General features: G+C 42.6%; 2 protein-coding genes across 2 annotated transcripts in view; both read left to right on the top strand.

Moving 5' to 3' along the window:
* The window catches only part of plcb1l (phospholipase C beta 1-like), a gene marked incomplete at its 5' end in the record, with an annotated part of 116,911 nt that extends 62,995 nt beyond the window's left edge, over positions 1 to 53,916 (top strand). The window contains 27 exons of the mRNA XM_071527935.1: positions 2,130 to 2,205; positions 7,992 to 8,092; positions 8,940 to 9,106; positions 16,476 to 16,622; positions 18,167 to 18,324; positions 20,047 to 20,129; positions 20,443 to 20,527; positions 23,585 to 23,759; positions 24,692 to 24,778; positions 25,114 to 25,184; positions 25,632 to 25,728; positions 26,008 to 26,092; positions 26,742 to 26,866; positions 27,232 to 27,386; positions 27,515 to 27,679; positions 28,410 to 28,509; positions 28,922 to 29,026; positions 29,148 to 29,263; positions 31,637 to 31,775; positions 32,154 to 32,207; positions 33,004 to 33,223; positions 34,722 to 34,890; positions 36,880 to 36,962; positions 37,092 to 37,181; positions 37,333 to 37,390; positions 37,660 to 37,746; positions 51,643 to 53,916. Of these exons, the coding sequence (XP_071384036.1) occupies positions 2,130 to 2,205; positions 7,992 to 8,092; positions 8,940 to 9,106; positions 16,476 to 16,622; positions 18,167 to 18,324; positions 20,047 to 20,129; positions 20,443 to 20,527; positions 23,585 to 23,759; positions 24,692 to 24,778; positions 25,114 to 25,184; positions 25,632 to 25,728; positions 26,008 to 26,092; positions 26,742 to 26,866; positions 27,232 to 27,386; positions 27,515 to 27,679; positions 28,410 to 28,509; positions 28,922 to 29,026; positions 29,148 to 29,263; positions 31,637 to 31,775; positions 32,154 to 32,207; positions 33,004 to 33,223; positions 34,722 to 34,890; positions 36,880 to 36,962; positions 37,092 to 37,181; positions 37,333 to 37,390; positions 37,660 to 37,746; positions 51,643 to 51,867 (3,223 nt within the window). The remainder of the gene's footprint in view (positions 1 to 2,129; positions 2,206 to 7,991; positions 8,093 to 8,939; positions 9,107 to 16,475; positions 16,623 to 18,166; positions 18,325 to 20,046; positions 20,130 to 20,442; positions 20,528 to 23,584; positions 23,760 to 24,691; positions 24,779 to 25,113; positions 25,185 to 25,631; positions 25,729 to 26,007; positions 26,093 to 26,741; positions 26,867 to 27,231; positions 27,387 to 27,514; positions 27,680 to 28,409; positions 28,510 to 28,921; positions 29,027 to 29,147; positions 29,264 to 31,636; positions 31,776 to 32,153; positions 32,208 to 33,003; positions 33,224 to 34,721; positions 34,891 to 36,879; positions 36,963 to 37,091; positions 37,182 to 37,332; positions 37,391 to 37,659; positions 37,747 to 51,642) is intronic.
* Positions 53,917 to 61,382: 7,466 nt separating this feature from the next.
* LOC139651083 (1-phosphatidylinositol 4,5-bisphosphate phosphodiesterase beta-4-like) lies at positions 61,383 to 139,923 on the top strand. The gene is made up of 38 exons (XM_071527928.1): positions 61,383 to 61,512; positions 65,729 to 65,774; positions 78,302 to 78,368; positions 99,391 to 99,488; positions 105,608 to 105,688; positions 106,929 to 106,988; positions 109,297 to 109,440; positions 113,359 to 113,438; positions 113,886 to 113,939; positions 114,088 to 114,169; positions 114,458 to 114,558; positions 115,066 to 115,123; positions 116,219 to 116,327; positions 117,525 to 117,735; positions 118,126 to 118,219; positions 118,488 to 118,567; positions 118,802 to 118,886; positions 119,008 to 119,098; positions 119,211 to 119,323; positions 121,657 to 121,671; positions 121,851 to 121,995; positions 122,487 to 122,571; positions 123,249 to 123,373; positions 124,399 to 124,450; positions 125,294 to 125,396; positions 126,119 to 126,283; positions 128,334 to 128,538; positions 129,916 to 130,004; positions 130,211 to 130,374; positions 130,597 to 130,639; positions 131,234 to 131,299; positions 132,052 to 132,167; positions 133,140 to 133,215; positions 133,409 to 133,584; positions 133,847 to 133,948; positions 134,103 to 134,160; positions 134,710 to 134,796; positions 136,337 to 139,923. Exons 4-38 carry the CDS (start codon positions 99,405 to 99,407, stop codon positions 136,403 to 136,405), a joined length of 3,468 nt encoding a protein of 1,155 aa, XP_071384029.1. The 5' UTR covers positions 61,383 to 61,512; positions 65,729 to 65,774; positions 78,302 to 78,368; positions 99,391 to 99,404; the 3' UTR covers positions 136,406 to 139,923.
* The last annotated feature ends 4,256 nt before the right edge of the window (positions 139,924 to 144,179 follow it).

The raw sequence follows: 144,179 nt of genomic DNA, 5'->3' as shown, positions 1-144,179 counted from the left end.
CGAGGGAGACACTGCTGTTTATCTGAAGGCCCTCAAGCTTCAAGCTTTCAGCTTCAGCTCCAAATGTGCCAGTTTGTGTGTATGTGTGTGTGTGTGTGTGTGTGTGTTCTAGTGTGCATGTGTGCGTGAGAGAGAGAAAGAGAGGCATAGAAAGTGTTCATCCATCCTAGCGTGCGTATGAGTGATTCCTTTGGTGTGAGTTCTGTGCGGTTTCAGTCCTTGTCTGCGAGTTTGTCATCGACTCACTTAGAAGCCAACTCTCTCCGTCTCCATTAGTCAAGTTGAGCTTTCAGGCAGGCAACGCTGAACTTCTGCGATAACCTCTCTGAGAGCCGCGGAGGAAAACAGTGGGTGTCAACACTCAGAGAGACACTCCTTGCCGTTTAGGGAATTAACCTCCTAGCTGGGAGGACATGTCAGCTTGACTAATGTCAGCTTGACTCTGCTCTCCCACTGAGCATACAGTATGTGCTCATGGATCAGCGCAGGCATACCTCTGCATGTAATTAAAACAGGCTTTGGCCAAAGGAAAGGAGACCTAAACAGCTAGCGGTAGCTGTAACGATGCTGGAATGCATTGCAGTAAATCTCATTCATTGTCCAGACTCTAAAATACAAATTAAAAGAAACAGTAGCCCCACCACAAAAGGACAAAACACTCTCTTTTTCCACACTCAAAATGATGGATAAGGCAAGGGCAAACAGCATATTAGCTAGCTAGGATCGTTTTTAAATGTTAAGATGCATTTTTGCAAAAGTTGGAAACGTTTTGTTTGCATCTTAAACACAAGAGCAAGGAGACCTGTAGACTAATTGGGCGAATGATGAAATTGGAAAGTTGCGGTCAGTTTATTTTGTATTGGCAAATAGTTTCAAGTGCTCTTCGAGAATCTAAGTGTGCATTTCCATTATTTATCAATGCTATTTCAGGTCTGTGGCGACTGGAAGCATCATTCTCCAGATTACATGCAAGTTCTTCAGTCCCCACTGACATGCACTAGCATTACTAACAAATGCTAATTGGAAGCTTCCAGTATCTATCTTAAAAAGGGAAGAGATTGGCTTGTGATCAATAATGAATATTCCCTCTAAAATACTAAATCTATACTTCAGCTTGTACAGTATCTGATCTGCACTTATTATGTACATGCTCTGTATATGAGTCCATACATGCTGTATGTCTGGACACATATCTGTATGTATATAACTTCCATCTACAAATTGTTGTCTTTTCAGTAACTAAGAAAAACAGCCTTGTTTTTAGATTGACCACCATGTATTTTTCAGTTTATCCAATGGGTTTTGAAAGGGGAAGAGGCTGTAGAGTTTTCTCAACCCATAGAGGAGCATGCAATCCTTCAGTTGAAGTAAAAACATGAAAATCACCAAAATTCATCAAAAACATACGGTTTGTACATATGGTTTTGCCATCTGGTGTTTTTGATGGGGTGAACAGCTATTAATGCACATATTCAAACATGCACCTTCTGTATAGTACATGTTATCTACATCTGTAAATTGAATATATTTGTTAAAGTAAATAGTCTTTTACAATGCATATGTACATATATATGACCTTGGTAAACCTGATAATGTGAATGTGATACATTTTGCACATCATGTATATAAGTTGCAAATTCACATACGGTATTTGTTTTCTTCATTTTCCCATAGTCTTTCTCATTCCTAAATTATTTTTTGTTCTCACTTATTTTGTACTGCATATATTTCTTTTTTTGGGCACATTTTCACATCATGCATATTTTCTTTGTCTCATAATGCTGTCATTCATATTTTTTTCATATATTCATTCATACATTTCTATATAATATGTTCTTGACACATTGGAATTGGTGGTTACATTGTTTCATCCCCAGCCTATGCCACATTCTTTTTTTAGATTCTGTTTTGCCTTGCATCCTATTACTGTTTTCCTGCTGCAACGACCCAGTCTCCCACTGGGATCATTAAATTTTTATCTTATCTTATCCTAAATACGAATCAATTGAAAGCTGTAATGAATTTGTCAATTTGACACAGGATACGAGTGAAATCTCTGTCTCTATCTGTCTCTATCTGTGTGACATGCTGTGCGATCACTAAGCGGGGGTGTGTTTGTGTCCCTGCAGTATCTTCAGGATGTTCTCAGCAGACAGGAAACGAGTGGAGACAGTCCTGGAAAACTGTAACCTCCCTTCTGGCAGGGTGAGACACCAAACTACCGTAGCTACCTCTTTTTTCAATGTCACTGTCTCCTTGTGTTTCCTCTCTACGTCTCTTCCCCTGAACCTCTTTCTGTCTGTCTCTCTCTTTCCCTTTCTCTCTCTGCCTGTCTTTCTTGCATCGCTTTCTATCCAACCATCTATCCATCAGTCTGGCGAAAACAAATTCTTTAACCTTCCAAAACAGCAGTTAATTGCTTCTGCGCTCATTTGTTTGGAGTCTTGTTTTCTGGATGTCTGCATGACTTCCCACTCATAACTGACTTTGTCATGGTTCCACTGAAACGAACAGACCCAGTGGGAGTAATGGAGATGACAGAAGCTGTTTTATCTTTACCACTCCCAGATATCACTGGAGAGAAGCTGTCCCCTCATCCACAGAGCTCTAATGTGTCCCCCGCCACCGCAAACAACCACTGTCTTCCAGTAGTAGCAAGCAATTAGCATGCTCTGACGAGGGGGAATGCTGTTTGATGCAGAGAGACGCACGGACAGAATCGTATCCCAGACAAACACGCACACAAATCATACATAAATGGCTTGTGAATACAAACAGAACGTACGCACATATTCACCGTATAAACTCTTTGTCTTTCTCTTTCACACACGAGTAAAAATACAAACAGACACACACACACAAAACAAGCTATACATAATTAGCACGGGGAGAAAGAGCGTGAGGTAAAAATGTGTTGCTGTATGAAGGTCTGGTGGGATTTGCTGTTGTTCCAACACGCAATTAATTACAGCTAAACGATGGTGCTGTTAATCCCCGAAACACACACACACAAACTCACACACACACACACACATTTACGCACACACATACACAAAGACACATGCACAAAGTAGCTCACACCAAGGTCTTTAGAATGACTCATTGAGTCTCGGCGGGGCTTGACCTGCATCCCCCCCCCCCCCCCCCATGTGTCCTTCCTCATCCTCTCTCGCTCCTTCCTAACAGTGTTTGGTTCTGCTCTGTTTCTCCCTGGCAGAAGGCGACTGGCTGCCGCTGAGCATACTGTGTCTTCATCAGACCAGTTTGGCTCAGATGGCTCTATACGGAGCCCTTGTGACCACAGCCTCTTGTTTAAGTCTGGGTGCATATGAACAAGCTCGAATCTAGGACATAGGAGATAGCAGTCGGTCAGTAAGTGTTTTGAATCTTTGTTTCTGGGTTAGATTTGGACTTAGGCTGTTGTCAGGCTTTGTTGTGGCTGAGCACTTCCTGGTTTCACTCTCTGTTTCGATAGGTGGGTCAGCTGACGCGGGTCACGCCCTCTATCTGTTGCTTTGTTGTTGAAATCTGAAAGGGGCGGGTTCAGCCCTGGTAACGACCTGTGACTGGGCACAGCTGTGGCATTTCCTGGTATTTAAACACGTAAACTGCGCTGTAGCGTCAGCCGAAGCATCAGCCCTTGTATGTCAGTCCTTGTGTAAAGACCTAATTGGGTAAAGACCTTCGAGTCTACCTGTGTGAGTCCACTGAGCAAGGACACAGATAAGCTACTCTTATTTACTCTCTTGGCCTGCCTTCTCACTCACCATGTGCTACCAATATATCCCTGTCATCCAGGGCAACCGAAAAAAAACGCATCAGTCATAAAAGACAATCCTGAGAACCACTACTCTCTCAGAAAGCCTCAGCTACTTCCTCCGCTTTTTCCTTTGGCTTATGGAATTGTCAGTCTGCTGTAAATAAGTTTCTCCAAGCACTTGCAAACCTATCTGACATTCAGGTACTAGCCCTGACCAAAACCTGGATCCGGAAAACAGAGCCACACCAGCTGTGCTTTCAGCTGACTGTACTTTCTCCCACACACCTCGTTCCGTTGGGCGTGGAGGTGGCACAGGTGCCCTCATTTCCAAAATACTGGAAATTCACTAAGCTATCTCCCACCAGGGCTACTGGGGTACTTTGTAGTTGAACTGGACATGCTACTCTCAGCCATTCCTGAAGATGGCACCCCACTGATTGTCATGGGGGACATGAATCTCCATCTTGACAAACCCCAAGCAACTGACTTCCTTTCACTTCTGTCCTCATTTGACCTCAAACAGGTCTCCATACACAAAGCGGGCAATACACTCGATCTGATTGTGACTTGAAACTGCTCCATGGCAAATCTGTCACCCCCTTACATCTGTCAGACCACTTCTTTATTCAATTCACGGTTTCCTTACCGGAACATCCTCACGTTCCGCCGCAAATGGTCTCCTTCCGATGAAACCTCCGGTCCCTCACACCGGCTCAGCTCTCCAATGAGGTTTCGGCTACCATGCCCCCTCATAATGAGTTCTCCTCACTCCATGTCAGCGAGGCTACAGACACACTCTGCTCCTCGCTAGCCACCTCTCTGAACAATCTCTGCCCACTCTCATCCAAACCTGCTCGTAAAACCCCCAATAGTCCATGGCTTACCGGTGTCATCAGAGAGCAATGGACAGGGCTCAGAGCAGTTGAGACAAAATGGCGCAAATCCAGAGATCCCACTGACCTCAGTGACTATCAGACTCTCCGATCTGCATTCTCCTCCCATCTAAAAAGTGCCAAGACCACTTATTATCAGGAGAAAATCAGCAGCGCCAAAGATGCTCTGAAATTATTTTCAGCTTTTAACTTACTCCTCAACCCTCCACCACCTCCACCCTCAACTTTGCTCACTGCTGACCTCTTCACATCCTTCTTTACTGATAAGGTTTCTACCATCAGTAATCAGTTCTCTGAGCCTGACCAACTCAGTATGCTGCCGCCAGCTAACAGGGCCTCACTACTCTAATTTTCCCATCTCACCGAGGAGCAAGTCTCCAAACTTCTGCTTGACTCTTGTCCCACTACCTTTCTGTTGGACCCCATACCCTCCAACCTCCTGCAGGCCATTTTGCACACACTTGTCCCTACAGTCACGCACATCATCAAATCCTCACTTACAACGGGTGTGTTCCACACTGCTTTTAAGCTAACCCGGGTTAACCCGCTGCTAAAGAAACCTACACTCAACCCATCTCAGGTTGAAAATTATAGGCCGGTTTCACTCCTCACCTTCCTTTCCAAGACACTAGAGTGTGCAGTCTTTAATCAAGTCTGAATTCCTTTCTGAGAACAACCTGTATGATCCTAACCAGTCTGGCTTCAAACGTGGACGGACTGCGCTCTTGTCTGTTGTGGAAATACTGTGATCAGCTCGAGCTGCCGGTCAGTCCTCTGTTCTAATGTTGCTTGACCTATCGACTGCCTTTGACACGGTTAACCACCAAATCCTCTTCTCCACACTTGCTGAGCTTGGCTTCTTAGGATCTGCTCTCCGCTGGTTTGAGTCCTACCTCTCAGGGAGATCCTTTAGAGTGTCTTGGAGAGGGGAAGTGTCTAAATCCCACTGCTTGTCCACAGGGGTACCTCAAGGCTCAGTGCTTGGACCCCTTCTCTTTTCAATATGCACCACCTCACTTGGTGCAGTCATCCGCTCACATGGCTTCTCATACCATTCATATGCTGACGTTCCCGCCAGACGACCCCACAGTCTCGGCACGGATATCGGCATGCCTCGCCGATATCTTGACATGGATGAAGGAATGTCACCTTCAGCTTAACCTGTCAAAGATTGAGCTCTTTGTCATCCCAGCCAGTCCCTCTTTACAACAACAGATCAGTATCCAGCTTGAATCAGCTCAGCTCATTCCCTCAAAGTCTGAAGTCAGAAACTTGGGTGTCATGATTGATGACCAACTAACCTTTAAGGAACATGTGGCTTCTGTTGCTGGGTCATGCCGATTTGCCCTGTACAACATCAGGAAGATCAGACCCTACCTGTCTGAGCATGCAGCACAACTCCTAGTACAGGCGCTTATAATATCACGCCTTGACTACTGCAACTCCTTACTGGCAGGGCTCCCGGCATGTACACTCAAACCTCTGCAGATGATCCAGAACGCGGCGGTGCGTCTGGTCTTCAACCAGCCCAAAAGAGCACATGTCACTCCGCTGTTCATATCCCTCCACTGGCTCCCAGTTGCTGCCCGCATCAAGTTCAAGCCCTTGATGCTCACCTACAAAGCAGCAACCAAAGCGGCTCCGACCTACTTAAACTCCCTCATTCAGGTCTACGCTCTCTCCCGCCCTCTACGCTCTGCCAAGGAGCGGCACCTGGTGCTGCCACCACAACAAGGCCCTAAGTCTCTAGCCAGACTCTTGTCTTCTGTGGTTTCTTGATGGTGGAACGAGTTACCAAACTCCATTCGATCCACAGAGTCCCTCTCAATCTTTAAGAAAAGGCTAAAGACCCAGCTCTTTAGTGAACACCTTCTCACCTGATGGACTGTGTAACAAAAAAAAAAAAAAACTCTTTATCTGCCTCTATGCACTCTATGCATTGCCTCGTAGCACTGCCTCGTAGCACTACATCGTAGCACCTATGTCCTGTTGGACCAGAACTTAGCTTTATGGCACTTACTCTCGTTGTTCTCTCCTGACTAGAACCTTGCTTGTGTTGTATTAAAATCTCATGTGTATGTCGCTTTGGATAAAAGCGTCTGCCAAATGGGAAATTGTAATTGTAATTGTAATTGTAATTGCATATTGCAGGCAGTCATCTTTGTGGATTGTTTACATTTTAAATTTAGGTGTGTGTGTGTGTGTGTGTGTGTGTGTGTGTGCGCAAGCCCTCCACAGGGAGGTCAGAGGTCAGAGTCGGCTACAGAACAGCCCATGGAGCTGGTAGAGATTCAGTGTTTTACTCAAGGACACATCAGTGGGGTGAATGCTTGTCCTCTGGTTAAATGCCAGTCTCTCTAACTAGAGGTGCACTGATGCCAATTTTCCGGAACTGATAAGAGTGCAGAATACTTTAAGTAGATCGGCCCATACTAGTACACTCTGAGTCCTACTCAATTAATTCATGCCACCTAGTATTGGCCTATTATAAAACAATTTGTTTCAAATTTCAATCAAATTTTATTTGATCAAAATATGTACTGAAAATTAGAAAATGAGCTGAATGTTCTTTCACACAAAGATCAGCTTTTAAATTTTGGTTTGCTTACCAGTGTCAAGCCTGGCAGAACAATAACACCCACTCAGTCAAAATTTCATATTAAGACCCATATTGATGAAAATGTGTTGCATTTTTTTTGAGTAATTCAAAGTAGAAAAGTGAAGATATTTATGGGGGACACTAATTGTTGGTTTTTCAAAAAAAACCTCTGTTCATACCATATATGTATACCAACATTAATAACTTTTCAAAAGTGGTGAAAAGTGAAACCTTTCCAAGAGTGACAGTGACAAATTGGAATTGGAATGCAGAATCGCTGCACTTCAAGTATTATTCTGACATGTCTGGCTGTCTTCGAGGAGCTGCTTGGCCTCTCTTCCACTCTCAACATTGCCAGACACGCTAGCTTGGCACAGCTGGCACTTTGCTTCACTCAGATCAAAGAACGGCCACACTGCAGACATTTTTCCTACCACTGGAAAAGTATTTCATTGCCAAAGCGCAACTCATTAAAGTATCCGTATCGGGACAGCTTCATTTGCTGATCTGAGTACTTGGGAGCTGGACTGTGCCAGGTCTCCCTTGTAAAAGAGAAATTGGTTCCTCCTGGTGAAATAAAGGTTAAATAAAAAAATTTATTGGCATTGAGACAATACCTCATACACTCTTGGTGCATCTCTATCTCTAACCACTCGGCCACCCTGCTGCCCTACAATTCATGTGTGTGTATTTCTGTTTCTGTGTGTGTACCTGACCCTGCTGCTGTCGTCTCCTGCAGAACGACTCCATCCCCCAGGAGGACTTCACCCCAGAGGTCTACAACATGTTCCTCAGCCACATCTGCCCTCGGACCGAGCTGGACCACATCTTCTGCGACGTGTAAGAACCGCATTTCCCTCAGCGCTCTTTAAACAGTCACCACCGAAGAACACAGCGGTATCTAGCTGAGAAAGAAAGGTGTTTTGAAAAAGACAGCTTAAACAAAGCGAGAGCGATTCATTTCAGATGGGGTTATTTACAACCATCTGTTGCTCTTTTCAAACTGACAGCTAGATAAATGGCTGCCATCCTTGATAGGACAGCACGGCTTTGCAGGCTTTAGACGACAGCTCCAACACCTGGTTTTACCTATTACAGTCTTCTTGAGGAGTTAATTAGTGTAGCAAAGTGTGCTGTAACCGCCCGGGCTGTGGCTCCCGAGAGCCTGGGTGTGTGGCCCCGCTGCTGCAGAGGCACAACTGCCCCTCGGCCCAGAGGGATTCAGGTCCATCGGCTGAGGCGGCGTGCCAGCGCGACCGGGGCCGTTGCAAGTCATAAATCTAGATTTTAATCACAGTTAAGTGAGATGGCATGAGAGCCAGGAGGATGTGGAGATGATAATTTAGCAGAACAGGCTTAGATGTGAAAGGCGTTTTAATCAAATCTCACAATTTACTCAACACAACATTTAATCCTCCGCTCCTTTGCACTTCTGTTGCCCTCCCTCTCTACATCTCTCCCCCGCTTTAATTACCGCTCCTCCCCTCCATCATCTTCTCCTCCTTTCATCTTCTCGTATCTCAATTTTTGGATTCTGTTCTCCGTCCCTGTCCTTATCTTGCTTATTCCTCTTCCTCCCCATCTTTTCCTCTGCTTTCTCTTCTTGCACTCCCGCTACTCACCTCCTCTTCTCTCCTCTCCTCTCCTCTCCTCTCCTCTCCTCTCCTCTCCTCTCCTCTTCTCTCAGGGGGGCTAAGACTCGTCCATACCTCAGTGTGGAGCAGATGACAGAGTTCATCAACAGTAAACAGCGAGACCCTCGTCTGAACGAGATCCTCTACCCTCCTCTCAAACCAGAGCAGGTCCAGCTGCTGATCGACAAATATGAACCCAACTCCTCGCTGGCACAGAAAGGTCAGTGGCTCAAATGTGTCTGTCAACACATTAATATACACACACACACACACACACACAGGGACACACACATACACACACACCCATAGAGTTTCTTTCATGATTAAAACTCTTGATACGTATGTATTACCAGGGTCAAGCCAATCCAGGTGCAATCCTGTAGAGTGTGCCAGTGTGTTTTGGAGTAAAAAAGTATTTTGAAAGCACACACACACACACACACACACACGTACACTCACACACACACACACACACACACACACACACACACACACACATACTTCAAATGCACACACACAGGAGGGAGTGTTTTCAGTGCCCACACCCCCCCAGAACCCCCACCCCCCCCAGTGAATTTGGCAGGGGTGTTACCATAGCAACAGCTGTGCTACATGGTGTCCAGAAGCTCAGAAACTGAGGGGACATAGCGGGGTGCCAGGGAACGGAATGTTAGAAGTCTGAAAACACCACACACACACACACACACACACACACACACACACACACACACACACACACACACACACATCACCAAAATGTTTCACACACTCCAAACAATGCCAAACTGTTTCACTCAATCCCTTTCCTGCCATTTTATTGTTTTGCTTTCATGATTAGGATCCTTGACTGGAGCAAGAGAGAGAGAGAGAGAGAGAGAGAGAGAGAGAGAGAGAGAGAGAGAAGAGAGAAGAGATAGAGGGAGAGGGAGAAAGTGTCTGGTTTGTGTTTTGTACTCCAGGAGAGCTTTAGCAAATAGCAAATGGCAACTGGAGTGCAGTGATACTCTAAAAGAGAGAAGTCACTGTCTCACTCTGTTTTACATAACATATACGTGCGCGCGCACACACACACACACACACTTTTCTCTTCCACTTTCTCTCCCTTTCATTTGTCACGACACTCTACTGAGTCTCTTCTTAATTCACCATTGATGCCATTAATCTCCCCCCTGTGTGTTCAGTTTCACTTAATGATTGCATTAGTCATGTCAGCTCCTATGTATTTAGCTACTTAAGCTATACTACATCTGAGCTGAGCAGTATCACCGTACAGGAGAGTGCTTGGACTCACTAAAATGTTCCCATCCTGGTCGTCAGCAGCAGTGAGAGAGCTATGGGACGAACTCTTAATTCTTGGATATTAATTAAACTTTTTAGATTAGGTTTTAGATTTTGCCTTTTTTTCCCAATAAAAATCTATTTTAAAAAACGTGTCTCTGTGTAGCAAAGTCGTCTAATCTCTCTCCGCCGGTAGAAATAAAACCCTTCGTCTCATTCAAGCTCATGCTTTCATATTATGATACTAATGGGATACTATATTGATCCACGTAGGGATTTTTTTCTTCTCCAGGGAGGTCCGAGCACAAGGTCATCTACAGAACTGCAGCCTTGGAGCTGGTAGGGTTTTAGTGTTACTTATTTTATATTAAGTTATATTATGGGACACTTCTGCAAGGCGGATGCGTTTCCCAACACTGGAGCTTGAGTCACATGACTTGGACTCGAGTCAGACTCAAGTCACAATTTTTATTGCTTGAGACTTGAGACTTTGACTTTGACTTACTTTGATGACTTGTACTTGTACTTACAGTTGAGGCCAAAATTATTAGCCCCCCAGGAATTATGGAATATATTCCTAAAATTCTGCCCAATGTTTGCATCATTGATAAAACCTGATATAATCAAACATTCACCAGTGCTATTTAGTAGCTTTTGGTACATTTTGGAATGTAAAATAATTTTTTTAGGCTGGCTTTATATCAAATATAGTGAAAAAAGGGGTGGTCAAAAATATTAGCCCCCATGTGAATTTTTGCTTTCAAAACACACCTAATCACCCAATCAGCTTTCAAACCACACCTGTGCAATCAATTGGCTTCCTAACAACCCCTGAGCATTCAATAAGCATTGAAAAAAACAGCTTTACTTAAGGGACTCCAAGGAACAGGGTACTTGAACACATTATTGAGAGGGACTACTCTTACTCACCATGCCAAAGACAAAGGAAATAAGTCTTGAGCTCAGAAAGAAGATAGTGGAGGCTCATAATAAGGGGGAAGGCTATAATGCCATTTCCAAGCGTTTTACAGTGTCTAGAACAGCTGTACATTGCATCATTGCTAAGTACAAGGAAACAAATTCTGTAAGAAACAAACCTGGGTGTGGTCGAAAGCGCAAGATTTCAAGAACTCTGGAAAGGAAAATAGTCAGAGATGTCAGCAAGAAGCCCCGGACATCTGCCAAGATGATTGTTGCTGACCTGGCCTCTTCTGGAGTTGATGTTTCAAGGAACACAGTTGTGAGGGCTCTTCATTGTGGTGGGCTTCAGGGCCATCGCCCCAGAAGAACCCCTTTACTCAAAGAGCGCCACATCAGAGCCAGACTGAGGTTTGCCCGTGAACATTTGAAAGGTAAAGATGAGTTTTGGAAGTCTGTCCTTTGGTCTGATGAGACTAAACTGGAACTGTTTGGGCACATGGATGTTGCTTATGTTTGGCGAATAAAGGGAGAGGCCTTCAGCCCTAAGAACACAGTTCCCACAGTTAAACATGGTGGTGGGAGCATCATGCTGTGGGGCTGTTTTGCAGCCTCAGGCACAGGGAGCCTTGTTCGGGTGCATGGCATCATGAAAAAAGAAAATTATGTTGACATTTTGAGGGATAATTTGAAGAAATCTGCTCTTAGTCTAGGCTTAGGTCGTCGCTGGGTCTTCCAACAAGTCAATGACCCAAAGCATACGTCAAAATTGGTCCAACAGTTCTTAAAGGACACCAAAACCAAGGTCCTGGAGTGGCCCGCACAGAGCCCAGATCTCAATCCTATTGAGAATCTGTGGCGGGTGCTCAAAGTGAATGTCCATGCTCGGAAACCACGCAATTTGGACCAGCTGGAACAATTTGCAATGGAAGAATGGGCCAAAATCCCTCAAGAGACATGTGCCAACCTTGTAAAGAACTACTCTAAGAGGTTGTTGTCAGTTGTGGCTCAGAAAGGGTATACTATTGACTATTAATGGCCAGGGGGCTAATAATTTTGTCATTTTTGCCTTTTCTTGTTTCAACTAAGTCCATCAATAAAATATCCTAATCTAACTTGGTGGACATTTTGTCTTTGTTATTTTGGAAACAAATGAACTATAAACACTTGTTGTTAATGGTCATTTCCATGGAGAAATCAAGGGTTTTGTCTGATTTCACAAGGGGGGCTAATAATTTTGGCCTCAACTGTAGATAACTTGAAAATTTTGTGAATGTGAAGTCATATGTATGTGTAAATGGAATGATTGAAACTAGAAATCAAACTTATGATGCACATGTTTTATACAATTAAAACAATATTGCATTGAAAGACTTTTCAATAGGTATTTTGTTTTCTTTAAGATATTAAATTGATACTGGACTTGATTTGTTCACAGCCAAACATCTGGACGCAGGCACAGGATGTCTAGGGTTGAGCTTTATCGGGCTTCATCTTAAAAGGAAACCCCCTGTTAGCATGAATGGCAAACAAGTCATAGTGCATGAAGTCATACTCTGGTTATTCTAACACTTGCCTTAATCCCTGCTCTGCAATCTGACTTTAGAGGCAACACTGTCTGAGATGTGTTATTTCTGGGGAAACAGACTCAGCATCAGCTTTATCAGGTGGTGTTTGCATCACCCTGTTGTTATCTGTAGACCTGAGGGTTTAATACATGGTTGAATACATTTAAGAATACATGAAAAGAAAACAAACAAACAAACAAACAAGACACTTGAATTATCTAGGGAGTGATACAGATTTTCTTCAAAATTAAAAAACTGGAAATTCACTCTGTCAGTATTAAGTGAATTGCACTTTCACTTTTGATTTCAAATTGAGTGCATTGAAAATAAATTGACCCCAACTGACTTGAAGCAGAACATGAGCACCATTTGAATAATCTCTCCTGAGTAAAGTGCCTGATTTTGTGGCTGCTCAAGCGTGTGACAAAAATGAATCACGCACGCCTCGAGTAGTTCAAATATTTTTTTTTAAAACCGTATTCAGATCTACGTTTGGACCGCCCGGTGTTTTTACTCTGAGCACGTACCGAGCGATGCGCGCGTACCGAGGGTTCCTGTGTGATGGGTGCTGTCCCAGCCTCTCTGGAAGCGTGCCCTTCTCTGTCCCGGTGACAGATTTCCCCATGTGAAGTATTTATCTAGCCGGAGGAAGTGCTGCCATCTGCTCTGCGGAGAGGTCCAGAGCTCCACATGCTCCCTTCACACACTCTCTTACACACACACACACACACACACACACACACACACACACACACACACGAACACTCAAGGGCACTCACATATATATACACATAAACACATATATAAATGTGCATGCATTTAAGAGTGGGGTGGTGCATACTAAGCAAAGTAGTGCCTTTACAGTGCATTGAAGGAGCATATGCTGTATATGGATGCATACACATTCATTGGAGATAGTGGATTGGGAAGCCTTAGGTCTGCCCCAGAAGAGAATGTATTATTCAGGAAGAGGAGTGGGAAACAGGTTACTTGTCTCTTTTTTTCTTTTTTACTCGTTCTATTTGTCTCTTTTTCTCTCTCTCTCACTATCACTCTCTTTCTCTTCTGTCTGTCTTGAATTTTATGAATGCAATACCTTTCATTCATCCCTTCAGTGCAGCCAAGCTCTATCACTGTCTTTGACTCCTTTAGTCTGTGCTCGATCAAACGCGCCGACATTGTTTGAAGGCAGATGAATAAAATGCTAAATGAAACGAGACACTTGGAGTCTCTTACAGCCAGAGTGGCTGGTGGCATTTCATGGCATATTCATCTTCAGTGATCATAGCTAGGAAGCACCCTGTCAGATTTTGTCAGGTTTTGTCCACTCTTGTCTTACAGGTTATCATTAAAATCAGATCTCTGCAAATCTGAATATCTAACCTGAAAGTTCTGCCCCAGTTTCGTCTCAGCAGAGCAGAATACTGATTGTGGCCAAAAGCAAAAAGCTTTTAATTAGACTAGTAATTAGACTATTTGCAACGGTGGAAGTAACTAATTACATTTGCTCACGTTACTGTAACTGAGTAGCTTTATTATGTACTTGTACTATTGTGAGAATGTTTAAAGTCAGTAATTTTACTTTTACTTAAGTACGCTTTCACTGAAGTATTGTACTTAGCAAAATTTTAAATCACATCCATTACAAAGTCGATAAGCAACTGAAACTGGACCATCGTAAACTGACAAATTGTGGAGTCCTTTGCAGTGAACATTAAGTCAATAAAGAAGAGAAGAGTAATCTGGCTTTACTGTGCACTTTATTTGTAATTTCCAAATTTTCCAATTAAAATAACCTAGTTTGAACTCTGTCCTCTCATCCTTTTAGAATTGCAAGATCACATCTAAAAATGTTTTCTATTCTAAAACGTAACCAGTGCTTTTACTTCTACTTAACTTGCTAAAATATCAGCAAGTAACAATACTTATACTTGAGTAGGACATTTCACTAGCCTACTCTTTCCACTACTGACTATTATTCTCTTCCTTTTAGATCAAACATCACATTTCACCTTTCAAGTCACACCTGTACAGTAACACCTGTAGGTTCTCACTCACTTTACACTTACTTAACTGTAGTTGAACCCCTAGTCCCAGCCATGTTAACACCATTCTTCTCTGCTTGACCTATAGGTGAGTGTCTTGAGATCTGTGGGTGTGTGTGTGTGTGTGGGTGTGCGTGTGCGTGTGTGTGTGGTACAGAGCTAAGGTCTCAGCCTGGCAAAGGGAGGTCCTGGCAGTCAGCGGGGAGTGAAGCGCTGAGTGCTACTGAGCTCAGATGTCACAGACAGCAGCCAGCGTTAATTAGTCCAGCAACTCTGCAGAGGGCGGCACCGCATTAATTAGCATAAACTGGCCGGAGGGACCCGCTGCACCCGGCGAGCTCGCATCACTTAGCATATTTAGCATAACGTCAAGAGTATGTGTGTGTGTGTGTGTGTGTGTGTGTGTGTGGGTGGGTGGCTGAGGTGCTGTGGGACGGGCGATGGTAGGGGTTGGGGAGTCGGAGGTTGCAAGTGTTTTGCTCTTCCTTTGAGCACTTATGTTGTACAAAATTCAATTTATTCAATTGCTGCATGAGAAGTGTCTGTGTGTGTGTCTGTGTGTCTGTGTGTGTGTGAGTGTGAATGTGGGTGTGTGCAGATGTGTGGCTGGCTGGTTGGTGGTCTGTGTTTGAAAGAGAGATTCAGAGATGTGGGCTTTTCATCTGCTGCTGTTTTATTCAGCTCCATTCACCTTCCTGTGCCCGTTCTTTGAAGAGGTATAAGCTCAGTGACGACAGAGAAAAGGCCGGCTTAACATGCTGGGCCTTGAAGAACAATCGATCAAGCAAATGGAGAACTAAAGGGGTAGTTCAAGGTTTTTCAGTAGACAATGGGGCTACAAACTATTTCTTTGGAAAAACCATGTGTAAGCCCTTCTATATTGTAATTATTTTGTGAAAACAAGAAACTTTTTGGAACGTTCTGCATGTGATTTTTCATTAAAAAAAAACACTTTTATCCATCGTCACTTTATCCATCTTGACACCTTGAGTATCCCTCCAATACGTCAGAAACTGAAACAATGAGACAAGGGCTTTGTGGATGAGCCAAAAAGGCTTTCAGCTCACAATGAATTAGATTTGGTCTTCCAAAGACTCTCCCAACCCCTTTATTTGAATGCACACACACACACACTCTAATGTACACAGATACACTCATACACACACTAACACCCACACACGTGCACACTTTCACGCTGGACTTCCCAAGGCTATTACCCATGAAATATCTCACCATGTTATTATGAATTGCATTACGCCTCATGATTCTGTTCTTAACATCTATCAACTCACTGTTCTGTTAAATGGGTTTGAGTGGACGAGGCTTATGGGAATATAGGCTCAGTTTGTTGCTAATGACAACAGAAAAATGCATGAATCTTTCCATCCATTTTGTGCTGCACCACTTGTCATTGCGTGTTTGATATGCAAGACGGCTTTCTCCTACATTGGACAGGTAGGAGGAAGCAAGACGTTTCACTAATACTGACTTCAAAAAGTTGATTCTTGATTTATGTGATTTAACTGCTAAAGTGATGAGAAACTGATGAAGGTACTTTTGGTGATTTGGAATTTCCCCAGTAGGCAATTTTGGCAAGAAAATGAGATCTAGTGGGCATGATGGGTGAGCAGAGTGCAGCAAAGGACTCAGAGGAATAGAGTAGTTGGGAGGGTAAAGAGGGACAGGATTTTTGTATTTGAGTTCCTGTCAGAAACCTGTGATCTGGACTAACGTGTCTGTGCGCTCTGTGGTGTGTGTGTGTGTGTGTGTGTGTGTACAGGTCATATCTCGGTGGAGGGCTTTGCCAAGTATCTGAGCGGGGAGGAGAACTGCATCATCCCCCCTGAGAAGCTGGACCAGAGCGAGGACATGACCCTGCCCCTCTCCCACTATTTCATCAACTCCTCACACAACACATACCTCACAGGTACACACACACACACACACACACACACAAACATATACGTATACGTCAGAAATATGGTGTGACTCTCTTTCTCTCTCTGTTTCTGTGTCTGTTTGTCTGTTTGTCGCTCTCGCACTCACTTACGCACACTCAAGTCGATTTTACTCCTGACTGGTTGCACACGCACATCCTTAAGCTTACACACATGGATAGTTCACTTGTTCATTTAGAAATACAATTATAGTTGCACAAGTGAATACACCCGACTTTATACCTCACAGGTCAGTCAATCAAACGCGCCGGTGCATATCAGGCCCCGTTTCCTCCGTTACCTCTCGAGAGGTTATCCAATCAAGTCGTGCCATGAGACTCAGTTCATTGATATTCATGAGTTAAATATTTCTTTAGACTGGTAGTCACAGTGCGCGAGGATAGAAGGCACAATGCGGGGGCCATTTTCCCTTCAATGGATATTAGAATTCATCTATTCAAATCTATTCTGGGGGGAACTGAAGAGCATCAAATCTTTCAAGTGTATCAAATTTCTCCGGCGATGGTAAAAATGGAATTTCTGTAATAGGCCAGCCGCGTAGCCCGAGAAAAGAAGAAATGAGAAAAACAAACAACGGGTCCTTGATTCTCTCCTCACGAACGCTGTATTTCCTCATGTATTTTCATATTGACACATTGTGATATTATAATAAGCCACAGAGAGGCTGTGTGGCATGCAGAATGAATTTCTGTCCTTGCAAAAGCTTTTTTTTACAACTTTATAGGAAAGTTCCACTCTTTTTTAAACAGGAAGATAATGATTATACTGAGTGCAACTCATTCATTACAGTTGATGTGTTTCTATCCTGTTGATCCATGGTAAACCAAAGTGACGTTTCATGCAGTGCGCAACACAGGAAATCATTTCGAAACAAAAGTTCCCCTAATGGGTTTGGATAAGGTTTATCTGACAGTTTAACCCAGGGGAAATTTTGCAAGAACAGAGAGAAAAAGAGAGGGAGAGAGAAAGAGACAGAGAGAGAGAGAGAGAGTCAGAGGAAATAAAGAGATGGAATGACAAGGGGGGAGGAAATGGATGATGCCACCTGAAGTGAGAACACAGATCTGCCTCTCAGTTTGACACAGTTCCCACCATGTTGCAGGAAGAATGCTGCTAATGTGAAGAGATAATTGCTTTGCTAATGGTGACAGGGTGATGAGGACGATTGTATCGTTTTCACTGCATGAGGAACTAATGCGGTTAATGAGGTTTTGAAAAGTGGGAGGAATTGCTTTTGTCGACGTTATGGTTCTCTTGGTAAATGTAGATCAATATGACACTTACCTGATGTGGTGTTTGTGTGTGTGTGTGTGTGTGTGTGTGTGTGTGTGTGTGTGTGTGTTATATATCTGTGGGTCTGCGTCTGTGTCTATGTGTGTGTATCCATGTATACATATATGTGTTGATATGTGTGTGCATGCTTGTGGGGGTGTGTGCTTGTGTGTGCATGCGTGTCTATGCTTGTGTCTGTGTGTGTTTGTATGTGCGTGCGTGTGTGTGTTTGTGGGTGCAGCTGGCCAGCTTGCCGGGAACTCTTCGGTGGAGATGTACAAGCAGGTTCTCCTGTCAGGATGTCGCTGCATCGAACTGGACTGCTGGAAGGGACGCACCACCGAAGAAGAGCCCATCATCACCCACGGCTTCACCATGACAACTGAAATCTCCTTCAAGGTAACACAAGGAGAGGGGAGCGTGATAGCAATAAAGGGAGGGGGAGTAGGGGGTGGCAGAGAGAAAACAGGAGAGAGGGAGTAGGAAGGGAAGGGAAGAGAAAGAGAGAGGACCAGTAGCTTTTTAGATACTGGAAATGGTGAATTCTATTTTTTGTTCTGGGCTAGAGCAACATTTAGATAGATAGAGAGAGAAAAAGACAGTCAGAAAGAGAAAATTGAGAAAAAATTATAATGGGAGGACCGTGGGGAGAAGAAGAGAGAAAAACAATAAAAGAGGGAAATGCACGCAGCAGATGGCAAAGTGTAAGAGAGAGGGACGAATGGCACTAAAGAGAAGCACTGTGCAGAACGATGTTAAACATCACAAGAGTTATTTGTGGTGCAATATGAGGTTGTGCTTCACTGAGGACACAGGAGAAGATGAGAAGACAAAAAAGAAAAGAATATATATTTATAGAGGACGAGGGTGTGAAAAACCAAGGGCAGAGGTAGAATGGAGAGGTAGGTGGATTGATTGATAGAGGAAATTTAGATCTAATGAGAGTAACAGGAGAAGAGGAATGAGCCTAATGGAATTAGATTGAGAGTGAAATATACACAAATAAGAGTTGTGAAAGAGAGAGAGGGAGAGGTGAAGAGAAATAGAGACGGAGAGGGTTGAGTTGCAGAGAAAGATTTTTATTGGAGGAGATGGCGCGAATGGAAACGTAGGCATTAAGCGAACTGACACCATTGTTAATGGTGGTGTAATTGACTTAGAGAATCAGCGACTTAGAAAAAAACCCTATCAGATGTTGAACTGTCGTCAGCTGGTGACACACCACTTAATGGCTCAGCTCCCGCTCCCCATTAACAACATGCCCAACTCAACTCTTTCAATGTCCACTACTATGAAACTGTGCTTGATGACAGTTTGGGAAGCTGAGGTTTTGTGGGACATGATGTGAATTAAAGGAAAAATCCACCCTAAAAACACTTAAACACTTAAAAACAGCTATTGGTGATGTACTTTGCATTTCTGGGCCCATTTTGTTGTTTGTTGTTGTATTTGTCTTATTATTAACTGGCCAAACGTAGACAACGTCACATATTCCCAGCCCACAATGGAGTTTGATAGCAGAATTTTTTTTCAGCTATCTAAAACATCAGAAATCAAACAGCAAGGGCGACACAGGGAGAAATCCTTTGCAGAAGAGGGAGAGATACCAGTTTCTCCACCGACAGCAGCCTCAATAGACCAGAATGCAATGCAGCCAAAAGATGTGTTGCGTTATAAGAAAGCTGTGTGAGTCAGAGTTTCTTGACTGGGAAAAACTCGCTCTCTGGCTGCTCCTATCAGTATCACTAGCGCTAGCGCTCTCTCCACCGGCATGTACTGAGTGCAACAGGTTCAGGCACGTTCTCTGGGGGTTGTGGAAAGGCATTCTGGGAAATGTAGGAAAATACTAAGGCAGGTTGAGGGAAAGTGACCATCACAAATTGATAATATACTTTATAACAGTGCAACAGTATCTACAGGTGCTGTTTTCCTGTATTAATGACTGTCGATGGAGTCCCATTGAACCAACACAATGACAGAATTCATTTCTATTCTAAGATGTTACATTAGTATAAATAGGCACCAACCTGCCTCAGGCGTGGGCACTAAAATCTGTCTGTGATTGTATGATTGAATGTTTTCCCTCTGTCTGTGTGTGTGTGTGTGTGTGTGTGTGTGTAGGAGGTGATCGAGGCTATTTCAGAGTGTGCCTTCAAGACCTCCCCCTTCCCTGTCATCCTGTCTTTCGAGAACCATGTGGACTCGTAAGTCAACAGACCGTTTTCTCTTTTCTCTCTGGGCAAGTCAGAGAAGGCTATGATTGTTTACCTTATTGATTAGTGTATCATTGAAAGGTCTGACATCGCCTCATTTTAATGGTCCAATCAGCCATTTTGTTTGTATCTGCTATGCAAACATTAGCTTTAGGGGTTTAGGGGGAAGGTTGTGTTTTGGCTATTAATGGTTCCAAGGGGGTGTTTTTAGCAGCGATGTGTATATATCAATATTCAGTATTCAACACAATCTGTGTGTGTGTGTGTGTGTGTGTGTGTTGTGTGTGTCTGTGATGATTTCCAGACCAAAGCAGCAGGCTAAGATGGCAGAATACTGCCGGTCAATATTTGGAGACGCATTACTGACGGACCCTCTGGAGAAATATCCTGTGAGTACACAAGATACTCACACACATGTACACACACGTACACACACGTACACACACACACACACACACACACACACACACACATAAACAGACATTCACACATGCATGCACTCACTCTCTCTCTCTCTCTCTCTCTCTCTTTCTCTCTCTCTGTCTCTCTCTCACACTCACACACACACACACTCTCTCTCTCACACACACACACACACACACAACATGGCCAGCAGCGAGGGAATCAGCAGATATTATCACACAGATGAGTGCACCGAAGAAGTGTCCTTGAACACTGCTACCCAACATGCTGCCCATACAGATGTACATTTGGATAACAATTAATGTACACTCATATATCCATTCAGTTGTTAACATCCAGTACTATTTCTGTCTGTTTATGTCTCTTTTTCTCTCTCTCTCCCTCTCTCTCACATACAGCAACATATCGACATGCCCTCTAGGACCTGGCAAAATGTGTTGTCAATGTTTTTCCTCTTGCTGTCACTCTAGGCAGGCTTCTGAATGGCCTCATATGGACTTTATCTCTGTTTCTCCTCTCTCTCTCCAGTTCTCACTCTCATTCCCCCTCACAGACAGATACCTGTGGCTGTTTACGTGTCATGGAAACTAACTTTTCATGATTTGTCCTACAATCCCTTTTATTCTTCTCTACCAACCTCTCAGCTATCAGGGGAAAGGCTGCGAAGGGCAGCCGTGTAAGATTAAATGGAAGCGTTTACGCTGTAATCTAAACGTGGCTTTTCTTGGCAACCCTTTATCTGTCTCTCCTCTGTTGCCATGGCTACCGGTCAAAAGCTTGCCTTGTCCCTTTGTGACCGAACTCTTTTTTTTTTTTCCAAAGACGTCTTTGTGTGTGTAATGACACAGGCAGTCTCTTACGTGAGGCAAACGTAGACGTTTGTCTCACAAACGCACGCACACACTGACACACGCAACACTGTAACTGCAACTTCTCTTTCTCTGTCTCTCTCTGTTACACACGCACACACACACACACACACACATGTGCGTACACATAACAGTTACCCATGTCCCCTCCTTTTCCATTATTCAACATGGATGTGTTTATGGTTGTCCCTGGTGGTATGAAGCTACGGAGAGGCTAAACTTCCCAGCAGTCAAACGCAGCATTATCACACACACAGGGAGCTCCTCCAGCACCGCTGTCTGCCTAAGACGCGGCCCGCTGAGAGTTACAGCCTTTTGAATGGATTTGACATTGAACTATTATCAGGGAGAAGCTTTTAGAATGGAGTGGCAGAGGGAGGGAGAGAGATGGGAGGAGACAGACAGACAGCAAGGAGGAAGACAGAGAGAGAAAGTGTTGTGGAGGAATCAGATTTCAGCCTTTGAGCAAGTAATAACTGGGATAGGTGAGCACAATGACAGCCACTCCCCTCTGGCACCCCACAGAGATAGCCATGTATGCAGCATAGCGAATGGGGTATCAGCTCCACAACTCCATAAGGGCAGAGACAGATAGGGTAGTATGGACAGATTGGTTCCAGTTGAGCCTAGGGTGAGATTAAGGAGGATTAGAGATTTCATAGAAAGTCAAGCTCCTGTATCTTCACTCAACAGAACTGTCAATGCTGGTGAATAGGAGAGACGACTAAACCTGGTGGCCATGGTTTATATTTCCCAGTTCTTTTGACGAAGCTGGGAAAATAGTCAGCGACTTAACTGAGCTGAAATGATTTAAAAAATTGGATTCGCTATGAACATGTTTTGTTGTTTGTTATAGGGCTCTCATCAGCGCGTTCATTATGCTGATGAAAGCTGTAACACCAAAACACATTAATTGTGAAAAATATGTTGAGGGTTATGGCTATTTTGCTAGCAATTTGTTCAGCCTTGAGTCTTACTTTGGATTTTGAATTGAGCGTTTTCAGCCTCCACTCGTTCTTTTGATGATAATCTGGACCTATTTTCACTGCCTTTATACAAAAAAAAAATGATTTGGGTCAGGGAAGAACTTCATACATTGAAACTGAATCGAGCAGTTTTAGTGCTGTATAGTTAGATGTAGAGGAGTGGAGTCTATGCTACATCCGGTGATGAAATAGGTTAGAAATAAATTTTTCTCCCACAACCATTGCAGTTGAATTGGCTGAATGAAGCCAAGGAAAATGGGGCATCAGTCTAATCTTTTTTTTATCACTTCCCAACGACGACAGAGGAAAGGTGTAGACTGGTGTGTGTGTGGCAGTTGGGAAAGTAGGTTATTGGATGGAAATGCTTGACTTAAGTTTGGTTCATGGATCATTGTTTTTTAGATTTAAAAAGAAGTCACGAAAAAGTGTGAAATGTTCAAAGCGTGGTAATATTTATCGCTGATAAATTGTAAACATTTGTGGGTGTGTGTGCATGTGTGTTTATTCATCACTGCTGAGTTTCTTGATAATGCATTATTAATATCCATAAACACTGTGATCCAAAAGCAGTGTACCCCATAAATAAATCAGAGATCTGCCTACTTCGAGCCAGCTCCCCTGAGAGGGCGTGTGTTTGTGTTTAACGCTCAGTTTCCCTCAAGGAAGCCGATTTTAGTGTTGAAAGTGTAAACTTTCTAGCTCTTCCACCAACAGAGTTTGTAAGGCTTGCTGCTCTTCCTCACGGTCACTAACAAGCTCTACTCACTCAGCAAAATCTCCTACAATGCATGTGGAACAGAATTTATTGGGCCTTAAGCTGCCAGGAATAAGCATGGTAAAGGACCAACTCCACCAAACAGAATCATACAGCATTCTGAAACATTCTGATAAAAGTATTTTCTACCCCTAACTGGATAATTTGTCACATAACAGTTGTAAACATGGCAGTAATGGAATAACCTCCAACTGTACAACACTCTGCAACATCTTGTAATTTCTCCACCATCTATCATTAATGTCATTTTTTTCCTTGTTGAATTAAATTTCAGAGTTGCCGTAAGTAAAAGCATCCCACAGTGATCCTCAACCCACTTCTGTATCCCATTACTCTGCAGAAACCTCTCATGAACTCTCTCTCTGTATCTGTGTCTTTCTACCCCCCATCCAGCTGGAGTCTAGTGTGCCATTACCCAGCCCTATGGAGTTGATGGGGAAGATCCTGGTGAAGAACAAGAAGAAACACCACAAAATCGACGGAAGCACCAAGAAGAAGCTGTCTGAGCAGGTTTCTAACACCTACAGCGACTCCTCCAGCGTGTGTGAGCCCTCCTCCCCCAGTGCAGGTACAGGACTCCCGCCCACACTCACATCCTGGAAACAGACCCATAAAGTCACACTTGGACCATTGAAATATGACGTTTCAGATTTAAAATGTAGCCTAACAGTCCAGGTCCATCTGGACTGTGGACAAACACCTCTGTGCTGTCCAGAAACTGAGTCGCTGGAGCGAACAGAACTATTGTTTATCATTCATCATTTTCATGGCCCTCTCCATCAGCAGAAGGTGTTATTGGCTATTGCATACACTCCCCGTCAGGCGCGTACACTGTTAGTCACTGGGGCGTCTTAAACACTGGCCAGTAGTGGCCTGCAGTGTGTGTGTGTATGTGTGTGTGTGTCTGCGTGTGCACTTTCTATCTGTCAAGTGAACTTTTATGTACCTCAATTTACGCACTTTCACACTTTCCCAGCCGCCCTCGGCCATTTGCTTTCCCCTATGCAAAACTGTCTCGCAGCAGGAAGATGGTTTTTTTAATGCGTTTTTGTACTTTATGTTTCTCTGTCTCTTTTAGCATATATATCATTCAACTGTTAATTATAATGGACTATACGATCAATACGACCAATACTCCAGCGTTTGCCTTCCCTCCAAATCACATTGTTCGTCGGGCCATTCGGTTGTCGAGCTGCAAGCTTCATTCTGACACTAGCACACACTGCCCCCTGGTGTAAAAGACTAAACAACACAAGTGTTTGACTGTCCATCAGAATCAGAATCACCTTTATTTGCCAAATACAAAGAGTGCGCAAGGAATTTGACCTGGACAATAGCTGCTGACACATTATAAGATAATTTCTGAATACAGAGAATGATTTATACCTCACATCCAAGACCTTCCTCTTCCTCCTCATGTCCTAAAGGTTCTTATAGTGTGATGTTGTATTGTTGTAGGAAGCTGGCCTGTTGATGGTGAGTTTGTTTTTCCCCCTGCAGGTTCGACCAAAGAGGAGATGGCCGACTCCTCGCAGCCTCCAGAGGGTGCTGAGCTCAGCCTGAGGCCGCAGGGCAGGAAGTCCATCGGTGAGTCATACACACTGACCTCAGATTCAGAGGGAAACCTTTAGTGGCTCCCTCACCGAGTAGATACTGAAGAAAAAAGCAAAAAAGCATTTCATCAGCATTTCCTCAGCTTTGAATGTGATGGAGGCGGTTGATGCTAAAGACTGTTTGAAAGCTATTAGGCAAGTCAGTGTGTCGTACTTATTGGTAGATTTCTTTGTGTATTTGTTTGTATCCCCAGAAATTTCAACGAAACTTCTAATTAAACTGCAATTGAATTTACTTTATTCCCAAGGGACAATTGTTTCGTCCATCCTCACTCACAGGAATCGTTTTCTCTGTGACTCATGTCTTAGGTGAGGTGGAGGCAGAGAGCGAGGATGAGGATGACGATGATGACGACTGTAAAAAGGGCTCAATGGATGAGGTGTGTATTGATCTCTCAAGTCTCACACGTCAGTCACTGCAAATAGCAACGACAAAGACGTGCTGCAGGCAAGGTCACTTTTCATCTTTATACCAGACCTTGGGCTTTTCAGTATTAAACCTGGAGAAGCTACTGTTCAGTATTTCATTTGCTGAGGCTGCCCCCTAGTGTACATCTTTGACCAAGCATTCTGTACTATAGATGTGTCTCCAAAGCCCTGTATCAAATTTCCTGAATACATTGTCTCCCTTTCTTTTCAGTTCAAGCTCACAGATCTGCTCAAACAGATTAGTTGATCTGAACGGGCAAAAGAAGCTGTTGAAACATGCTGCTTAGTGTTCTCAAAGATTATAACCTGCCTTTGTTAAGACATACTGTAACTGTTCACATGGCAACTGTGTGTTTGTGTGTGTGTGTGTGTGTGTGTGTGTGTGTTTACATGTGCAGGGTACAGCAGGAAGTGAGGCATTTGCCACAGAGGAGATGTCCAACCTGGTCAGCTACATCCAGCCAGTCAAATTTAACAGCTTCGAGGCTTCCAAAAGTACATATTTCACTCTATAGAGCTTTGATTAATAGCATGAATGTAAAGCACATGTTAGTTTATTAAAGATATGAGTCATCTAAAGACCTTTGCTTACAAAATACTTATGTTTTTGAGAATGGAATAATCTAGAAATATTGACTGATAAATTCTTCAGAGCCAATTTTTTCCAAAATGAATAGATTGTGCTTTGGAGTGAAGTCTTTCAAATATTATGATTAACCACATACATAAGCTCCGATCAACATCTGATCAACATCTCACCTTCTCTGCCCACAGAGATCAATCGCAGCTACCAGATGTCGTCCTTTGTAGAGACCAAAGCTTTGGAACAACTGACCAAATCTCCTGTAGAGTTTGTGGAGTATCCTTCTCAGTTTTACTTGAGCAGCGGTTTGTACTACTTAGTTCACAATGTTTGATACAAATTTCTCCAGAATAATTTGGGGATGCATTTGGGTTCCAACCCTAACCCCCAAAACCACTGATCTAGAGTTATACACTGTAATGCCTAGAGGGGCTTTCCATATGAAAAGATACTATAGAAATGTAACCACTGCTAGAGAAAATGTGAAATAATGAAGGTAAAAAGACTTTATACTTTAGGCCAGTTTCCTATATAACATAAACCAGTATAATTACAATTTCTTTTCAGTCAGTTCAGGAGAACTCATACACTATGGGACAAAAGCCATTTGGAAACACGTTTTTACAATTTCAGTACACACCTGTAGGTCCAATAACAACTTACACCACTGCTGCAAAAATGTATTTTTACTCAAATAGATTTTTACACCAGTAATTTTACTTCTACTTAAGTAAGATTTCAGCAAAATAACAGCATTCTACCTTAATAGGATATTTTAATACTCTTTCCACCCCTGAGTAGTCGTTGAAGTAGTAGTAGTAGATGTTGTTGTTGTACTGTAGTAGTAGTAAATAGTAGTAGTAGTAGTAGTAATGAAGGTAATGCTTGACAATGCACAGCTGTGTCCTTAACCCAGCTGTGTCAGATACAACAAGCTGCAGCTGAGCAGGATCTACCCTAAAGGCACCAGAGTGGATTCATCCAACTATAACCCCCAGCTCTTCTGGAACGCCGGCTGTCAGCTGGTGGCTCTCAACTTCCAGACCATTGGTGAGGGGCATTTTCATTTTTTAACATTGTATAATGTTTTTTTTTTCCCTTACGCTGTCGGGGAAAACGTTTTGAAGAGTGGCTTGTTAGCATTACTAGCATTCCTCGTTGAACATAACAGGTCCCGGCTGCAAACTACTTAATCATCTTGTGACTTCAATAAAGAATGCTGAAAATGCCAGCAAACTGTTTCAAGGGCACCAGAAAGATGAAAGAATAAACTTTTTCCCTGCATTATGACCAGTGCCTCATTAAGAAAAATAACAGATTACACTTCAAACTGTTAAGGAAAGCTTTATTATGCTTATTAGTGTTATTGGACCATGCAAATAACCACTTTTTCTTGTTCTGGCCCCATCCTACAGATTTGTCCATGCAGCTGAACCTGGGCATGTATGAATACAATGGGAAATGTGGCTATAGACTGAAACCAGAGTTCATGAGACGGCCGGACAAACACTTTGACCCTTTCACTGAGAGCACTGTGGATGGGATAGTAGCCAACACACTGTCTGTGAAGGTGTGTTTGTGTGTGTGTCAGTGTCAGTATACTGTATGTCTCTCTGTTTTTGTCTGATTATTAGTTTTTGTATTTTTTATATTCTTTGCCTCTGTATCTGACTCTCTTCCCTCACTCCCTCCTTCCAGATCATCTCAGGTCAGTTCCTGTCAGATAAGAAGGTAGGAACCTATGTGGAGATCGACATGTTTGGCCTCCCAGTGGACACCAGGAGGAAAGCTTTCAAGACCAAGACGTCCCAGGGCAACGCCATCAACCCCGTCTGGGAAGAGGAGGCCATTGTCTTCAAGAAGGTCAGACTGTAGATTTGAGCACATGGTGGTTGCATTTTTCATTTTGAACATTCAAATGAACATCCTACGAAGGTCAGTAGGTCAAGCATAGCACTATAACACTGCCTGTGTTAGAGCATTTAGAGGTTCCTTTGCCTCTGAACCACCCATACTGAAAAATGGAGGCACTCACAATGCTTGTAAGGCATTTTGGTGTCCACCAAATGGGACATTAGCATTAGATACATACAGTCATTGTGTGTGTGTGGTGAATGGGTATTAATAGCAGAAAATGTAGTGATGTACACATATTGCATATTGTTACTGATATTGTATGTGCATGCACGTTTATTACTTTGCATTGGTTTTGGACTGAATTTTCAGGTTTCAGCATTCTGAAGATTCTGTCTTCCTAAGTGAAATTAAATGTCAAAAAAGAGGTTTGGCTAAACAAAATTTTACTAAAATAGCACTGGATCCAGAGAAAATAATCACTTTTTACATTGTGCATGCATGGGGATTTTTACTTCCCGCATGTTTTGAGATTGTTTGTGTGTGTCTGTATACCCATGAAGATTTATTTGCAACTATTCAAGCTAAAGCTACACTTTTACCTAGAAGAGTTCAGCCATCAGCAGGAAGACACTGACAGGGGAAATGGAGAGATACTAGCATACGTTTTTTAACAAGATATATATTTTTTTCCAAGATCCATGAAATGATGTGTGTATTTTTTTCATTTTTTCCTCAGGTTGTTCTGCCCACCCTGGCCTCATTGAGGATAGCTGTGTTTGAAGAAGGAGGGAAGTTCATCGGCCATCGCATCATTCCTGTGTCCGCCATCCGTCCAGGTGACTGATTCTTGTTTTTATACTATACCTCATTGCACCTGCCACCATTCAATTTCAGTCCTTTTCAGGTATTTTTTCATTCTGGTCATTCATTTCACAGTTCACTGTGTAAAGGGGAAACAGAAAAAAGAAGGAAACGTGAGGGTAGATTGACATATAAATCTGTAAAATACATAATCATGTAAGAAGAAAATAGACCACAGTATAGAAGGCAGAAAAGCCATAGAAACAAAACAATTATCTGTAAGATTTTCATAAACTATTGACCTGAGGATGAAAGCTTTGATTGTGCCCTGAAGTTTGTTACATTTTTTAGGTGTATTAATAATTCTCTTCAGGATCATATAGGTTTTTGGTCTGTATTCTCTTCTCTTGGATTGATAAACCCTAAATCTGACCCAAACTCCTGCAGGTTATCACTACATCGGCCTAAGGAATGAGAAGAACCAGTCTCTGACCTTGCCTGCTCTGTTTGTGTATGTGGAAGTAAAAGACTATGTCCCAGACACATTCGCAGGTGAGATGGAAACAAAAATTGTAATATTCAGTCCAGAAAACACTGCATGTTCCATTTTGTGCAAGACAAAAAAAACAAAGACAAAACTGTGTCCTTGGCCTGTTTTCTTCCTGTTCCTCAGATGTCATTGAGGCCTTGTCCAATCCCATCCGCTATGTCAACCTGATGGAGCAGAGAGCCAATCAGCTCGCAGCTCTCACCCTGGAAGAGGGAGGAGAGGAGGAGGTTGACAAAGAGGTGTGTGTGTGTATGTGTGTGTGTGTGTGTGTGTGTGTGTCTGTGTACCATTCTCGCCGTCACACATGCGTCCCACATCTGTGTGCGCTCAGAGTCAAGTGTTTGTGTTTGTGTGTGTTAAGCCCGGTGCCCTCTGCCATCGATCAGTAGCTGATTGAGATGAGCGCTCCTCCAGGCAGCTGGCTGCTCTCCTCTTTGTGAGGAACTAATTGGTTTAGCAGTGTAAAACATATGGTGGGGAGGATGAGAGGATGGTTTGGGTGCAGACAGAAGTGGAGTTCCCTTTCTTCAACAAAATCTTATTAAGATAGAATTAAAAAGAAGCACTCTTGAAATTTACCTGAGTAGACGTTAAGCCTAGTGGGTTTAAAACCGCTCAAGTGCTAGTTATATTGAGATATTTTTGATAATCAGGGGAAGGGTGGCTTATTAGCCACTTCTTGTTTGAAAGCGTAAGCCATGCAAGCACAGATCCCCACAGACATTATCAAGCGGCTTTGGTAGGAGCAGGCAACGCAATAAATAAACTTCTAGATTCAAAACTGTACAATAAATTTGTGTAGGTTGTTTCTGAAACTTTTTGAAAAGTGTAGCATCTTAGTTAAAGGGCATTAAGTAATCTATGACTTTAATTGATCTCACCCATCCAGGAATTGCAACATCAACAGGTCTCTGGCACAGCTTACACTGGCCCGTATTTGACCTGAATGATAAAAAATGTACAATGGAAATGAATAAGATAGCTAATTAGAGCAGAGATGCAACAGAAACATCTACTGAACAGGTAATATGTCATGAAGCTATAATAATACTGTCTTGAGAACAAGGCTTTTTAGACACAAGTCTTACCTTCCGATAGTTACTACTAAAACTGTATGACTAAAATATTATGTATTATAACTTTATTAGTATCAGTATTTTCCCAACCTGATGACTGGCCTAACCCTGTACTCTTGGTACAAGTGATACACTGGCTTTATATGCTGTGTGTTTTACTGTATAGAGCAACTAGGCCAAGTATATGACCTTAGACTACAGCTTGCTATGACATTTAAGTTCGGCACTGGCTACAGACTGAACGTGATGTAAGTGCCAAGTAGCCCAGAGTAATTTTTAATGTCACAGCTAAGTCACGGCTGCAGCAGAGAATGTGACCTTCAGGTTTGTTGACAAGGGAAGGTTGCACACAGACATAAACATCTCACACTAATGGACCAGCGACGTTACAACCATAACAGGACAATTAAATGAAGCATTGACTGTGTAAACTTGTAAGTGGCACACTGAGGGTAAAGTAACAGCAATCCTAGCAAACTGTGGTTGAGTCACTTAAATTGTGCTGGAGGGAGAGCACAAGTAACTAGGCTTACTTGGGGATGCGATACAACGGGACAGATGAAGGGATGAAAGTTGAAGCGAGTGTGTAGAGCGATAAATTGTGATAGATTTCAGTTTCGGACAGATTTAGGGGAGAAAGTATCTGGGGTTATTAGGAGAGGAGACTGGAGAGAAGGGTTGGTCCGGAGGGGCTTCCTTTATCTGATTTGCCAGCTGATATGATTACCCTCGGGGATGGCCGATGGCGAGCCGCTTCATGCTGTGACCATGGCAACAGTCACCTAGTCGAGCAGAGGGCCTGCTTTAGAGTGGTGGAGCATGGAAAGGCAGAGTGCAGAGAGGAGAGATGAAGGTGGAGAGAGGGGGGAGAAAAGAGAAGTTCTGGCCGAAGTGAGATTATTTAAAATTGGATTAACTTTTCGGAGATCGCAGTTTATATTCAGTGGTTCACCTGTTGAGCCTGGACACATGAAGCCATGCTGAGAGTGGGTTACCAGAGCTATGTCTACAAAGTCTCCTGCAGGACACAGGTAACACATGACAGTTATGAAGCCAGACACTGCTGCTGGAAGAAAGCCTCGTTCTTCCAAAAAGTTAACTATTTAAGACATCCATGTATTTTTGAAATCGTATAATGGGCTTTTCTCAGGTTTCTATTTCTCAGGTTTCTATTCAAGTTTTATAAAAAGAAGATAGAAAAATATGAAAGAGAAATGTATTGTGTGTGTAGTGTGTATGGCAAGGAGATGCTGCATCTGTAATGTATTTTGTGTGTGTGTGTGTGTGTGTGTGTGTGTGTGTGTGTGTGTGTGTGTGTGTGTGTGTGTGTGTGTGTGTGTGTGTGATCTTTTGTCTGGCTGTATGTACTCTATATTGCTATTGGCAAACGCTGACAAAGCAAAGTGTGATAAAGAGTTATTGTACTTTACGTTCAAGGTTATGTATGGTATCGTTTCATCAGTTCATTTGTGTTCAGTTTGATTTTTGTAATTCTTAACAATTTTACCAATTTTGAATCTGTCATGTGACGGGCAGGTGGAGGCGGGAGGCGACGCCCCCACAGAGCCTAAGGTGGACCAGAGGGTAGCATTACCTGCAGAGAACGGGCTGAGCCACACCCCCATCATCGTCCCTAAACCCCCTTCGCTGGGCGGCCACCAGCCTCAGCCTACAGGTACTGAACTGCCAGATCCCCCCACCTTATCACAGGGACATTAGCTAACATTTTACAATGTCAGTGAAGTGCATTGTAGGTGCATTGGAAGTTGGATGTCCATTATTCTTGCATTGCCTAGCAACACTTTTTAACTACTATTAAGACTGTATTGAAAATTTCAGAATGTGTGTTTGCATGTGTCATACGCCGATTAGGTTCTGATATCCAGTAGATAGACTCTATTTCCCGCTTAGGCCCCAAACCTTGCTATCCAACCATATATCCAAAAATGCGACATCCTTAGTAACCTTTGAAATAAACAGATTTGAACCCTCTCATTCAAGTTTCAAGATGCACTGTCACAACTGGCAACTCTCTCTTGTTTTTGTGCACCAGGCTCGGTGAAACCATCTGTGAAGACTGAAGACATCATTCAGAGTGTCCTCACTGGTAAGACTTCTATCTTCTGTAACCTCAACCTTGAGCAATTTCTCTTTTATCTTCAGTTATTTTAATTTCTTCTAACAGTCTGAATTGTTCTATGTTGACAGAGACATGTTAAAGTTCAATGAATTCTACTCTTTACTTTAAATTAAGCCACTCCAACATTTACCTTACTTTCAGAAAGCCAGACTTAATGATTCTTGTTTATGTGTGAAGGAACTGATGACAGAATTTACATATTATTTCTGTTTTGGGGTTGCAAGGGAAAAGCACTAAATGTTATTACTGACAGCTGCCGTAACCTTAGAAATCTTTTTAGTACTATTTAGTGAGTTGGTAATGCACTGAGGATTAGTAATTTTGAGCATTTTTTGAAGTTGTGAGAAGTTATATTTGTTTTCTTTACCAAGAATATTGAGGTTATTTTAAGGAAATTCCAGCATAAACACTCATAGATTGTATCCTATATGAAAAACACATAATGTCCTCTTGATATAACTAGTCTCCTAAAAGAGTAATGGAAGCTATTTGTTGTTAATATTTGGCCCTTCAAAACAACTTTTAAGACTGCTGATAATCTTCACAACTAAGCAGCTGAAATCAGCTTCTCCAAGCTCAGTGCTTATATCTAAAATATTGAAATAACGCATAATATAAACTGACGTACGGTGACAATTTAGCTGGGTAAATGTAATGGAATGTGTAGCAGGCAGTTAATGGAACATATCCAATCTGTCACACATTCTTTCCCTCACTTTCCTCATCTTCTCTCTCTCTCTCCTCCACCCCCCCTCGTCTCTAGAACTGGAGGCTCAGACAGTGGAGGAGTTGAAGCAGCAGAAGGGCTTCGTTCGAGAGCAGAGGAAGCAGTACAAGGAGATGAAGGAGCTGGTGCGGAAACACCACCGCAAGACCAGCGAGCTGATCAAGGAGCACACAGCTCGCGTCTCTGAGCTGCAGAGCCAGCATCAGCGCCGGCGCTCCGCCCTGCAGAAGAGCCACAAACGAGACGGTAAGAAAAGGTAGGTAGCACTCCTCTTCTCTCCTCTTCCAACTCCCGCTCCTCCTTTTGGTTGTCTTCTCCACCGCTTTCCTCTGAACTCTTTCCTCTCTGCTCTGTCTCTCTATGAAGGAAAAATCCACCCTGAACACCCTGTAACACAGTTAAACCACAGTTACATGACATGACGTCATGTCGAGGTATTTACATTGGAGTTTGACAGCAGAAAATTTTCATTATCTAAAACATTAACGGCAAACGTCAGATTTGGCATCAGTCAATCAGAATCAAAGAGTAAAGGCTTCTTTCTAGACTCACCATTTTGCACCGATGTTCAGCAATCATACAGGGAGAAATCCATCATAGAAGAGGCAGAGATACTAGTTTCTCCACCGACAGAAGCCTCAATCAATCATAATGCTGCCACAAGATATCTCACATTTTGAGTAAGTTTGAACTAGTTTTCTTGACTAGAAAAATTTTTGCTGTCTTGCTGTTACTATCGCTATCACTCTCTCCACCTGCACGTAAAACCCACAGCTGAATGCAACAAGTTCAGGTTCATTCTCTGGGGCTTGTTGAAAGTAATTCTGGGAAATGTACGAAATCACTAAGTGAAGTAGAAGTACGTAGATGTGACAGGTTGAGGGAAAGTGGGTACACCAAAAAAGAAATTTACATCACAAAATAACTCCTGGAATGCATCTAACAGTGTAAGAGTGTCCGAGGGTGGAACTTTCCTTTGATGTCGTTGGTCTTCTCTTTCTTTCTTTCTTTCTTTCTTTCTTTTCTTTCTTTTGCCTATTTTTATACACAGTACAGCAGATCTTACACCTTAAAACACACAGTTGTATTCCTGAAGCACTAGTGCTACAGGGCAGACAGAAGGCCGGCCTGTGTGTGGAATGACAATGAGTAGATGAGAGTTGCTCTAAGCCTCAGGGACGAGTTCAGGCCCTCAGGAATCCATCCACACACTGAAGATTCAGTAAGGCACTCGGCAAAGATTACATTCCTGTCAGCCAGTAAGGAACTGAGAGGGGCACTGTACAGGAAAGATAACACATTTCAACCAAGTTACTTCAAGCGATCAGATAAGTGTCCTTCCTCTAGTTCCTAACTACTCAAAACACTAACACTAATGTTCTTAGCACCACTCCCAGGGCAAGTTTACCGCAAAAATGTAGAGAATGTACGACTGTAGGGAATAGGGATGTTCTACTTTATTAAATAGAAAAAACAGGATTCTCATGATGATTGGTGCACACTCTAATGAAGGCATGCATGTGAATATAGACAAAAATATGCACTGATTCTCATCACAGTGACACCAATGCTGTTGATTATAGCATTTCTATTTTATTTAGCCCAAGAGACATATCACACACGTTGTCAACATCCAGGTCTTGAGTGTGAAGGCATAGTAGGACCACGTTACTAAAGCAGGTAGCCTACCTTAATTTGCGGATGCTGTGTGTGTCTGTGTGCGTGTGTGTGTGTGCGTGTGTGTGTGTGTCCAGCCGGTCGGAGCACTCCCTGTCGGCTCTGGACCAGGAGCTGTCTGAGCTGGATCAGGAGTGCAGCCAGCGGCTGTCAGAACTGAAGGAGCAGCAGCAGCAACAGCTGCTCACACTGCGCCAGGAGCAATACTACAGCGAGAAATACCAGAAACGAGAACACATCAAGCAGGTACACCTACAGACACACACACACACCTTCAACACAGGTTCAGACCCCCATGTTGGCAAGCAGCCGCCCTGCTTAAGTGTCCATAAGCAAAACACTGAGGCTGAATCCCCATGTCCAGACTCACAGACTTTGAATGACGTCAGCATAGCGTGTGAGAGCTTGAAATGATATAAAAAGGAGAAACGAGACAAGCTTCATAATATCACATGACATCGCCTTGGGTACAACTGTCTCATACCATCTGTTTTCACTGATCGGATGAAAACAGATATCAAAATTGTATGCAAAACCCATTTGTCTGAGGATACAAGCAACTGTATACACAAGTGCAATACACTCAACACGCAAGATCGATACCATATTTACAATTTGCAGGTAAACTTTTTCTTGCCAACACTTACCATTCCTGGTGTGTTTACATTTTTTTGACAGTTCACCAGTTAGTTTCACCAGTTAAGTGTCCTTATGAATTATTGGCAATTCCCTCTAAAAAGTCTGCAGGTTTGCAGACTCGCTAAACGTCCGCATAGGGAGCCTCCAAAGGTTCACATCAGAGCCCTTAAGCTCTTGCTGATTTTGCAGTGAAACAGCTCTAAGCCCTTGTGGACTCAGCGGGAGTCTGTGAGGCCGTGAGACCGGACATTGAGATTCAGCTCATATCTCTGCCGGCTCCAGGGACGCTGCTCTGAAGACAGCTGAGGAGAATTCTCTACAAGGATGAATAAAATATTACTTTATCATTATTAGGTGCATACATATATGGATGGAGCTTGAGAATTTTTCAGCCCTAGTCCACAAGTCTCATTACCTGCCATCTCCATACCCTTGCTACTTGCTTGCTTTTGGCTGTCATGGCTATTTTCACACTTGTCTAGTCTGACCTTGTGTGCCCTTGTGAAAAAAAATCATTATATGTCCTTTCCTAGAGAACAAAAATGCCAGTCAGGCTGGCCACATTTCCATGCATAAAGTACATGCATATAAACATACACAGGTCCATCACACATGCACACACACAAACATAAACACACACACATGTCAAGTCAAGTTAAGTTTATTTATAGAGCACATTTCATACACAAGGCAACTCAATGTGCTTTATATTTAATAAATAGAAACATATATACAGAGATATACATACAAAAACACATAAAACACAAGGAAGCAGTGACAATTCTAGACCTAATCATAGGCTATAGTAAAAAGAAATGCTTTCAGTTTGCTTTAAAATAAATAAGATAAGATAAGATATCACTTTATTAATCCCCTTGGGGAAATTCGGGTGTTGGGGCAGATCTCAGGTCCTCTGGCAGGGCGCCACTTTCTGGGTGCGTAGGAACGAAAGCAGCTTCCCCTGCTTTAGAGCTTACCCGGGGAACGGATACACACGCGCACACACACACACACACACACACACACACACACACACACACACACACATACAGGAGCTTGCCCTGGCTTGCGTTAGACTGGATAACCTGCTGACTGTCTCTCACGTTCCCAGAGGCTCAGAAAAGCTAACAGGGAGAATCCATATTAGACCGATGAATAAATGAATGCCGCTATAAACCCCAACTCATACCCCTCTAGAATATTACAGCCATCATTTCTGCTGATTCCCAGTGCACAGCAGCCTCTGCTGTGCGGTGTGGAAAAATTAATATCTTCTGCTACCTGCACAGTAAGCGCAGCTGAGGTGTCAGAACGGGTTTATTCAAGTAAAAGACAACAAGCATAAATGAGAGCCTGTCGTTCCAAGGCAACCAAATGTGTCTCGAGTTCTTTTAGGTTGAACTGAATATTAATTGCAATATCAAGAATCAAAGACAGAAAGAAAGATGTTTCCTGTCTCGCCTGTTTTATAGATTAGGTTAATTTAAACTGACTTTTATCCTATTTTCCTCTCTTTCTCTTTCTCTTCCTCTTTCTTACTGTCTGTCTGTCTGTCTGTCTGCCTCTCTCTCTCTCTCTCTCTCTCTGTCTCTCTAGCTGGTTGAGAAGCTGACCACCATAGCAGAGGAGTGCCAAAGTGCTCAGCTCAAGAAGCTCAGAGACAGAGACATCTGTGAGAAGTAAGACTACCCTTCAACGGACAAGTGCATCATGCACCCACACACTCACACTCAAACACACACACACAATTTCAATTACAATTTTATTATCTGTATGTATTTATTATCTTTCTCTCTCCCCGTCTCAAGAGAAAAGAAGGATCTTAAAAAGAAAATGGACAAGAAAAGGCAGGAGAAGATCAACGAAGCCAAATCGAAAGACAAAAACGTGACAGAAGAGTAAGTGTCTGTACTTGAAGAAGACTAGATCTGCTTCCCAGTGGGCTTTGCTGTTATTTTTATATGACCACTAGATGTCACTAGAGTATAAAGGTTTAGTACCGCTCTGACTGGCTGCTGTGTTTGACTGTTGCTAAAATTCTCTCCACAGAGAGAAGCTGGAGATCAACAGATCGTTTGTCAATGAGGTGGTGCAGTACATCAAACGGGTAAGAGAGGCTTTGGTTTGGAGGCTGTGGTGCGATAGAGCAAACATCATCAACAATGATCCTCACTGTATAACATGGCTGTGAATGTAGCTCATCACACAAATACATTCAAAACATAATTCTAATTAGTATTCACTCCTATCTAGACACTTCTACCTACACATTTGTGGGTACATTAATATTGTGGTGGATGCTCAAAGTAAGCACTGCAACTACAAATTTATGGTGTGTGTGTGTGTGTGTGTGTGTGTGTGTGTGTGTGTGCATAGCTGGAAGACGCCCAGAGTAAAAGACAGGAGAGACTACTGGAGAAGCACAAGGACATCCGCCAGCAGATCTTGGATGAGAAGCCAAAGGTAAGAGCTTCACTAAAAGGATGTTTAATAAAGCCTAAATGTGATCCACATGGGATTCTCTCCAGTTACACTCATCAATATTTTTCATTATACTCCATCAATTTCATTATCTCCTCTCCACTCTGCCTTTTATGTTCAAGCTACTGGTCTGCTATCTAAAGGAAAGACCCAAATTGGACTAAACGAAAGCATTAAGCAGATTATTGTGGCTTCTAATTATAAAGAAGTTTCAGTTGTGTGTTTTTTTCTTCTTCTCTTTTTGTTTGCCTACATCAGAATGTGTCAACACGACTAATATCACAAGATAATTCTATATGTATGCTGGTTAAATGCAAATATTTACTGTATGTGAATAAACAGTCACATGTATTTGGAGTACACTTATCTGTATGCAAGCTAGATGTTGGGTTGTGTGTGAGTGGAGGGTGGCTCATTGTCTTGTGACATACAGCTCCATCGCTTTGTCTGCATCAGTTCCTGGTTCTGGTTACTAATGTGCTTCCTGGAAACCCAATGCAAGCTAATAACATCACGCCACTAAGCCATATATAAATGAGTGCATTTCTAAGTGGGTGTTTCAGTGTGTTTGCATGTGTGTGTGTGTGTGTGGTGTGTGTGTGGGTGTTCGTGCACGTCTGCATCTACTGTACAAGTTGCACAATTCCCATCCTTGTCATTGTGACTGTCATTGTAGGAAGGATGTACAGCTGAAGAGCAGGGTAAGACCCATCATTGCATCTGAGTGTTGGTTATTAATACAGCATCAGTGTGGCAGTATTAATATACAAGCTTTTATACACCTGGGCCACTGACTGGTAACAAGTGAATGTGCATCGCACCTCAGTAGTGGCTGAGCCCTTCTTGACATTCATAAAATATGCTACTATGCAGAATACTGTATGAAATACTGTGAAGAATACTGTATGAAATACTGTGAATATATTGGATATTTTTTTCCTGACCGACAGATAAATTAATACGGCTGGCAGCTTTCTGACACTGGCCTTTTTGTTTACAATTGAAAGGACACATTTCTGAGTGAGTCATGAAACGTAGGGAACATTATCAGAGAAAGGTGGAAATGTGCAGTGTTGTGATGTATTTCCATTGGTTGCTTAGCAACACGTGTTTTTTTGTTAAAAATAGATAGATAGATAGATAGATAGATAGATAGATAGATAGATAGATAGATAGATAGATAGACAATCAAACAAATAAATAAACATGAACAACTATCCCAAAGTTAAAAACAGAAAACAAAACTAATCTTTCATGTCATCCATATGGTAACATATAGTACATAGTATTCATAATTCAGGCTCTGTACCAATAATCCTGTACATATAATGTATCTATGTAATGTAATGTACCTTTAATCACTGAAAATCATTTGCTACATTGTTCTTTTCCATTTTACCAGTTCATTCTCCATGACTTTGTTCATCGGTGTGAGATTGCAGATCAGGGAACAGAACAAAATCTGCCTGCTTAGATGGTAGTCAATGCTCATTAATGGAGCGCAAACTGAGCAGTCCCAGGCCATAAGAACAGCAAATATAGTATGACTGCTGAAATTCAGAGGTATTCTGTGTAGCATGGCAGCATAACAGCATAACAGGGGCGGCAGAATGGCCTTGTGTGTCCCCCAGTCTGAGTGTTTGAGGTTTGATCCCACATGTGGCCATACCTGTCGAAATATCATTGAGCAAAATACTTAACCTCTACCTGCTCCTGCTGGCTGATCCTCTATCCCAACCAGAGGACAGAAAAATAATTTCCTCCTTGGGGGATTAATAAAGTATATCAAATCAAATATCAAATCAAATCAGTAGCATATTTTATTAAAGGAAAAAAAGTCTCAGCCACTACAGTAATAAAAAATAATGCATAATGTGAGGATGGTATCAACAGGCGTAATTTTACATCAATCAGAGCATCTTAGCCTTTCTACTGAAATGGAACACTACTCCCCTGCACATACTTCCCATAGCATTTCTAAGATGTCTAAAAGCATATTACTAATAATGAGCATGCAGTTTGTCATGACACCCGCTAACACACAAAGGTAGTAACTGATTTTCTCCTGACCTCTGCTTTCCTTTCCTTCCTCTCCTCTCCTGCCTCATTCGCCTCTTCTCTTCTCTTCTCTTCTCTTCTCTTCTCTTCTCTTCTCTTCTCTTCTCTTCTACTCTACTCTACTCTACTCTACTCTACTCTACTCTACTCTACTCTGCTCTACTCTACTCTACTCAACTCTCCTGTCTCTATGGCCTTGTTTCCCCCCTCTTTTCTCTCACTGCTCTGTCTTTTTATATCAGCTGAATTTGACTGCATGCCAAGCAATTGAAATATTCCTTATTTCAAAGCCATTTATGTATAATCTGTCATTTCTATGTAATGTGCATAGGGTGTGACATGTGACATTGTAGATGAGTTATTATAAAATCATATTCATAAATATATATTTTTTTATAATGAAACTGTACTGCAGCACATTACCAGTGTAATCACCACCAGAGGTCTCCCTAACTTCTGTCATCTATTTGCCAAGGCTACACTTTGATGTCGCCTTCCTCTCATGTTGTCACCCTCGCAGCCAAATGAATAGCATATTGTACATTTAGCACTTCAACAGATGAGGCACTCCTTTTCAAAGAAAGGCTTAGATCAGGACTCCTCAGGTAGAGACAGCTCCATATAATCATCCACTCTCAAAGCGACAGCTCCTTGTTCCCTTCGAAACCATTTGGAGGTGCGTGTGGGAGGTGCTGTGCAGACATGCCACCTCCTCTCCACATCCAGCCTAACACAACACGCAGGTCCCCCGTTTGTATTCCACATAGCTGCAGTGTTGTTCTGAAAAGCAGGATCGCTATGTTTCACTGTCGCACATGTTGCATTGAGCCTTTAATTGGAGTTTAAGTTCAAGTTTCAACTTTATTTCTCACAATGGGCAAGTTTCAACTTTATTTCTCACAATGGGTAATTGGTTTTGCAGCAAGTATTTCTGCAGCAAGAGTTTCAGGCAAGCAGCATCATATCAAACAAAGGCAGTAGGAATAAGGGAGTGTTGTTTTTTGGCAGTAGTGAGACTGAACTACTGGCCAGAGGGCAGTATGTTAAACACAGGATATAAGGGATGGGCACAGTTGTGTATGTCACTTAGGTTACTGAACTGTATTCCTATATCTATCTTACTATCTATCTATATATTTATCTTCACAATCTTTGCTCGAGCATTCTTCTCTCTAATAATCTTGGCATTAGAGAGCATTCTTCTCTCTAATGCCAAGATTATTATACCAACATGTAATTGAATAAATCAGCACTGAATCAGTATAAGCTCTGTAAAACAGGATCATCAGGGTCTTATCAACCTGGACCTAAGACCGTTTCCACAGACAAGAGAGATGCTGCTGTCCTCTTTTGCACATCATTTCAGTGTTGCAATCAAATTTCAACCTATTGTCATTCAAGGTGTCCAGGAACTTGTAATTGAATATAGTATCTACCACCTAATCTTTAACGATAGTACTCATAGGGGTTTGACGCCTAATCAATATACGTCAAATATGCTGTCGCATCAATTCACAAAATCACAGAATACAGGACCATGGCAAATTGCATCAGCCTGAAGTAGACTAACTATTACATAGTGGGCAGCAAACTTTACAATATCTGTTCTCATGCTAAAACTCATCTGTATGCAGAACATAGAAGAGAAGTTAGAGGACACAACTCTGGAGGATCCCACCTATAACACTGGAGTATGAACTAAAGTAACTGAAATCAACACAGAGCAGCCTGGGGTGGTTCTCACTGCCCTCCAGCTGTTTGAATATACTGTATGTTAAAGCAGGGTTGCAGTACAGTCTTGTACATCCAGCTTGGCCCTATAGGCAAACTGAAATGTGTTCAAGAACTGCTCTGTTTTGGGCCAGGAGCTGTTCCTTAACCAGCTTCTCAAATAACTCCATCGCTGAAGAAGTCAAGGCACCTGGCCTGTAGGCACTGAGAGCCTTGGGGTGTCTGTTCTTGGCAACAGGCACCACAGTAGACTGTTTCCTGGTGATGGCACCCTCGGTTAACCAACCTATGCTTGTCAAAGGGAGGGAAGTTGGGAAGTGGACAGGAGACTTTCTGAGTTCAGAGCATCCTATGCTAAAATCGTGTACTGTACATTAAACCTCGGGAAAAAGTCATTGAGATCCCGTACCAGCTGCTGGTTTGACTTTGAGCTTAACTTTACTGTTTTTTTTTTTTGCTTCTGTTCTGAAGCCCCCCAATGGTGTTCATGCTGTGCCAGGTAGACCCTAGGTTATTCCTACCAAGCTCTGTCTCAATTGTGTCCTTGTACCTCTTTTTGGCTGCCCTGATTTCATGTTTCACTTAGTTTGCACTCTACTCAACTCTGCGAGGTTCCCCTGCCTGAATGCCTATACTCTTATTGTTTAGTAGACACCCAGGGCTTACTGTTAGATAGATAGATAGATAGATAGATAGATAGATAGATAGATAGATAGATAGATAGCAATGTGAAACCCAGCTATTAACAACATAGGGAAGTTCATCAATATCAGATGACAGCAGGAACATGTCCCAGACAGTACAGTCAGTACAGTCAGTACAGGCAATACAGCACTGAGGGTTGGCCATGTTGGATATACTGCTGGAAGTTCCTCTGTGTTTTTGTCAAGGTCCAATGGTTAAAGTCCCCAAGAATGATATTTGGGGCATCAGGAGGTATTGCTTTTAATATATGTGTTGCTTGGTGAATGAGACTCATAGGCATTAGTTTCATTAGTCCTTGGATGTATGTAAACAATTGACACACAGATAAATATAGAAAGGAGATAGTATGAGTATGGAAAGACAGGGTGTAGAGAACTCCAATGGGGGCTAATGGATGAGGGCATGAGTAACCAGGACAAGGCTAATATAAAAACACTTGTGTGCCTCTAAGTCTCGTGTGTGTGTGTGTGTCTTTATGAGTCAGAGAGAGGGAGATACATACTTCTCTCTCACACAGTTCTGACCCAGTTTCTCCTCTGGGCTCAGAGCAGCCGCTAATGGACAGCTATAACCATCCCTGGTCTGTGGAGACCCTGAGATCTGTGCAGCCCGCCAGGGTTAGTGCTAAACTACAACAGTGTGTGTGTGTGTGTGTGTGTGTGTGTGTGTGTGTGTGTGTGTGTGTGTGTGTGTGTGTGTGTGTGTGTGTGTGTGTGTGTGTGTGTGTCTGTGTCTACACATGCATGTGATACACCAACCTAAAATCTAACTATCCCTACCATATCAGCAGACAACTAACATCTGCTTCAAACACATTTTGCATCGGCCTAAATGACCGTAATTACACAGCAGCGTGCTTGAATATATAGAACCACCAAACCAAGTCTATTAAATCTAAAGGGATTTGAAATGTGTTATACATACATTAATCTGAGCTCAGACTTTGCCGTTATTTAGATCCTGGGATTCTGTCTTTTAAAAAAGTGGTATGCAAGTGAGAGGACCACATATTAAATAGGAAGTGGAGAGAGAGAAAGAGAGAGGGAGAGGTTTGTCATCGCTCCCAGCATGTGCACTCAGGTGTCACTGTCCTGCTAATGGTCCAATCAAAATGCCCCCCCAGGAATTCACAGTGCCCAGCGCAGAGACCAGCACTGTTTCACCGCACTCTCAAGACCCCATACTGTCGGACCTGGCTTCCTCTCTTCTATTTCACACTTCTCTCATTAGGGTTGCGGTCATATGTCCACCTCCAATTGTTCATATATCATCATAATCTTTTTTGTCTTCTAGTATTACTAATTCTCAAAGTGTCACAAAGGCTCACCTGAGATTAACTTTGTGAGATTGAACCTTATTGCGAGGACAATTATTTGATCTATCAGTTTCATATTCTGTTCAGAGCTTCGGCTTTATGACTAAGTTGGCTGGCAACAGTGTGAGTTAGTGTCCAGCCTTCTCCTTACGGGGAGTGAGCTGAATGAGATCAGTGAACATAACCTGCGATGGCTTGATTCAAAGAGGAGTCGGTCTAAACCGAACAAAACCAGCCGTCTCTTTACGTACTCCTACATTGAATTCGTCTCCCAGACTGTTCAGGGTAATGGTCTGGTTAGGGCAAGGCTGATAGATTGTGGGATTTGTAGATCTAACCTGTTTTTTTCTTACACCATCCTAGGTCTGTTCAGGTCTGCCTTTATTGAGCTAAGAAGGGCAGATGGGATAAACAGCTAGTGAGAGGGATTCCATCTCGGTCTCTTTGAAGGTTTTAGCTATTGATTGGAGTAGACTGAAAGCCTATTAGGCCCATTGAGATTCCTCTGTAATAGTCAGTCCCTCCACACCTTTTCTTTTTTTTTTTTTTTTTCTTGGCTGTGAAAAGGCTGTGAAATAGTGATAAGGCAATATGTTCCACAACAGTGTGCGTTGGTGTATGTGTGTGTGGTGTGAATGTATGTGATTATGTGTGAAACATCGCAGATTCTCCCTTACTTAAATGAAAAAGGAAAAAAAAACTGATGGTGTCTTCCCACTGTGCAAGCCTTGAGTCAACATGGAGATAGACACACACACAACCCCACACACACACACACACACTCATTCGGTCGACAAGCAGGAGTCCTGTGCAGTCGTCATGGAAACTCGGGTCCCCCCCACCCACCTCTCATATCCTCCTCTATCCTTCATGACTCTCTGCAATCTGTTAATTTGGAACTGAAGCCTCATGACGCAATCACAGGGACGGTTACTGGAGGTGGAAGAGAGCAGGAGGAGGGAGGGAGGGAGGGACAAGGAGCAAACAGGTTGGAGGAGACATGGAGGCTGGAGTTGAGGAGGAAGGGAGCAAGAGAATGGGGCCTCCTCTCTGTCTCTCTCTCTCTCGCTCTCTCTCTCTCTCTCTCTCTCTCTCTCTCTCTCTCTCTCTCTCTTCTCTCCCTCTCTCTCTCTCTGGGTGGTGTAGGGGCAGCCACTACTTCCCTCATCACAGACTTTGATCTGCACCCTCTCTGCCTGGCAGGGTTGCATCAATAATGTACTTGTGTACACACACACACACACACACACACACACACAAACACACACACACATTACCCACAGGGAACACCCAGTGGAAACTAGAAGCAGTGAAGTGAGATCCATTGTTTGTGTGTGTGTGTGTGTGTGTGTGTGTGTGTGTGTGTGTGTGTGTGTGTGCGCACACGCACGTAACACGCTTGACTACTCTTCTGCTCTATTATGCTAGCTGCTATTTTAGCTCAATGCACGAGTGTTCATTATGGGTGCCCACACGTGCTAATGAAGCTCTCCTGGGTTACGCTCTGTCTGAGGTGCTCTCGCTCTCAAACTCTTATTGGAAACACTCCTCTCTACATAATTTTTTTTATGGTTCCTCATCTTCAGCATGAGCCAACTTTTCTTTTTTCTCAAGGTGAGAGAGAAAGGAAAGAAGAGCTGCCTGTAGGTCAGATTTTGCAGGAATTTTGCTGGATTGCTTTACTACACAAAACAGGAAGAGGGCTGCGGTTCTTCCGGCATAAATGGAAGCTAAGTTAAAGATTTCAGTTTGTCTCACAATGGTAGATGGTGGAACGAGTGAAAGGCTGATGGAAAAATAATTTCCAACATGCTTATCCTCTTCAATGAAGCAATAGAGCAAACCATTAACTGCAGGAAACACTAGGAAGCAACAGAGGGGAAGTGTGGTTTTAATTTTGAGAAACAGTAGCACTAACAATACCACTGATGTGAAATCGTCTTGATAATGGTCTTATTTGTTGGTAATTATACCAAGGTATCACGATTATATATGTTTAAAAATACTACACATAGCACTTTCAAATTTAACACATTTGAATTCAAAACACGAAGATAGAGCCAAGCATATTTCACAGCTATCCTGCCTCCTGAACCAATCCATATTGGGAAAAGGCTCATGTTGGAGGTATGCAGGAGTGTTTCTTAAATTCCTGGACCTGTCTCATAAAACAGAGAAATTATCAGAGGGGAGTCGGGAAAGGGACTGACAGAGAGAGAGAGTGAGAGAGAGAGAGAGAGAGAGAGAGAGAGAGTTGCAGGCTGTCTCTCTCTCTCTCTCTCTCTCTCTCTCTCTCTCTCTCCCTCTCTCTCTCTCTCATTATCCATGTTGTGCTTTCTCTGCATCGGGCTGCCGCAGTTCATTTTCATAGTTATGACCAATTCAGTGGAAAGAATGTAAATGAAGTAAAGCCGCTCTCTCTCTCTCTGTTGCTCTCTCCCGCTCTTTCACACACACACACACACACACTCTCCATTCCCTGCCACATTATCTCTATCTCTCACACACCCACATCACACACATACACACACACACACACACACACACACACTCACACACACACATTGCACAGCGACCCTGCTTTTTCCTCGAAAAGCCAGCCCATAATGCTGGCAGGGTGGTGACCCTGTCTCATCCCTTGGACATGGGATCTTGAATTTGGCCTAATTGGGCTGTGTTTGGATGTATATCTCAAGGACAGGACACACACACACCTACACACATGTTAATACAACGTAGGAATTCACCTCTGCTTTACCCTTTTTGATCCACTGCACAGAAGACTGCTTTCAAATTCTTTGGAGTGGTGCGAATGGATCTTCTAGCCTGCGACTGCTCCTATTCAAATGCAAGATAGGAAAACACATTTTATAAGCTGAGATACAGTTAATCTAGCTGTATAGCTAGCTTGGTGCAGGTTGAAGGCTCGTTCGGCGGCGCGGCGCTGCAGCAGGTGTTATGTCACAGCTACGGGTGTGAGGAGGCGAAAAGCGAAGAATTAATTTGGCTCTTTGGAGGCCTTCTCCGCTTCCCTCGATAGCTTCTCAAAATGAGGACAGATGGTGAAGAAGGTCACTGAGTGTTGTATTTTAAGAAAGGCAGAAATGTGTGTGCATGTGGTTTGTTGACAGATGACAGGCCTTCAGAGATGAGAGACAGATTTAAAAGCTGGCTGGCTAACTGCTGCTGGGTGGTGTCCAAACGGAAACTGGACCACACACACGCATGTGTGCGTGCATACACACAGGCGCAAACACACGCGATCTGAAGAACAAACAACCACACACACTTCAGTTCTGGCCATGTTTGTGTCATAGGTGTCATTCAATCTAAAGAGGAGTATTGCTTGCACTTGGGATTCACCCTTGCCTGGAGCTCATAGTTTTAAAGCATGACAGTTGGCCTCATTACAGTTCAAAATACTAATGCTAGCTCTTTAAGTCCCAGTTCAGAATTAATTTGACAGTATAAAATGTTTATTCCCGTAGATTTTTGAAGAGATTGGCTTGAACATTGAAAGTAAGCTTTTTACAATCATGATTCAAAATACAGATCTGTTTTACCAAAATGCTTACAAACATTACCCAGGTCAACTAAACTTTTATAGACTCTAAATACTGTACATGTGAAGCTCTTGTTAAGCTGTCACATACTGTCAGTCCCTGTTTCAATAACTCAGTTTGAGCGTGAAAAATCTTCAGTTCTTCAGTTAACCAAACCCTAAGCTTGGGGCAGCAGTATTTCAACCAGCGCTGTCATATTGCAGCTATGGACTATGGAAACCTGGGGAGTGAGTTTAACTGATCTCTACCGACGGTCATATTGTCAGAGATCTGGGAAGACCTGACAAGATTCCAGCTCCAACTGTCTCTTCTCCTCTCCATCCTTCCATCCCTCTATCCATCCTTGAGATTTTTTATTACTCAAGCTGTCCCTCCACCCCCTGGGTGAAAACAAAGTGCTGTGTTCGTCGCTCACCCCCCAACTCTAACAGACGGCCGTCGCTGTTCGCCTCTGAGCTGTTTATCACATGCACAGGACACGCACGCACACACACACACACACACACACAAACACACACAAACACACACACACATGCACGTCTTCCTGACTCCTGCCCGGTCCCCCTCACGCTCTTCCGCCCCCTGCTCCCATCTCCTTCGTATGTGCCAGGATGTCATCAGATGGGAGAAAGATGACAGTTTTAATCAGAGGGTGTTTGTGCCTTGGCGGGCGGAGTACAGGCTGCATGCACACACACACACACACACGCGCGCGCGCGCGCACGGCGGGCAGACAGTCCCTCCCCTAAGTAGGTCATGCGCAGTGCAGATCAGGGAGAGAGACGAGCTGCGGTGCATCTTTAGCCATCTGGTTGTGATGGGCTGGATGTCCGCTCTGTGAGACCCACAGAGAGAGTGAGAAAGACAGAAGGAAAGAGAGAGGGAGAGAGAGAGAGAGGCATCTTCCAGAGAAGGTGACCTTGAGACGCTGCGCTTGGTCGGGGCTTTAGCAGGCCCAGTCCCCCCACCCCCCGCCACCCCAGGTTCTGTGGTACCACTCAAAACATCAGAAAGACACAAGTCAAGAGCTCCTTCATTCCTCAAAGTAGGAGGCTAAGAGCAGACGCGCACACACACACACACACACACACACACACATACACACACACAGCGTCAAGTAGCTATTAGTATTGTCTGTCTGGTTGAGTCTGCAGTCAGTCTTAAAGCAATATTTCACTCTGGTGGGACATTTTCACTTGTTAGTGCACACCTGTACAGAAAAAACACATTAATTTCCCTCATCACGTTATAACATGTGGAGCACATAAGAATGTTATGTGCTCCACAATGTAATGTGAGGTGTCTTCACATGGGATTTTTCCACATGTGAAATTCATGTGGTTTTTCTGTAAGGGCATACCTTCATATGAGCTCATGAATAGTGGGGTCAGCAGCTGAATTGAGAATGCATGGTAAATTCATTGGGTTCCTGGAGTTGGAATTGGAATGTCACCCAGCTCAAAGGAAACAGAATTGGAATTGGAATGACAGGAAACAATTGAATTCCATTACATTCCGTGAATTTGCACTTCTAAGAGAGGATGTCTTTACTTGCTAAACATTATAAATCAAACATTATGAATGAAATAAATGAGTTAAACAAATCAAATACAGTCAATCATAATGGAATCACATGAAATTTCACTGAATTTCATTGAATTAAATTCAACTTCCTGAAATTCCAATTCAATTCCAATTCTGTTTCCTATAGGTTTTTTCAAATTCAAATTCCAGTTCCCCAGTTGAGTTTATTCATGAATTGACCCCAACCCTGGTCAGCAGTAATGACTATCACATGTCACATCTATCACACTATCTCTCTGTTAGACTATCACATCTCTCTGTAGTGATGTCTCTCATTGCTTTCATTTTTTAAATCTTGTCAAAAATTCCTAATTTTAAAATATTACACTAAAGTTAAATAATGGAATCTCTAAGACAACATGGCAGCAGACTGAGAAACTATGATATTCAGTAGTTAACTCCAGACAGTTTATGGTTTCCACAGACTTCAACAAGCATACCAGGTACCATTTATAGATAAGTGCACCCCACTTTTTCAATATATGATTCTTATCACATCTTTTTACCATTTGGGGTATAGTTCCACACAAACATATAGTGTCATAGCGCTGAAAAGCCCTTGGCTATAATGTCTACAGTAAATGTAATGTAACATCTCTCTATAATCTAATATCAATCTTCTGTATAAGAATAAATTACAGTGCTGTGAAGTACTTTCTACGATTCATGGATTCTCATTTCGCTCTGCAGTATCATCAGATGAAATTGATGTGCCATCTTAGACTGCTAAGAGGAGAGCGCATAAAAATTGGAAGGTCTCAAAGTGCAGAATGGCAGTCCTTGACCTTCATAGCATAAACCCAAGCCTCTCCTCTCCTCTCCTCTCCTCTCCTCTCCTCTCCTCTCCTCTCCTCTCCTCTCCTCTCCTCTTCCTCTCCTCCCCATAGTCCTCCAGTGTAATAAGGTCTCTGCTCATGACATCGCTCCTGAATATTTCGTATCCCCCACCCTGGGCTATAATTATCTGCTACCAGCGATGGCCACTGTCCCTAGCTCAGGTGTTGCTGGAAATTGTGGGCTTCTCTCTGCCAGCTGTGGAATTGGTTTCATTATTGCCATGATAATAGGAGGGCAGGTGAAGGTCAATTCAATTAAGATAATTCAACTTTAAGGCGAGTACTTACATGTACCTGAAGCTGTCTGCAGGAGTGGAACTGTGTCTCAAACTTTTCATAGATTTATGGCATCAGCGTTGCCGAATTTGTTTTGTTCCGAGTCGAAGTGTCCATCATACATTTTGTACTAAGATTGTTTGTGTTAGAGTTGCTCGGTGTTAGTCTAAAGTGTTCACAGTGGGCCCATTAATATTTGATAACCTGAACGAGGCTCAGTGCTGGCTCTCCGGACAAAATATCAATGGGATCCCAGATCGATCCTCTCAGAAATTTTAGATATTTTCGATCCCTCGTATTGCTGACGAGACTGTATTGAGCTGTGAGACTCTGACACCATTCATCTTAGCTGCTTTTCTTTTAATTACGGCTCTCCCGTGGGATCCAGCCGGGTAGTTAAACAGAGAAATCAGCATTACAGCAATTATTGGATCAGAATGAAATGAATACAATCTTGTCATCTGTAATCATTGGGGGCGTCTATGCCTGGGAGAAAACAGCGTCTCCTCTCTATGTCTCAGTGTGTCGGAAGGGAGGCAGTGTAGAGTACATGGATGCAGAGGGGACCCCTGCTACTTATTGAGTGAAGAATGTCATGGTTCAAGGCCGTCTCCCCCCACCCCGCCTCTCCAGTCTTTCCTTTCAGTGTCCACCGTAGGTTATCGAATAAAGCAGAAAGCAGAGAGCAGAGTTGCCGTGAAAATAATCTTTACAAAAACAACTCATGGGGAAACTCTTGCAACATCTATACCTTAGCTTCAAGGATAATTAGTGGACTAGCACTGGTAGTGAACAAACAAGATGGTAGCAAACTTAGAAGTGTGTAGAAGTAGACCTGTTAATTCAATCTATTGCAATGTGAACTAAATGTAAAACAAGCATTTGTTCAATTTTTTCGTTATATATTTTTACTCTTCCTGTATTAATTGAAAATGAGTTCTGTAGTCATACGTACCTTCCATGTGTGTTTTTGAAGTCGTGGTCTTGGATGTTAAGCTCCATGACATGTGGTTATTATCGTGTAATTGTATTATAGGGTTGGGTTCACACACAGTGACCAGGCTAGACCAGGCTTCTTATTTAGTCTTTTACTGTATATTCGGAAAATCTGAAGTCTATATAGCCATTGCATGTTTTTCTGATGCTGCCACAGCTGATTCCTCATTTTTTGACCTAAAGTTATATCTAAGTCTAGCATTTTTGTCATTTTTTTGCTTTGTGTTGGGATTCTGGTGTTAGAGACTGTGTTGACCCACTCTGGTATGAATAAAGCTTGACTGTTCTCATGTCATATGTCCCCTCTGTTTTTGTGTGTTTTATTGGTCCATGATATTATTGAGGGGACCTAAACAGTTACCTCTACGACATGTGATTGTTGTGACTGTGTTCACAAGACCAGTCTACCATCCACTTTGTCAGGTAGCCAATTTGAGTTTGTTCAATTTATTCTATTCTAATAACTTCTCTACCTGCAAAGAAATTAATTTAGCTGTTAAAATTCCAAATCCACCAGCCCCATTTGGTAACCCTTATTTATTCAGGGAAAGTCAAGTGAGCATGAACATTCAGGAATTTGACCTTCCTAAAAAGTTAGTTGCATACCTGTGACCACATCAACACATTGTGTGTAGGTTTTCTTCCTTGAAAAACTCTTCAAAACTGTTTATGAATATGCACCAAATTGATAATAACAAATACTAAACTGGAGCTTTAATCTTCTAGTTCTGTCATTTCTTTGCTCCTATGGGAATTCTAGGCTCATAGGTCAACCATGCTAACTAACACTGCTGTGTTTTCTGTCCCTCCACAGCTACAGAGCGATCTGGACCAGGAGTACCAGGACAAGTTCCGCCGGCTACCCGTGGAGATCCAAGAGTTTGTGCAGGACAGCAGCAAGGCCAAGCTTAGCGACGACGGTCTCCACGGCAACCTCTCCGTCTCCTCGACGACCGAGAAGCTCAACCACAAGGCGTCGCAGTCGGAGGACGACATGGAGGAGGGCTCGTCGGAACGAGTGTACGACACGCCCCTTTAGAGATTTAACTCCGGCCCTTTGCTTCACACTGGGACACTGATTGGTGGAGGTGTTTGTGACCACAGATCTAGGATGAGACTGCCCCAACTTTGGTCCTAATTTTAACCAATGGGAGGATTAGATCAAATCTGAGCCTGGATTGGTGAGTAGAGGTCATCTCTGCCTACCGTGCAGTCTTGTCCAGAAAACCGTTTCATGTAAATACTTTTTGTGTATTTGTATGTTATGTTGTCGTCTCTTTCGGTACGGCCACAGGATGTGTTACAAAGCACTAACTATTTGCAGGAAATAACTTACTTGAACTATTGCACAGAGAGAATACTTTCTTTTTATGTTTTTTTTTTTTTTAAATTCTCACAATATTGACTGTAGTGGTGGTCAGTCGGTCTGTGGTGCCAAGGTTTGATTTCACGGTGCACTTACAGTGGACATTGTCATTGAAGTGGAGTCAACTCGTACTGTAAACCAACCACTACACATTCAGCCTTTAAAGCTTCCATCTTTATAAAGGTTTAGATTCACCCCTATGTATTTGCACTGAAGGCTTACTACATAACTATGTAACTCTCTTACTTTAACCCAGAGGCACTGGTGGCTTGCTGGTTCTAATTTTGTTCTCACAGAACTAAGCCTATGTGTTGCTGCTATTTTGTTTTAATACCATTGGTTTTTATCATGATTTGCTTTGTATGATATTTGGCATGGTAATATTATTCAGTGTTTTACCATTTCTTTTTTTTTTTCTTTTTTTTTTAGTATTTTTCAGCTAGTTTTTAACAAGTTGGGTGTTGATTGTTTATGGGCGATTCTGCCATGGGAGGACATGAAGGGAAACTCAATTGTACAGTATCTGCATGTATTTGAACAACTGTAAATGTTACAGTAGCTCTGTAGCAGAAAAAGAGATGTTAATTCAATGTAAATCTATTTTCTTTTACAGCAAATTTAACACTGACTCTTACATTTCAAAACATTTAAACTGAACCTGCAAAACAGTGGACCCAGTGTGGCTTGACACATCACTGTGGCATAAGCCGAATGGAGTAGAAATAAGTAACACAGCCCCTTACTTAGGGTAGGAACCGACATAGCTGGCTCAAGTTAACAGGTTGCTATTGCACCCTAGGAGTGCAATCCCTCTATTCTATATCTTTGTCTCCTTGAACTAAAACTTGACATTCAAACAGAAGGAGGTGATCCTAGTTCTATAGAAGTGCACTTCCTCTGAATTTGCTCATCCTATACCTACTGGGAAATGCGTGTGTGTTTCTCTAGTACATACAGCGGTTGGCTGGGAAGGCAGGAAATATCTGGCGCTCACTGGCAATATTCACAACGTTCACTCACAACTGGTAGCTATAGTTTGAAGTTGGGAAATAGTCAAGTTATTTTTAAACCGACCCCAGACGCTCAGTTTATATCTGTAAAGAGCACCAGCGTTAATATGATCTTATGAATAACTGGACTATTCCCTCTTTAATATGTGAACTGTGTACATTGCCCATTCACTACCCACACACTGAGGAAGTGTTTTTGACTCCCTCTCTGTCCAGTGCCATTTAACTCATGGATGTGTCATTTGATATCGAATTACATTTCGATTGATTTTCCTTGAAAATAAGGTTAAAGCGAAGGATTACCTGAAGTGTAAGTACAAATTACTTTTTAAAAAGACGACAGTTCATATTGATGTGAGAGTCCTGTGCCTTTGAATAGGTTTGCCTTGTTTGATGTTGAATGTGTGAAATGCATCATTGTTTAAATTGCCATTATATTATATTATATGAAGCTGTCTGATATTGAATAGACCGTGTGCACTTTTTAGTACAGTACCACTACTGAGTAACGCTTGTGATGAGCAGTATTTGACATGTGTCTCATAAGAAACGCGAGACATCCTTCTTTTTGTCTTGAACCACTTTATTTAACAGTCGCCCTTTCATCGAATTAAGTGTATGCATTCTGGAGTTGTAAATGTGTGTATGACATAAAGGATAAAAAGTTGATAAAAGCATAGTGTAAAGGGAATTTGCCTGTAATTAAAATAAATGTGGCTATTATTGTACTTTGCTGGTGTGAACCTGTGTGTGTCTTTTGATTTGTCATTGGTCTCAATCCTGTGTTGTACTGTTATATTAATTTGTCCATCTAAACTGTGATGTCTGTGGATGTGATGTATTTTCAGCTTACCCTCGTTCATTTCAGTCTCTTTGTTTATTCTCACTTTTACCTGTTACCTCAAGGTAATGTAGCCTTAAATCTCTGACTTCTCCACACTAGGCCTGTATATTAAAACAGGGCCAGCTGTGTTCACATTTTGTTTGCATTGAAATTTGTCAGTTATCACTGTCTTGACCAATGCCTTATCGTTTTACACAAATTACAGATTTCAATGCTAACCCACAGTCTTTTTAACATATCTAAGACTTGGGAGTAATGATGGTGGGAGATGGTGGGAAGAGAGAAAGAGGGTAAAATAGAGAAGACCTAAAAAATGGGATGTATTGAGAAGAGTACCACTCTATAGCTGCATTACAGGAAAGCAGGTTTCCTTTCAAACAATGATCAAAAACCAGTGTGAGTGTGTGTGTGGCAACATCTGGGTGCATGGGTATGTATGTATGTGTGTGTGCGTGTGTGTGAATGTATGTCACACTGAAGGGTAGGGGGAAGGGGGGGTGTACCTCTATGGCCTACTTCCTATCATCTCCTAGGTAACGGTATCTTTCAAATAAGCCCAAGAGGAACATGTGAATCAGAGCACTTCCACAAATCAATCACCAGTAACCGTTTGGAGGCTGAGGTGTATTGACATTATTTATTTTACGGAAGTTAAACACATGAGGCTGATCATTACCTGTGTCATAACTGAGACTGTACAGTATGTGTACATGCATGTACGTGTTTGTGGGCATGTTTGTGTTAATACCGTATGTGTCAAGTGCGCACTCACACATCCTGCGCCTAAACAGTGAAATTAATCACCGTTATTTGTCATAGAATCCGCTCAGTGAGGTTCTGTCGACTTCGATCAAGTTTCACATTGAAAGGCGTTGGACTGTGCAAGTGAGCTATTACTGTGTGCATTGAGTAGGTCCGCTGCCACAGTTACACCTTAACTAGTGCAATCCCTTTTCTTTTATTTGTGCTTGACCGGTGATAATAGATGATCTCTTTCTTAATCTTTAACGCATTTTCAAACAAAGGTTGTTACAGTTTGTATGTTGGTGTGGCTGTGTGTGTGTGTCCTCCTAATAGGTGAGTATGTGCAGCTGTGCGTGTATATGGGTTTGCATGCATGTATGTGCAGCTATGTGTGTGTCTTTGTGTGTGTGTGGGGGGGGGGTGTCTGTGTGTGTGTGTGTGTGTGTGTGTTTATATGGGCTTCCATGCTTGTGTCCATGCACTTGTTTGTATGTGCAGCTGTGCGTGTATGTGTGTGTTTTTCCAGAAATACATAAACACTGTATCCTTCTCAGTCCCAGCTCCTCAGCAGAATCCCAACAGGCAACAGGAGATAAGACAAGCCTGGTCGCCCATAACGACGACTGTGACCATTCAGAGGCCTCCATGCATACCGGCAACTAGGAAGTGAGCTAATTAACCCCGAGTTCAGGACGGAAGGAGAGCGCCTATTTAATAAGATTCTCTGGGTTATATAAACAGTGACGCCTCTCCAAACTCCCAGGAATATTATCGCCCTGCGTCTGTCCATCTGCTGCGGGGACGGGGAGGAGGAGGAGGTGTCCTGTAACTGGGCTTTAATGAGGCACACCAGTACTGCAGAGGAGAAGAGGACCACAGGGTGCTGGTTGTAAGGTACAGCGACCGGATACACACACACACACACATATACATACCCATGCTCGCAGACACTTTATATTACTATACTTGTAAGGATCTTCATTGACTACATTCATTCCCTAACCCTTAGTCTTAATTTTAGCCCTCTCCACTACATGCCTAAATTACCCTAATCTTTTACTTTAACCTAAACTAATCCTAACTCTAATCTTAACCCTAAAACCAAGTCCTAAAAGCTAAAATAGCCCCTTAACAGAACTTGCAAAATGTCCTCACTCTGGAGGATTTTCCTCATCTTTCTGTCCTTGTGAAGACATTTTGTCCTCATAAGTATAGAAATTCAAGAACACACACATACACACACTCACACACACACACACACACACACACGCACACACACACACACTTTTTTTTTATGTTACATCACTTACGTTGCATTTTTTCTGTGTAGTAACACAATCATACTTGGAAAACAACAGAATTTCATCATGTAATGGTGAAAGAAAATATTTCTTAATCCTTTCACAAGTGTTTTTCATTCAGGTATTGAATAATTTCCTAGACAGGCTACTGCCAGCTTCCTCTGGTTGTAACATCGTTGGTTTCTGATCTGTCTCTGTCGTGAGTGTTTTGCCACCATTTCATAGACCCTTCGTAGTGTCCTATAATGGGCCTGGACCCATCCCCCTTCCCCGGCTCTGCTGGTCTGTGGGCTGGCCCCCATCACCAAGTCTACTGGGAGACGTGCATGCCCGCCAAACATCACAAAGAAGGGAGAGAGACCAGTTGACTCATTAACAGTATTATTGTATACGTGGACCAATTCAGGTAGTTTTAAGGCCCACCGTTGTTGTACATCTCCTTCCAGTGAGCTCAAGAGGGTCAGCAGAGTATGATTAAATCTTTCTGCTGACCCATTGCCCTGGGGATGATACGGGGTGGTGCGACTCTCGCGGGCTCCATACAGCTGGCACGTGTCTCCAGGCCGCCCCAAGGACAAATAGTCTACAGCTACCATTTCTAAGGGGTATGATGTGGAAATTGAGTTCAAGGGAGCCCTTACCTCTCGGAGCGGTCTTTGGGACAGGCAGTGGCTGTAATTGGAGGACCATAAGCGAACATCTTGCCCTTGTCCAGGCCAGTAAAACCTGCACTGCAGCAAGGATGTAGTCTTTACCCCAGCCAAATGGCCCCCTGCCCCATGGTACTCCTTCCAGAGCACTCTCCTCCATCCAGGAGGCACCACGATCTGCTCCAACATTTCCTTTGTCTCTTTCTCTTCCCAAACCCTCACAAGGAGGTCCCCCTTCATTCTGAGCTGAGTCCAGCACTTTGCATAGGATCTCAATAACTTTACTTTGTGCTCCTCTGAATGCTCTGCAGTTGATTTACCTTTTCAGAGTACATCCTGCACCAGTTTTAATATGGGATCCTCTTTCTGGTTCTCTGCCCACACTTCTGTCTCCTCTGCTGTGGCGGCCATAACTCTACCCAGGGGCTCCTCAGATGGTTTGCGGGACAGGGCATCTGCATTCTGATTCTCTTTTCCTGGGCGATATTTAAGAACATAATCAAAGCTGGCCAACTGGGCAACCCATCGTTGTTCAGTGGTCCTGAGGTTGGCAGTGTTCAAATGTACCAATGAGTTATTATCTGTATATACTGTTACTTGGGCCCCCCAGAGGTAATCTTTGAATTTCTCCATAATTGCCCACTTGAGTGCTAATAGCTCCAGTTTAAAAGAACTGTAGTTCTTGTCATTCCTTTCATTTGGGTTCAGACTTCGGCTGGCATAAGCTATCACTCGCTCTCTGCCATCTTGCATTTGAGACAAAACTGCCCCCAATCCCTCTAGACTGGCATCAGTATATCGCCTAAAAGGCTGCTTAAAATCTGCATAAGCCAGGGCAGGAGCACTCACCAAGCTCTTCTTGAGTGTCTCAAAGGCCTCTTGGCAGCCAGCAGTCCACTCGACTGGGCGGTTCATTGGACCCAACTGCTTAGTGCCACTCTGGAGTGCATTCAATGGGGCAGCAATCTTTGCAAAAGATGGTATAAACCGTCTATAATAGCCCACAAAGCTCAGAAAGGAGCGTACCTGTCGGGCAGTAGATGGTATGGGCCAGTCTTCAACGGCTTTGATCTTCTCTGGGTCAGCCTTCACTCCATCACGGCTGACTACATGACCTAGGTAGCGAACCTCTGTCTTAAATAGTGCACATTTCTTGGGCTGCAGCTTTAATCCATGCTCATGGAGCTTCTGAAACACTTTGTCAAGATGATTTAAATGCTGTTCAAAGCTCTCAGAATACACAATGATGTCATCAAGATAAATCAGAAGGGAGTCATTTACCTGGGATCCAAGACAGCGCTGCATTAACCCCCTACCTCAGAAGTCCAACATCACATAGCCCACATAAGGAATACACAGACCATTGGCTACTTTCAACTTTAGCCAGTTTATACCCGTCTTTGTTTCAGTCTGCTTACTCTTAAAATGGGTATTAAAAAAAGTTTCGCTAAAAAGGGTCACCTGAGAGCCTGTGTCAAGCACACAGGGGATACTCACTCCTCCAGCTTCCACCTCCACAGCTGGGCATTCTCCGACGAAGGAGGGCTTTGAGGGCACTGCATCTTGGTGTTCTCCGTCCACTTGCCCTACAGTGGCCGGGTTCTGTAGTTTAAAGTCGGCTGGTTGCTGCTTCTGAGGGCAGTCTCGCCTAAAGTGTCCAGCCTGCACATAATGAAGGCATATAGGGTATCCCTGGTCATCCCAGTGTGGACGACAGTTGTTGAGGGTCTGCTCAGGTACAGAGTTGGAGAGAGCTTTGGAAGGTCTATCCTTAAACTCCTCCTGCAATGTTCTCCCCAGTTCAGCGACTATCTTCACTAGCTCTGCATGCATCTCTTCTTTGAACTGGGTCAGCACGTCGACAGGGGGCGCTGTGGCCACCTGTTGGGACATGCCCTCGCAATCTTTGCTCCATCCTTCCTTCTCCAATTCCTTGGCCTCCTGTAACACACCTGAAAATGTCAAGTCAGGGTTCCTACGCACCTGCCTTTGTAGCTCTTACTTTAGGACCCCAGATTGCACACTGAGAATCATTTGATCCCTCAAGGTGTTCTCATGCCGGGCTGACCCATCAGGCCCGGCCATTCTCCACCTCTGGAAAGCTTCTCTAATCCAGAGGATGAAGTCTCCCAAGGTCTCCCCCAGACCCTGCTTAATCTTTAAAAAATTCACACGCAGATCTGCCACAGGTACACTTCCCCCATACAACCCACTAAGGAAGTCAAATATTTTAGCAGCTGTGTCTCGGTCTTGTGTAACAATTGTACATCACGCTTGGCATCACCCTCTACAGCACTAATAACAAAGTCTACTTTCTGTTCAGACAATCCTTGAGCCCTTAAAAGAGCTTTCATTTGGCTTGCCCAGTCTCCATATTTTGAAGGATCTTTGCCATCAAACTTTGGGGCCCATGGAACCCCCATAAACCATGGCCATACCATGCTGGGAGTCAGTTGGGCTGCTGCTTGGCCTCCCACACATAACTATGTACTAGTTTACCAGAGATCCTGCCGAGTACGCCAAAATTTAGTGTCACCAAAGGAATAGATAAACTCTGGGTTCTTTATATCTCTGGTTCACAAGTACACAGACAGAGGCAGTTCAGGATCTTATAGTCAGTTTATTTCTCTTTTAGCAGCTGAAAAATCACTTAAAAAAGGAGAAAATGCAAAGCAGTCTCTTTAACAAGGAATGGGATGCTCCGGCAATGTGAGTCTTTCTCCTACGGTCTGTGCTTGTCGCCAGAATCTCCAGCACCCACGGGCATGTCTTATTTCCTCCCATTCCTTTTCCCAAAGAAAGGGCTGATCGAGGAGTTTCCCCAGCCTGTGATGGTCCGTCTACTGCAGCTCCCCTTGCCACGTTACCTTCTGCCGTTTCTCTTGGTCTCCTCGATCCTTTTCACTCCAGCAAAGTTGCCTGATTGCTCAATCAGGAACTGCGTAATGCTGTGACGCACAGGGGAGTCTGTCAAGGGGTGTCTCTCACTATAGAACAGGGAAATACACACAAGTGGAATTAAAAGAGTCATTAAAGTCAAACTCAAAAGCACACGAGTGAACAGTGGTGGAAGAAGTACTGAGATCTTTTCTTAAGTAAAAGTAGCAATACAACAATGTAAAGATACTCCATTACAAGTAAAAGTCCTGCATTCAAAATCTTAGTAGTAAATATTGCCAGCAAAATGTACTTAGAGTATCAAAGTAAACATACTTATTATGCAAACTGTCCCTATTTAGAGAGTTATATTTTTCATAAATTATTGGAATATTAATACTGATTTATTGACATACATGTAAGCAGTATTTTAAAGTTGTCAACGTGAAGCTAATCTTAACAATTTAGCTATACTTTTGGGTAGTCTAATCTATAACAATACTATTTTATAGTTATTTTATAAAGATGATCAAATGTTTTAAATATAAAATATTGATCTGAAAAGTAACTAGTAACTACAGCTGTGAAATAAATGTAATGGAGTAAAAAGTACAATATTTCCCTCTAAAATGTAGTGGAGTATAAGTACAAAGTAGCATAAAATGGAAATACTCAAGTAAAGTACAAGTACTTCAAAATTGTACTTAAGTACAATACTTGAGTAAATGTACTTAGTTACTTTCCACCACTGCGAGTGAACACAGCAAAACTGTTCTTAGTTGCACCTTGTGACATCTACACTATAGCCTCCATAAGAGCACCATCTGATTCTGCTGGCAGATATAAAATTAATTAATGTGTCTGTCCTGTCAGTCATTTCCCCCTGAACCAATTATATACTTCAGAAGAATACTAATATCACAGTAAAACTGTAAGTCCCTATAGGGCAGTGAATAAAAAAGGTGAGTAAATTAGGCCTATGACCTCCAATTGGTGATCATCATAAGGCAACCACCTCTATAAACAAAAATCCATTATATTCCCAGAATCCCTTAAAAGACCTTATCCTCATATAACTGACATCAGTTTAGTAGTACTTACTATAATGCATACTATGAATGTATGTCATAGTTTTATGTCAATCTTAACGGTTGGTAAACTCTGTTACACATAAAACCGTGGGTAAAACGAGTTTAGGTGGATTTATCCTCCAATACATCCCTGCTACAGGGGTAATATCAATAATTATGGTGATAACATAGATAGAAATATCATAAAGTACGATAAGGTCAGTATAAACTCACTATTTAGTACCACAGGGACACAGTAAGTCCCTATTGAGAGACAGAGGGATATTATAGTGAGTTTTCGTTGGCGGAGGATGGGTCTCGTCTATATCAACGCATGGCGGCTACAGCAGTCAGCTGTTGGACAGGGAGGGAGGAGCGGGATCTAGTTCTGCTGGATGACTCACTCTGTCAACCCCGCGCGCACGCACACACACACACACACACACACACACACACACACACACACACACTCACACACACACTCACACACACGCACACTCGTACGCAGGCGCGCTGCCGTGCTGGAGAGGGGTTCCTAATCAAACCGCATCAGGGCCGTTCATTCTCCACTGGAGGGCGATTGGTACAAGAGGAACGGGACGCTTCGGCAGGGAGACACAGACAGAGACAGGGAGAGGGGAGAGAGGCAACAGCAGCTGGAAGACACAGAGAGAGAGAGAGAGAGAGAGAGAGAGAGAGAGAGAGAGGGAGAGGGAGAGAGAGAGAGGAGAGAGAGAGAAAATCCCGGCCCGGCCACTGCAAAGCATCATTTTTTTTCCGCCATCGGATTAAACCCGTCCCCGTCTCGAACACCGAAATCACGTAAGGAAAAATGCTATCTAAATGTCTCTCATGCTGCTAACGGAATAGTGGGAGTTGCTTTGATTGCCCCGTAAGACGTACATTAGATCATGTTGGATTTTCGTGTTAGTTTAGCTATTAGATGGACGCTATGGAGACAGGACCTTTCATTTAAACTCCATCACGCTAGCTTTCAGAGGCTCACTCCAAATCCTCGCATCATTCAGACATCACACACCACCTCTCTGCCTCGCTTTCGCTCTCTCTCTACACACACACACACACACACACACGCACACACACACTCACTCACTCTCTCTCTCTCTCTCGCTCTCTCTCTCTCACACACACACACACACCCGCACGCACGCACAAACGCACACACACACACACACCAACACACACACACAGCTGGAGACAGTAGCATTTGCTAGCTAGCTAGCCAGACACATGAAAGGGACCGTGGGCAATTTGATATCGAATTTACTATATCGCATTGCTCGGTGCAGTAGCTTCTCTTTCAGGTAAATACAACAGACCATAGCGTCAACGCAGCTTCAGAAACTTGATGAAATGCAGGGGGATATTGATGTTTCCTACGCCTGGGAGGCTAGCCAGCTGAGCTAGCTGTAGCGGGACAGAACAGAAGCCAGCCGGCCGATATGAAAGGCACAGTGCACACTGCACAGTGTCCATAAAAGTCAACGGACACACCGAGGTAGCTTGGCGTTTTATATGCACAGATGTGTGCACACAAATGCATGCACACTTGGGTTTGTTGAACTAAATTAGGTGCAACCTATTGGCCTGCCAGCGATGATTATTTTAATGATAATAACCAAATGAACAGGCGCATCCAGAGGCTGCTGCTGCTAGTCTGGCAGCCAGCTAAATTAATGTAAACTCCATAAGATCCACAGGCACAGTACACAGTCACGGTAGCTGCAGCTGCCATGCATGCATCCCAGACAGCAAGGTGTCATTGATGCCCTGTTAGGGCAACCAAAAAGAGTGCTGCATTCATTCTAAATTGAAACTGATTATTTTGTGTCTATTTTAGTGCATCTTTGATATTGTATGCTAGATCAGTGAGCAAAAATGATGTCAGATTTCAGTGTTAGATCTGCCAAAAAGAGGACTGAATTTCAATTGAAACTATGCTGATTATTTTGTTTTCAATCCATTTTCAATGTGTATCAATGTCAAATGAATGAGCAAAAAAGATGTTGAATGTCAGATTTTAATGTTGATACCTTGACATTGATTCTAGGTTGATTCAATGTCAGTTTGCTGTCTGGGTTGTCTCATCTATTTTTTTTTTTTTTGTACTGTGGGGGAGATATGAAATCAAATCCTCCACAAAATAAAGAATATATATAAAAAAGAATGCTTTTGGCTCACTATGATATCAGTACAAACGTCAGCGTAGCTTACTTTGATACAGGCTCAGACAGCAGGTTTCTATTTTAAAACCTCTCCTATCACACTCACAGTAGAGAATGTTATTTGCTCAAGAATAACCTGTGGGCAACTATGAAGGCCTATTTGCAGTGCAAATAACCATAGTGTATTATGCTGTACAAGGTTGCTCTTGGCTTGGCAGGCTACTAAATGAACTGATGGATTGGTTTGGTTGGTGCCTTAACACACTTGTCGCACCAACCTGTTCACATGGGCGTGCACTGTCCGCTTACTGCCTCACTGCAAGAGAGTGCACATATTATTTTACCAAACGCGCTTTAAGTCAGAGAGCCATCTTTGCAGTGGAGCCCTATGTTGGTTCATTGAATTTAACTGCTTAACATGCAGACACAGGTGTGTTACAGTGTAGCCTAAATTACGTTTTGCTGCTATATCTAATCTTTACAGCCTTTTGAGCATGGACAAAGGGAGTGTGTCCATGTCTTTTGCTGTAATATGATTGAAGGTTGCCCCCCGCCCCCTCTCCTGAAGTGTGTACTCGGCTGCTCACCAAAGACCTTAACCATTATGTAAAGAAAAACAAATTCAGCTGTGGCTTATTGACATTGTGACATAAACGTTTCAGTGGTGATTACAGAGGCAAACATTGCCCTCCCTCACACAATAACAATCCCTTACCTGTGGCTTAAAACCTAGGCTGCGAAGCATTTTGATGAATGGAGGTGCACTAAGAAGCTTAAAGGCTAACTGAGGGTGTGTAGGTGTTTTTATTGTTTTTTTCGTTTTTTTTTGGACCAGATGGTATGGTAAGTGTTATGAGTTCAGTACACTCATGCCTTTGATAGTCAGATTAGGATAATTTTTTGGAAATCTGCAGCGTACTGCACAGAGTGTTCCCTGAGAGGTGTTGCACAGCGCAGTACTATCATGCTCTTTATTTTGTAATAGGAGGATGTCGGGCTGCATGATTAGGGCTAAAATCATAATCCTGATTATTTAGCTAAATATTGTGATCACGATTAGGCTATAAATCATGATTATTAGCCTTGATGATTTGAGGAACAAAACAATTTTACTGCACTTTTTGCATCTTATATGAACATTTTGACTATTTGTGACTACAGAAGTGAGAAACATTCTAAATTAAATGACACATTAGTGTCGCCGATCTTCTACGAGTATTAATTGTGGAAGCTAAAGTCTCAATATACGTTTGTACATGATCAATTGTGCAGCCTTAGGAGGATGGATAATGGTGACGATATTGCGCATAGAGTCTTAACTGAGAGTTGCTAGATTGTATATTAGGATATGAAGACAATGCTGACTGGTCCGACTGATAGTTAGCCTGCCTGACACTAACTGAACCAAATTTTTAAACACGTTCCTCCAAGGAGGTAAATGTGTCAGTCTAGCTTGTCAACCCCTATCTGACACAAAAAAGATAGATGTAACCATATAGACAGAGGGCCTGATTGCTGTTTTGTTCCAAAATTAGTGAAATGAGCCTATTTTGTCCTTCTTGAATTATACAGTATGTAAGTGTGCTCTGTGCAAGACAATGGGTTTGCTATTTAATTTAATGACAGGAATTGGATAGATCGGAGGTGCATTGCAGTATTCCCCCACTATCTCTGTCTTATGACATTTAGCCAGGCAGAATAACAATATCTTTGCTGTGAGTCACAGAGAGGGCAACACAACAACTCGATACGACTCCTGGATGACAAGGCAGCATCTTTAACAGAGAGGGAGGGAAATAGAAAATAAGATCCGAGTCCTAGCACACACACCTGCCTAGCCTTGCCCACCATTTTCTCAAGGGTGGATCAATGGCTCTATAGAAATTTAAGTATGGTGCAGTCATTGTTATTGGGTTGACTTAGGTTATGGAATGTGGCTAATTCACTTGTGAGTGTGTGCACTCCCACATACACACACACATTACTGAATGATGTCTTTGGGGACGCTGGCAGTGCCAAGGTGGTCTTGAATTTAGCTGTAGGGTTTGTTTGAATAGGCAATCAAGTGAGAAAATCTCTTTTTCTCTCTCTGTATGTTTTCACAGTACTGCTTGCCAGCATCATATTGAATTGCACGAAGGTCAGGGGTTTACTCAAGTGGGACTTCAATTGGCATCCATCCTTGTGTCTACCAGTTTACAGTATGTCTTGATTGCTTGCTTTTTTGAAGGATGGCTTGCTGACTCGCACATTTCCTCACTTATTCTTGTGCTGTTTCTCTTTTGTAATTAGGAGGGTCTGGTCTTGATTAGCCTGGCTGTATCCAGCTCCTTCCCTTTGTTTTGACGAGGATATCAAGTTTTTATCAAAGCACAGCTTCTCCTCACAGCAGCCACGACAAAGCTGTCAGTCAGTTTCATGGACTTATAAGGCCTTAGAGAGAGGATCTGTGAATGTGGAACCACAGACAGACAGACAGCCAGCCAGACAGACAGACAGGCCGACAGACAAATAGCCTGGCAGACAAACCAACTGACAGCCCTAGTATTGTAATACCACGCTGAAAACATGTTGTATCACAGCCTTCGACATGTCTGCCCTCATTGTTAGAGTCTGACAAGCTAAGGCTCTCGTGAAGCCGTCTGTCGATATTGTAATTTACTTTGTGTTTTCCTTGGCAGGGGAGGAGGGGGGCCGTGGTATGTGCTCATCTCTCTGCATTGCTCCATCTCAGGACTCCTACTAGGCCTACTGTGCAGCATAGGGTTTAGACATCAGCCAAATAAGTCCAGATTCAGGCTTCCCTGATTTATTAAATTCTCCCTATCTTATGTCCTTTTTTGTCTCTGCAGGCCAAGACATGAGTTTCTCCCGCTGAACTTACTTCATGCTGAACTGGTGAGTTTCGAGGTCATTCACTGACAATGATCACTGTAACAATACACACTTTTTTTTCTTTTGCTATTTTAATTTTTTCCAAGCTAAGATCTGCCTAACAGAACTGTATGTTGATAAACATCTGGTAACAATTGTTGAGAAGGCTGTGTTCCCTGCGATTGTTTAGTTTAATGTGGGCAAACCCTTCAGTGTTATGTTTTTTTCCCAGCATCCAGTTCATGATTGCATATTAATAGCTTTGTTTGCGTTCGGTCCAACGATGAAACTGTATGTGTATGAAACATACGGCCCCCTGCAGTTCTACCTCACCCTGCCTGTAGGGCCACATGACAAGTCATGTAATCTCAGTGTAATCTAATGCATTGCTGAATGCAGCCAAAACCCATGGGGCAAAGCGCAAATGCAACAGGTAACAACAAAGTGAGGATTGATAAGCAATTTTCTGCTATCCAACATCTAGCACAGATATCTGCCTTCCATTTTGCTATTTTGTTATTCTGTCTTTGAGGCCCCATTAGAGGCTAGATTCCCTTTCCTTCAAAGCGTTCTACATTTCAGGCAAGTTGTATTGTCGAGAGCGGGAAATGACAGCCATTTTATTGGATTTGTGTTGAGTGATGGAAGCAAGAGGCCTAATTTTTCATTGTATCTCCTGTATAAGACTGATGTGCCGTGTTTCCCGAAGCACAGCCAGACATCATTCATCGATAAGCAGGCTGCGCGGCTGCTGCTGTGTGCTTCCCCATGCCAAGCTCTAAACTGTAATGGGGCTGAGAGGCTGAATGCTGTTGTCTACAGTAATGATGTAATGTGTCTTGTGCAGCATGAAGTCTGTCTGTTGGCTGGGCCTGATTAGTCTTCTCAGATGTTTTACGAGCTGAATATTTAGAAAGTAGAATAGTGTAAATCTTCAATATCCCCAAGTAGCAATTTGCTTTACCGCTAGGAGTTGGTAAATAAACACACAGCATATCAATACAACAACAGTAAATACAAACATAAGCAACAACTGCACTGTGACATGACCATGAAAGAGTCATGTTTTAACCCACTGAAGGTCTTCTATCAGGGACAGAGCATCAGCATTTACACATATAGTGAAGAAAGCAAAAGATAGAGACTTATCATAGAAAGGGTAATGGGTGTCCAGTAAAATTGCTTGAGTCTTTCAAGAGATGCTCACTTGATACAAGTATGGAAGAGCATGTTTAATTATCACTAATTATCTCAACGGATATACGGTTTTTCAAAACAGTTCATGGCAGAGTAAGACAGATTCAGTAAAAGGAGGATCAAACACTTTCACACTTCATTGCAGTTCCTCCATTTTATTCTTTCCTCGCATGTTAGCAAGGATAAGATGGAAGGGAGAGAAATACAACACAGAACCTCTCTTTGTAGTCGATAACAGATAAAATGGTTCACAAAAGTCACGGTTCGGTAAGAACCTTAGTTTTGGGGTCATGGCTCGGTACGTATTTGGTACAGCGGGGAAAATACAGTTGCTGGTGCTAAGGCTGCCTTTTGTAATTTTGGTAAAACGAAAATGCTAACTATACAAATTTAGCACTATCATTTTTCAACAGATAGAGCTATTATAAAATAATATGAATATAACATACCTCGAATTTTGAGGGAGTGACACAATGCTCAGGCTAAAAATAACATCTGTAGACAGTTGACAGCTATTTTGTTGAACAAAAAAAATGTCCATGCCAGGATTTCACACTAATATCAGAAATATAACTTCCTGTTTGTAGTCCTCTTGAATGGAGTGTAGCCGAGGTTATGGCTCTGTGCTTTTGGGACAGAACACAGGAATAAATTTGACCCACTGTAAATAGAATAAATAATCTTTTGATACATTCATTATGTTAGGTTCATATTTATTAACATCTATTCAAAGACTTTTATGGATATTGAGATGGCATTTCTCAATTAGATAATCTAGCGAAGAAGTTTAGCTTAGCTAGTAATTAGTTTAGCTGCTATCTTCCAATCGATCTTCACTAGATTAAGATTAAGATTAAGATTGCACTTTATTGATCCCCTAGGGGATTTTCGGGATACAGCATACCCAAGTAACAGTTTAGCTTGCAGAATTATTTTCAGTAGTATTTCAGATGAACAATGCTCACTCTACACGGCAGTTTTTCCAGATATAAAAATATTAACAGCAAGTGGTTCAGCTTCCATCGCACCGGGATCCCTTCTGGGGATCCCGATGGGATGGTGTCAGACTGAACGGGTTGTTTTTTTGACAGGCGCTGTCCCACAGCTACTTCATAGCCTCTGGCATTCGCTTCCCCTCTTCCTCTTTTTCCTCACACAAACAGTTCTGGTGTCTGCAGAATTGGCACTGTGATTGGAGTCTTTCATAATTGCTGGTGGCAAGTGAACATCTGGCTCTAGAGTCTGGAGTTGTTACTCTGAAGAAGGAAGTCACAGCTGCACTTCAGGCTGTAGGGTTGGTTGGCCGGTTCCAAAGCAATCTGGAAAACGACTAGTAAAGCCAAGAAACAACTTGTTATGTTGTATAAATTGCCACCTCTAAGTGTGTGATGACAGTAGAATCAAACAGTTCAGCATTTTTCGTAGGCTGTTTTTCTTTTTAGGACTTTGCAATTCATTATTTAATTTTGGAGAGTCAGTAGCCATTAATCAACACTGCCAGTGCTAGCAGCAGTGTCAGAGGCAACATACCTAAATCAATGCCCACTGGAAGTGTTTTCCTGGATCCAGCACCCTGAATTGCTGTCAGCCACGGCCACATTTTCAGGCCCTGAATTAAATAGAAAATATGAATGCGGCTGACAGTGACTCAGGGGGCTGGATCCAGGCAAAGGAAATGCCACCTTCTAGGAAACGTACAGATTGCATTTTTAAATGATCAACCTGTAATCCAAAGGTAGAGAAAATGGCTGCCCTGGAGGAACCAAAACAGAGTTAGATGTTAATCCAAATGTGCTGAAGCTCTTTGTCGATATTTGCATTGTACAAAGTGAAGTAAGGTGGATGTTTTGAATCATTGTAACTATTCTGATTTATGATGGAATCTGAAAGATGGAAAAAGATGCATTCCTATCTTTCAAGAGTACGTGTACTGCATGTGTATAGCTATAATTGATATACTCAAGATCCTGGATTGGGCTTTAAGGAGTAATGATATAATGCAAGACTAGTTCATAGACTTAACTTGAGCCAGGCTGCTTAGACTTGTCTTAGGCTTGGTTGATTTTTGACTTTCTTGCAGCATAGTATTGTTTTTAGGTCAGGTGATCTGGGTTAAGAGGTGCCATTGTATAGGGTCAAATATAACTGGTAAAGTAATCCAGGGTGAGCGCTGGCATAGAAACCGTGCTGAGATATGTAGAACACTTCCCATCATAGATGTACAGTGACATAGGCCCGCAACACCTCTATAAAAGGCTCAACAGTAAATTACAGTAATTTCAAACCGCCGCCATCTGCGCTCAGCACTGATCAAACACTCATCACATTTACATCATGAACATCAGCATCACAGAAACACCCCAACATCGACTTCTAACACATCACTGATCAAAGCTCCGTATTGCGGACTCAATCTCACTAGTCCAGTTGTTGTAGATTGATATGCTAACCCACTGTTTGCTGTTTAGAGGGAGGGAGAGAGAGACACACAGAGAGAGAAAGAGAGAGACAGAAGGAGAGAGAGTCTGTCTTCACTACAAGGGTAAGTGTGGCTGGAGGGAGAATCGAATGACAGGGGTATTCTCTGCAGACTCCCAGCCAGCAGCAGAGAGGGAGAGAAGCAGAGGGAGAGAGAGATGCAGAGAGCAAAGCAAAGCGGACAGAAAGAGACAGAGATAGAATAGACGAGAGCTGCTCACTCTCACACTAACAGATGGGTGGTGCAGTCATCAAGTCAATATTTACTCTTTCTTAACAAAAATTTGGCAAAATGATAAAGTAGAAGGCAGCAGGAGCATCTCGGTTTGTTTGAACGTGGCCTTGAGGAGTAAAAACAACACCGAAATGATGATAATTGCTGCTAGGCTACACGCGTGGCTCTAAAAATACATGGGAATTGAACAGAAAAGCTATTACCCACCCCTGCTCTTTCTAATTCTTCCCTCCTTCCGTCCCCGCTTCCCCTGTTAAACGCACACACGCACACCGTCTGCACATTCACTTTACCCGTGGCTCAATCCACTATGGGGATACATGTGAACGCAATTTGCACTTCCAATTAAACTGTCGACCTTCGCTCCAGAATGCGAAACGTGATTTTGTACCATCCTCCCCTGGATAGCTATAATTACCTAGCCAGCCCAATAATAGAGAGAATAAGGCTTTACAAAACACTGACGAATCTCGCGGTTCTTACTGTAACACAGAACCTACTGTACCAGGAGCGTAGAACTCAGCAAAATAATTGTTCAGTACATTTTCAGCATTTGGGGTGAAAAATAAGAAACTCTGAGACGCATTTAGCTCACAGATCGATTTGTTTATTGTTTATAGATGTATTGATATAGTTTGGTCGCTTATGTCTCTCAGGATAAGCAACCGAAATTAATCAAACCATATTCAAACCTGTTTTTGTTTGACACCACCTCGCACCACCTGAGATTACCATCTCTAGCTTAGAGCAGGTTGAAAGGCTGGGGCTTCCTCCAACAAAGGTTACGATAAGCAGAGAGAAGAGAGGGAAAGCGGTAGTGGGAAGGCTAAACTAAAGCAGCAAACCAGTGAGATAGAAATATATCAAATGCAAAGAAGAGCTAGGCAACATCTCGGTTCATGACAGTGTTGCCCAAAAAACTTAGCCTAGTGTGCCACAGCATTCATTTGTTTCAAAGAGGACCCAACTCATTCCAGAAGATAGAGAGCAGTGTGAATCCAGAGGAAGAGACGAATTGAAAACATAGCACAATACAATAGGCTAGGGTTAGCCTAAAGCATGCTGCTGAACCTCTAACGCAGCTCCAACACATGACTCGCTGGCCAGATCAGATGACTAGATAAACAGCAGGAATGTAGCTTCTTCCTCTTTCTACAGAACTGCTCTGTCTGGGTGGGAAGAGAGAGAGAGAGAGAGAGAGAAAGGGAGAAGGGGAGACGGTGTGTGTGTGCGTGTGTGTGTCTACAGTATGTGCCAGAATAGCATCTTTAATCAGCCCACTACTGTACGAGATAACAAGTCCAAGCAATTATGTAACATTTAGCAGCTGAGCTTATCACTTATCCTGCTCTACTAACTTGGAATGCAAAATACAGAGTACCACCGCGCAATCGCCTGTATTTTATTATTGACTTGCGTAATCTAATTGCTGCCAGGGAATGGCTGGTTTCATGTAGATATCCTGGAGTGGAACAGAGGGGAAAATATTTAATCTAGGCCTAATTTATGTCTTTATTTGTTTTCTCTGTTACAAGACAAAGTGGATTTTAATGGTGGTATTGCCAGGCTTTGTTGAGGGGTTTACAACTCATAAAATGGAAATATTCCCTGAACTCTAGGACTCAGGGAAACAAACAGATTCTAGGCTGAGTATAAACACACAGTGTGACAGAGAGACGGTTCCCTCACATGGGTTTCCGTCCAGTGCCAGATATTTGTCAAAGGCTCCCAGCCATTTTTCATCAGCCACTTCTTCCTTGTCATTTAAACAAACCTCTGGACTTAACACATAAATCCATTAGATGGCTATCATAACAAACTGTAGACGTAATGTAAAGTTTAGAAAAGTGTCACAATCAAAGCACATGAAAAGGGGAGTGTTGTAAATCTTATTTTGACAAATGGTTGAAGCTCCAGAGTAGAGCACATCTTTTTTTTCTAAATGGCACAAATTTATACTAAAAGAGGAACAGGAAATTAGAGTATATATATCACACACACACACACACACACACGCAATCACTGCAATGTATACACACACACCCACTGAAGTCTCTCACATGCAAACAAACACACACACAAACAAACATTCACTGATATATTTCCAAGCTGCGCTTGCTTGTGTTGTTACCACAAGCCAATTAAGCAGAGAAAACAACTCCCAAGATTTCCAGCAGCCATTGCCAGGCTTTGTCTCCATGTCACACTACGTAGTTACTCCTGAAAGCAGAATCACACTTCCCAGCAAAGTCATTGGTTGCAAGTAAAGGGACACAATCTATTAATTCATTTTTTTATTTAGCAGGATGAATTTGTGAATGGTCTAGAATGTGTGACTTGAGAAATCACGTTCGTCTAGTCTCTTAGAGAGGGGTGTAGTTGAAGAGTATAACAGAAAGACTGTCAGGATCATGCTTCATAAAGACGTTTGCATAATTGCAAACTTCTTTATGAAGGATGATTTCCTTGTCTGGGTCACGTAAAACTGACCCTGATGCAAATATTAAACCGTAGCAGTTACCTAAGAAGCTAACGTTTGAATCAACAATGAGAAGAACTGGATGGATGGCTACACTGCAGTACAAAACATTAAAATGATTGGTTGCCAGTCCTTAAACCTTAGGTCAGATTAAAAGAGAGCTTTCCAAACAGTTCCTCTCCAACAGCAGAGCTACAGTGCAGCACACATTTGCAGCAGTGCAGCAACGTCGCAGTACAAAGCAGGTCTTGTGCGATGGTTTGATCTTTTCAATGAGCCATGTCATACCAACACAGAATATGCCAGATAATAGCTTGTCAGTATTATCTAAGGTGGAATGGCTAGCTAATATTGGCGCTAAAGAAGCAGTCCCTATGACAGTGGCCCTGGATCCCAGACTCCATCACTGCTAATGTAATCCTCTAATTAGCCAGCATGGTGGTGGAGGCGAGAAGTGCTCTCCCTATGTGTGTGTGTGTGTGTGTGTGTATGTGCGTGTGCAGAGAGGCCCAGACCTAATTTTTTCCTCGTTAGAGACAGTCGTCCATCATTCTCAAAGGCACAAGGAGTGATGTTCTCTCTCTGTTCTCTCTCTGTTCTCTCTCTGACTCACAAAGTAGAAAAACTCTCCCTCTCACCTTTTCTCTCCGCCTCTATCTAGCTCCCTCTCTGTCTCTCTCTCTCTCTCAGTCGTCCCTCAGGGAGCTGGCTCCTGACAGCACCGCAGAGAAAAGAAAAAATTGAAAAGTCAAAGTCTATGTGAAATGTTTTGGTGCGTGTGCCTCTGTCTCTTTGTCTGTCTGACTTTCTCTCTTCCTCTCTCGTTCTCTGCTTCTCTCAGGCTGCCTCTCCTTTTGTCTTAACTTCCCACTTCAATTTCACCCACATCCTCCTGAGAAGGCAGCAAGAAGCAGTGTGTTTTCAAAGCATCCATTCCATTCCAGCCAACACTATTCCATTGGTTGGCAATGGTTATTTTTTTCTTCTTTGCAATATGGTGTTGTACAAAGGTTTTTACTAGAGACAGAGAGACACAGGATGTCACTGTTTTATTGGAGCACATATGATAGCTTTTGGCACTGAGGGAAATCAAAGGAATACCTAGGTGTTTTGAATATTATTTTGTTATTTTTCTTCACCAGGCACATGTCGCATTGTGAAAAAGACCTTTCTAAAGAATTTGTATTCTGCCCTGTTGACTTGCATTAGCATATATAAAAACTGGCTAACAAATGCTAATAACTTAACATGCCTCTAACGCTTCTCAAAAACTTTTTGCTTTTTGGATGAACTGAATAGATTCCAAATACATCATAATAAGTCATAGCCTGGTGTCCAGCCCCTATGAATCGCAGTCTTCAGCACTCTTCGAATTTGCATGGCATCGAAATTCGAAGACTTTTGAAGAATAAGTCAGCTATACATGTCCAAAACCTGAGCTATAGAAGATATTATTATAAGATAATTAATAAAATAAAGCATTTTTGCTAAAGCATATCTCCACAAAGTCTTTAGTCTAAGAAAACACCAGTTCAGTTCAAACATGATATTATTTTGGCTAGCCTGATCTCCTCATGTCATTCCAAAACCCAAGGCCTGTGATAGATCTTCTTAAATTTAAAATCTTGACTTTTTACTTGAGACTTTACCTAAGGCTAACCCAACTAGCTGAACCTAATCAATAGTATGGTGTTGCCGAGATCAATCCAGTCTTCCACCTTTCAACAAACATTTGTTATCAGCAATTAGAGAACAGAATCATGCCTTGAAATGGAGATGTGTCAGTATTTTTTCTCAGGTCTCACTGTTTCAGGTCCCTGGCCATAAGCCCGCAGTTCAATAAACACTTTCCAATATGGTGACCCTACGGCAACCTTCTCAGAAACCCTGCTGCCCTTTCTTTGGGACGCAGCTGCATGATGACCGGAGGGGCGGCTTTTTCTCAGAGCGCTCCTCCAATCAGAAAGCCGGTCTTGTCTTATGTCCCCACAGAGTGTCTCTCAGAGGACTAAATAAGAAATTTGAGATAGTTGACATCAGGACATCATGAACGCTATCCTCTCAATACCCGGACAGGTGCCGCTCATGGCAGCAAGGCAGGCAGTGATGAGCTCTCCCACAGAGAGCTGCATGCCAGGCTAGGAGCTGTGTTGGTTTGGTTAGGCACTGACTGTATTCTGTTAGCTCCTGTTACGCCTAATGATTTCACATCAAACTAGCTGGTGCCAGATATTATGGTGTCTGTTCCCCCTGCCAGTCGTCAATACTGTGTGGTTATGTACTGTTTTAACTGCATGTGCATGTGCGTATGTTTGTTTTTAGATGACGCTATTCAAGGTAATATGGATAATGTCACTTCTGTTTTATAACCATATTTCTCCCATTGATTCGGCCTATATGTGTGTGAATTTGTGTGTGTGTGTGTGTGTGAGTTTGTGTGTTTATGTGTGTTATTTTTAGATGGGGCTATTTCGAGCAATATGGATAATGTCACTTCCCCTGTTTTATAACCATATTTCATCCTTTGATTCAGCCTGTATGAGAATGTGTGCGAGTTTGAAAAAGCGCGAGCGTGTGTACGCGTACATGTACGTGTGTGTGTGTGTGTGTGTGTGTGTGTGTGTGTGTTAACAGTGCTGTCCTTTTAATCAGCACCCCTGTGTGTTTTCCCCGTGGAGCTGTCATTGGTTGAGTGATGATGGTGGAGCTGCCACTGTTTGCGGCATTTAAATCCTCTGGCAGGCAGGGGTGAGATTACCAGCCTCTTACCTGTTGCCCTAATCAAGGGAATTATTACCGCACCGCTGGATGTTACTTGGAATAGCACCGTCTAAAAATATAACTCACACATACACACACGCAGAAAGGGCAGAGGAAGAGCATTTCAGGTAGTCAAGTACATCCGTTCTTTGTTTGATTTGGTGTATTAATCACCGGACTGTACCGGTAGTGCTGCTTGTTGGGAATTTCCATCCAAGCATTTGTCACATGTGCTCTCTAGTTATGTCCTCCTTTCTCAGTGTTTCTGTACAGAACACCTACAAAATACTGCTTACCTTTAAAATGGATACCTGTTTACACTGAAACTAATACTGTAATATAACCTGTACCTGTAAACAGTGGTCCCTGGCCCTGAGTTTTTTTTTGTTCCATCTAATAGTCTGCTGTAGGGACAGTAAGTAGTGTTATACCATGTGTGATTCTGATTGGATGGAGGTTTGTTGATAATTTTCAGACCACACATCTCTGACATACAGTAGTAGTTATTTCACCATTTCAGTTAGTGCGCATCAAGATGTAAGCGTACGTAAAATCATCTGCTGATTGCATTTAAAACTAAAACACTCCCTGGTCTTTTTTCCAATCTGGCAGTCAAATAAAATGTAATTAGAAAACATTAACAGAAGACTCCACACAAATAGAAATTAAAGCACTTTTACAAAATGTGATGCAACATGGAAAAAAAAATGCATTTTCATTTTGAATGTTGCCAGCAGGTGGCAAGAAATCAGTTGATGCACTCGGCATGAAAAGCTGGTTGAAGTCAGACTCTTGTAGCTAAATCTATGAATGGAAAAAAAAATGAACGAGTGAAAATTTTAGTCATAAGACAGAGCTAGAAAAGCATGTATTGGTGTTTAGAGGTGAAGCACTGATTCAAATATGGGACACCAGCAAAGTATACAATGCAACTATGATCCTCCTGTCACATCAGCTGATGCACTACTGTGTGAGATTGCATTGCTGTAACTAAATATATGAATGTAAAAAAATACTTTGTAGTGCAAATTTAATAGTTTGAGTAAGATAGAGCTAGATAAGCAGATGTAGACAACATTTATTCAATTCGGGACACACAAATGTCATAACCATGTCATAACTGTGCACTTTTTTTTATCTATTATCCAGTATTGCACCCTCTTTCTTTCTTTCTTTCTTTCTTTCTTTCTTTCTTTCTTTCTTTCTTTTTCTTTCTCTTTCTTTCTTTCTTTCTTTCTTTCTTTCTTTCTTTCTTTCTTTCTTTCTTCCCTTCTATCTATCTATCTATCTATCTATCTAATCATTTTCATTATCTATCTATCTATCTGTCTATCTATCTATCTATCTATCTATCTATCTATGGCCCAGTGCCATATTCCCACTGAAACGTCCAGCAGAACATAAATATGGCTCTATATGTGACACAGCTTCCCTTTTTTGGTGCAGAGCAGTCGGCTCTGATCCTCTCCCCTGGCTGAAGAGGCTTGTGAACAGCTCTTGGCCAGTGAGACCACTTGACATGTAGAACATTCGATCCACATAAGCTGCCACTGTGAGAGAGAGGCCCATCCACATGGAGAGGAGAGGAGAGGAGAGAGAGAGAGAGAGAGAGAGAGAGAGAGAGAGAGAGAGAGAGAGAGCGAGAGCGAGGGACAGCATGAGAGCCAGGGAGGAGAGGTGAAGAGGAGGCAGATGACTCCAAAGACAGAATGGGCGATGTAGATGCGGATTTGCGTGGATCACTGACAGATTCCCTATCACTACTGATTCCTGAAATCACATCCTGATTACCAATTTATTTTGAGCTTAATTCCCTTATGAACACAAATAAATCATTTTCTGTGAATGCCTATTATCCATCTGCCAAACAGGCTTTTGTGGTCAATTAAGTGCAGCTAAATTTAATATTCTTTGTAGACAACTTGACCGAGGCGTCGTGCTGTCCTTCACAGAGAATATCTCAGCATATGGGGCGAAAAACATAAAAGCTGCACTGTTCTCTTTTGTTTAAGCTGTACAATCAGTGAACATTCATATTAATAATTCACTGTGAGTAGCCTAGAGACATTGTGAGCTGAATTTAAACCATTGTTAGATGATTACACACTCCTCTCATCTATTCAACCTCTGAAAAGTGCCTATTAGGTGCCCATTAGACCAATTTGTGCCTGAGTTGGGGACAGGGGTTGCCATGTGTTTTTCACATGGTTTGCTCCCAAAAGAGTAGCCTGATTGTTTTTAGGCAATCTGAGACAGAATATCTGGTTTTCATATTACTGTAACTAACCAAAATTCCTATTAATAGCTTACTGTGGGTAGTAGTTGAGAGACACTGATAGTGGTTAATGTAATGTGTTCCTATTAAATAGATAATTAATCACTTTCTTTTCAACTTCTTAGAAATGGGCCCAAAAGATGAACAATGGACCTATTTGTGTTCTGGGAAATGAGGCAAAGGGCCACAAAATACGTCGATTTTTTAATTAACTTTTAAAAACCAACATAAATAAATTATGAGATAGGATAATCCTAGATGTAACAGTCTACGGTTTTTGAAATGTATCCTGGGCTGGTTACAGTTAGTTTATTTTGTAATGTGATTATGTAAAGAAAGCATTAGAAGATGGAACTGTGATGGTGAGGAGAGGTGAGAGAGACAGCCAGGATCACTGTCACTGCCAAGGACAGGAAATATCGAGAAATTTGTCTTGTCTTCAATGTGGAAACTCTTGGAGAGGAGATGCCTTGCAAAGTGAAGGATTCCCCCCTTCTATCCATACTTTTCTGCCTGTCTTCCTCTCTCGCTCGCTCTCTCTCTCTCTCTCTCTCTCTCTCTCTCTCTCTCACTCTCTCTCTCTCCCTCTGTCCATTTGATCCCCTCTGTACTTTACATTTACATTTTAAGCATTTAGCAGACGCTCTTATCCTGAGCGACATACCTACCTCTCAAAAGCTACAGCAGAGCAGATGCGGAGGTGTTGCCATTTGTCTAATTTGCCAGCTCATTTCCACCGGTACCTCTGACTAAGGAAGCCTTTCTTACAGGAAGCAGCTTCCTAATAAAAGTTTATTTAGCAGAAGCCAGAGGTATGATTAAAATTCTGCACAAGCCAAATAGGATGAGGAGCATTGGGTGAGGGCAGGGGGGGGGGGGTTTGGGGGGGTTGATTACACCCCAGTGTGTGCGTACACTTGTTGTGTGTGTTTGTGTGTCAGTGTCTCCCCTAAAGGCATCAAAGTCATCCTCTGTAATGAGAAGTGTTATTACAGACAAAGCTGTAGAGTGAGCAAATTACACTTCACTAACCCCCATTTCTGTCATTGTCCTTCTCTTTTTATTCCTCACTTTTCTCTCTCTCTCTCTCTCTCTCTCTCTCTCTCTCCCTCTCTCTCTCTCTCCAGACTGGTCCAGTACTCTCCTCCGGTGTTCCCCCTCCCCTCAGTTTTCTGTCCCTCTGTCTGTCACCTGGTAAGTACACTACACACTCTCACATTCAACTCCCATAAATACTAAGGCTTTACCTAATAAACCACTTGCGTAATCGCCAGCTCAATGACTTGAAAAGCCTAGAACTGAATATTGCTTTCAGTTTATAATAAGATACAATAGAATATAATTTCTTGTCAGTTTACATGGAAAGTCATTTTGTGAAATCAGTAGGACAAACAGCACATGACAGCATGACATACATTACCTCTGCTGAGTGTAATTAGATGAGTATTGAATTGTTTTTCCATCTTGGACAGATGGACAATGGACAGTGTGAGTGTGCAAGTCCAATAGACATAATCTTGTCACAGTAATAAACATTAAAATTGAGATTAAACCATAATTATCTGTGATGGAACAAATTTAGGATAAACTAGGAGGGATTAAAAGTTAAACAAGGGATTACAATTAAGTGGCTACATATTTAGCATTTCCACTGTGAGGTTTTTGGTGATGATATCTATTCTTACATGCCAGAGGACCGGGCTGGCCAGACTGTCAAAGCCAAGTTTTTCCACCAACTTTTAGAGAGGTTTAGGCAGTAGCATGACTAATGGTGTGGGATATTTGTGCAGAAATAGTGTGGGGATGGATGAAGACTGACTCAGAGCATACTGAGACCTCAAGGAGCACAAGGCTAATTGAACTCTTTCAGAAGCCTTAAGCAAAAGGTAGAAATATGCTGTCCATCTCACATTTTTATTTAGTTGGTAAGAAAAAAAATACACTTTTAGGATGTCGGAAGAGTTTAATAGGCATCTTCTGTGTAGCTCAATAGGTAGAGCACTAACACTGCTAGGTAGAGATGGGAAAATTGTATGCACTCATGGTACTGAAAGGTGCTTTGGATAGAAGTGTGCACTGAATGGCATATGTTTAAGACCCCAACAGAGGGCCTGCTGATGGCCAGCCTAGCAACAGCATTCCTTCAGCATTCAACCATTAATTTGGTTCTCACAGACAGACTTTGGTCTAGCAAGGATCCTCTTGGTCTAGCAAGGATCCTCTTGGTTCCTACTTGCAGATACCAAAATGTTTATTATCCATTTTGAAAACAAAATCACCTGAAATGCATCCTGCAGTATTTCAGAAATAGTTTGATTAAAAATGGATGATTGATCTATTATAATAGTATAAAAGAGGTGGGGGTACATTGCAGCATAGACCAGCAAGTTGATAAACTGTGTAGACAGGCTTCCCTGCAGTTCTCTAGAGAGGCTTTGGGGCATCATGATGCACCAAATAGCATAACAGCTTGAGTGATTAGAGTTAATGTTTCTGTATACAAGAGGAATTCATTGTCAGAATTCTCAGCTAGAGAGATGTGATTGGTGGAAGTGCTATCTAACTGTTTATAAGAGGGGCGGCCAGAAGGCAAGCAATGATCAGAATACCTACTCTCTCAGTACAGTATCTCATTGTGTTAAATAGTAGGTTCAATGGAATAGTAGTACAATTTCCTTTATTCACTTTGCCGGTGACCTTCCAGGAACATGTCTGGGTCTTCTGTGGGGGTCCCCTGACCCTATATAGAAAACTCCTGTTTATGCCCAGATAAGATATCTTGGATCTTCTTACCCACTTAAACCTAGTTCTAGCCAATACTCTCATCTGCAGTAATCAACAAATGAAGGGTTTAATAATTCCAAAATGCTATATATCTATTTTGGAAAGCTTTTGCAGTATTTGAAAAACATAGATGATTCTGTCCTCAAAAGATAAAAAAAATGTCTTAAGATGACTCCTAACTTCAGTACTTACCCCTAATGTGCTTTCATGCCAGCAGTCAATATGGGAGAGTAGATGTTACTTTTTTTTTTAGATGGTGGATATCTCATTTGGGATTGAAACTCTTCAAATATAGGATAGGTAAGGAGGAGAAGACATTCATCCGTTGAAGCCAAGTCTTGCACAAAAAGTCAGATCTGAATGTTCGGAAAATGACAGGAAAACAAAAACATATCTAATTAATTTATTGGCGTAAATGTTTTGAAATCAATCCACCACTTAATATCCATGTATAACTATTCAGGCAGGGTGTGTATAATGTCAAGGACACCTGTTGACAACAGCCTTAAAATCCACTCAGTCAAGAGTAACTGCATGTTGTGTGGATTTTGAGTATGGGAACACACAAGCATCGATTGCAGGAAGCTATCCTCTCTATTCATGAAGTAGCCTAGCATATAGGGAGAGAGAAGCTGCACTTTCCATGTTAAAACGTCTGTAACTCTTAATATTAACCAGACAAATCAGCCAGTCCTTTTTGCCTGTACCCTGGAGAGCAACATCACAAGCCAGCTCTAATGTATAATTCCCAGCTATCTGTTGTTATTGCTGATTACAGGGCTTGTTTACTAGATTCGAGGCCCTCGGTGGATCTGTTTGTGTGTGTGTGTGTGTGTGTGTGTGTGTGTGTGTGTGTGTGTGTGTGTGTGTGGCCAGGGTTTGATGATGGGAATAGATGGGCTGTGTTTAGAGCTGTGTGTTCTCTAGGCCTGAGGGGGTGGGCGGGCTGGGTGGGCTAGTGAGTCCCACCGTCTCTATAAATACCCACTGGGATCCCATTCAGAGGCTGAAATGTGTCTGTGTCTGTTTGTCTGCGCGTGTGTTTGTGTGTGTGTGTGTCTGCGTGACACGGCTGCAGCCAGGCGAGCAAGAGGCTATTACTGGCCGGCAGGGTTGCCATGGAGACCAGTGGTGTCAGAGAGGAGCAACATCTGTGGGGTGTTTGTTTGTCAAGACAGGTTTTCCTCTTTCTCTCTATCTTTCTCTCTCTCTCTCTCTCTCTCTCTCTCTCTCTCTCTCCTTGTCAGTCCTTTGGTCAGAAGAGAGAGGCATTGCCTAGGAAAGACTAATGCTAAATGAAGTTGCAGAGCCCCATGCGAAACCTCCAGTCTCTCATCTGTAAGTGTTTTCAAACATTGGTAAACACGGCACTTGAATGCCAAGCCGATTTAAAGGCTGTAATTTCTCCGGCAACAATTCAGCTGTCTATGCTCAATCACGCTCGCAGGAGACCCCCAGGCAGCGTCAGCCGGCAGGGGCTCTGGCTCGGGGTTTACCCCAGTGAAAGGCTCACATTCTGGGGAAGCATTAACCCCTGCCCCCCTCTGGCTCTCTATCTCCACAGCTCCCCTCTCTATATGGACATGTTCTATTTCCACGGCTGGAAAAACATGCTTCCTTCTCCTGGCTGCCTTATCGGCGGTTCAGCAGGGCACAAGTTCTCTTTTAATAGGTACTTATTTGGGCAACGGGAGAAATCCCATATTTTTGGACACCCCCACCCCACCCCACTCTCTCCACTCTGTCTTTCTCCTTCCCAGTTCTCTCTATCTCAATCTCTCACTGTTTCTATCTCTGCACTCTTTCTCTCTCCTCTCTCGCTCTCTCTGTGGGTTGTCCCTCCTTTCTCTGTGTCCCCCTCTGAGACGGGCAGCAGTAAGGAGAAGGTGTGGAGGGCTCGATCTCTGGACGTGCACCCCAGGGTCCCAGCAGTGTTCCTGCCTCACTATTCCTAGTTTGCCCATACACATGCAGGCCAGCATTGCAGATGCTAGGTACGGCGGGACATTTTAAATGATCTGTGTGCCCTTCTGTGTCGAAAAAGAGCTAATTTCGTGATGCGATAGAATAGTTTTCTGTACAGCATTTGTACATGCCATTTGGTTTTGTACATGTCAAATACAATCAAACCATGGTGTAACAATGTTCTCCTCAAAATGTCCATACATCAGGAGAAAAGTCGAGTTTCTTCTTTTGAGAATCCATTATTTTGGAACTTTTCAATCCCTTTTATCCCTCTTGATGCAGAGCGGTATCAATATGATACGGAAAGGTGCTGTTTTTCATCAGCTAGCACGAAGAAGAAGCGCTACAAACGCCAGGAGGATTGAGAGGGAGAGTCCCACTCAGCTGGAATTCAGAGGCTTCTCACACACTTCACATAGGTCAACCAGCTTTGCTAGAATATGTGGTGTCTGTGTGTGTGTGTGTGTGTGTGTGTGTGTGTGTGTGTGTGTATGTGTATATTCTCAGTGTTTTTGACCATGTTTGGGCAAACCTAGCCCAGAAGAGCCCTTGCAGGGTATGTGTAGCCGGGCGAACCAAACCTTCGACCTCCTAATCTGGTCTAAATGAGACCGTCACAGACGTAGCACAGCTCAGCACAGCACGGCACAGTGCAGCACGGAGTGTGTGATGTAACGGAGCAATTTTTGGATAATTTGGTATTTTCAGTCTGCAGGCATCCCTCCTCTAAGGCCAGTTATCTAACTTCCCAGCCCAAATTAACAGGCTTTTACAGGTTGCCCTCCACCTACCTTTCTCACCTCCAAATGAAACGCAGATCCATTTATGTCAAGATTAGATTAAACCTTAGGTTAGATTGGGTTATGGCCGTGTCCTCATATGCCCGCGGTGGAAAGATTTCAAAATGGATGAAAAATGGCTGACAGTGCTTCCTCTGCAGTCATTGATCAGTGGTGGGCCAGCACAGCAAGAAAAATGCCAACATTTCTGGAGAAAATGGTAACTATATAAAATAGAAAGCATCAGCCTAATTTCTCCCCCAAAACAGAAACAATTACGGGCCTAATGCTTACAGTTACTTTACTGTGTTCAGATAAGAACAGTTTTAATGCTACTACCTGAACTAGAGCTTAAACTCGGACATTTAGGGATGGATGTTGTATAAAACAAATGAAAGCCCAGTCTACACCAGAAGGGACTCAGATACATTTTTCAGTCATCCGTCTCTCAGAACAGAAAAGCTCTTATTTTAATCAGAGCTGCTGTCTACAGGCACGCGCTTCAGCTCCGTCACACGCACGTCACTCTGACCTGCTTCGTCTTTATACACTTCAAGTCTGTTCTTCTCCACCTATGTGCATAAACACACCTTTTAAAAGCCAATAGACTTTTAAATAATTTAAATACCAGTATTCTGGTGTATTTTCAAGACAGCAACTAGACAGTATAGCTGAAAATGATCCCATCTCTCCTGGTGACCTTCTGAAAAGTGGTGTCTTTTTCTTTTAGTTTCAATTATACATATTCATCATAGACTGATTGGATACTTTTAATTACATTCCTGTGGTAGCTTTTGCAATCAAATTTTTCCTATACAGAGAAAAAAAATCACTGAATTAGCCATTGCCTAAGTAAAAGAAATAAACACTTTTATGAATGGTAGGCTACACAACTCTGTGTGAAAGCGCTGTTGTTTTTGCTTCCTGCTGGAGAAAGTTTGTGTGATATCCTGCACTACACTTACTACCACCCTCACTGTTAGCAGCTATGCCATTGCAGCCCTTTGGCTTTGGATTTATACCTGTAGTGTGCTTATTTTTAGTCTGCTATCATACAGTACGTCTTGTCTGCACTAAATGTGAGGTCCTGTTACATTTTGTCCTGCACCTAGTGTGTCAATCCTGTATTGTTTAATTCTCTTGTAATGTGTCTGGCCAAATTCCTGCTGCACCCGTTGTACTTGTCAAACAAAAGCGATACTGCTTACTGTGATACTGATCCTGTGTCAGTTTACAGTAGGATTGCCGGGGAGGTTTCCACCAGAGAGCCATGTCCCAGTCCCAGGGTTGGGTTAAGCGTGCTAATGCGTCAGCCTGACCCCTCTACCTCATTACATACAGGGAACTCCCTGACTAAGTGCTTCTTTAAACATACACACAAACACACACGCACAAGTACACACACACACACACACACACACACACACACACACACAGCAGTCACACGCAGAGTGCTCTGTAAATACCTCTGATCCAGAATGCTGATAACCCGGGGACAGCCCTCACCCCTCTCTCAACCCCCCCTCCACCCCCCCACCCCCCCACCGCCACCCCATCCCTCCCTTCTTCTCTTTCCCTCTGAGAGGCCTCACTCTTCCCTCAGTGAGGGTAGTGGTTGGGCCTTGGGCCAGCAGAGCCTCTTTCTCTCTCTCTCTCTCTCTCTCTCTCTCTCTCTCTCTCCCTCTCCCTCAGACGTACTCACGTGTGCGCACACACACGCGCACACACACACACACACACACACACACACACACACACACACACACACACACACACACACACTGATATCCACCATTTGGCAAAGGCTTTAGTCCATCCTTTATTAGGTGCATGCTTCATCCATTAGTCCATGTGTTAAGTCCTTTGTATAACTCAATTTGGCTGAGGCTGGAAGTGGACTGCTACAGCATATATATAGAACCCTTGAAGTATGTGTGTGTGCACGTGAGTGGGTGTGCACATGTGTTTTGTTTTTATGAGCTCATTTTCTTCTCTATCTACTGTCCGCTAGGGAAGCACAGAGGTCTGAGGTTCCAAGTGCCGCTGCACACCTAAAGGATCAGCTGAAAAAAGACATCATTGGGACACATTGGAAACTAGCAAAGGAGCTGTATTTCAGTGTGGGGAACGATCAGAGACTGGCCTGCTCACTCTGTGTGTACTGTACGTACTGTATGTATGCACGCTCATGGATATTTAAGTGTTCATGAGTGTGCGTATTAGTGAGTCCATGTACGCACACATACTTTCATGCATGGGCTATCTGTCGAGCCACAGTTGGGCACTGCAGTCAGTGTGTGTGACTGAAAGACGGCCAGTTTCCATCCCAGGCTCAAGTTAATTATGTAACCCGGAACCAAGCAGCGTGAGTGAGCGGGGTGATCCTCAACTATAAAAGGCAAAGAAGAGGGTAGAAGAGGGTCATTTGGCCTGGAAAAAGACATTCTTTCCTCCAGCAGCATAATACTTCCTTAGCCACGGCCCGAGGGAAACAAATGGTTATTACAGATTTTTGTACTTCCAGCCCAAGAACAGCATATCTGAGCCAACTTAATTTATTTTTTATGGACTGACATGAGAAACTTTTTCCTCCATCTCCAGTAGCGAGCTATCACTTTACATCTCCCCCAACAATATTTGTTCTGCACATTTCCTTGTCAGAAAAGTTTAATTGAAATTGACTTATTTTGTCAATCTGATGAGGTGACAGTTTTGCCATTGGTGCAAGCAATTAGATGGTTGTTTATGAAGTGATCAACTATAAATACTAGAAAATGTGCTCAGTAGAGCACAGACCTCTGCCATGTCTGACAACACCCCACAAGGAAGTTATGCACCTGATATGCCACGCTTATATGCCACGCTGTTAATCAGTTCTTCTTTGGCCGATAACCAACCTTCATACCAAGTGCAAATCCGTGCCAAACTTTTTGAGATATCCTGCTAACAGACGGACGGACGGACAAACACAGAGACGCGGGTGAAAACATTATCACCTTGGTGGAGGTAATAAAGCTATAAAAGTTCATATTAAAACATGTAAAAACATTGCAGGAGAACAGTGACTTGGTATAATCTTCTAAGCCCTAGATACTTAGGCTACTTGTCAAGCTTTTCAAGCTTTCCTTAAGCTTTCTTTTAGGAAAGATTGATGTGACCAGTGGAAAATTGAATGAGGGACAATGTAATGCCATAGAGTTACACTAGAATAGGAAAGATGGCAGGGTTTGAGTTTTGTGAAAACACTGAGAATGGGTGAAAGGATATTGACATAAAAAGTTTTTGATTTTTTCTCAAAACCTGATGCAATGATTTCTGAAACTATTACATTTTGCAGAGAAGAAAAAAGACCAATATGAACAGTGCATCTCTGTTTACGAGGTCTTAAAGTAGCATTCTTGAGCCCAGCTGGAATCCATTCATTTTTTTTGTTGTGTCCGGACTGAACACCCCATCCATGCCTTTCTCCCACAATTCATTGTCCAAGGACCTAGGCTGAATGTGATTTACCACAATGCTCACTTGCTCTACTCCATCAGTTCCAGACATTCATACGAGAGTTGCCAGATGCGCTGCCACAATCCACTGTTAGCCAATTACCAGCTCCACTGGAGCAGTTGTTTAGGTTGGGTGACGTGCCTTGCTCAGTGGCATCTCAATGGTAGTTGTTGAGGGAAAGGAAATTGTTGCTCATTGTTCATTTTCAATGCCCTGCTTTTCCCACCCAGTCTGGAGATTCAAACTGACAATCTTATCATCACAAGCCTGCTTCTCTAACCTTTAAGCTAACACCATGCTCTAAATTACAACATTCACACGTTCATACATAATCATACAGTGATAAATCATTTTATGTTGCACTTGTAATGGGTTAAAAACACACACTGAAACACACAAATGGATGCATCCACGCACACAAAAACACATGCGCCCATGGACACAGACTTAAAGACAAACATGGAGACACATACAGGCATGGACATAGACACACAAAGACACATACACTAACACAGACATATACGGATACACACACACACACCCACACAAAATCACACACCGCTGGAGGGGCCAGAGAAACCTCAGTTGACACGCTAACAGTTGTTGAGCAGCGCTGAGCCCAAATGTGGATTAATTGAAATGAGCTAAGTCTTCAATAGGGAATTTTAATAGTGGTGAGTTAGTCTCACTACCCCCTCTCCACTCGCTTCCCTTTCTCTTCTCTCCTCCCATTCTCCTCAGTCCTCCACCCCTCCTCACTCATCTGTTTGACATGCAGAAAGTGTTGCATGCGTTTTAGGTGCTTGTTTAGTGAAATGGAGCCATGGAGCATGCCACATTAGGCTGCAGTTGAGCATAAGTAGCCGTGGCACCAGTTGAAGTCAGAGATCTTACGCATCCGCACACACATGCACACACACCGGATCTCCATCCTTGTTCAGGTAAGTGCGTGTTTACTCAGTGATCGCTGTCCCCTCTTGTCCACCACCCTGTTGTCAAGTGACTAAATGAAATATAAAAACAGATGTAGGAGACAGAGACATTGATTTCACTGCCATTTCTGTTTTTTGCACAGAGAACAGAGGTCTGCTGGGTGTCATAAAAACACTGTATTCCTCACTAAAAGCTCTCAGTAAATTAAAGACTACTTTTACCCAGTGTAAACAGTAGCATTTTTATGGTATCGCTTTGCGTCTCACAACATGAGCTGTGTGTAGGAGTAATGTGTGCTGCAAAGCATAGGCAAACATTAACCCTCGCGCTAACTGGATTCTACCTGATAGGGCTTGGTTTAATCCAATTTATGGTAATGCAATAGAACAAACATGTCGCCACCAGAATGTTTTAGTCTGTCTGTGATCTAGAACTGAAGTCGTCTCCGTCTTCAGGCTGCTCCTCAGCAGTTGGCCTGCAGAAATCTGTCCGTAGCTGCAATGCTCTGACTAATGCTTGTTCCAATGAATAGAGCTGTTCAGCAGGAACCTATAAGTTTGTTTCCAGGATTTTGATTGTGTGTGTCTTTGTTTCTGTGTATCCTGGTTAGTGGCTGTCCTAGCTGGAAGCCATAAAATAGACTGTTTAACTAAACCAATAGACCTGAGGTGTGTTCTGCTTAAGTACTAAACACCACACATACTTTCTCTCTCTCTCTCTCTCTCTCTCTCTTACTCTCTCTCTCTCTCTCTCTCTGAATATTGGAAACATGCCACGTAGTTCTGCCCATTTTGAATTTTGTGTATGTTGCTAAGTTTTAGACTAGCTAGATAAAACAGAGCTCATCTCCTGGCTTCACAATCTCTTTCTCTCTCTCTCTCTCTCTCTCTCTCTCTCTCTCTCTCTCTCTCTCTCTCTCTCTCTCTCTCTCTCTCTCTCTCTCTCTCTCTCTCTCTCTCATACACTCACACACACACACACACACACACACACACACACACACACACACAACAAGGCTACTGAAGCATTACTTCAACATAAACCTCTAACAGTGCATTGTGCTGTCTGCCTCTACCTTCCTCCTCATTTCCTCCCCTCTGCTCTCATTCTAGCTTCCCCCCTGCTGCTCCTGCAGGTGTGTGTGTGTGTGTGTGTGTGTGTGTGTGTGCGCGTGCGGTAGCAGGTCTCCCAGCTACCTCTGGCTGTGTTAGTAGAGGAGAACCACTACAGACAGACAGAGATAGATAGACAGGTAGGCAGACATATGCAGTTTGGTGGAGACGTATCCTGTATCACGAATGCATTGTTATTATAAGTGGCCCCAGTGGGAATTGAACCCCTAACCTTAGCAGTATTAGTGCTGTGCTCTGCCTATTGAGGTGAACAGGACCACCTGCTTGTACAGATCGACAGATAGAGGCAGACAGACAAAAAACTGTAATATGCTTAACTTATGCAGGTCAGAGACCAGCGAGAGGCAGACACAGGGGTTAAGTCTCTGCTGGCATTTCATTACCTGCGTGTGCATGAGTCTGAAACTGTATATTGAATGCCTGGCAAGTAATCAATATGTCAATATCTGAATGTGAGTAGGTTAACAAATTACGACTTGGAGAAAATGTTTGAATATGGTTTAGTAGATAGATAATTGGTGCATGGGAAATAATCATTGTATTTGTCATTATCTGCGTGTGATTTATGATGGCTTGAAGAAAACCTGATAGAATACAGATATAATGGTAGTACACTCCATAATCACAAGTGACAAGTCATCAATGTGTATGTCAAAGTCTAGTATGATTGGCTGCATTTCGTTCAAGTTGAGTATGATTTTCAATCAGATGTAACATTTAAGATCTCAGATTTTTGAGTTGTCTATGTCAAAATGTCCTTTCTGGCACTTGGGGATGACCAATTAACCATGCATACACTTATAATGCAGTTTTTATTTTCACAATTAATGATCATGAAATATTGGCATATCTGCAATCTTCATGCATTGTGTTTAATTTAGTATGGCCGGTATAGGCTATTGAATATAGTCAATTGTGATTACTAATTGTATGTAGAATCTAAATGATCATGTAAGCCATAATGTGTGGCCCTACTGTATAATCAATGCATGACCAATAATCAATTTGTATTTCAAATTGTATTATATGATTTTGTATGATTTGTTTAGAGCATAGGTTCAAGTCCAGATTGGAGCATCTCTACCATTCTTTCCTAGATGAGATAGAAGATGGCTGTCTTTGTGTCAACTGTCTTAAGAGGGGCTCGCCGGTCCTGGTAAACAGCAGATGAGAGTTCACTTCTTTGGTGGTCCGTCTGAATATGATGGGCATGAAGAAAATCTTTCTTAGTAACAGTGGATTTGTTTTGGGTAACAGAGAGTCACTGTAGGTGAGTAGCGTGTGTGTCCTCCTGAGATGGCTTCAGTCTCCAGGGCTGTTCTGTCCCTAATAGTGAGCGAGGCAGATAAGGCTGCAAGAATGATGTTATTGTGAAAGGAGAGGCACTTGAAGAAAGAGTGCAGTGTGGTTCCAGACAGGTGACCCTGTAAGATTTGGGATTATTTTGTCTTTTGGGCATGCATGCAACAGTGTAACGAATAAGGACAAATGTTTTCTATTTTTTTTCTAGTGTGTTATGTGGGTGTTATTTGCCTTCTTTTCCATTCTCTCGTAGCCGCAAGACAAGACAAATATTATGCTAGACAAATAGACGACTACAGAGAGCATGATGACACTTGTCATATATACAGTTCAGATTAGAGACCAGGATGCAAAGGTGAGGCAGTAATCACAGGTTGCACAGGTAACCACAGTAACCTATGCAATAAAATAGACTAGCACATGGTCAATCAGCCTACCCAGGCAGAAAATACTGACATTAGATATTTAATGGCTCTTTGAGCCTCGAGTGAAGAGGGTACTATCCACATCCTTGATAGGAAGGTCTGAGTGCTGCACACTGAATGAATACGTAAATTAAAAATACAACACCATAAAAACGCTCTTGATTGTTATATTGAACATATGCCATGACTACAGCTTGCTACATTGCTTACATTGCAATAAAACCTTGGAAACATTTGCAAAGATTTGGATTAACTCTTTCCAGCTTTGCAAACCACTTACTCTGAACATTTAAGCTACCATGCCAGCCATTATTTTCATAGCATCATGTATCTGCGTAGCAAGCATACACTTTGTTGTACCTGTCTGTCTGTCTGTATGTATGTACAGAAATGCATTGAAAATTATGATACTACATTATTATGTGCACAGGTATACTACACAATGCTTGCTATAGTTTAACAAACCTAATTCCACTGACACTCCTCAAAATGTCCATGTCCTGAGGCAAGTGAAAATAATACAAGCAGGCAGTGTGCACATGTGACATTGATTCCCTTAACTGTGTTTCATTAAAGAACAAAGTTAAATTAAATATATTGTGTTTTGGATCAAAATGCAGTATGTGGAGGGCTGCATATTAGTGTTGGAGAGAAGGGAAATCATATATATTATATATATCAGTCAGAAGTTATGGATGGAAGGACGATGATGAAATACAGTGAATATGTTCATATGCTTAAGTAGTCTAAAGACATAGCTGTAAACCTACTGAAACAGTTTCAATATTAAAGTTATCAAAATACTAATTAATGAACTTATAATTAACTATTATCTGTCCGATGAGTGACTATTGTGATAACAGCCATTATTAAATTTGAGAAATTGAAGAAATGTCTTAGGGCCTACTCCCTCACATGTTATGGATGTCCTCTGAAAGGTACAGCAGCAGGACTCAACACATTGGCACTTATAAAATATTGAGTTGCACCCCCTTTTGTACAATCAATCTCTTGCTTTTTTCAAGGCTAAAAATACCCTCTTAACCCCGCCTCCTCCCCTCCAACCTACATGTGTTCTTTGTGGCTGAGGTGGACTTAATGTCTGAAATCGATAAGGGAATGTAACTTTCACCTGGATTCACCTGCTCAGTCTACTGTATGTCATGGGAAGAGCAGGTGGCCTTAATATTTGGTGCACTCAGTGTCTTGCCTCAGAGAAACCAGGAACCAATGTCCCATAGAGAGGACAGAAATGTGCTGCTGAGTCTTGGGAGGTTTTGGTAATGCAGATTTGTGAAACCTGCATTAGAGGAGGCACTTCCAGACCACAGTGTAGGAAAAAGTGTGATGGAGAAAAAAAAGATGTCAAGTCTCCTGTAAATCTGTCAGGCAGCTCTAAATCTGGGGTGAAATTAATTATCTTTCTCATTTGCATCTTTTCTTAGAATGGTCAGATGAGTCAATACTGGGTCACTTCTACTAAATATCCTGACTGATATTCCTCCTCCTGTCCACCCTCATGCTTTAACAGCGGTCTGGTTCATGTTTTGTTCCAGACAGAACATCTATGTTTTAAATGTGTAAACAATGGACCTGAAGCTGAATTAGATTTCATTTTTACTATCAGTACTCAGCATTAGCCTGGAGATTAGAAAAGCAGGCTTATGCGTTGAGGGTTGCTGGTTCGAATCCCAGACCAGCTGTGAAAATCTATATGGTGACAACAAATGAGAAATGCTTTTGCCTCCCTCAAGCTGTCCTTGAGCAAAGCACGTAATCCCCAACTACTCCAGTGGAGTTGTTCAGTTGCTGGCAGTAGGTCTGTAGATGTAGATGTATGAAACTGTGTGAATGTGTAGCTCAGGGTGTTGCTGTGAAAGAGCATAGCCTACATGCTCAGTCAGCTTTCCCTGGATAAATAAAGGTTAAAAAAAACAACTTTGGATGTGTTATTGCTGGACAACCTGAAGTTGTTTTAAAAGGGTTAATCCACTTTAAAACAGATTTCACGTCATTCCTATAATCTTTGAGTTCAGTCAATATTTAGGAAAATTAACAACGGTCAGAGTGAGAAAGTGGAAAACCAAGGCAGGAATGTGCAATGTAATCAAGACAGAAAACCTTGAGCTGGTCCATTAATGATGAATTGGAGTCATGGAATATTTGTGTGAACTCTTGCATCCACTTGGGTTTTTTTTCATTGCTGTTGTAACAAACCATAAAACTTGCTTGTATTTCTGTAATATCAGCCAAGGCACTGTTACTATATCCACAAAGTTGGTCTCCTATTCAGTGTCATCTGAGCAGCTTCTGGAGTTCTCCCATGATGACATCATCAAAAGTCAGGTCTGTTTTGTTTTTAGCTTTGGGCCAGGCTTTTACAGACTGACACATCTAGATTGAACTGCTCACAGATCACAGATATATTTACAGCACATGTGAATTCTTTTTTAGGGTGGATTCTACCTGAATTTTAGTTAATTTAGTACAATGCATGCTATACTTCTATAATAGAAGTATAATGTGATTAAATGAAGACAGCAAACATATTGAACGAAGAATGACATTTACTGCAGTTGTAATCATCACCAATCACCCAGTACTTAAACAAATCTGTAAAGGTCGAGACCATTCCTTAATATTGTGATTATTTTGAAATAATCCCCAAATCAATAATCCTGAAAATATCCTCTCCTCTCCTCTCCTCTCCTCTCCTCTCCTCTCCTCTCTCCTCTCTCCTCTCTCCTCTCCTCTCCACATGACATCTTTTCAGTCTGTTTGAATGGGTTTCCATTCCATTCTTGGTCTATTGATTCCTTTCTGCACTAATTCAGTCCCACTGAAGGAAAGGGAGAAGCCATGGCATTTTAGTGGCATATTTCCAAATACCTCTGCCTTCTGAAATAGCTCATACTGTCAGTCAGCCTGTTGTGAGGACTCACAAAGACAGCAGGGGAAAAGCTTAACAGCAGTTTAAGGTTGCACACACCACTATAGGTACAGTATATGCTCATGTTCAATAGTGCCTATTTTTGCTCCTTTGAATTTGCACATTTGCACTTCTTTCATTATTTGTTGGATATAAGACCTCACTAGGCTTTATAATGTGGAGTGCTTTTTATTATTCACACTGGGGTTATTCCACCATGCTGACAGCTATGTGCTGGGCAGGGCATATTGCACCTTTGAATGTTCACTGGTGCGTAGGCATGTTTGGAGCTAGCTTGATCATAAACACTTGACCTCTATTTACAATTTTTGTGTTGACTGTAGTGTAACATGTTAGTCATTTACAGTCAGTTGTTCACCTGCCAGGTGATGCGGCGCTGGTCCTGACTGATACACAGCTACAAAATATACAGTATGTACATCTGCAAACTACATGGTCCAGCCTAGCTCAGGGATTGAGATTGAGTCTGGCCATACATGGACATGCATTGAGCACACAGGCAGTCATTGTCAAGCTGCATGATGTAGAGTAGGCTTCAAAACATAAAAACCTCATCAATCTAACATATGTAATATACTGTAACTCTGACCAGCTGTTTGAGCTTGGGCCTGGCATTGACTCAGGATACAAAGTTTTTCCTACATTTGAAGCTGCGAAAGAGGAAGATGGCAGGGAAATGAAGTTCAACAGGAGTTTAAATAGTTAAATCATAAAAAGCCACCGATCCAGCAGTTTTTAATTCAGATCAGCTGTTAGACTGCGGTCGATCCATTTCCAGGAGCGAAGAGTCAGGGGATAGCAGTACAACCCTCTGCCTAATAGAGCTGTGACATTGAGTGTACCATTTGATCATACCATTGCACATAGTGCTTTGGTTATCAACTCACGTCTCAGTCAAGGTCGTATTCAAGATAAGCTGCTTATAGCATCTTCATATCCCAATCACAAATATCCCTGTTTACATGAATAAACACAATATTCCAAATATTACCATGGAAATTGAGCTAACAGAGACCAATAATTAACAGGATAAGGTGTAAACATACCTCAGTATATCAGCTAATATTGGTAAAATAATGTTGGTATCTGGTATCCCAGATATCTTAATGCATGTTTCTCATAATCTGGATAGGAACTTATCTGGGTTATTGAAAAATGAATAAACTGTTTCCACAGTGGAACTCTTATGAACTCCAGATAATATTGAGATATTGTTAGTGCATATAAAATCAATCATTAAAGGGGTGTTGGACTTCAATAAGCCTTAACCACTTATTTCTGAGAACATTTTGTTGCTTAGCAATATTATCCATGAATGGGGGTATAATAAGATCAGATGAGCCCTAAAGTGTGTACTACCCTTGTTAAAAAGGCCCTTTTCATTGCCCTCAGTTTTCTATGGTTTCAAGATACCTAGGCTAGACAAAGCTGCCAACTGTGTTCTTTTTTTTTTTATGTCGGAGACCTTTTATACCTCTTGTGGATGAAACAGTGAAGGGGAGCTTTGGTTGTTGTGCCAGCCTTGTCAGATGTGCCTCTCTGTGTGTGTGTTGTTCACATGTGTCCGTTTGAGCGTGTCCCCAGTCAACCCCTCCACCACTGGCTGTCTGATGTAGCTGTAGCCTAATTTTAGTTTATGAGGTGCGGGACCGCTGGGTGCTACCCTAGCTGCCATTTTAGATGAGGAGCAGGCTGGGAACAGCGTGCCTCATGGGGCTCCTATCTATCGTAATTATCTCATTGTCAGGGGTTGGACAGGGGGCTCGGACCTCACTCCCTTCCTTCAGCTTCCCTCAGCTCCTCACGTGCACACTCACACGTCCAGGAGCTCGGAGGCCTGATGTGCACGCCCGCGTGGCCTTACAGAACCTCGGCATACTGCGCTGCTATTGGACAGATTTCATCCCACAGAGGAAAACGTTATCTAATGCATACTGTTGAGAGTGGGAAGATCTAGGCTAACATCAGACAGGACAGCACAACCCAATTAGTCCAAATGAGATATGTGATTTGTCCTATCTGATTTATTCTGAATCAGATTTAGGAATATGTAACGTTTCTTTCAGATTTGGTTTGGTATTACTGAATAATCTGTATGGGGTTCAGCCTATTTAGCCATTCCCTCTGTGCGTCGCGTTATTGGCCGCCTGCCTGGCCTCAGTTCCTGATCTCTACAGGAAGTGTGCATCTGTGTTTTCGGTCCCCTGACAGGATGTGTGTGTCTGTGTTATGGTCCCCTGGTAGGACACCACAGATGGTGGAGGGCTGTGTTTGATGGGTTTGGCTCCCTCTCTGTGCGTGCATGTAATCACTGTGTGTATTGACCTGCAGAAGGGATTGGCCTAGCTGCTATACCTCCTGCAGAGCTGTGAGCTACTAGACTAAACTACAGTAGGGTTACGGGTTGGGACACAAAATGAGTAATAGACCTAATTCTCATGGGTCTCTATGTAAAGTAGTAGCAAAATTTTTTGTGGTGGGTTTACCCTACATATCAAGAGCAAATTTTATGTTTTAATGAGTTTGGGTGTGAGGATGAAACTAAATTCAGCTCTATTTGTGTGGGGTAAAACAGCTACTATAAAATTGTGTAGTCTTTTGTTGATCTGATGTTCATACTAGTGACACTCCATTCTGCAGCCTAAACATCTTTGGTTGGATGCAGGTAACATTTTCACTCAGTTCTCACATTTATATTTTTCTGATACTCCAGTCATCCCTGCAGGAGAAATACATTTTTCACTCCACAGTGTCAGTTACAGAACAGCACCCTTTGAGTTGATAGGGATTCAGTCTCTTGCTTAAGGACACTTCAGCAGGGCATCTATGCTTGCCGTCATGAGGGGTTTTAACGCGATAATTAGGTTTCACGCACATCCCAAAATATTCTTCATAGGAGCAGGACAAAAGCCGCAAAGTTTCAACCAAACAAGAAGACCATGTTTGGTCGAAATAAATTCTACTTTTTGGGGAGCATAAAAAGACTGAGCGGACATTCCTTTTTTGATTATGTGCATTTAACACGGTGTCACCTTGTTGCCCCTGAACACAGATTTTTTACAGTATATTCTATCTAGTTTCATTTTGAAAACCTACAGACAGCTCAAAAACCTGGCTTCGTCTGCAGTGGTTTTATGTAGCTTCTGTCCATGTGGTCTGTGATCTGTGTGCGCTCCACATCAAAAGCAGACATCGCTCCCCCTGTACTCACCGCCCTCTCCCCCTGCCTCTCCAGCCAGGCTCTGTCACACACAGCTGTTTCACTCCTAGATCTCCCTCTGCCTCACTCTGTTTTATCTCTATCCCTCTCATGTCCATGTCTCCCCCCATCTCCCCTCATCTCCTCTCTGTCCCACCTTTCCCGTCCTCTCTCTCCCCTCCTTACCTTTCATACATTTTATATCTGCCTCTTTCTTCAGATCGCTGCCACTATTTTATCTCACTTTTTCTCTTATCCTGCTCTCTCAATTCCTTTTTTTCTCCATTGTATCCTCTTTCTTTCTCTTAGTCTCTGTCTCTCTCTGTCTCTCTTTGTCATCTCACTCATCAACATCCAGTTTCCCTCTGTCCCTCCATGGGAGAAAAATAGGCGGTTGCTGCACGTAATGTGTGATCTGCACCTATCTACAGGGTGCACACACACACACACACACACACACACACACACACATACATACGCATACATTAACACCAATGCAACCTGTGATGAAGAATAGATGTCATAGATAAGTCCCTCACACCTTAGAGTATTCCCATAATGACTTACTGACTAAGATCCAAGACTATACATAGTGTGTCACACTCTCAGGTTCACTTTCTTCTCTCAGTCTTGCCTGACACATTTGTGGCTGACGTCACAAGAGGAGCCTATATTTGGGAGGTGTCATCAACAATATGGCGGTTTTCTGTCACTCCCCCTCCTGCCCTGAGCTGGATATCTGACATGATGATACACGTGCAGATGTGTCACATGAATCAGGCCTGAATTTCTTTTTGTATTTGCAGAGGAGCGTCGAGCGCACATCCACACTGTTTCGGGATAGGAGCTAGATTAAAGTAGACTTCAAGGAAAATTCCACTCTCAGATTCTCTTTTGCTGTTAGATATGATTAGATATGAGTGGTGAGATTTCCTTTTTTGGTGTATCCACTTTACCTCAAACTGCCTTGTCTACCTATATGTCAGTTAGTGGTTTCCTATGTTTCCCAGAATGAGCCACACCCCTTACTCATAATGCAACGTCTTGTGGCTGCATTGCATTCTGGTCTATTTAGGTTACTGTCAGTGTAGAAATTGGTATCTCCGCCTCTGTATTTCTCCCTGTATGATTGTTGAACGTCGGTGCAAAACGGTGAGAAGCTCTTGCTGTTTCATTCTGAGAGACTGAAACCAAAACCTGACATTCACTGTTGATGTTTTAGATAGCCGAAACATTTTCTGCTATCAAACTCGATTGTAGCTGCACTGGACATGTCTTGAAGTGACAAAAATAAGAAAAATACACCAAACATCAAAATGGGCCCTGGATTGCAAGGCACATTGCTAGTTGCTTTTTTAACAGTTATCGTCGAAGGTGGATTTTTTCTTTAAGCATACTGTAAATGGAAAAATATATCTGTACACTGGATTGCAACTTTACAACCAAAAAGGTCCTTATCAATCTTCCTGATAAAGAACTTGTTGGTCTACATGTTGCATTGAAGTACTGTGAGACTAAATACTGAATGTGGGGATGTTTTTTGTTGAGTGGCTGTGGAGGAGGGTGCATCTGACACACCAGGTTTTACTGTTCGATCGCAATCATGGGAACTAACCGCAATTATTTTGTATGACTGTGATCATTGATTTGTTTTCACCTTCAGAATTTTCCTCTGCCATATTAACCTTCAAATATTTGCAAACTTTCCTGTCGCCCACTTACCTGGGTTAAGGTCATGCTGCCTGTTAAATAGCTAAATCTCGGTCCAGGAAGAATCGGGAGAGGTTAGATGATGTTTTAGCACCAGAAAGGCCATGGACTGACGCAACTGGATGTTGAGATTTCACACATACGATTACTCACATACCATTAGAACAAGAGTATGATGAGGCACACAGAGTTCCCGAACATGAAATGTGGGATATATGTGTGGGTGAACTGAAAGCTTTCATTATGCTTCTGTATTTCCATGCAATATATGCGGTAAAAGCATGGATTTCAACAGCTACAGGTCAGAAAAGTTGGAACAGACTATTTTCAAGACAAACCATGGCAAGGAACTGCTTTAGAGAAATCCTGTGAGAGTGTGTGTTGACTGTGGGTCAGAGGAGACGAGTGTGTTCGTAAAACCACTCGCTCATGGACTGAGCTCATTACATATGTATCCATATTTGACAGTTTGCAAATGTCATCCATATTGGTTATTTCCTGTTGTTGCATACTATATAATACATGTGCAGTAAATTCCATGCAGTAAATTCCAGATGATTTTGGCCAAGTGCCTGTAATATGTTATATAATCACATAATGGCTACTCCTAGATTTTCCACTTGTTTATATTGTCATATTTTAGAATTAAAAACACAGACACTGATTTGGTTGTGTTTATATTCCAAACATGACGTTTTACAGCATGACGTTATATTTCGTTTGTACATTAGCTTATTAAATTACTGTGGATGCAGACATCAGCTGTAACGCTGCACACTATTTGGCATCTTTGTTTGGCTGAAGCGGATTCAAAGTTTGGCCTTTCTAGTGTGTGCGTACAAACCGTTTTGAAGTTTAGTTTGACGCTCTTTTCCCTTGGTGTAACGTAATCATTGCGATGTAACACAGTGAGCAACATGGATCTCGTTCCAAAGCCAGTCAGCACATTGTTTATTTTTAATACTGTGACCTGTTTATTTGTCATTTCATGTGCTCAGTTCATTACTCATGCTCCTTTGGGAAACAACACAAATTGTTCATCACAATCATTTGTGAGGCAGTAATCGTCATCGCAAAAATCTCTACAGCCATGTTCTGGAGGTGTCCTGGGCCTAATCTAATGAAAAATCTGTGATGGCAGGCGCCCACTTGAGAACCCCACTGACACACCGACTGCTCTCTCTGTAACATCAAAGCTAGGTTTCTGCATAGGTGCTCAACCCCAAATAACACAACAGACTAGCACATCAGATTCTGTATATTGGTAAATATTGTCCATTTAGTTATTGTGTTTCTCAGCAGAAGATATTCTGGGAGCAGCCCCTGAATGGCCGGGCACAGTAGCTGTGCTCAGTGAATTCAGGATGGCTCTCAGACCACAGCAAAACAGAAGGCACACAATGTGGGTGTATATGTTCCAGCAAGCATGCTGTCCTTGAAACTCCCACGGGCCTTTGCACCTGGTTGATACTGTTTTCTAACTGACTGTCTCTCTCTCTCTCGCTCTCTCTCTCTCTCTCTCTCTTTCTCTGTCTCAGGTTTGTGAGCAGCCATGACAAAGTCCTATGAGTTCAACTGGCAGAAGCACCTGCCTGAGTTCATGCAGGAAGGTGCCTCCTTCGACAGGTTTGATGAGGTAAAAATGATTTATGCTTATGCTGTGTTACACACAAATATTACTAAACACAAATATTATGAAATATTACTAGAGCAGCCTCATAACCTGCTAATGCCAGATTCATTGCACATTATAGTATATTATGACATTTATTTTCTGACACAGTTATGACGTAATTGTAATGTGGTTACGATGTGCATATGATGACTTACAATTTGTTACAACCAGCAATTCAAGATAGCAGCAAGTTGTATTTTAGAATATGAATGAGGTCAATAACCTTGTTGGTAGCCTAGGTCATTCGCTCTGACCTATCATCATCCCTCACCGCAATGACTGTTCTCAGGTCAGGCATTAGCACACTCACACACAGACACACACACACACACACACACACACACACACAAATTAGCAGGGGCGTATCCTTTATGGCCTGGACGTCATTGTTTTAGTCAGAGCTGTAGCTGCAGGCAGGCCACATTGATCAGCCTCATTAAGAAGCATCGGTGTGGCGACTGCTTGTCTGCACCACATCTACTGAGGGCCTTAACTAGCACATTGCAAAGGTTGTCTGTGTGTGTGTGTGTGTGTGTGTCTGTGTGTGAGAGAGAGAGACCTATGTTTCTGCATCAACAATTGATAATTGTCTTCATTGATTTATTATAGCTATAAGCACTTTTATTATCAGTGGATATGAGCCAATGCCAATATTGGGCCATTGAAAAAGATTTTGACAAATATTGGCCAGTAATACTAGTATCTCCAAATATCTGTCTTGCTCTAGTGTGCGTTTGTCTGTGTCTGTGTCTGTGTCTGTGTCTGTGTCTGTCTGTGAGTACGTGTCCGTATGTACGTCTGTCTTTTCGCCCACGTTTCCTCTTACTAACTTAATCAGGACAGTTAGATAGGACATTTGCAGAGCAAAGACAAAGTGTGTCACACACACACGCACGCACATGCACACACACACACTTGCACACATCAGGAAATCCCCTCAGTCCTCTCCGTTTATGTGGGCATCAGTGGGGGGAGGAGGATCCCTCTTCGGCAGAGAAGAAAACTTGAAAGCAGTGTAGGAAAAAGCATCATCAAATCAAAGGCCATGTCAAAGTGAGCTGTGAAACTGGGCCGGCATGCTTGTGGATTAAGTCCTCAGTGTGTTGCCGCTGCGGTTGTGAGCCTGGCTTAGGCCGGGCAGGGCTCAGGATGGCCTGAATGGCAATGAGATAGACCTAAGTCAGTCACACTGAACGCTGATACATCTATCATTGCCATGTGTTTGAAGTGGTACAGCTCTGTCTTGCACAGCTGGCCTGGTCTCCCCGATTCCAGTGAGATAATTATTACACCTTTATTCACGAATATTGACTCTGCATCCCCTTTAGCACAATCTATGTCTCAATTATCTCAAGGCTCAAAAAAATCCTTCACCTGCGTCTCCCATTCAAGACTGAAGTGGATTTGACAGGCGAAATCAATACGGAATCACAGCTTTAACCTGCATTCACCTGGCCAGTCTGTTTCATGGAAAGAGCAAGTGGCGGAAATCTTTAGCACACACTTTCACACTATCATCATTTTTGTATGCTGAAAAATGATAACTTATTCTATAAGCGTGAAATCTCATATAATAGTGAAATGTCACTTGGCAGTTCACTCAAACCAATCAATGTCAGTCAAAAAAAGCCTGAAGGCAGTTCACTCATTAGGGAAGTGGGATAGTGATTTTGGTGGTTAACCCTTGACCCGCCTCTTTCATCTTCACTCCACTGAATATGAAATGGCATTTCTCGCCTCAGACACCATGTATGTGTAGACAAGGAGCAGTGATATCTCCCATCTAGGAAAATGCATTTCTGTCTCTCTCTCTCTCTCTGTCTCTCTCTCTCTTTGTGTTTATATGTGTGTGTGTGTGTGTGAATAGCTGTTGCTCTGTTGCCTGGCTAATAGAAAGCCTGCGGGGGACATCTGTGTCGATTAAAATGACGTACGCCAAGTCCACCCACAGACACAGACATACTGTCTCTTTTTTTTTTTTCTCTCTCTGTCTTTATCTCTGTCTCTCATGCGGGCGCACACACACACACACACACACACACATGCATACACACAAATATGCTAAACAGAATGGATTTTTCCACAAAACACTCTCCACTCACTGAAGCCCCGTGGAGTGACAGATGGTAGAGACAGGTAGCGTGTTTGTGAGTGTGTGTGTGTATGCCTACATTATAAAGAGTGCGGGAACTGCTATCGCTAGGGGGAGTCTCTCAACATTGTATGTCTTTATCTCTATGCTGTCCCCAATAAAACCATCTGAGAGATAGATAGAAGAGCAGTTTGATGTCCCAGAGTGCCTTTGTTACACAGTTGTGTCTCTCTTTGAATAGAAGCACCTCTCTTCGTCTTGTCTTGCGTTTTCTTTTGCTTCCCCACTGCCTTTCTTTCTTTCTTTCTTTCTTTCTTTCTTTCTTTGACTTTATCTCACTCACTCTTTATGTGACTCGCACCTTATCTCCCTCATCTGGCCCGTTGCTCTCTTGGGTTTTCTCAATAGCTTTACCCCGGAGAGAATTAACCAGAGGACATAGAGGAGGCTTTGAGCGCCCCATAGATCTCCGATAATACATCAATTGTTGTCTTGGAGCATGCTGTTTCCAGTGTGCGCCCTGTCCGGAAGCATGCGGGGGACTAATTGGAAGGGCTTGAGGGGCCATCATGACCGCTGGAGGTCAAAGCTCAAAAAGATGCTCAGTCATCCTCTATACCCAAAGGACTTCCTTTGTGTGTGTGTATGTGTGTGTGTTGCACCCAAGTACCCCACCACACCCCACCCCCTACACACACACACACACACACACACACCCTTTCTTTCTCTCACTGATCGGAAATCAATCACATAAGATCCTGCAGATTTTTCCTTGTGGTTTCCATGGGGACTGAACTGCCTCATGTTGACATACAACCAATGGAGGAGAGGAAAACAAAATTGTGAGATCAAGGACACTGAAAACAGAGAACACACTAAACAGTAATTTATGTTTAGTTGCTTATTCTACTAAAACACTACATAGTAGTGTAGTTTTTGGATCCAATACTGATCCACTCAACTCTTATTACTGGTTACCAAATACTTAATTATATATAATAATTAATAATAATATTAATTAAATACCTAATGTTTTTGTGGTTTTTTAGCATATGTGTATTATTTTATTTTTTTTAAACTGTCTGATTTGTTTCCATTTGAAGAACAAACTCCTTTATTTCTTCATCAGCTAGTATTACAATTAATATTTTTCAATGAGGATTTATCTTAATCTACTAGCTCGAATAATATTTATTGATATGAGCTGGTAAGAAATAGGCTGATACAGAGTGTACAAGATCTAAAAATGATCTGCTCTATCCATAAACACCACTTACTAGACTTACAAGATGAATCCTGGTGTCTGTCCTCACTGTTAACTGTCATAAATGATTCATTGAGAAACAGACTAGAAGTTGATTGTGAGGCATCAAAAGCATGTTACAAGTGTATCATAAGGATATTCACACTTTGCTTGCATTATTATCAGAAATAATCAGACCTTAACATGATTTATAATGCATTGTGTCTCCTTTGAGGTTGGACTGAGCTATACAGAAAGCATTCAGTCCTGTTTTTGCACATAGCTGAGTAGAATATTATATCATGTTCTGATTATGATGCGCTCATAATGTGCTTACTGTGTGCATGTAATGCCCTGTAAGTCAAGTCAGTTTTATTTATATAGTGCTTTAAAATACAAAAACAATTTGTAGCACAGTGCTTTACAAAATAGGGGGGTTAGAAAACAGGGAAAAAAGGATGCAGGGCTTGGAACACCAACAAAATTAAGACATAAGGGAAATAAGAGCGTGGTTAAAAGCATGAAGTAAGAGCAATAGAGCATGAAAGAACATGCTAGACACAGTGACACTAGTTACCTTCCTCTTCCCTGTCTAATGCTTAATGAGCATCATTTTGGCGACGTGATACTGATTTATTTTTGGATAAAAGGAACAGGTGATGACCACGAGAGGAACACTGTAGGATTTCAGTCATTTTGCCATCTTGACTGTAGAGCACCAGCTGGTGAGAGGAGACAGAGCGACGTGACATGAAACACTTCCTGTGTTTCCATCACCCAGCCAATGGCTCATGTTGGTCTATCACGCTGGAGGGCACGTGTATGGGTGTGTGTGTGTGTGTGTGTGTGTGTGTGTGTGTGTGGCTGATTGTGGGTGGGTGCGAATGTTTTATGTTCCTTTGATGGTCATTCATGTGGACATAAATAAACAAAAGTGTTTGTGTGTGTGTGTGTGTGTGTGTGTATTTATGTTGCTATTGTTTAGTTCCCCTTGATGGTAGTTAATGCAGACGTACATAAATCATTCATGCGTTTTTTTCTGTGTATGTGTGTGAGCGCGCATGTGTGTGTGTGCGTGTGTGTGTGCATGGGAAGGTCAGATGCTCCCCTCTTTTATTTCAAATAAAGTAGTCTGGCTACCTTCGCCTTTCCTGTTGTAAAGAGCATTGTGATGGATGGGAGAAAAAAAGAGGAGAGGGATCTACGGACAACACACACACACACACACACACATACACACACACCGAACCGCGTTTGCCCAAGCACTCAAGAAAGAATGTAAACGTGTGAGTTGGAGCCAGACTAGCATAGCCAGGGGGTCTCTATCCGTCTCATGGTTGGATCCTCTGCTAATTGTTCCTGTGTGTGTGGAAGGACTGAGTGTTCCCATAAAGCTTTTAGCTTCACAAGAATGAGCCTTCTAGTAGTGTAACAGTAGTCTGCTCTCTGTTCATAACACCGGGACTCAGGGCTCATTTGGGACCATCTCTTTCATATACATGGCTTTACTAGGCTCCGTGCAACTGAAGCCTCTGCCAGTCTCAGCTCAGATGAAAGAGACTCGAGCTTTTAACTGTGCTCATATTGGTTTTGCTTTTTCCTAAATGGAAATTGGGATGTTTCCTATTGGGTTTTATGGTGGTTTTAGATTACAGGATAAAATAGTCAGAAGGATGGCCAAATAGTGCTCAGATAACAAGCCAACTCATTCCTATTTACAGTAGTGTATCTCATGGCAACAGCATCCTGAAATAATAAAGTATGTGTGTGTGTGTGTGTGTTTGAGAGAGAGAGCGCGTGTGTGTGTGTGTGTATGTCACACTGTTCTCTATTGCTAATATTAGAGTTAGTGACCCAGCTGCCATCTCCCATTCTATTTTTTCCCACTTATGTTTTATCCTTCTCAAATGTGCGAGATGTGTGATTTTCAGTGCACACTCCCACCCACCCACACACGCACACACACACACTCTGACTCAGCCATTCACCAATGCAATCATAGCTTCCAGTGGCGGATTGAAATGATTGAAAAATGTTTGGGTAAGATAAGCCGGCTAATGTTAGTAGATTTTCTGCTCCGACACTCCTGTTGAACTGAATAGGGGTCACTCTGTCTTTCACACCAGTTGATAGATGGAGGGCTGTGTGTGCACTAGCCCCATAGCAGCCTGGCCAGCACACTTTTGGATCCTTCGCAGACAAACACATGCGCGGGCACACACAGTCATATATATACACACACACAAACACACGCACACACACACACACACACGCACACCTCGCCCAGGGTTGTCCTCTGTCTCCAAGGCAGCACTGTGTTCCAGCCAGATGATGTTTGCATTTAACAGTTCATGGCGTTCACATTTATCTCACTTTGTGTTTGCCCTAGCAATAGGTTTGATCTTCTCTGCACGCAACCTGTGTCTCTATGTGTGTGTGTGTGTGTGTGTGTGTGTGTGTGTGTGTGTGTTTGTTTGTGTGTCTGTTTGTATAAACTGTATGTATACATATACGTATGTGTGTGCATACTTTGTGTGTGTGTTTGTCTGTGTGCGTGTGTGTGTGTCCCTAGGCAGGTACATCTTTGAAAATGAATTAGAGCTGCTTCTGTTTGTCTGGTTGCGTAAGCCCTCAGTGTGTGTAGAACAGGTCGGCTGTTTAATGTCCCGCCGTGTCAAATAAAAGCCTGTGATTGATGAGCCCCCCCTCTCTTATAAAAAAAAAATGCTTTTTTCCCCTCTGCAGGACCCGTACGTCTTCGAGCCCAACTGTCAGATGAGGGTTGACGAGTTCGGCTTTTTCATCACCTGGAAGAGCGAGGGAAAGGTATAACCTCCACCTCTCCACCTTTTTTTGTCTTCTCTTCTGCACCGTGGGGTCTTCCAAAGATACAGCTTGCTGAGTTCAGGAGACAGTATTAAGTTCTCAGTAGAAAAGAGGCTTGTCTTCTGGTATTTTCTGGAAATCATTTTGCAACAACTTCCTTGGGCCCTTGGAAATTTTATTACATTACATTACAATTTTATTACATTTGTAGAAAAGTATGGTGCAGTGCGCATAATCATTATACTGAATTGCCACTCAAAAACACTGTAAATTATATTATGAAATTGTGCTGCATTATGAAATGGCTTCTGGTGTTTGACAGGTGAAAAATGCTTCAGCTCCTAGAGCAGGAGCACCCTCTCTAAACTAAACCCCAAACACAGCAAACATACAGCCACACACAGGAAAGAAGCCACGTGGCATGTTAGCTCACACTCACATTGATTGAATATGCTTCACTGTATGTTTTCCTTTCTTAACCTTTATCTAACGAGGCAATTTTACTAAGAACACTTTTTCTTTCTTGCAGCAGCGACCTGGGGGTGTAGTGACAGGCGGGGTGTTGAAGTGTCTCTGCTTGACAAATAGTCTGGTACTGCTAAAACAAACAATTCAACATTGTTTTATCCACATGACAGAAAAATGTGGGAGATGTTGACTTTCATTTGATAACATCCAATGATGAAAATAATCCTTAGATTCTATTGTTTTTACATCTACAAGGACTGAAGATGGTAGGTATTGAATAGTCCTGGATTTCAGTGGTTTTCTCTATTTGATTGCCCTTTAATATTCTCCCTAGTCCACTGCTGCTGCTGTCACTCATCAGTCCACCATAATTGGCTCCTCACTGGGAATCAAACTCCCAAACTGATCCAAATGAAAGCATGATGCAGATCACTGGAACTCCTTGTACGTTTCTTTATCTGTTCGCATTAGATAGTGTCATAACAACTAATTTCACAATATATGAAGGGGTGTCAGTCATAACTGGGTCATGCCGACCTATGTTAAGAATAACTGTCGTCAGATGAGAAGAGGTTGTGCTGTTGCTGCTGTGCGGGGCATTAGAATCAATTGCAAAAATCAGAAACCAAAGGCACTGACCGTCCTATCTCTCTGTCTGTCTCTCTCCCTCCCTCTATCCCTGTCTCTCTCTCTTCCTCCCGCTGTCTCTCTGCATCTCTTTCTCCCTCTCTCTTCCTCTCCCCCTCTGTCTTTCTGTCTCTCTCTCCCGCAGGAGGGCCAGGTTCTCGAGTGTTCCCTCATCAACAGTATTCGCGTTGGAGCCGTCCCAAAGGTGAGACCTCGGGAAAGACAATTTCCTCGACTCTGCTTCCACAACCTTCATGCTCTCCACCCACCCCTCCACCATTCAATCTCTCCCTCCCTCTCTCCGTCTATTTCTCTCCTGACCTCTCTCACTGTGACAGTCCAGGTATAATTCGGGGAGACCGCAGCATCAGGCAGGTCATCCATACTTTAACCGACCGAGGCTACGGCAGTGTATTCTATCGATCATCCAATCCGGGACTCGGTTGAGTTTTCACCGTGGAGCGACTCTCTCAAATACCAGATTCACCATGGCCGCTTCGAGAACATAAACATGAAATATTTAAGTCATCAATATTTATAAGACACTGGCTGGGTGTAGCCCCAGGTTGTATCAGAAACTTGTTTTCGTGGCCTTGGCTTGCGCTTTTGACCCACAGAGGAATAATGAACGACTGTGCTTCCAGCCCTATTATGATGGGCTGTCATAGAGCCACTGGGTCAAGGAGTTCACACTTTGGGATCAAAAGCTCACTGGTACAACACGTTCTGTCTCCGTCAAAATGACTTTCCCTCATCCAGTAATGGTAAGCTGATCTCCAAATAGCCTATGTGCACTGACTAGCTGCATTACATCTTCATATTTTTAATGCAGCTGGCAACTAATCAGTTATTTGTTTAGCTGATACAGGGCTAGACACACACTCAAATACACACACAAACAAACCATTATAGCTTCTCTGTGTATTAAATATTGATTCATCCAGTTCAGCCTTGACAGTGACACATTGTGCGGTAGTATTTGGCATCATGCAGGCTAGATGAATTATGAAACGTGCTATGGGAATGCCCATATGGATGCCTGCCTCTAATTAGGATGTACTTTCTCAGAGAGGTGCAGACCCTAAACCTGTCAAGCAACTAAAAAGTCAGAAGCCTGAAGAGACACACTGGTGTGTACACATCCACCGCCAGGTTGTGTGTATATTGTTGACAGAGCGGGAGGTGGTCTGTTTGTCAGTGTGTGTGGCCGTGTGTGTGTTTGTGTATGTCCGTGTCTAAGCACATGTAGACAGTAGCTGCAGCCTGACACCACGCCCCCATTTGCTGAAAGGCTGTATGGTGCTGTGTAAGTAGCAGACAAAGAACAAGTGATACCAGGGGCTTCTCCTCTGAGGCTAACATGGTTATACAATCCCTGGGAGCTGTTTCAGCTAATCCAATGAACGAGAAAAGATGAATGGCATCGAAGGATTTCTGGCTGAGGTTTTAAAACGCCAGAGCCTGTCGCTTGTTGCCATTCATTCAATCACGCAACAAATATCCATTACTATCTTCCATGGTGGAATACCAAAATTAGATTGAAAAGATGAGAGGGAGCTGTCACTCTGTGTTTTTGGACAATGATATGCAGTCATTTGGGGCTGAACTGTCTTGAGGACTGCAGATTATTCTGTGAAAAATAACCAGGGTTTTTGCAAGCCCTTAAAATAATTGAAAAAGCTTTAAATTGTCTTTATTTAAAACCTTAAAAAGCATTACACGGTCTCAACTAGAGTAATTATAGCTCTTATTTTTCTCATTAAGTAATACAGGGTTATTTTTAATTAAGTTTAATTTTGATGCAGTAATACAATTAGATAGTGGTATTGACAGATTCTTTATATTTGGTCATATTTAGTGGAGGCAGAATTGGAAAGTAAGACAAACAAAATGAAGCAAATTCCAAGAATTATGTAGTTTAACCAAAAGATGTGAATGGGACCAAGAGTAGCGCCACTTTTATTTTCTTATGTTGTATTACATTACTTGCAGTTCCAGTTGGTCACATTAAGTTTGACCCATATGCATGTCCATTCTTACATTAATACTTGGCAGGGCTAATACAATATGTCAAACGTGTCGGACATCATCATATCCCTAAACGTTTAATTTCCTGGTGTCCTTTTTCTTATACTGCTCTAAGCTTCACAACTTTTATTAGCTATGTTCAATCAGAAATAGTCTGTTCTTGCTAGCTTCTTGTTTCTTTATTTTGGTTGTTAAATTGGTCTTAAATCCGTTTCCAGGTTCCAAATTCCAGCACTGAAAAGTCCCTACAAAGTCTTCGATTTGACTTTCTGAGGCCCGCAGATTCCCTGATAACATTCACATGTTTTTTTCATTCTCATTGTTCTGTTTTCCTCTCTCCCTCTCTCCATTTTTCTTTCTGTGGCTGTTTCTTTGCCTGTGTTTTCCCCACTTATCTCTGTTTATGTATCTATTTATCTGTCTGTGTGTCTCTGTCTGTCAAGTTCTCTGTCTATTGAACTCTCTCTCTCCTCTCTCTCTCTCAGGACCCTAAGATCTTGTCGTCGTTCGAGGCCATAGGGAAGACAGAGGCGGACTTAGAGGGCTGCATCATCTGCATCTGCAGCGGTATAGACCTGGTCAACCTCAGCTTTATGTTCATGGTGGCTGAGAACCCCGACACAGCCAGGGTAAATATCTTCATGCAGCCGAGCTCCACACGTCTTTCAACAGCGACACATCGATCCATACGAATGACTTTGGATGTGAAATGACACAGTGACGATGACTTTGAAGTGCAGACCTTGAGATTTAATTTGATGGTTTTTCATATCATAAGTGACAAGTGTAAGGGGTCAAAACATGAGTCAGTGTGGCATTGTCTAAATACTGCTGAGGTACACTCTATGTCCAGTTTGTTTTTACAAGGACAGATCGAACTTTGTTTTGTGTAGCTATATATACTGAGGGATTTTTGTTTTCCTCATACATCCTCGGAGCAGGTCGGCATACATACTGCTAGGGACTGATTTATTATTGATAGAAGATTCCTTTGCAGTTATTTGTTTATATATTGGGTAGGATAAGATTTCTTTAGTAAAGGTTTTGATGAAAAAATAAACACTCCCCGAATGAATTCCAGCCCTGCTCTGCACTGTTGGGACCAGGTATCAAACTAGAGAACATTTAAGATAAATTAAGATGAACTTAGTTGCCAATTTACACGAGGCAACTGGAATTTATGTTTTTGCATAGGCGTAATCGGTGGGGGGGGGAGACGTGCATCTTGACTTGTAATTATGAAGACTTACAGTAAGACTTGACTCACGACTTGCCCTGAAAGACGTGTGACTTGACTTGAGACTTGTCTCAAGTGACTTGAGACATGACTTGGACTTGCCTCGAATGACTTGAATTGGACTTGCACCAAAAGAAGCTCTGCTGTCTAATAGCTGGACCATAAACACCTGTAGCCACACACTAATGGTGACTGTTGTTTGAATAGATGCACCACTTTAACAAATAACATTTAGAGCACACACACACACACACACACACACACACACATACACACAATGTTATGGTACCTGTGGGGTGGGGTGGGGTGGTATAATACACTGTGTTTCAAGTTCTCATTAATTATCTTCTGGATTATATTGTAATGTGCTTTACATTAGCTTGCTCTCATGTGACTTGGTAGATGTGAAAATGTAAGTTAATGGAGCATTATAGATCTACAATACAATGCTAGTGGTCTTTAAACAAGAGAATGTAATATGTGTGCATATCTCCTATATGCATACACACACATACATGTACACATACATAGTTCTGTTCACCGGCCCCCTGCAATGACAATATGCGCTTCCTCAGAGAGATCAGAGCACTAGGTCACTGCTAGGTGGCTCCCTCCCCAAACTGCCTACCTGTCTCATAGGGAAGGCCAAGCTTAGATTTATGTCTATGATGGTCGGGAACACCAACAAAGCTAACTCTGCCCAGCACTTACACAAAGTTCACCCCTAATTCATAGAAGCAACATACAGGCCAACAAGCACACCTGGTCCACTCCAGGTCCACATTGGTGCTGTTTCCACAGCATGAGCTCGCAGTGCAAATATCTAAACACCAAGTATACATCAGTGAGTCATTGCCAGCATTATTGTGGCGGCCGAGCACCCAGACACAGCAGAATATTGAATTCAGACACGAAGCAAATTGCCAGGTCAACGGTTCATATGCTGACTCCTACACAACGCAGATTTGGCCTTGGTTCACTCTGTTGAATGGAGAGATTTGGAGTGAGTCATTTCTCGCTTTCTCTCCCCATCTCTATCACTCTCTCCCCTATCTAGCTCTCTCTTTCTCTGTTTCTCTCTTTTGCACTTTGCCTTGTTCTCTCTCTCTCTCTCTCTCTCTCTCTCTCTTACGCTCACTCTCTCTCACTTCCCACTGTCATGAGTAGGTCTGTGAGAAGTCTGGCTGCCTCATTGAGGAGAGAAATATCTCTCCACCTTTCTCCTAATCCCTCTCTCCTCATCTCTACGTTTCTGCGTGGGCTCAGACAGAAGATCCCCACTCACGCTCGCTATTTCATTTCTCTTTTCTCTCTCTCTCTCTCTCTCTCTCTCTCTCTCTCTCTCTCTCTCTCTTTCTCTCTCTCTCTCTCTCAACTGAACTCACACAATAGCAGACATTACAAATGCTGACCTCTGCTGGCAAACCTCCAGAAAATGTACACATCCCTGTACAGCCCATAATACACATTTGTATAAATAGATTCAATTACTCTTTTCTGGGGCTGGACTGTTCGGGCAAGAATGACAAGAACCTAAAATATGCAAACCCCGCCCACCTCTCCAGTCAGTGGCAGCATAAAAGTCATGCTCCAAGGGATTCACTTAAACATAAAGCCAAGCGATTGTCAGTTCTTCATTGCAATGTATAGGATGACGGTTCAACATTATAGGCAGCTTCAAGGCAAAGAAAACCTGTGGAGAGAAAAAAAGGCAGCTATCTTATATTCTGTGAAAATCCAGGGTGGCCCAAAGGCTTAGCTGTAATTGAAAGACAAGAAGCCAAAGCAAGAAAAAGCACTTTGGAAATTCGAAGTCAAGTGAATGTAATTTTTCTCAGCTCGGGGGCCATCTGCTAGACAGATAGCTCAGTCAAACCTGAGCTAAATAACAGACAAATATGATTTTACTACATGAAAAAAGAGGGGTGTTTAATTTACCTTGTATTTTACCTTAACCTGCAAGGGATGTCGTTCTCTATGGCGGTTTGTCTGGTGAGATCGTTCATGTGCTGAGAGAAGTAAAGAGTAAAGTAAAAAGTCAATTCAGTATATTCAAAGACCACAGCTTTGACAGAAAGATTGAAGGATGAGGACCATACTTCAAGATCACAACTAGTTTCAAAACACTGAAATAAACAGTATATTTCATGCCAGTACAGATCAGTTGTTTTGGCACCGCAGTGTCAGTGTTCGTGCTTTTCCCATGAGAGAGTGTGTTTGTGGTGATGGGTGTTATAAATGGTGTTTGCACTCCGGAGCGCTCAGTGCCACAGGGTTGGCAATGATATACGTACAACAGCCTTCAGCAGGCAAGCCTGAAGGTCAAAACACACACGCACACACACGCACTCTCACACACACACACACACACACACACACACACACACATTCAGGTACATGCACGCATCCCCTTTTAATCACATTCATTCCTCCTCTCTCTCTCTCTCTCTCTCTCTCTCTTTCTCTCTCTCTGTCTCTCTCTCTTTCTCTCTCTCTCTTTCCCTCTCTCTCTTTTTCACCCACACACTCACACACGCACACACACACACAGACACAAACACACAATGACACCATTACCACCTCGCAGCATGCAGGTGGCCCTAAGTAGCAGACCTCGGGAGATGACAGAGTTATTTACATCAACAGACACACACGCACATGGACACACGCACACACACACTCACACACACAGACGGTTCCAGGGACACCACATGCCCAAACAGACCACCCCTGCTGCACCGTTTATCGTGGTTAATGTTTTTGTGATGATGTCCGTAATAATTTTCTGAGAAAGTGGAGGAGAGACAGAGTGGAGAGAGAGGGGGAGAGATGGAGGGAGAGACATTCAGAGATTGGAAGGGGAGGGGGGACAAAAATATTCTGATTATCTTCCTCGGTGCTGTTTTGTCCCAGTGGACTGGGCTTTTCTGTCTTGGAAAGCACAGGCCTTCTCTAGCTGTTTGTTTACCATCAGTGCTCACAGCCTTGCAACAATTCACTCTGTTTATCTCCCTGTATATATATGTGTGTGTGTGTGTGTGTGTATGTGTGTGCGTGTGTGTGCGTGTGCGTGTGTTCCCGCGCACGCTTCTGTGTGTGAACTTCATTTGCTTGTGTTTATCCCCCAAAGGCACCCACTTATAAACACAATATGCACCCTGGCTACCCTCTTGGCTACTGTGTGTGTGTGTGTGTGTGTGTGTGTGTGTGTGTGTGTGTGTGTGTGTGTGTGTGTGAAAGTCTGTGTTTGTCTGTGTGTTTTTGAGTTCAAGAGTGTGTGTCCTGAATCCTTGTGGTTGTTTGATTACAGAAGTGGACAGAGGGGTTGAGGTCAGTGATTCACAACTTTAAGGCCAACAACGTCTGTCCCATGACCTGCCTCAAGAAACAGTGAGTACCACGCACTACACACTCCCAGGCTGTCTGCATGTCCTGAAAAAGTCTTAAAATATCTTGGATTTAAAATTCTAGAACTCAAAATCCTTGGAAAATGTAAGATACGTTGAGTGTTGAGTTCAGTTTTAGAAGTCTTAAAAATTGCCATTGTGTTCTTTTTCTAGTGAGAAATCACCCCTATCATTTCGGCCCGTTATCTGTGGGACAACATTTTTTTAATTAATTAATTTCTATTTTCTTTTTAACATTCATTTCAGTCATTCTAATTAGCATTAAAAGGTCTTAAAAAGTCTTAGATATAACATGATGAAACTTGCACCTTGACTCACGCAGGCACACTGTGCTTGTTCTCTCACTCCATCTCTCTTTCTCTCTCACACTAATCTGTGTGTTTGCATGTGTGTTTGTGTTTGTATGTCTGTATTTGTTTCTCTCCTTTAGTTGGATGAGAATGTGCTTTCTGACCAACGTGAATGGGAAGATTCCTGTGAGAGGGTAAGAGGAACTTGATCAGGTGTTTTGTTTCAACCAATATGCCAATCTGTACCAGACTCGTCATTCAATTGTCTTCTCTCTCTCTCTCTCTCTCTCTCTCTCTCTCTCTCTCTCTCTCTCTCTCTGTCTATCTCTCTCTCTCTCGCAGCATCACGCGAACGTTTGCATCAGGGAAGACAGAGAAGGGGATCTTCCAGGCTCTGAAGGAGCTGGGCTTGCCCAGTGGAAAGGTCAGACAGCGCCAAACTTCGGACCGCTGCTGTTGATTTTACAGTAGCTGTTGTCTGCAAACAATAGATTTGATGTAGTGTGGTTTGAAGACAGCAGCTGTGTGCACAGATACTGCTAACTATAATATCTATCTATGTACCGTCCTGAAACAGCAGATGACATGCTGTTTTTGTCGGATACATCTATCCAATTCATACTCTACTGTTTTTGTGGTGCCTGACGCTGTGTTTTTTGGTAAGTGAAGAGTTCTCATGTTCGTGGTTGGCGGGGTTGTTTATCATCCGCAGAATGATGAGATTGAACCGTCTGCGTTCACCTTTGACATTTTCTACGCCCTCACACAGAAGATCTGCCCTCGCACAGACATAGAGGAACTCTTCAAGAAGATGTGAGTCTCCCGTTTTTAACCTGCGCTCACTGTCCTTTTCCCTTTTGCACCTTAAAAAGTAATAATGTTCTAAAACCTCCCAATAAATAACTCAGCTGCCGGTACCCATGTGTCTACAGCACGGATTGCATTTTATCCGTGTTACCTTGGGTGCTAAAATAGAACGATGATTTCCACTGTTAAATATTCCCCTAGTGTGAGCTACTGTGTCTTGCTGGAAATAATCAGGACAAATGTTTCTGCGCCTGCTGTACTAACGACGTCTGGACAGCCTAACCTGCTTCCACAGTTCAACATTAATTACGTTCAACCTAATGACAACATTTCATAAATGTTATCAAGAGTGATGATTAACATGTTAAGGCTAAAAGTGTAACATGTAAGTGTGATCCCCTTTAAAACAGCTGTTCTGCTTTCTAATTTTAACTGACTGACTGTCTGACTGACTGTGAGGGTTTCTATTTTAAGAAGCATAACATTTTGTTTTTCTAATTAATTCCTTTGCAGCAATGGGGACAAAACTGATTATTTAACTGTAGACCAGTTAGTCAGCTTTCTGAATGAAGTAAGCTCTTTATCATTCATTAACTTCTCTGTGTGTTTGGCTTGCCCATCCCCCCCCCTGCAAATCCCCCGCCTTACCCCTGTCCCGCTGTGGGTAGAAGTTGCCCTCCGGCCCAGATCGAGCATCATTAAAACTTCTTCCCCTTATTAATCAGAGGGACAAAATATTAAACTGACTTCCAGTCAGCCTGCAAGGGCAACTTCATCCAACTCCCCTATTCTGCATGCCCACCCTCATCCCGTTGCCCCCATTCCCCCTGCAGCGGCTTGCCTCCCGGTGTCTGATTGGTGTTGCCATGGCAACGGGAGGGTAGAGGTTTCCGTCCTGTTGCTTCCTGCTCGGCTCATCTTGCTTCCTGCTGTCTGTGTCTGTGTGCCGTGGCCGTGCTCTTTTCTGTGGCTGAAAACCTGCTTAGTCCCTCCGCTGTGCGGTTGTGTGTCAGCTATTTCATCCCCTATTCTGTGCATCACGCTTTAATGGACCCACCAATAGAGCCAAAACTCTAGTTAGATTTATTCCCACCTGGCTTTCTGGGTGGGCGGTGGTCTTATACTGATTTTTTGATGTTATTCTCTCATTAAAATAGTGCTGCTTTGAACCTTTCCAACACAAACAGCTTCCTTCCCTTTAAGCAAACACTTACCCACTGCCCTAGCTCTGCACATGTTAGTGTGGCTCACGTTTTCTTGTGAATATATCACAGTGAAAGATGTGTATGGTACGTCCTGTCTAGACCTTAGTGTTCTCTATCCAAGGCCATATTGATGAAGCTATTAAAAATATGAGTGCTGATTCAGAATAACTGGCCAGGTCACTTTGCTGTATAAATCTTGGTGTGACTCCAGAGGTCACCTGGTCTTAGATCAGCACTGCAATTCATGGATACATTAATCAATGTGGGCCCTGCTGGTCCTTTCTCCCATGTCGCATTGTTACTTTGGCCTTCCTGTTTTGTGTTAGTGTTGGTTGTTTGTCGTACTTTTTCTGTGAGTGGGTGAAGCAGCTTGTGTTTGGAAATAAATGTGTGTACAGACAACTTTTGTGTAGATGACTCTCTGTATGTTTGTGTGTGTGTGTGTGTGTGTTGTTCCCCAGAACCAACGCGACCCCAGGTTAAATGAGATCCTGTTCCCATTCTACGACCCCAAGAGAGCCATGCAGATCATCGAGAAATACGAGAGAGACGCAGAGCTGAAGAAGAAAGGTAGGAGAGAGGCGTGGAGGGAAACGGGAGGCAAATTAATATTTTAGGCTGTACTGCCATCTGCCTGTGAAGCTTGGAAGCTACATCACACTAGATCATTGGCATAGTGCTCTCCCGGTAAATTTTAAACCCGGGCCTTATTTTCCTAGTTTATACCATCATGAAGACTTTATATACCTCTCCAATACACATGCAGAGGGCCAACATAATCTCCAACAGATGAACCCAAAAAGTGATCATAACACTCACACAGCAATGGGACATACCTACATATGATTTTTCAGTTATCCATTGCCTGAAACTTGCATATATTGCAGTACTAGACATGTTATTTTAACTAATGTGAGCTAGTAGACTGTTCACGTTCTCTGGTGCTGTGTTCATGTTGTAATTAACAATAGGATATTTGGGATTGTTTTTGCGGGTCATGAGTTGTCATGAGTTGTGGAAGTGTGTCAACACAAGTGCAAACATAGCAGGGAATCCACCAATATCTACAGTCCAGGGTATTAAAAATCTAAATTATCAGTTATATTCACAGTAATACAATCAATCATACTTACAAAAAGTGAGAAATATCTGCTGTAGTTTGTTTGTGGTTGATTTTAAATTCATAAATACATTTTTTTCATAAAAAAAATCAAATTATTTTGGATGTGGGCGTTCCAACGAGTAAAAACACAGAACGCTTTCAAACTGAAGGAACAAAAGCCAGTTTGTTCGCTTCTTCCGATATGATGTGAACGCAGCAGAAGACCGGCAGCCAGCAAAGTAAACAAGGAAGTGTGTGAGCAATGCTGAAATTAAATGGACTATTATAACTGCAATGTCATAATGATTGTTCCATCATAGCTATTTAAAGACACGTGTAACTGCAGTATGTGTGTTATTGTTTTGAAAGGACGTGTTTTATTTGCTTTTTGGGTTTGACTGTTTATAGATTGTGTTTGCCCTGTGTGTGTATATTGGACAGAATTAATGTAATCAATCATCATGTTGGCAAAAACTAGGAAAATAAGGCCCAGGATAAAAATAACCAGAATTATCCTTTAAGCTTGTGAAGAAGATCCAATCCAAATAAAAAATGTGGATGAATAAGTCTTTGTAGTTCTAGGTGAAATGTGAGAAAAGCGCCATCGTTGTTTAGCCTCCATTCCACTGACTCCCACCGCCCCCCTTGCCCCTCCTCCCCTCCAGGCCACATGTCCAGCGACGGTTTCTGCCGGTACCTGATGTCAGACGAGAACGCGCCAGTGTTCCTGGACCGGCTGGAGCTGTACCAGGAGATGGACCAGTCGTTGGCCCACTACTTCATCAGCTCCTCCCACAACACCTACCTGACGGGCCGACAGTTCGGAGGGAAGTCCTCTGTGGAGATGTACCGCCAGGTGCTGCTGTCCGGGTGCAGGTTGGTACTAAGGCAGGGTTAGGTTTACAGGCAAGGTGATAGACACGTGAGAAAGCGCAGATACACACATACATCACACACATGCACACACACACGCGTTTATACAAACACAAACACACAGGAACATAAACAGAGTGAGTTTATGCAAGGCTGTAAATACACACATTGAGAAAATGAGAGTGTGTATGCATATTGTAGATAAAATAAGATGAAACTGTAATGATCCCCATGGTGAAACTGGGTATACAGTATGTTTGATATTATATATTACATGTGAATGATCTATTATGCATGTGCACTGCACTGTGTATGCATTAGTGTGTGTCTGCATATACTGTATATGTGTGCAGTGCACTCCAGTGAAGGTTGTGTGTGTCTCTGTCCTGTCAGATGTGTGGAGCTGGACTGTTGGGACGGGAAAAGCGAGGACCAGGAGCCTATCATTACTCATGGCAAGGCCATGTGCACAGACATCCTGTTCAAGGTGAACACACACACACACACACACACACACACACACACACACACACACACACACACACACACAGAGACGCACATGCTCCACTCTCTTGAACAGTTGCGAGGGTCTTGCTTGGCTGCTTTGATGTTATTTCATGATGTAAGTCTGCCCCCATGTGTCGATAGTATGATATTGCATCTGTCACAGCTTCTTCCTCTCCCTCCTTTTCTTCTTCTTCCCTTTCTTCCACTTCTTCTTTATCTTCTTCCTCTTCCTCTTCATCTTCCAACAGGATGTTATCCAAGCCATCAAAGACACAGCATTTGTCACGTCAGAGTACCCTGTTATCTTGTCCTTTGAAAACCACTGCAGGTAGGTGTACAGTTTGTTTGAGTAATCACTGGTGGATATTTCCTCCATATTGATCCTATAATAGCAATCACTGAGAATACAGAAATGTTTATACCTGACCTGCAATATTTAAAATATTATATTTCAGAAAAACACATGATTTTGCTTGCATGTGTGTGTGTTTGTGTGTGTGTGTCTGTGTATGTTTGTGTTTGCATGTGTGTGTGTCTGTGTGTGTGTGTGTGTGTTTTCCAGTAAACCACAGCAGTATAAGATGGCCAAGTATTGTGAGGAGATCTTCGGGGACTTCCTCCTCAGACTGCCTCTAGAGAACTTCCCGGTTAGTACTCGCTTCCTGATCTACATTACCTGTTAATCACTCTCCAAGTTTAATGTTTTGGATGGTAGTCATCCATATTGAAACATGTGTGGCTAGATGTAAGCCTTGTTTTCTCTTGTAGATTGAAGCTGGGCGGCCCTTACCTTCCCCGAACGAACTCAAACGCAAAATCCTAATCAAAAACAAACGCTTGAAACCTGAAGTTGAACAGAGTACGTACACAGCTCAGCCTGTTGAATGGTCCCTCACACAGATTGGCTGTCAATACCTATGGGGAAACCATCTTGTGTTGACTGTGTATTTGTGTGTGTGTGTGTCATACAGAGCAGCTAGAGTCCTTTAAGAAACACATGGAGGCAGGAGAGACCAACACCCCTGCCATCATACTGGGAGAGGAGAACGAGGAGGACACAGAGAACGGTCAGCTATCTGACAGTGTGTGTGTGTGTGTGTGTGTGTGTGTGTGTGTGTGTGTGTGTTTGCGTATGTCGGTACAGAGCAGATTGATGCTGAAGTGGACAGGACATCGACTGCTGTTTCTCAAGTTTTTTTTATTTGTCAACCCAATTGTAGCTTGTATATCTTTTCATGATGAACATCTGGGCCTCTCAAATGTTGTCATTTCCCTGTATCATCACAGCGTTTTACTTTTTTTTTTACTGAAAACAAATATTTAGTTCCCCTTCACTATGCATTTAAATGCACTTAACAGACTGTAATGATACAAGCACAAATGTGATTTAGAACAGGTCTGAATCAGTGAACAAATTAAACTAATTAAAATGACCTTTAGGGCAAGAGAAATCGTTAGAATAAGGGAGAAAAGCTGTGCTGCTCTGCATGGAAGTTTAGACAGTTTTCTACAACTTTTATCCATTTTAAGGTCATTCATACTGTATGATTACAAATAATATATTGTGTATGATGATACACACATACAATGTATAATGCATGTAGGTGCCAGGGCACCCCTGAAAGCAAGAGCTTGCTTAGTGTGTTGCAGCTTGTATAAATACAGTTTGAATGAATCAAGGAGCAACTGAATTAATAATAACTCCCTAATGTTTGGGGAAGGTGGTTGAAGGTTAATTTGTGTGTGTGTGTGTGTGTGTGTGTGTGTGTGTGTGTGTGTGTGTGTGTGTGTGTGTGTGTGTGTGTGTGTGTGTGTGTCTATATGAGTGTAGGAGAGAAGGAGCCTGAGGACAAGGAGCTGAACTCGGAGGCTCCCAGCAGTCTGTCAGAGGAACCCAGTGAGAAGGAGGCCAACAGCGTTTCCCAGAGTAACACTGTCAGCTCGTCGAAAGAGGAGCGCAGCAACAGTATCAAGAAGGTGGGCTGGCCCTTTGAGGATTGACTGGGCTCTGAAAAAAAACAAAAAAAAGCTTAAGACCATAGACCTGCAGTACGCCACTGGGCAAAGAGATTTAAAAACTGCTCCAGCATTGTAAGTGGGTTGACACCTTCCATCACTTAATAGAAAGCTTGTGGTCAGAATGAAAGTCCAATAATGAAGCAGTTGTAACTTTGATCCCTGCGTCATCCATATGTCTTTGACAAGACACTGAACATCTATCTACTCAATCATTGTAAGTCACTCTGGATAATTGCCCAAAAATTTTAATATTTTAATGTTGTCTGTTTTTTTAGAATTTTAAAACATTTCCTTGAAAAATGTATTCTGTAAAACTCTCTTACTGTGTTACCTAGTCAGACCCGCACCAGACAATCTGCCCCTCTGCCTTCACACCCACGCTGTGAACGTCTGTCCCTATCCAGGAAAGTGCAAGACTGGGCAACCCTAGCAACAACTGAGTGGCTCCATCGTTTAAAGCTAGTGACACCAATTCCACAGATACAGTGTAATTATTGACATGCCTTCAGAACAATAGATGTCAATGTTGAGGACGATAGAGTGGGGGAGGCGAGTGGAAGGGTAGCACTCTTTTTTTCCAGTAGTGCCACTTAATTTTTTTCAAAAAACAAAACAAAACAAAAAACACGAAAACAAAACAGCCAATTCTCTTCAATTTCCCCCCCAAAAATGCTAATGCCATTTTCTGTGGTTTTTCTAAATTTATTGAAGAATATAGGCTATTTCTGATAAAGGCTACTCCATTCTAGCATGGCAGAACTGGAAGAGCTCCATTGCTGTCACTCTGCCCTCGCCTAGATATTTTTGGTCAATCTCATTAGGAATCAAGACTGTCTGATGAATGCAATTTGGTCAGATCAGCCACTCAAGCTTTGCTAACGACAATTAAAATTGCAGTAAACTGATGTATAAGCTTACACAATCTAATGCTGAAAGGTTAGAACAGGTTAGAACAGCACCCTAATGTAAAAAGTACAAAGTAGAAATAATCGTGGTTAAATGATAATCTATCTCGACCAGGACTGAAGCTCGGAAAAGTATTAAAAAACTAGCAGAATAAGCCAGAGGTTTTATGGAGAGTTTGCTTTTGGATTGAGCGCACACCAATGCCACCAGTGGAAAAAATGAGTCTGGAGCCCTGTTATTGTAGGCATGGTAATTATTTCAGTAACATACAGTAAGGCCAGTTACATGCTCAAATTATTGGATCCTTTTTTTTCTTCAAAAAAAGAAATCATCGTCATTCTAGATATAACGTGCTGACATGGGAATTGAGAGGGAATGTGTGTGTGTGTGTGTGTGTGTGCGTATTTCCAGGTGGCTGAGGATGAGGTGACGGAGATCTCCGAGGCCACAGAAGCAACAGACGCCACAGACGTTTCTGAAGCATCGGACCAGGACAATAACAAGAAGGCAAGCACCCACCTGCCCCCCCCCCCCCCCCCCCCCCCCCCCCCCCCCCCCGACACAAACAAAAATCTGCCATGCCTCTCCTGTATGTGCGTGAGTTCCCCCCTCAGTGACCTATATAGATTATGACTGTGTGAGACATAACAGATATTGGTGTGTGTGTTGTCACCCGTCCTGTGCAGGGTGGGGAGGCAGCGGAAGACTCTGAGGAGGCTCTGATAGCCCAGTACACCTACGTAGGAGCCACCACCAACATCCACCCCTACCTCTCAGCCATGGTCAATTACGCACAGCCCGTCAAGTTCCAGAGTTTTGATGTTGCAGAAGGTAAGCTTTGTGCTGAGTCTTGTGTATTTTGAAATTTTGTATTTGTTTTTACTGTGATCATCAAATTATGTTTTACCCAAATATGTGGAAAATTTGGGACCAAGCTACGTATATAGTTAAAATACTGTATAATGTCCTGAAAAAGTTGAATGACACTGACAATACAGTTTCTTCTCATGCAAAATATTATTTGGTAACAATTAATAATGACGTTTATTCTCAATAATTTCGGATTGGATATAAAAAAATCTTTTTTGGTAAAAGTTGTCCACATTTTTAATTGCAATTCAGGAAATCCACTTTCTGAAGTGATATAAGTAACAAAAAATTGCTTTCTTTCTTATATTTCTGTCTTGTTCCAGCACTTTTTCACAGGATGTTGTCAGGGCATTATGGTTCTGACTCTTGCTCTCCTTGCTGTTAGTTACTTGTCATGATGGTGATGTAGGAATTGAAGCTTATTCTACTGTTCTACTGTCCCTGTCTTTCAGAGAGGAACATCCACCATAACATGTCATCTTTCAACGAGTCCGTTGGCCTGGGCTATCTGAAGACCAATGCCATAGAGTTTGTCAAGTATCCTTTGATCTGCAGTGAACTCATAGTCTGTTGCATTACTTACCAAAAAAATGGAATTGCCATAAGCAGACATGGAAGCTTTCTCAATGCTGCTATTAACAAGATTGTATTTTGGATCCGATCAGTGCAAGGTAGATATAATATAGTGGCTAAATTGTTTCAGTACGTATTTAATTACTGTATCAGAAAATCTTAATTAGTTGGGTTTTTTTTAGTTTGTGTTAAAATTGATATACAGTATGTTCTCTTAGAACAGAAATGAAAAAAAACTTTGAGTTTTAACTTTATGCATTTAGGTCACCTAAATTAGAGCTGATTGGCGGGTCAAAACCAATGTTTATCAGCCATATTTGTTTCCACTGTCCTGTCGGAAAAGAACTCTAGGCCTCCAGAGGCCAGTGTGCCTTTGGACTGTGTGAGTAGGCCTTTTCCACCCCGCACAGGCACACACACGCGCACACACACACACACATGCACTCTCTCTCTCTCTCTCCAATGGGACTGCTGGACCCAAGCTGTTCCATGCTAAAAATAGTCCTGCGGTCTGTTTGACGCACACACACACACACAAGTGCTCACATGCATACACACACACACACATACACGCATGTGTGCTTGAACACATGCTCTCCCTCCCTCTTTTTTTTTTTACATTTTCCTGAGCGTCAGCGCAGCTACAACAAGCGTCAGATGAGCCGTATCTACCCCAAAGGGGGCCGGGTGGACTCCAGTAATTACATGCCTCAGATCTTCTGGAACGCAGGCTGCCAGATGGTCTCACTCAACTTCCAGACCCCAGGTACCACAGCACGCAACATGGGACCTCTGACCCCGTACACACACTCAAACACTCACACACATACAGTATACACACACACACACACATATGCGGGCACATGCAAACGCAAGCACCCACACGGTGTCGCTCAACTTTCTGACCCAAGTTACTGTAGCACACACACTGAACCTTCTCCACCCCTCCAACTTACACATACACATACACAAGCATACATGTACTTACACACACACACATAAAAATTAAGCATCACATGTACAGTATGTGTCGACCTTCACAGTACAGGATCGTTTCACTAGTAGTGTGTGAACTAGTATATATTTTATTTGTTGTTTCTATTTTAAAAGCATCCAATGCAGAATTTTGCATCGGCAAACCATGATACTGTTTCTGACCATACATACACATACGTACACAAAGCCTGTGGAGACTTAACACGTACAGAAGTTGGTTTTTAGCCTCTGTAAGCGGTTTGCATGCCATCTTGCAGCATTACTCTCAGTCCATGCATGCATGAACCTGTGTGCTCTGTGTAAGCACACAGACACACACTCCTCCTCTTTTTCTCTCTTCATCTCTGTTTTTCACTTACACTCTCACAAACGCTCACACACACACACACACATACAGTGAGTGAGTGACGCCTGTTGGAAAACAGCTGCTGCCCCATGGCTGGAGGCAAGGGGGTCGGACCATATGGCCTGCTGGGAGTGGGCATGTGCAGGGCTGGAGGGGGACACACAAGGGGTGGAGCATACGAGTGATGGAGGGATGGATGGTTAGAGGAGAGGAAGAGAGAGATGTCAGATGTCACACTCTCTCTCCCCCTCTCTCTCTTTGGGCCAAACAAAAGCTCCATGTTACAGGAACAGATACAAATTAACTGAATCGTTTACATCGGCAATTTATTTCAGTGTTTTGGTTTGGATTTGATGTTTGTGTGACTAATGTGAAATGCTCACTGCGATCAGTGTCTCCCTGACCACCTTCTCTCTCTCTCTCTCTCCCTCTCTCTCTCTCTCTCTCAGATCTCGCCATGCAGTTGAACCAGGGAAAGTTTGAGTACAACGGCTCCTGCGGGTGAGAGAAGCGCTCCACTTCTGTCCTTCCCCCTCCCACCCCCGTCCCGTCCCATCCCTCCCCTTCCTCGCCGCTCTCCAAAGCTCATCAATTAAAGCGTGTCACATCTCATTAGTGGTTGCCAGCGGCGACCGTAGCCACTGTCCGCCCCAAGAGCCAATGAGAGCTCTGGAGATGCGAGCTCCTCTCACTCAGCGCGGCTCGCCTCTCTCCCAGGCTCTCCGCCATCATCTGTCTCTTCTTCTCTCTCCATCGTCTCTATCCCTCCACTCTAATATCGGCCCTGAGGGCAGAGATTTCACCGCTAATGCTGGAAATCTCATATGGGAGGAGATCAGTGCTGTCGCAGACACCCATCTTTGCTAATGCCAGTCTAATGGGGCCCCGGTTAACACACACACACAGACTCCCTCAGACTCACACGCACACACACACAGAGTAGATACATAGAGCCTTCTTATACTGTACTTTTTTATTCCCAAAAGACCATTGTAGGGCTCAGTTGTATCTAAAAATGTCTCTATGGGAACAACATGTTGGTTATGTATTTTACATAGTGATCCCTCATATATTTAGACAGATAGATAGATAGATAGATAGATAGATAGATAGATAGATAGATAGATAGATAGATTTTGCTGTCCGGACTTTTTCCTCATTTTCCTCATAATTGGAAGGAAATGAAATTGAAATGAATTAAAAAATATGCAGAGTAACTGAAAAACCAAAAATTTTTATTCTAATGCCACTGTTAAAACACCGTCACACGAGGCAGCATATTGTGACATTTAAATCTGTATATATGTGTGTGTGTGTGTGTGTGTGTGTGTGTGTGTGTATCAGGTACCTGCTGAAGCCTGACTTCATGCGGCGGTCAGACAGGATGTTTGACCCCTTTTCAGAGACGCCTGTGGACGGGGTCATCGCCGCCACCTGCAGCGTACAGGTCAGGGTTCAAAGGTCACACGTAGAGGATTGACAATGTTTTAGTAACTATTTTAATAGCTTTATTTATGTAACGCTTATATTACTGTTACAATATTGTTTTTTATTCATTCACTTATTTATTTATTTTCAAAATAAACACACAAAGGTTTTGGCATGTTCCAATGGAGATGGAAGCATAACATGGTGATGAACAAAGCCAATGCTATACTATAGTTAAAATCTATCATTGTTTTGGCAGACTTTGTTCCTGTAATTTTTAAATACAAATACATAAACTCAGCTAAATTACAGCATTTTGGCCTAAAGACCATTGTCCAGTATAACAGGTACATTGTCAGATTTATACAGTGGGTAGTCCAACCTTATCCAACCTTGCTGAAAATTTCAATGAAAACATGTCTAGCTGTGCTTAATTGGGTCTTCTGTAAACTCTTGTGTTAACCAGGGAGACAGATAGTTTTGTTTGGTTTTCTCCATTTTTTATTCTTTTGTATATACTACTCTAATGAAGGTAACCATTGTATGAAAGTTGTAATCCCCTCTCTGAAGTTCCTTACTTTGATGGATGCTTTAGTGATGCCGATAGTACCTCATAGTTTTACCTCATACCTATTGCATCAACATCGTACACACGATCGCAGTAAATAATGCCCTCTCAGATATTAATGCTATAATATTCAAAATAACCCAGAGTGACATCCTCTTCTCCTTCCGCTTCAGGTGTTCTCCGGCCAGTTCCTGTCGGATAAGAAGATCGGCACGTATGTGGAGGTGGACATGTACGGGCTGCCGACGGACACCATCCGCAAGGAGTTCCGCACGCGCATGGTGATGAACAACGGACTGAACCCCGCCTACAACGAGGAGCCCTTCGTCTTCAGAAAGGTACCGAGGAGGGCAGGAGAGGGGCTGTTGGGTGGGGGGGAACGGTGGAGGTGGAGATAACGGATAGAGCGAGGTAGAAGAATGCAATGCACGTATTGGAATGCTGTCTGCATCGTGATTAAAAGCTGTGTTATCTGAACAATGGGAAGCAGAGGAAGAGGAGGAGGAGGAAAGGGATGGAGGACAGGAATGATTGGGGTGGAACAGAGGTCTCGGCGGTGATGGAGGCTACTCACTTTGTCCTTACTGCGGAGAAGAAGGAGAGGAGAGGGGGAAGGAAGGAGGATGGAGAGGAGGAGAGAGAGAAGAAAGGGAAAAACTGAAAGAGGCAGAGGTGAAGAGGAAAATATCAGGCGTCCGAGCAAGCGAGTGAGAGTAAAGATAAGAGAGGAGGAAGGAGAGAGCGAGGTGGAAACAAGAATGACGAGAAGCAGAATGGTTGATAAAAAAAAATGTAGAAAAGACTGGGTTAGAGCAAAGGAAGAAGAAAACAGAATTGATGTGGTGATTTGGGAGACTGGTGAAAGCGGAAAGGAGAGGGAAGTATGCCTTTGTTCACTTGCAAGTGTGTGGGAAAACGAGAGAGAGTGGGACAGAAGGAGGAAGAACGAGGGATTGAGTGTGCCTGTGTTTGGCTTATAGGGAGGAAAGAGAGAGATAGAAAGGGAGAGGAAGAAGCAGAGAAAGAAAGTGACTCAGACAGAGGGAGAAAGAGATAGGAAGAGGGAGAATGGAAGAGAGATAGGAGATATAGAGTAGAGAGATAGAGAAAGAGGAATCGAGCGAGCTAGAAAGAGGGAGAGAGAGAGAGTGAGAGTGTGTGTGTGTGTGTGTGTGTGTGTGTGTGTAATAGTGCTGCTCTCAGCAGAATGAGGAGTCTCTCAGCCATGACTGTGACTCCAGCTCCCTAACACACACCATCAATCACAGCCTGCCGCAGTGCTGCTCTGCACACACACACTCACACACACACACACTTACACAGTGCTATCAAGGGGGGGCATCACAAGCATGGCTGCCTGGCAAGACTGGTTTCTCACATCTACACACACACTCTCACTCACACACACACACACTCACACACACACACACACACACACACACACAGACACAAATGCCCTCACAGACTGCTGCACCTTGAGGCATGCATGCATACACAAAGCTGTCTAAATGACTCCATGCGTACAGTACACAGCACCAACACTCACACACAGTCCATCAGCAAGGCTACGTTTACACACACACACACACACACACACACACACACACACACACACACACACTGACTCACTCTTAGGCAAGCATACACACAAGCAGGCGCTTCCACACATCATCTCCAGTGAGTGTTCCTTGGCCTTATCTCTTACCTTCGCTTTCGCCTAGGTATTAATCATCCTTCGCTCTCCGTTCACTTATCTCCACACACACAAGGCCAGTTAACTCTCTCTGTCTCTCTCTCTCTCTCTCAAGGGTGTGCACACACATAAACACACATGCGCACGCAAGTTCATTCACAGACACAAGCTACACACACACGCACACGTACACATACAAGATATGCTCCGGTCCCTGGATGCGTGCTAGCTGTGGAAATGGCCTTGTCAGTAGTCAGATATGCTCTGTGTTGCTCTGCTATCATGCCTGTTTCCAGTATCACACAGTGAACGTCCCCAGATAGTGTCCCCTACTGTTTCATCCTTGACCTTCCCTCTTAATGATGCCGTTTTCGCATCAACTTGAAAAAAAATAGATTATTTTACCGCATCAGCTGTGAAACAGTTTTCCTCTTTTACCTATTTTCACACCAGAGTGAGTAAAGTAAACTACCCTCAGTCCCTGCTGTGGGGTTGATGACTGACTCCTAACTGCGACTCTCATTTCCCTCCGTCTCACTTTCTGTGTCCTCACACCTTTCTCTTTCTGTCCCTCTCTTCCTCTCTCTCTGCCTCCCTCTGCTATCCCTCCATCCTTTCTTTTTTTTCTTTTTTTCCCTTCCTTCCCCCTCCCACCTTGCTTTCCCCTCCTTCCTCCTCGTTCCTCTGCCTCCCAGGTGATCTTACCGGACCTGGCGGTGCTGCGTATCGCGGTCTACGACGACAACAACAAGCTGATTGGCCAGCGCATCCTGCCTCTGGACGGCCTGCAGGCGGGCTACCGCCACATCTCCCTGAGGAACGAGGGCAACAAGCCCCTGTCGCTGCCCACCATCTTCTGCCAGATCATCCTCAAGACCTACGTGCCCGACGGCTTCGGAGGTGAGGGGGAACACACACACACTAAATTACACAACTTCATGCATACGGCTTGATGTTTTCGATTGTATGCATGCAGAGGTAGAGTTTTTTGGTGGAGAGATTTGTGTGAGTGTGTGAGAATGTGTGTAGATCTGATCCACATAAGCTACCAGTGTCCATTCTCAGCAGGCCCTTTTGACAGTACTCTGGCTTACTTTGACACACACACACACACGCACACACATACACACACATACACACACATACACACATACACACACACACACACACACACACACACACGCACACTTTGAACCTGAAATTTATCGTTGCATTCAATTTATTCATGGTTGATAATGAAGTGGCTGCTGTAGCCTTTAGGGACAAGAGAGGAGAAGAGAGGAAAGGAGAGAAATGGAAAACAAGGTGCTTCTCTCTCTTTCTCTCTCTCTCTCTCTCTCTCTCTCTCTCTCTCTCACTCTATGCCTCCGGTTGGTTTGAACATTCCGAGTAATGGCATGGCGCAAATGATGATGACAGTGGATCTGCAGTAACAGACAGTTTAAAGCAGGCAGAAGCATACAAATGAACAGGACAATTGGAGTTGTCATTAAACAAAGCCAAGGGGCACGGTCTGAGGAAACATTACCAGAACTATTAGCTTTGTGCTGTAAGATCTGTCGCCAGGCTCGCTCTCCTCCTAAACACAACACTGTAGCTCAAGAAGAAATACTTGGCTGAAAAATAGGCATTATTTAACCAAAAAGTAACAATCCTTGTGAGTCTCTACTTAGAGCTGGTATACTTCTTCTGCATATTGAAACAGGCCAATGTGTAGGCATGGCAAAAATTGTTTGGTTTTTTACTGCCCCTTATATTACAAGATTTGGAAAAAAATGGTTGCCAAGGTCAACAGAAACAATGTTCTCTCAGATTTCATTCCTTGCTTGTATTTTATTTTAATCTTATTTCATTTTGATTTAGTTTTGTTTAGTTTTTAGTTTATCTGAAATACATGCATTTTGAACGCCTCCAGAGTTATGCGTAATGAAAGCCTGTCATAGGGAACGTTTGGGTTGCTCATTATGACACTGTACAAGTCACTCACTCGATTACAATCCCTCACTCTACTGAAGTTAAATAAAGGCTTGATAAGTCACAAACACTGGCAGATATTGTGTGAAAGGGTAAGAAGCTGAGTAATGGTTTGGGTGGGCTGTGGTATTTAAAAATCACATCCCAGTCAAATCTCTCATAGCTGCCCACATATTCAAGGCATCAGGTTTATGAGCAGGAGTGAATCTTCTCTATTATGCTTTCCAGAAATTTTGGATGTGCTGTCTATTCTAAACCTAGCTTATGTTTGTATGTGTTGATAAATCTTGATGTGTGTTCCAGCCATTGTGGATGCTCTGTCAGACCCAAAAAAGTTCCTGACCATTGCAGAGAAGAGAGCTGACCAGATGAAGGCGCTGGGGATTGACACGGTACACTTAGGCACAAACACACACGCACATACACACACACACACACACACACACACACACACACACAGCTGACTGACAGGGCACAACCAATGCTTTAACTACTGTAGGCCTTTTCCCTTATATATAGACATGAACACATACATACAATAAAAACAGCATCCCAGCTCACCTAAATCTATCCTTTCCCCTCTCATGTCCACCTGTAGAATGACATAGCAGACGTTCCCAGCGGGAGCTCAAAGAACGACAAGAAGGGGAAGGGGAAAGGAGACACGGTGAAGACCAGCGTGACACCGCAGACCAGCTCAGACATGGCCCAGACCTCCAACTCTGCCCAAAACAACACCGCAGAGACCAAGAAGGGTACACACTCACTTACACATATATACACCTGGTGACACACATACATGCATTCACATAAGTGTATATAGTCACTGCTGTAAACAGTTAGCTCACAATAAACACATGCACAAAGACAAATTACTCTGTGCAGACAGTTAATGCACTCTAACACAGAGCTATCTATACTGGCTTGCTTCATATACAAATTGCAAATTGATTGTTTTTTTTCTCCCATTCCAGATACATCTGCACTCGTGCCTAATGTTAGCATCGATGACTTGAAACAAATGAAGGTTTGTATCCTGACTTCTGACCTTTATCTCAATGACAGGGATCCTACGATTCGTGATACTGTTACAAATGTATTTGTATGTAACAAGATTCAAGATACAGGTCATGCAAGTCACATTTCAAAGTAAACTTAGCCATCTACATTACCTCTTATACAGCTGGGTAGTTTCAACCATTAAATCTGTCAAGGATGCATTCTAATTGTGCTGCTAATTCCCAAAACGCATGGCTAGCTGTGTGTCTTTATCAAATATGGAATTGGTTTCCATGCTAACTCTTGTGGTAACCAAAACCCTCCATAGTGGTCTGTCTTGGTTCTTATGTATTTGCACTACTTTGTAGAAACGTTTTCAGACAGCACAGATGCATAGGTAGCTATTGTATAAAACCCAAAATACCCTCGAGGCTGCACCTCATACCTATTGCATGACCAAAGCACCCATAATCACAGTAAAGAATACCCTCTTAATTATTATTGCTCTACATTCAAAACATGCCTGTACCCAACTGCCATCTTGCCGAAGTCTGGTATGTTCAAGGCGTCTTCTTGACATGACCTGCACAGAATAATTAAATCTGCTTCTCTCCCCCTGCAGACGTACCTTAAATTGATTAAAAAGCAACAGAAGGAGCTCAACACTTTAAAGAAGAAACACTCAAAGGTGGGTGATTGTTTTAGAGCAGACCTGCTGGTGATACAAAGACACTCCTGAAGATCCATTATTCTGGATAGTCATTGATCCTCAGAGAGAGACAGAGAAACAGAGGGAGAGGGGAGGTTCTGCCTTTCATCTTCCACTGACTGTTGTGTTATCAGTGTGTTCGCCTACACACACACACACACACACACACACACAGTTTCTATCCATTACAAACACACAGAGATGCACTCACATACGTAACAGATGGCAAGAAATTAGACTTGCTAAAGTTGCCTTCCTTTGACCCCACCTCACCATAAAGACCATGGTGGGCGCTCGTCTATTCATATTACCTAATTAATTAGCTCACTCTTAAAGCCTATTGCATAAGACTTGTGCAGTACCATCTAGACCCATCTATTGACTGAATGAAAATTACTCTATTGCCTCATTACCTGGTGTGCAAGCACATATCGTCAACAACAACATATGAATAGGTTTTTATAATCCTATCTCAGTTCTCATGCTGCGTTATTAATGTAAGCTAATTTTCAATATGTGGCCTTGCAGCAGGTTAGTACACATTGTAGTTAGGCAGCTAGGCAGCCTTATTTAGAGGCACTTTGGCAGTATTGAGCACTGTTTGAGCTGAGGATCCAACCAACAAATCTTCAACAACTAGATGACCTCCCTAACTGCCAGCCTGCTAACCTGCTGCCCTCACTAGTCAGTTGATATAAAGTCTCCATATGATTTATGTTTGTCCTCAATAGGATCAAAACATCATGCAGAAAGCTCACTGCACCCAAGTAGACAAGATGGTCTCTCTGCACGACAAGGAGAAGATGACGCTGGAGAAACTACTGGAGAAAGCCATCAAGAAACGAGGGTAAATGAGGAAAAAATGGCACTTAACATTCTATATATGACAATAAAGATACTATGGAAGAAGAAGCTATGACAGATACACCATGCTGCCATCAGCATTGTAGTGCTCGGGTCTGTGGCAAGCTACACATTGGTTCAGGTTCAGGGATGTAAGTGTTACTGGCTTGTTAACATGTGGATAGTGTTTTTCAGTCCAGGGCCTTTATCCCCACCAACCAGGATTTGAACAGAGAGGCCAAAAGAGAAGGTAGAGAGATGGAGAGATGGTCAGCACTAATAAACTTTCAAGGAATTGTGCAGATTTCTAAAAATCCCATCAGATGTAGGGCAAACTTTATGGCAGTCCTTTCATTTCAGCCAAAAAAACCTTACACCTATGTTGTTTTTTTAGACAGCCTAATAAATAACATCTGCAATCTGCAGATGCAGAACATTTGCACCTAACTGCAATGGTTGTGCAAGTTTGTGAAACAGTTTTCTTCCAAACTGTTTTCAACCCCAGTGGCCCAGCCAGCCGCACCACTAGCATTGCTAACAAACACTAACTTATCCTTACAATATTTCAATAACAAAAACTCTGCGTGAGCTGCGTTCAAAGTAGACAACTTCAGTCACATGGAGAGACCTCTTTTGTTATAACTACATTATATGAATAATTCATTTTTGACCATAATGTCAGATGCAACATTATAATTCCAAGGACACAACTTGCACAAATGCTTTTGAAAAGACTGAAAGGACACTTGATGTGTGATAAATAAGATAGGCTTCTTAAAAACCTGACCTATCCCTTTGCCTTCCATCCTAAAAAATTCTGATGTGCTTGTTCTTTGTTGTTTTTTATCTTTATTTATATCCCTTTTTTCCTCTGTAAAGCACTTGGTGACAAACCTTTTAGTTGAAAGCACTTTTAAACTAAATTTGACTTGGGTTGGCTTTGATCCTCACTTACATGTATCTGGTGTCCTTCCAGGGAAAATAACTGCCAAGAGCTGAAGAAGGAGACGGAGGATAAGATCCAGACGCTAACAACTGACCACAAAGCTAAGGTGAGGCTCCTCCGGCCTGTTAGCACAAAGCTGACCTCTCCACAAAGCCATTATCTGTGAGGACGAGAAGTTCATCAGCTGTGGATAACTGACCACTGTGTGTACGTGTGATGTTGTGTGTCTGCCTGGCTGCCTGTTTATGTGTATGTCTGTCTTTGTGTGTGTGTGTGTGTGTGTGTGTGTGTGTGTGTAGGTAAAGGACATCACGGCGCAGCACACTAAAGAGTGGTCGGAGCTGATCAGCGGCCACAGCAACGAGGAACAGGAGATGAAGGACAGCCACGTCACGCAGCAGTGCGAGCACCTCAAGAAACTCCTGGCCTCCGTCCAGGAGCAGCAGACCATGCAGCTCAAACTCATCCACGAACGGTGAGAGGCTCTCTCACACACACACACACACACACACACACTCATATGTGCAGATGCGTACGTATACACCTACATAAATGCACAAACTTGCAATTGTAACCACAGGGAATGAGAGTCAGATAAGAGAAACCTGATAAAATGCATAAAAAAGCACTGAATAGGATGATGATGGAGGTGATGATGATTATTATTATTAGTGATGTTGTTGTTATTGTTGGTGGTCAGGTGTCCTTACATGTGGATCGTTGTTCCCTCATTGTAGGCAGAGCAAAGAGATGCGGGCCAACCAGGCCAAGTCGTCCATGGAAAACAGCAAAGCCATCAGCCAGGACAAGAGCATCAAAAACAAGGCAGAGAGAGAGAGGTAGGTCACACACACACACACACACACACACACACACACACACACACACACACACCATTCAATACTCAGTTGGCCCTACTGTTCAATGTTGAATTGTGATGAGTATTGTGTAGCCCTGGTGACACCACACTCCCCCTCTGTCTTTGCTCCTCAGGAGAGTGCGAGAGTTAAACAGCAGCAACACTAAGAAGTTCCTGGACGAGAGGAAAAGGGTACGCCATCCACAGTTTACTCTTTTTTATATTATTTAGTTGACTAATGTGCTTTATACCACAGATTCTCTTTTCAGAGCCTTTGCACAGCTTAGGTGAGATTTCACAAAGCACAAAGTTATTGGTTTTTTGGAGTTGTCGCACAGCTTCTTGCATAGCCAAATAAGTTGTGATAGCATATGTGAACAAATGCTGAACAAAGCTATATGCATTTACTGAAAGAAAATATAGGTGAGTCTAAACCAGTTTGGTTGAATTTTAATTTAGTTTATTTGATATTTTTGTTGACCTTCATTTGTTTTACTCAAGTAAAAAAAATATCGGGGCTCACTCCAGGCAGCACCACTGTTTTCAATGATTTTCTTTTCTTGTCTATTAAGCATGACATAATAAAGTGCTATGTTTAAGCGTAAAATTACAACAAATTAAACCTATTACTTGTTTATGGTTTTACAACTACATGGCCATAGAATACTGTCTTTATCTTTGAATTACAGTAGATATCACAATATACTCATTTTGCCCTTGTCCCTGGGAATGTGTCTGCAGCTGGCCATGAAGCACCAGAAGGAAATGGAGCAGCTAGAGAAAAACCAGAGAGAACAGTTGGACAAACTGGACAAGTTCAATGAGCAGGTACAACACTTAGGAAAAGAGAACAAAACTTACTTTTTGGTCAGCCACAGTGACTAGCTAGTGGAGCCAGGATTTCACCAAGCAGTTTGATTCCATAGCAGCCAAAGTAGATTTTAGAATTGAAAAAACACAAGTGGCCTGCCTGCCAAAGCAGCTAGTTGGATTGACAGACTTACCGACCAACCAAAATTTACCAGAATCCATCTTCCTTCCTATTGCAAGCTGTCATAGACAATGGCTGCTGTTCTCTACATGTTGTGATGTAAGCTATATTTGCTTCACATGAAGCAGTCCATAAAGGTGGCATCACTATTGTCTTATCAACCTCCAAAGACAGAAAGACTAAAAATGTTAAAGTCTGTCAGTATTGTATTGACTGTCATGTAATGAGTTATTGTGGCACAACATTCTTCACAACTTTGCTTAATAGTTGGACATGTATTTTGATTAAATCCTTAATTAAAAACTTGACCCATATCTCTCTGCCATTCTCGCACCTCTAAAAAGTATGTACTACAAATAATAGATAGAAACTATAAATGGTAGAGTTCACTTCATATATTAAGGTCTCCTGTCTCCATTGTTGTGTTTCATGTTCCCATCTTGTCATGCTCCATTACCTGTACATGTGTCTTACATGTATGCACATATTCATTTGTTTTTAATATGATTTGCTTCTTTTGGCACAGCTTTTGAAATCACACCATGCAAACAAACAGGTTCAAGGTAGGCATCTCCATCTCACTCAACTCTCTCTCCCTCTGCTCCATTCTTCTGTTTTCTTTCTTTCCTTCCCACATCAAATTTACAGTACCACCCCTCTGTCAGTGCCTCAGGTACTCAATGATCACCTTTCCTTTTCGTTCCATCTCTTTCCCTGTCAGACATTATGTTTTCCCCCAGTGTTCCTACTGAGCCTGTTAGAATCTGAGGCCATTGAGTAAAGCAGGGCCGTCTTTTCTAGAGATTGCTAGATAAAAAGCAGAGAAAGAAAGTGATTCATTTTCCTTTGTGTTGTGAAACCACATACCCACATTTTCAGTCTGCTCCACAGCACTCGGGGTGTCAGCGGTGCCGTCTAGCAGCTTGAGTCATTTATCACCATGACTCACAGGCCATTACTAAGCAAAAAGAGGCAGAGAACCTGGCCCAATGTGCTTTCACACCGGCTCACAATCCTTTTGTTTTCATAGTATGTGACAGCGTCCCTCTGCGGACGTTTAGTGGCAACTACTACATGTCCCTCCTAGTCAGCATTTGGTTTAAATCACCTGCAAAAGGTGAATTCAACCAACAGAAGTTCTTAATGCGGAGGTAGGGTGGGATTGGTCGCTTTCTGATCAATCGATGAGCAATGTAACACAGATATATTATACTAGAAGATAGAATTTGTGTGATAAAGGTGTGTGTGTTTGTCGTATGTACCATTTTATGCTAATGAGGGATCGGGAACAACAGATACGAGATAGATGCTTTGTGTGAGGTTTCGTTTCGGCGCCTGTGTGTTTTGTGTAACGCTGTGTGTTCTGTCCCCTCGAAGGCCAAGAACATGCAGCAGATGGTGAAGTTGGAGGAGGAGATGGACCGCAGACCTGCCACGGTGGTGTGAGCGACTAAGACCGAGACACACACACACACACACACATACACACACACACAGACACACACAGACATGCAGATGCAGACACTCTCCACCATCCCCACCACAAAAAAAGCCCATCAATCCCTCCATAACTCTTAAGACTTACTCCCCACCTACGTTGCTGTTCTTTTCTGTCATGTGACTGAGATCCACTCTATCTGCACACACACACACACACACACACACACACACACACACACAGCACCCTCCCCTGACCTGTCTCCTTTCATTCACGCACCATTCCTGTCCTCCAAATCCTCTGCACCCCATCCCATTGGATAACCCGCCTACTCACTTAATGCCATTGGGCCATTGGTGCTGATTATTGATTGACAGGGGGTTAAACCACTTAGTTAAGAGGAAATGGTACCTGAGAGACAAAGACACACAGAGTCAGAAACACACCCTCCTCCACTGTAGATCTACATTTTATATCATTTTCACTGTACTCTGTTTCCTATTGGTGACACAAGCAGCAGCTGCAGCTATTGGTGGACACAGACATTCACACACACTGACACACACACACACACACACACACAACACGCTCACTTGTCAGATGAAACCAACATCCGTTCACTTTTTTGACTTGTTTGTTTTTTATCGGTACCGGATAAACAGTAACAGCTCCAGAAACATTGTGGAAGAGGGGAGAAGAATATGTATAAGATTTAATGTCATGTCAGCACAAATTAAAATAAATGATGTGAAATATACTGTACGCTAAACACCAGTCCTGTCCTGAGCACTTTATATGTGGTAGGCCATCATAACAATGTGGAAAATGTAGCAGTGCACTACTGTAGGTTTTCTGTATTTCAATAAGAATGTAAACAAAAAAAAGAAATCACTGTATGAAGGAGTGGCCCCCTTGTCACCTAGTCCTACACTGCAACTTGTTTAATTTCACAAAAATGTATTATATGACTTCTTTTTTATTATTATTATTATTATTCGACAATGTTTTAGCCCGCTACAAAAGGCTTATTCTCTTGTTGAGTCAGAAGACTATGAAGGGAGCAGGGAGGGATGGATGTTCACTGCGATCACTCAGGCCGATTTCTCACTCCAACTTTGTTTTAGTCACTAGGAAATACCCAGAGATGGCATGACTGCTGTGTTTTAATTGACAATAACATACTATATTGTCTCCTTTACAGTTTTTTTTTTACATTTGCTTAGACTCAGTTATCACAACAGAGTTTCCTAGTGCAAAACAATTGTATACTCCTAATTTTGGGCTCAGAATCACACAACAATGTATGCAAAATGAGATGAAAGACGTTCATTGATTGTACCTTATGGTATCAATTTACTATACAATCTCTGTTCTGTTTACATTATTTAATTTGATTTGATTTATTTGACATATCAAAAACAAATATATATAAAATGTCACACACTGCGACAAATACATATTCATTTAAAAAAAATGTTGAGGATAACACAATAAAGTTAAAAGATAACTTATTTCCGTTGTGGTACTGTAAAGCTTGTGTTTTTACACAAGACACCAGACACCAAACCATTAGATATTATGGTTGCTATACTTAAATTTACTCTAATCACTAAATATGAACAGATACAGGTTGTAACACCAGATTCACTCAAAATGTGTACATACAAATAGTGTAATGTACAGTACAGTGACCATTTCTATAGCAGCACAATACCGTAAGGTGCACACAAAACAGAAACATTGCACTTATTTTACAGTAACAGTAACTCAAAGAAACCAAAAGTAAAAATAGGACAGTAATAGTAACCAAAAATGTGGTTGCTATTTTAGCCTTTCATGTAGCGGTGAAGTAATTAGCAATTATGTTGTAGTGCCTCTAACCTGGGCAATGTTATTGGAAGTAAGAAGACATGATTGAAAATACATATTGAATTGATTTAGTGAACCACATGTCTAGTAATAAGCACTGGAACACTGTTCTTACATGAGGAAAGTATATTCTGAGAAGCAAGTGTGATTTACAGTTGTGCACTTTGTATCTAAGCAAATTATTTTGGTAAGATTTTGGCAACTTAGTCATTAAGGGTTTTGCACATTGAAACTCTGTTGTCAAAACTGGGCAAAGCTGTTGTAAAAAACTGTGGTACACCAGTAACAAAATGAATCCACACTCAGCAGCACATAAATCCCGGTGTAATGCATTGTTTTCATTGACAGGCCGTTCCCTTTCAGTAAAGACACAAGTCAAAGCCATCTCGTCTGTCAGTTTCCCAGTCATTAAGACGATGTTGAGGTGAAGCGCTCCCTTAATAGCTTCTTGACCGTACCTCAGCAAACTCGGTTTGTAATCCTCATAATTTCCCTGCTTGGCCCTGCTCTACAGTCTCAGGAGATCAGACAAAATAATTACAACAGGTTTCTAACAAAAGCCTGTGACATGGCTCTCACACGCCATCCACACCGGGGATTTTCAGACGAGGCGTGCTGCCCTGGTGACGGTCAAGCAGGTCGATGTAACAGATGATTCAGGTTCAGCTGTGCTCTCCAAACTCCCAAATGTTATTGTTTATGGGACTACAGTAGGCAGGTAGTTTGGGGACGCAGCCCTGGTGACACTGTTGGAACGATAAGCCACCGCAAAGAGAGAACTGCATTGTGGAAGTATTGTTATGAAGTAATATTATGGGTACTGTAGTATTTGTGCACATACGATCGTGCCGGGCGTTCACATGGCATGGAATTACACTCACAAAGATCGACCAAAACAATTCTCATAATGATGGTGATGATATGATAACACACAAAAAAAAGTGGAGAGAACCTCTAGGTATTTTGTCCTTTTTAAAGATTTATTCTGCTGTTTTATTCTGCTGTAATACACGTAAAGGGTAGAAGAGATGTTATTGTATATACTGGAATGTATGTAGTTTAATTGACTTTTTGACCAAATGTGTTCAAGAGTTCTGTCATTCAAGGGCTCGGGGATAGAGTGGATCTGTTGGATGCTGGGAAAGACATTTATCAACCACTGGGTTTTCTTCTTTGATCTTTTTTTTATTTTATTTTATTTTTTCTCTCTTCCGGTCTGCCCTTATTGCACCACACAACACAGTATAACGCTCTCACCACATATCTAGTGCAGAGATAAACGAGTAAAAGTGCTTTTAAATTTTATTCCATCGCTTTCAAATGTGCCACTCAATGTCTGTTAGGACGTTTAAATTATTTTACGAATGATAAATGCCAAATTAAGGGGTTATTTATATGAAGATATATATAAATAAATATACATATATATATTATATATTAGATATAGTGTGTAGTTTAAGACAATATTATGTTTGTTAGAGGCTTTTTTTGCACTAGTTGAATGTTTCTGTTGTGCGACTACATGTAACCTTTCGCTCTCTAGTTTGTCAAGAAAGCAGATTATTTTTGCAGAACAATGTCACTGATTTCATTTCCTCAATTTCTATCTCCTCTTTGTTTTCTATTTTAACTGTAGCTTGTCAACGGACCATTCTGTGCGTGTTTTTGTATTTATATTGTATTGTTGAACTTATAGCAATGAAAATACTGTTGTTATCCAGCTCCTTTAATACTGTTTTATAGTATGTGTACCAATAAAATATACAGGTGTAAAATGGAACGTGACAGTGTTGTGGCTCCTCATTTGTGTCTCTTCAAAGTGCAAAATTTGATTCTGAGATCAGGGAGTGTTTTTAATGGGAACAAGTCAAATGTGGATTTAGATCCTGGGTCAGAAAATATTCCTCTTGTGCTTATAAGTGTATTGTGGCAGTTTTCACACTTGCTTTTACATGTCATTAAATTCACCATTGTGTCGAGTTTTTGTACTTAACCCATGCCTACAGATCCCATAGAAACCCCCATATACTGGGATGGTTTAATGGGATAGGATTGTGGTGTGTGTGTGTGTGTGTGTGTGTGTGTGTGTGTGTGTGTGTGTGTGTGTGTGTGTGTTTGGATGCGGGGGTCACCAAAAATTTGGATGAGGCTTTAACCATAATTTACAAGGAATTTGAAACAGCAAAAACAAGGCATCCATTTGTGACAGGAATTTAGTATTAGTAACTTAATATGATTATTACTTGTACAAAAACGTGTACTAAACTTGTAAGTTGCACAACATGGTTACAGGTCAGCTGTGACTTTGTGGGGCCTCTGAATCTTTTCACTAACCTTAACAGCAGCATAAATTAAATTTCCATGAAAATTCATCTGTTCTTCGAAGCGGTGAAAAGGTAATCTATGACCAACATAACATTGTTTGACCTATAATTTTCTCTCTTTTGTTCATTCCCTCGCCCTCTTTCTTCTAATATCTGATAATTCTGTGTTGAAATGGTCTGACGTGCGGTCAAACCGGGATTGTAGATTTGTTGTTTAGGACTGGAGTGCGCTCACACACGCGCGCGCACAGCACCCACGCACCTCTTTCTTAAACAATGGCCACTGCAGTCTAATCACATTCAACAAGTGCTAAATGAATTCATATCCCAGACCCACTCATGAACACAGGCGGCTTTCTCTCTGAAGCCTCTTTATTGTCATTACAAGCAAATATTTCCATTAGAAAGCCGAACAAAGCATGGTAATTATGTTTGTGTTGCCCAGGCAACTCCATGGCTTCCCTTGACTATATAACAGGGATGAAGGGGTTTGTTTGTTTTGCGGTGAGCATTGGTTTGGGAGAGAGGTTACCAAGCCTGCTCCTAATGATGGGAGATGTCCCTTCATCCATAAACCCCTGACTCATTTCACAACCATGCTCAAGGCTCCGGGCAAGTCTGACGGACAGACGGGCACCAAGATCCTCCTCGAGGCAATGTCCAAGGATAAAGTCCACTTGGCGAGGTTCATTCTGGACGCACTGGATGGGGAAATAGTGGACTCCAAAACGGAGGGTGCGCAGACGCCCCTCATCTCTTCTATCTTGCTGCCTGACGGACAGACTCGGTGCAAGTTCGTGGAGCTTCTGCTGCAGAGAGGCGCCAGGGTCAACTGTCAGGACGGGAATGGGCGCACCGCGCTGAGTTACGCGTGTGAGAAAGGCTACCTGGACGCTGTGAAGGTCCTGGTCCGAAACAACGCAGACCCAGAGGTTGTGGACTCCTGGGGGAATACTGCTCTGATGTACGCCGCAGTGGCAGGTCACTCCCCCGTTGTCGAGTTCTTGGTGAGAGCTTTCAAGAGGCTGGGTCTTCAGATAGACAGGCAGAATAAAGTTGGCAATTCGGCCGTGGAAGTGGCAAAGTTTCTCGGCCACACCGAGTGTTTCTTTGCGCTCACCAACAACACCAAGAAGGGCCGCGAGACTGAAGGAGGCGCTCAGGGAAATGCGCAGCCCCGAGTTAGTCTGGGATGCGCCGATGCAACTGAGAAGTTTGACAAAAAACTGGGACCTTTAGTGAAAAAACTTGAAGTTCTCCAACCGTACAATCATGATGATGACGCATTGGTTCAAGATGGGACGTGGCAATCAAGACCTGCCGGTCGGATAAAAAAGGGTCAGCTGCCATCGATGGACTCTATAGAGGAATTTGAAACAGAGAACGACAGCTCCCACTCACCGCCACAGGAGCTGATCTTCTCCGGAGTCCTCACCCCTAAACCCCCTCCGCGGACCAGCGACCACCCCCCCGTCTGTAAGCTCCCCAATGCCGGGGAAAAGCTGACCACCTCTGATGATCACCTGCCACCTCTCATCCAGGGGTCTGAGCCTCAGAAATCTGTCTTCTTCTCACCCCGGCCCGGCAGAAACACCCCCAAACCGTGTGTGCCCACCGCCCTGGGCATCTTACTGACTCCCATTCTAGCCAACAAAGGTGAGAATGAGTCAGAAAAAGAAAAATCGAAGATGTTAGACTTCGGTGTGCGCAGATTCCACGACAGCTACTATCAGAAGAGGTGTAGTTTGCCCACCAGTATCCTTAGCCCCACACCTCCGGAGCGCACCCTGGTGCCTTTACGCAAATCCAAAACCGTGAGGAGGCGCGCGACGTCTCCCACCAAGGTTGAAACTCTCGAGTTTACCGCACCAGCTGCCGCCACTTCAACCACGACTTTCTCAGTGTTGAGCAGCAAACTATTACGCCGATTTACCTCCCCGGAGTTTAAAAAGGATGTGAAAGAGTCGGAGAAGGATCCAGCGTTGGCTTCAGGGCGCGTTCCGCGCTCAGAGACTTTCCCCCTTAGCGCGAAACACCCCCAGGTCGACAGTAAACCCAGCATCGACAGCATCAGCTCTGTGAAGTGCGAGTTTGACTTTCATTTCAGGACGCCCCCCTCTTAAAAGCCAATGTGCATCGTGCGTAAAGTGTTGGTGAACGATGTCCATTGTTCTTGTCATCTCTTTCGCTTGGAAAAATCAAAGTAGTGAGAATACTTCCACCTTTAGAGGGGGTAATTACAAAAGTAACGACATGGTAACTGCAGTTACATAACAGAAATTGAAACAGTAATCGCTTGCACTACTAATTACTTTGGGTTAAGAATTGTAATTACCACCAACACTGTGCGTAAATGCCGACCGGTCACTTGGACAACTTGGGCACCCTTGATTCGCAGCTTCAAGTTCTGTATGGAGCGCGCTATGTAATTTCTTATTTCTTTAGTTGATCCCGTGTTCAGCTGCGTTAGCCACCCCTTTTGGGGATGGAGGGGGCGCGGGGTGGGGTGGGGGGGGGGGCAATGTGCAATAGATTATTTATGGCTCATAACATTTTCTTGTGTGGTGCCACAAAAATCGCGTCAATCTGTCTCAGTACTTTTCAGAATGTGTATACTAGTTGGGTATTCTGTCATTTTCATGTATTGATTTCACTGATTTCTAACAGTAAATAAATTCTCAGTATCTCAAAAGAACATGGTTTCCTGTGTTTGTGTTTGTGTGTGTGTGGGAGAAAGACAGACGGTCAGACAGGCAGGCAGGCAGAGAGAGTTGAAAAACACCTTATTAATTCAACCTTAAGCGCGAGAATGACCAATACATCCTTATACAGTATGTGTGGGTTAGGGATTAGTACGGTATAGTCATATCTCAATCCTAACAGGTAGCTGTTCTTCTCTGATTGCAGGCTTTGGTTTATAGCTGAGCACATATCCACGCTTCCTAAGAGAATTATTAGATGATACCCCCCACCCCACACACAACACACACACACACACACACACACACACACACACACACACACACACACATCAGAGGATATTCTATCTGCAAGAACATAACGGATGCCCATACAAAAGGTTTTCTTTAACGTTCTTTAACGGATTTGTAGTTTTATCGCACTGTCAATGGCTTCAAGCGTGCTGACTTTGGAAGAGCGTGTCATTATTCCTAAAAATGGCAGTAAGTACCGAGTTCTACCTTAAAACACACGCATCCCCTCTCACACACACGTGCACAGTGCACTGTGTCCTCCCGCCTGACTTCACACGCTGCAAAAAATGTCCATCTTAGACAAGTCACGTAGTGTCATATTCAGTCTTAAAATCGTATTTTTCTGAAAATCTTGGGAAACTCTACCTGCGGGGTAAAATAATCCCATTTGTTTCCAATACAGATTCATTTGTAACATGATTTTTTTTCGAAACAGCTGTCAATAAAAAGCAGAATAAGGCATCACTCCATAGTGGCAAAAAAAAAGACACGATTGAAGAAAATTCTTGGAACAAGTTGATTTACAATGAATCTCACCCCCATCGACATATTTCTTCACGTGTCTTGTATAAAAAATAAGATTTTTAGTCTCAATA

This window comes from Centroberyx affinis, unplaced genomic scaffold, assembly GCF_046629955.1.
Source record: "Centroberyx affinis isolate AG114_WGS23_722 - 3 ecotype Tasmania unplaced genomic scaffold, CSIRO-AGI_Caff_v1 ptg001590l_1, whole genome shotgun sequence".
In the NCBI taxonomy this organism is placed as follows: Eukaryota; Metazoa; Chordata; class Actinopteri; order Beryciformes; family Berycidae; genus Centroberyx; species Centroberyx affinis.
The sequence above is the reverse complement of the archived record's forward strand: the minus strand, read 5'-3'. Positions and strand labels throughout refer to the sequence as shown.

Coding starts and splice junctions, on each gene's coding strand:
- LOC139651083 (XM_071527928.1), top strand. CDS start 99,405: ATGACAAAGTCCTATGAGTTCAACTGGCAGAAGCACCTGCCTGAGTTC. Junction 118,568..118,801: donor TCCTTTGAAAACCACTGCAG/GTAGGTGTACAG, acceptor TGTGTTTTCCAG/TAAACCACAGCAGTATAAGA. Junction 130,375..130,596: donor GAGACCAAGAAGGGTACACA/CTCACTTACACA, acceptor AGATACATCTGC/ACTCGTGCCTAATGTTAGCA.